This window comes from Equus asinus, chromosome 26, assembly GCF_041296235.1.
Source record: "Equus asinus isolate D_3611 breed Donkey chromosome 26, EquAss-T2T_v2, whole genome shotgun sequence".
NCBI lineage: Eukaryota > Metazoa > Chordata > Mammalia > Perissodactyla > Equidae > Equus > Equus asinus.
This window is the reverse complement of record NC_091815.1, coordinates 15,588,082-15,726,699: the sequence shown is the minus strand read 5'-3', so window position 1 is coordinate 15,726,699 and position 138,618 is coordinate 15,588,082. Positions and strand designations below refer to the sequence as shown.

Below are 138,618 nucleotides of genomic sequence, written 5' to 3'. Positions count from 1 at the left end.
CATTGTGATCGGTGTTCTTACACACACACACACGCGATAACAATAAAGGGGATGGGCATATTACGCCTCGAGGGTGGTGACGGTTTGTACTTAGGGGTGTAGTTAACCCCAAGCTCACTGAGTTGCATATATTAAATATGTATAACTTTCTGTATGTCAATCATACCTCAGTAAAGCGGCTTAAAAATTTTAAACCACTTTATTGAGATGTGAGATACATATGTTCCCAAAGTACTTTCCCGTTCAGAAGAAAGAGGAGCAGGAAGGGGAGGAGCAATAAAGCGGCTCGGGCAGTGTGGAAGAGGCCCCGGGACGGCGAGGCAGGGTCTGGTTCCCGCAGGGGCTCGGAGCCAGCGGCCCGGCCCGACACCCCCGCCTGGATGGCCCCGGCTCCCGGGGCTGGAAGGTGGCGATGAGGACCAGGCCTTGCGGCAGGACGGAGCGCACGGCCCTCGGGAGGCCCAGCACCTGCTCACACTGGCGATGGCTCGGGCCGGCCCTTGTGGGCCCTCTCCAGGCAGCGCTCTGAGCTGTCCCCCGCGCGCGCGCGCGCACCCTCCCCAGGGGCTCCCCAGCCTCCGCCCCTCCCCGGGATCCCGGAGCACTGCCGGCGCGCGGCCTCCGCACACGCCAGACCCGGCGGCCCCGGAACTCCGACTCCGCGCGGCCGCGCGCCGCCCCCGCGCCCGCCCGGGCCGAGGCCCCGAGACCCCGCGGTGACGGCCGGCCGCCAAAGTCGCGGCGCCAGGGCGGCTCGCGCTCGGCGGGCCCGCGGGTCACTGCACCATGCGGGGCGGCGCGCCACGGGGACCCGCCGAGGCCGACCCGGAAGCCCCCGCGCCACCGGAAGGCGGGAGGGCGGGGCCTGCGCCGCGGGGGCGGGGCGGGGACCGGCGGGCGGGCGGCCTCCGACCTCGGCGCGCGGCGGGCCCGCCTCCCACCAGGTAAAGGGCTCCGGGCCCGCCCCGCGAGGCCAGGGCAGGGCGCCCGGGGCGGGGCGGGGCTGGGGGCCTGGCCCTCCCGATGCGGGGTGGCCCTGCCCGGCACTCATTTTCCGTGTGGAGAAACTGAGGCACGGAGAGGTCGAGGTCGCTCCAGGAGTAAGCTGAGCGGCGGAGCTGGGTTAGACCCGCAGCCCGACTCCAGGGCCCGCGCTCCCCGCTGTGCGCCTGCGCAGTCACGGGGGCCTGTGTGTGAGCGTGTGCGCGCGCGCGGTGGGTGTTACAGATGCGAGGGCGCCAGGGAAGAGGATCTGGGCGTTAGAGGGGATCAGGAAGGGATGTTAATGGCTAAGAGGGGAGATTAGTTTCGGCTCGGGATCGGTAGCTGCGTTAGTCTTTTGAAAAAGAAACGGGGATCTTTGATAGGCGGCCACGTGACCTGCTGTGGTCCCGAAGGGCAGGCAAGGTGCCCTACCCCGGGCCTGTGAGGGGCGCTCCCGCTCAGCTCCGGCCTCAGCTGCTGCGGGAAGGCCGGCTCGGCGGTGCTGGCTCTTCTGATTTTTTCAGGAGAGATGGAATCTGAGCTGTATGTGGCATCTCTGGATTTTTAAATACTGGCAACCAGTTCCTTTTTTAAAAAGTCTGTGGGCTAATTGACAGTGTTTGCTGCTGGGATCCACCTGCAGCCTTTGCCCTGGGGCATCGGGAGGTGGGAAGGCGAGGTTTACAAGGGCCAGGTGCGCAGTGGCGTTTTGCAAATTCCACCGGAGAAGTGGAAAGTACTGAGGATCCCGGGCGAGCGAGATCATCGCTCTCTCTTAAGAGGCTCCGCTCCTCTAATTTTTTTAAAGAACAAGGCGCGTGGAGGTCTGTGTTAGCTCTAAAGCCTTCCTCCTGCCTCCTCTCCTACAAGGTGGTCCATCTCAGAAAGCCGGATTGCAGTCTCAGGGGCGGGCTCATCTCCCTCTTCCCCAGAACCCTGCTGTAATCAGAAGTAGACTGTACCTTCCCTGTGGCTGGCAGATGGGCGCGCTGTGACCAGAGCTTGTTTTATGGACAAATCCGATTCTGAAATAGGGGTGATATGGAGGGGGCACTCCCACCCCTCTGAGGTCTGTCCCGTTTGGAGTGCTCCTCCTGCCTCCTCACCTGCTGCCCGTTTGCTTCCAGACAAAAGCAAGCTTGGAGTGGGAGGAGGAGAGGCAGGACTGGCTCCCTCAGTCTAGCAAGCCTGGAGGAGTCAGGAGGCTGAGCTTTTCAGCAAGCGCTCAGGAGATGGGGCTGCAAGCCTTTCCTCCACAATGAGAGTCTGTTGATGCTCTGGTTTCTAAAATGATTCTCGCAAGGAAATTAAACCGGCTCTCCCTTGGATCGAGGCAGCCACAATGCCACCTCCACCCGTGGCGTGGAACTGTTGAACCCAGCCGGAGTTGGGCCACTTCCTCCGCCTGTCCTCCCACACACAGTGACACCCGCTGGCCTTCCAGTTCTGCAGAGCCCTGGGCTTGTGCCTTGTGCTGGTCTGACTGGGCTAAGTGGAGGTTGGAATTAGCATTTGCACAATGATGCCTCATTAGCCCCTGTGGGTTTTGAGTTAAAGTCATTGAGAGCAGGTCGGAAGCTGTTTTTCGTTCGATAGACAATAGAGGGTAAAGTGCGCATATATCTGTTTCCTGCCTCTTTTACATGCGTTTTCTTGCTGTGCAGACACTGTTCCGAGAGTGCAGATTTGTAATTCTGCAGAAAGCCTGTTTCAGGAGTGGCGTCTGGGCACATTGCACAGGCCTGGAAGCCAGCCTTTCGGACCAAGTGTGGCAGGGCTGGGAGCCCTCGCGCCCCTGGGAATGGGAGCTCACTGCCACCTCCAGACCTGAGCTTCAGCTCCCTTTTTCTAGCATAATTGACAGATAAAAAGCTGGATATAAACCAGAGCTAAGCTAGAAGGTGATTAGATATTTTACAGGAGGATTTTTAGCTTCTTGAAAGGTTTTACCATGAAATTAATTCCTTTGGTTATCTTAATATGTATTTGAAATAAAACTCGTTTTGTTTGTCTGAGTAGCTTCGCAGGACCATGGCTGCTGGGTAAACCAGATTACACCCTCCGTCCTCCCGTTGCTGAGCGGCTTCTGCTGTGATCAGTCCCTTCGCTGTTATAATGCTATTTTATTATCCTGATGTTTGTGTGTGGACAAGTCTTGACCTCTGCAAGAGTGGAAGGGGCTCTCTTCCAAGGAGGACGAGGAGGCATTCACTCTATTTGCAAGTGGGTGCTACTAGTGAGCAGAAGGGCCTGGAAGCCAGGAGGACGCCTGGAGCCAGAGCAGGACAGGCAGACCTGAGTTCTCCTCCAGTCCCCTGGGTAACCCTGCAGGGCCTGCCCCCCCACTGCCTCTCACACCCCTCTGGGTAAACAGACACATCTGGGAGGCACCTGTTTGCAATGTCTGAACCCGAGGACTGAGTGACAGACCTGAGCCATCCTGGGTCATGATCTCTTAGAGTCTTGCTGTCCCAAGTGAGGTCAGAAGACCACCTGGGGGCCTGTTGGAAAAGCACAATCTCAGCCCACCCATAGTGGCTATATTTGACAAGATCTTCAGTGACCCTATGCACTTGTGGGGAGTCACTGATCTCAAGAATATCAAAGGGGGAAAGGGGCTTTTACAGGGGTCAGAGCAAAGGATGCTTACCTCTCCTGGGACTGCAGAGAAGTTCTGGAAACCTGACTGTGGCAATGTGGTAGATGTACAGATTGGCTATAAGGGCTCAAAATTCTCTCCCAGAATTGGGAGGATGGTGTTCCATTAGAGACTGGTTCTGGATTATCCTCGGGTCAAAAAAAGCTCATATAACCAGAAGATACTGAGTAACAGGGTCTGCCCAGAACTCCCTCAGTAAGGCCCTTTAGCGACTGTTGGAATGTTTCAGCCTCGAATGTAAATGGCAGTGTTGGTGAGAAAGGAAAGTGCCTGTCGAGCTTGGGCCGGGCGGGAGCTGGGAGGGGAAGCCCAGCTCATTGATGCTGTGATTTTTCCCTCCCAGCCCTGCCCAGTGGCCCGACAGCGTTGGGGCTCTCCATTCCCAGCGACCCCGGGCCAAGCCCACCCAGCCCTTGCCCTTGCCCCTGCTTGCCATTTTTCCACCAGGGTGGCCAACAGTTTCCTGACCTCAGAGAATTGTTCTAAAGGTCATTGTTCCAAAGGTCCATCCGTCCATCTGTCTGTCTATCCATACATATGCAACCCCCTGGGGTTCTTTGATATCCTTTATTCTCTGGTTGTTTCATCTTACTGCCTCATCGTGTCCCTGCCTTTAGTGTCCCATGTGTCGAGCTGGACTGACTTTAGGAGTAGCTGCTCATGGAAGCCAGAGGTGTGCCTTAGTAACGAACTTAGTCATGTTCGTTTAGAGCCATCTTGTCTGCGGGTCTGCAGTGTCCCACACTTGCACCAGGCGCCTTGCATCTCTGCTTAGACCTTACAGGAATCCAGCCTATAGGTGGTTTATCTCCATCTTACAGGCGAGGAATCTGCCTCTGCTCACGGTCACACGGCGGGCAAGTGCAGGCGCAAGGCCATTATGGTTGCAGAGTCCTGTCCTTTCCCCTCCTTTGGCGTGGCATGAGCTGATGCCCTCTCACACAAAAGAGGACACGAGGGTGGGGCTCTCCTCATCTGCCAGGCTCTGTGCCTCAGGGATTGCCTGAGCTGGTGGGAGGCTGCGGACGCAAGAGAGGGTAGGCTTGCCTCACTTGTGATGACCTGGGGGAGCGTGTGGCTGGATTGCTCCTTAATCCGCCATTAATCAGAAGTTAATCAGAGGGCAAAGAAGCCCTTTCATCCACTCTGCTGATTCTGTTTGCTTATTAGCTAAATGCTGCCTGCTTTCTCTGTGAGGAGAACTTGTCACATGCCTGGGTGCTGTCCATCACGCACATGGCGGAGCCACTCTGTCCGCAAAAATGAGGACCCTTCCTCAAAATTCTAGGGAGAGTAACATTTGGGTGGAAGTGCTCTTTCACTCATTAACTCTCTGCCTTTGGAATGCTTCCTCCGAGGCCTGCCGAGATGCCTATCCTGGTGGAAGACGTCATGCAGCTGCTCTGCTCCATTTCTGAGGAGAGGAAGATGAAGGCAGCCTTCAAACACTCAGGGAGGGGCGCCCTGGTCACAGGAGCTGTGGCCTTCGTTGGTGGTTTAGTTGGTGGCCCACCGGGACTAGCCGTTGGTAAGTGCAAGTGCCTCATGGGTGTCGTGAAAAGGCCTCAGACCCACAGAGACCTCGTGAATGTCTGTCCTGTGTGAGGAGTCTGTTGGGTTCAGACTGAATCTGTGAAGTGGGCTTTGTGAGCATAATTTGTCCTGTTTAAAATTCAAGCTTCTGTGTCTCACAAGCGTCGGGTACTCTGAGAAATGGCATCTGTGTCGTGCAGACCTCGAGGACACCTTTCCCCTGGGGATGTGTCCTAGAGTCTGAAGATAGCAGGTGTCTGGGGTCCCGGGGATGGTCTCCCTTCCCCCGTCACCATTCCATCACTGCACAAGGGAACCAGGGAGGAGCCGGGGTGTGTGGAGCTCCTGCTGGGAGCAGATGCCGTCTGGCCATTGCACAGAAGCTCGTTCAGAGTGAGCTGCCTCCTTCCGAAAGAAAGCAGTCCCATGCAGAAAAAGTGACAAACGAAGTCCTAGAGGGGTCCTCCCTGTCCCTTTGTTTTACCACCTGCTTCCGTTTGGGAACCAGTTTCTGGCAATGAATGAAGTTTGGCTGATTTTCCCATCATTCCGTGGAGCTGGGATGAAGTTGCTTCCTTTGGATTAGGAGCAGGAAGAATTCCTTCCTATGTGGCCCAAACCATGGGCTGGGGTGGTGTCAGTTGGCCACCGTTCGGGCCTGACTTGGGGAGGGGCAAGATAAGGCCTCCCTCAAGGGGCCTCAGATGGACCTGCCACCCAGGGGATTGGCTAATGGCGTGGATTGCCGCCCTGGGCTCTGCAGCTCCCTGCCGAAGGCCTCCTCTGTGCCAGGCAGCCTGTGCTGGGGACGAGGCCTCGGAGAGCTCGTGGTCTGGTGGAAGTGCTTTCTGGGTGACTTACAGGCTTCCCAGGAATACAGGCCGGGGAGACGGCGGCTTTTCTGCTGAGGTTGGCTCCTGTTCCCCTGCTTGCTGGCAAGGCTTCCTGCTCTCTTCTTCCCAGTAGCAGGATTGACATCAAGGGACATTTCGTTAAGCTGAGGCCACACTGGGGAGAAAAATCAGTGTCTGGGTGGCCCCAGGCCTTCCATATACATCTCCCTCCCCGAACTCTGTGAGTTAGTGAGTCCTGACTTCAGCCTCTTGCCATCCCGGAAGTAGCCAGTGAGGGAGGAGACACGGCCTTTGCCTTCTTCCTCAGTGGCGTCCTGTATCTTTGTCCCGCCCCATCCAGTGTGCTCAGGGGAGGGCGTGCAGGGGTCGTTTGTCGTAGAGCTGTGCCCAGGTGCCGTTTTGGGAGCACGTGTTTTACTCAGACTGAGTAGACGCTGATAGAGAACAGGATGTCCACGTAGAGAACCTGGGGGGTTCGATACCTGCCACCCCTGGTCATGGCGGGAGCATCATTTTACTCAGAAAACAAAGAAATTTTCTCCTTGAAGAGTTAGTAACTTGGTGGTCGATGCTCCTCGTGTCTCTTTGGTTAAGTGCTGCTCTGAATCAAATATTGGCGTTCTCAGAAAGGTTCTCAGAAAGGTTTAGGTAGATGAGTGCCACTCTTGTCGGCTCTAAGCGTGTCACTGGTGTCACGGGCAAAGTTCGGTGACCCTTGTAACTTCCTGGTCCTCCCTCCCTGGAATGCTCCTTCAGAGCGGAGGGGAGGCTGTCCAGGGGCAGAGCTCGGCCCCAGGACATGAGCTGGCCTGACCTCGGTGGCAGAGGAGGTGTGCTTCCGGGCGCCTCCACGCTGGGCTTCGTGGGAGAGGCAGGTTTCACTGCCTGTTGGCCGAGTCTAGCCTGCAGATGGGTTCTCTCTGCCCTGGGCTGCATTCTTTTAGATAAACTTTTTGTTTTGGAATAGTACTAGATTGACAGAGAAGTTGCAGAAATAGTGCGGAGAATTCCCATATATCCCTCACCCAGTTTCGGCTCCCTTAATGTTAACATCTCATATCAGCCCGGTACATTTGTGGGAACTAAGAAAGTAGCACTGATACATATGTTACTGTTGACTATTCTCCAGACCGTATTTGGGTTTTACCAGTTTCTGCATTAATGCTCTTTTTCTGTGCAGGCTTTAGCTCAAGACGCCACGTTGCATGTAACCATCCTGTCCCCTTAGTCTCCCGGTCTGTGACATTCTCAGACTTTGCTCCTTTTCCCTGGCCTTGATCGCGTTAGGAGCACTGAGTGGGTGTTCTGTAGAGCACCTCTCGATTTGGGGGTACCTGATGACTCTCTCAGGATTAGACTGGGGTTATGATCTTTGGAAAGAACACTGCGGAGGTGAAGTGCCCTTCTCATGGCACTGTTTCAGGGACACGTGACATCAGGACACATGACAGGACCTCCCTGGTGGTGTTCACCTTGATCGCCGGGTAAGGTCGTGCGCGCTAGCTTTCTCCACTATAAAGCTGGTTTCCCCTTTCCGTGCTCCATTCTTTCAGAGAGACTCACTAAGTCCAGCCGGGCTGCATCTTTTAAATATCTGATCACCAACACTTTAAAATCATGGGATTTTTGTGTGTGTGTGTGAGGAAGATTAGCCCTGAGCTAACTTCTGTTGCCAGTCCTCCCCTTTTTGCTTGAGGAAGACTGGCCCTGATCTAACATCTGTGCCAGTCTTCCTCTGTTTTGTGTCTGGGACACATCCCCTGCATGGCGTGATGAGCAGTGTGTAGGTGTGTGCCTGGGATCGGAATTTGCGAACCCCGGGCTGCTGAAGCGGAGTGCACGAACTTCACCACTACACCACGAGACCAGCCCCTCATGGGGCTTGGTCAAGATACAAATCTGGTATTCTGTGCGGCAGCAATTGGTTGGCATGTTGTAGCCACTGCCGCTGTAGACAGGGCCCCAGCTCTCCAGGTCACCCCAGGCCCACTCTGCCCACTTTGCTCCTTTCAGTTGCCTGCCTGGCTCCTGAAGGCACTTGAGTTTGACCCCTGCCCTGGGGTGCCGTTCTGCAGCAGACCTGGTTAGACAGAACTTTCCGTTGATACGACGTCTTCAAGTCCCAAAATAGTGTGCCTCAACTTTGATAGGAAATTTACCTCTGGAAATTTTTGTGCCCTTTTGGAGCAGCAGAAAGAGCAATAGTTGAGTACATTAAATTTGTTATTCGTCATCATACAACTTTGGAGAGGTTGTATGAAAAACACTGCTTCAAGAGCACGGCTCTCCTGGTCTGTCCCCAGGGTCCTGTAACCACCTGGTTTCACTGGAAACGTCCCAAGTTCAGGGGCAAGGAGCATACTAGCTGTTTGATGGAGGAAGCAGCCTCTCCTCTGAGATGGCCCTCCCTGAGGCCACGCAGGCCTCTTGGCCCTCTCCTTTCAGGTGAGAGAGGCTTTCACGGGAAGCAGGGACGCCCGCAGCCCCTGAGGAGGGTTCAGTCAGCTTAGCTCAGGGCAGATGCTCCGTGTCGCGCCTCGAGGGTGCAGCTCCGGGAAGGCGCGCTTGGGTGCCGGCTGTCTGAGCCCAGTGGACGGAGGGCCACAGAGACCTTTGCCCTCCAGCTGCCTGGTAGAGCAGAAGGAGCCGAGCCCCGGTCCACCGGCTCCTGAGTGTGACCCCTCGTCCTGCCAGCTGCCGTGCTCTCCGAGAGAACCTGCGGCCGGCGTCCATGAGTCAGGCCACTAATTGAAGCTTCCTTGTCTTCCAGGGGGCGCCGTCGGGGGCCTGTTAGGGGCCTGGATGACGAGCGGGCAGTTTAGGCCCATCCCACAGATCATAATGGAGCTGCCGCCGGCCGAGCAGCAGAAGCTCTTTAACGAAGCCGCGGCCGTCGTCAGGCACCTGGAGTGGACGGATGCCGTGCAGCTGACCGCGCTGGTCCTGGGCAGCGAGGCCTTGCAGGAGCGCCTGCTGGCCGTGCTGGTGAACTATGTCACCAAGGAGCTCCGGGCCGAGGTTCGCTACGATGACTAGGCCACTGCCCGGGACGTGAGGGGCTCGTTAGATGACTCTCCTCACTCCTAGGAGGGGACCCGGGAGCTTGGGAAGCCCCAGCACTGGGGTGTCACCTTAAACTGGAGCAAAATCTCCTGCTGTGATTTTGAGCAGGCTGCTGCTGTGCCATATCATGTTCTGGAAATTATTTATGAAGACGTGTTCTGTGGTCGTGTGCATTAATGCGCACTCGCAGCCCTGCGCCTGGGCAGCTGGCGAGAAGCGGAGGTGCGCCCGGCAGTCCTCGGTGGGCTCTGAGTGCGCTCTGGCTCACGCGGGAGAGCGGAGCAAGGCCGTCCAGTTCAGCTGTCCTGCCTTGTGAAGATGATGCCTGGCCCGAGCACTGAGCACCGAGCACCAGTGTGGGGCTGGTTCCCATCTCGTGGCCTCGGAGCCGCCCGTGCTGGGATCACCGGCGCCCGTCCCCTGCGGACTTCTGCGTGGCCTCCTGGAGGGGCAGGCGGCTTGTTGAGTGAATCTGCAAGCGGCTGTTGCCCCCAGCCCTTCCGTGCCTAGCTGCGGCCTGGCTCCCAGCTCCCGGGGGCTGCTTTCCCCTTTTGAAAAGTCACGGTACTTCTTGAGTGCTGCTTTGTAAACTAAGTCCTTTCCTAATAGTACTGCTCTTTCTGAAGTGGTAGGATTGCCGCTCTCCCTGAGAAATGTGTCCACCTGAAATTTCCCCTAATACTGTATTCACTGTGCTTTCAGAACCACGACTTGACTGTGTTATTAAATTACAATAAACTTTTTCTGAGCAGTCCTTTTCCTGTGTATTTGGTATAAGGCATCTCTAACATTCAGAGTCATACACATGGAACACGAAGGAAGGTACTGAATTTGTGGCTTTATAGGAGGAAAGAGCTCCCGATTCCAGTGCTGGAGGCCTGGTTTCCAGGCTGCTCTGGCCTCCGTGTGCTGCCAGCGTGTGCACAGCTCACACTGCCCGAGTCTCCTGGGGAAGCCGCAGGCCGTCCCGCAGGTCCCCAGGCCCTGGGGCAGGGTGGGGACTTGGGCTCTCTCCATGGGCGGGAGCAGTGCAGGCCTCGCTGGGGGTGCGGGGGAGGCACTCTGCTGAGGACGGTAGTGTCCCTCATACCCGTGTGTGTAAAGAACTCCAGGAGCCAGCCCTCATGGCCTAGCAGTTGAAGTTCAGTGCTCTCACGGCTTTGGTGGCCTGGGTTCGCTTCCCCATCATGGAACCACACCACCCGTCTGTCAGTGGCCATGCTGTGGCAGCAGCTCACGTAGAAGAACTAGAAGGACTTAGAATGATTTATAGCCATGCACTGGGGCTTTGTTGGAGAGGAGAGAAAAACAAAAGGAAAACTTCAGGTGAATTGGAACCCACGGTGATTAAGGATGGATTGAGGCTTTCTCTCTCAGAAAAATTGCTCTTTAGCTGGCCTCGTCTAGCACAAACCAGGTGCCTTACCATGGCCACACTCCTGGAGCTGATGAAGCCACTGTGATCATTCATGTGCTGCTTGAGTTGATTGGGGCAGGACGGGGATTCTCCTGACCCACAGGAGGTGACGGGGGGTTGGGGGAAGCCCCGCCCCTCCATTACTCTTGTGTTGGGTTCTACTGTGCCAGGCCCAGGGGACACGGGTGGTCCCAGCTCAGAGGTCCCCCACCAATGTCCACTGAAGCTCCTCCCCCGGCCTGCCTGCCTTTACCCCTGGGAGAAACACCCCAGGGAGCAGATGGCCCGACTCCTGACAGTTTGGGGTTGGGTGGAGCAGGCCCTGCTGAGTGAAGTCACCCGTGCCTAGCCGGTGCTGGGGTGACTTGCAGTGGGCCTTGGGGCCAAGAGGGCAGTCCAGGCCTCGAGTCCTGCCTTCCCCAGGAGTTAAAAGACTTCCCTTGCTTTCACCTCAGCTCCTGTGGCTTTAGTGTTTATATTTCTGTATCTTCTTTAAAAAAAAATCTTTTTATTTATTTTTGAATAGGTAATACCAGCTGGTACAAAACTTAGAAGACGCGAGAAGGTACGAATGGAGAGGAGGGCTTCCTGGTGTGCTGACCCCTGCCCGGCCCCCTCCCCAGACGGGGACAGACACTGTGCCAATTTCTTGTGCATTCCTTTACTCTGTTTTTAAGTTGTCTTTGAAACCCATTCATTTCCTTTTATTTGTCAATGTTTATTGCTGAAAACTTAGACAAATTCAGAAAAGTATAATGAATTAAGAACCACTACAAATTTCACCACCCAGAAAACCACTGCTCACAAATTTGGTATATTTCATGCAAACCTTTTAATGCTACGTATATGTGTTTCTAACGTATTTGCATTCTTAGCATTTAGACCTCTTTGAACACTGGCACCAAGTCGCGTGAAATAACATTTGTGATGGAATTGACAATTCCCCGTAGAGGTGTAGTGACTGTGTGATACTCCAGCACACTGAGCCACATCCCCAGGGGGTGTCCTTTGTAGGTTTTTACTCTTATAACACTGAGAACATTTTTGTGTTAATATTCTGTTCACATTTTGGATTATGATAGATAGTCTTTAGGATAGATTCCTCAAAGTGAAATGTCTGGATTAAAAAGTATACAGTATTTTTTAGGGCTGTTGTATTTGGTCAAAACTCTTTCCAGGGAGGCAGTATCAGTAATTTGCTCTTCCAAAAACAGGGTTTTGGGGTGCATATCTCATTGCGTCCTCACCAAGAAATAGAATGGTAGTATCTTATACCTTTACTAATTTGATGGATGATTATAGACATCTGGGTTTGACTCGTTTTTCTTTGGACTCCGAGTGGAGTTGACAAGGCTGGGGTGACGTCCTGGTAGCCGCCTGCCCATGGGGTGCTGAGAGCCCCCAGGCGCCTGTGGCCGAGGCCCCATGGAGGGTGGGGGGCACTGGCTGGAGCAGAGGGCAGGCTGCGGGCTGGCCCCGTCTGTGGCTAGCTGGGCAGTGGTGGCATGGTGGCTGCCAGTGGGGGAAGGAGGCAGCTGAGGAGGAAGCCTTAGGGGGGACCCAGTAATTGTAAAAAGAAACCATCTGCTCTGGGCCAGTTATTAACCTGCTTTGGGTGTTGATGAGACAGCGCCGAGCGAGATTTTTCACAGGCAGATGGTGTATTTTTAGCTAGAATGAACTTTTTAATTTTTCTGTTTTTTGAGGTCTGCCTTGGAAGTAAACACGACGGGGGTGTGTTGTGATGCGGGAGGCTGGAGGACCGGGGCTAAGGGTCTGGAAGGAACTGGTCTTCTCCCCATTAGTTATTGAGAGCTGCCATCTAGTGGGCAAGTGGGCGCATCCTTTCTCCTCTTCCCACCGGGCTGGGCCCAGGGCGCACTCTTGGGGTCACCAGCCAGGCCAGAATGTAGCTTCACAAAGATGCTGTTTGGTGGGTTCCCCTTTGGAGGGGCTGAGGCCTTCCTGAGGTTTTAATAAGCCAGGAACAGAACATCAGCCGTGCCTCCTGCAACCTTTTTGCATCTAAACCAGAATGTTTCTCAATCCTGATCAACATATGGCAATTAAGAAATGCCAGGATTCATCTAAACCACACAGGGACAGGGGGCTGTGTGATGTGTTTTCAGTTTGCTGGGAGGAGATAAATGGCTTTATAAGCTGGAGGAGACTTCTTAGACCATTATGAGAACGGTGGGTCGGGAGGCGAAGCTGGGCCTGACCGGCTGACTCGCAGCCTTGGGCAACTACGGGTACCCCAAATACTAGCAAATGAAGAGGTTGAAAACTGTTTTTCGAAACGATTGAGGTAGTGGCTATTTATTTAACTTTTGTGGATTTTAAGAGAAGGACTTTACTCATTCTCATTTGCAATTAAGCAAATGCAAGGATATTGTCTAGGAGATGTCTGTTATACCCCACTTAATTAGTAAAAACAAATGCAAATGATCAAACCCAGAGCTGGCAGGACCGTGGGAAAGCAATGTGCACACACACACCCCCCACTGGAGAAAACACACTGATACAGTCTTGTGGGAGAGTGATTTGAAGAAAAAAATTCACAAGAACCATAAAATTGTATATACTTTCCAGCCAACAAATTTTACTTCAGGGAAAATATTACAATAAAATAATTCAAATGGAAAAAAGATAAAGATAGTCATAGCACTGCTCTTTACGATAGCAGGAAAAAAGGGAAATAATTCCAATGTTGCACAACAGGGAAATAGTTAAACTATGATGTGGACAATATAATGGAATACTAATAGCCAGTTTTAATAAGCAGCAAATGGGGATGGGTATATGGAATTCAGGAGAATTGCTCCGTACACATTATTTACCTTACAGCAATTTCGTACTTACGTGCTTGGGGGCGTAAAGAACCAGACGCATTGTGACTGGTGCTGGTGACGCTCCTGGCTTCCTGTGTGCTGAGGGTGTGGCTCCAAGGAAGCAGGATGGGCGGACAGGAACCCCAAAGTGTGCGCATCTTGTGCTTGAGGGGATGCTAGTATTGAAAGTGGGAATTATTTCCCTGTCTCTAAACCAAGTAAGAGCCAGCCTGGTCCCCAGCTTCCTGGGGCTGTCTCCCAGGGACTGCTCAAGGCCACCTTGATGGGAGGCAGTGTCCTCAGGGGGCGTGGTCCCATGCAACACGAAGCTCTGAAGCACAGCCCCAGGTGGCAGCACATGTGCCCGTGAGAACTTTATCCAGTGTGCCTGTGCCCACTGACCGAGGCAGGAGTCCCAGCCATGCTGGGAGCTGTCTCTCTGGGTCTTCTCTCTAGGGTCTGTCCAATAGAAATACAGCATCAGCTACATACATAATTTTAAATTTTCTAGTAACCACATATTTTTTTTCTTTTTTTCGCTGAGGAAGATTGGCCCTGAGCTAACATCTGTTGCCAATCTTCCTCTTTGTTTACTTGAGGAAGATTAGCCCTGAGCTAACATCTGTGCCAGTCCTCCTCTACGTTTTTGTATGTGGGACACTTCCACAGCGTGGCTGGTGAGTGGAGTAGGTCTGCACCTGGGATCCGAACCCACCAACCCTGGCCACCAAAGTGGAGCATGTGGAACTTTAACCCCTACACTACTGGACCGGGCCCTCTAGTAACCATATTTTTAAAAATAAGAAACAGATGAAATTAATTTAATAATATACTTTATTTAACCCCATATAGCCAACATATTATCATTTCAACACGTAATCGATATGAAAGCTTATTGAGATATTTTCCATGTTTTTACATTAAGTCTTTGAAGCCAGCATCCATTTTACACTGACAGCACATCTCAGCTCTGAGCAGCCACGTGTCCAGCCGTACGGGTTGCCAGTAATACAGACACGTCCCTGTCAGGGCCGGGAGCCTCCTGTCTCTTCTCTCTGCTGGGGTCCAGCTTGTGGGCTTGTTTGAGGTCCTTGTTGGAGGTGAAAAGCAGGCTAGATGGTGTGATGGATTGAATCATGTCCTCCCCAAATTCATAGGCGGGAGCCCGAGCCCCCGGTGTGCTGGCATTTGGAGATGGGGCCTTTGGGGGGTAATTAGGGTTAGATGAGGCCATGGGGGACCCTCACGATGGGATTAGTGCCCTTCTGAGAAGAGACGTCAGAGAGCTCGCTTGCTTGCTCTCTGCTGGGGGAGGACACAGCAAGAAGACGGCCGTCTGCCAGCCAAGAGCTCTCCTCAGAACCCAGCCATGCTGGCACGCTGATCTCGGACCCCAGCCTCCGGAACTGTGAGCAGTACATGTCCATGGTTTAAGCTGCCCAGTCTGGGGTACTTCGTTATGGCAGCTGAGCCAGCTGAGACGGGGGAATTGGGAGGGTTGAGGGCTTACTGCTGACCTCCCTGATCCCTGCTCTTTAACCCGATTTGGGGACAATGGCATTTTCTCCTCGCCTTGAGATGTCAAGTTGACCTGGTGTGTGGCTGAAGAGCTCCTCCCTGGATGACCCTGAACCTCCTCAGGGAGAGGGCTGCTTAGTGCACCCATTGAGAAGCAGGCTTGTCCTAGGCCCAGGCACAGGTGGGCCCTTGGAGATTGGCCCGCTGCGTCTCCATCCCCTCCCCCCGACCTGCCTCGCTGGATGTGGCTAAGGGACAGCACCTGCCACACTGAGCAGTCTCACTGACATCATCACTCAGCACAAGGACCTGCAGTGCTGCTGGCAAGTGTCCTGCATCTTCCCAGCCCGCTTCCGCTCCCACTCACCTCCTCTCTCCTCACCTCCCAGCCTTTCTCCTCATCTTGTCTCCGGTGGTGACCTTGGTTCCTGTTTCAGTGAGAAAAGGCAAGTAACTGGGAGAGAACGTTCACTGCCTACATCTGTGCCTGTCTTTCCTCCTGTTGCTATGAACTGACCTGGCTCTGCACTTATGCCAGCCCCCCACCGGGCAGTGCCTCTCCCACCTGAGGACCCTGCTGCAGTCCTCCGACCCTTCCGATTCATCAGCGTTGTCCCCCATGTGCAGGCTTGGTTCCATCAGCACGCACGTGTGCCATAATTCTCCCATATTAAAAACAACAAAAATATCAACAAGGGTACCAGGACAATTCAGTGGGGAATAATTGTCTTTTTGACAAATGGTACAATGACCGGGACAATGGTAAAACCACATGCAAAAAAATGAAATTGGACGACCCCCTATCTTATACCACAGAAAAAAAATAACTCACAATGGATCACAGACCTAAATGTAGGAGCTAAAACTATAAAACTCTCAGATGAAAATATAGGAGTAACTCTTTATGATGTTGGATTAGGCAATGGTTTGTTAGTTATAGCACAAAAACATAAGTGATGAAAAAAATAGATGAGTGGGACTTCATCAAGATTAAACATTTCTGTGCTTTGAAGATACAATCAAGAATGTGAAAAAAATTACAGAATGGGAGAAAATAATTGCAAATCATGTATCTGATAAAGGACTAGTATCTAGAATATATAAAGAACTCTCACAAGTCAACAATAACAAGACAACCCAATTGAAAAATGGGCAAAGTATTCAAGTAGACATTTCTCCAAAGAAGATATTCAAGTGGCCAATAAGGACAGGAGAAGATGCTCGACATCATTAGTCATCAAAACCACAATGAGGTACCACTTCTTCCCTACTAAGATGGCTAAAATAAAAAAGACAATAACAAGTGTTGATGAGGTTGGGAAGAAATTGGAACCTTCATATGTTGCTGGTGGGAATGTAAAATGGTGCAGCCGCTTTGGAAAACAGTTTGGCAGTTCCTCAAAATAGTAGACATGGGGGCTGGCCCCGTGGCCATGTGGTTAAGTTCATGCACTCTGCCTGGGTGGCCCGGAGTCTCACTGGTTTGGATCCTGGGCAGAGCACTGCTCATCAAGCCATGCTGAGGCAGCATCCCACACAGAAGAACTAGAAGAACCTACAGCTAGAATATACAACTATGTACTGGGGGGACTTTGGGGACAAGAAAAAAATAGTAAACATAGTTACCATATGACCTAGCAATTCCACTCCTGGGTATATAACCCAAGAGAATTGAAAACATGCCCACACAGAAACTTGTAGACAAATGTTCATTAGCAGCATTTTTCATAATAGCCCAAAACTGTTAACAGCCCAAATGTCCACCAGCTGATGAATGGATAAATGAAATGTGGTATATACATTGTATGTAACATACAAAGGAATATTATTCAGCAATAAAAAGGAATTATATACAGATACATGCTACAACATGCATGAACTTTGAAAATATGCTAAGTGAAAGGAGCCAGTCATAAAAGACCACATATTGTGCGAATCCATTTCTAGGAAATGTCCAGAATAGGCAAATTCGGAGACAGAAAGTAGGTCAGGGGTTGCCAGGGGCAGAGGGGAGCGGGGAATGGGGAGCAACTGGGGCGATGGAAATGTTTGGAAATTAGGTGTGGGGATGGTGGCATGATCTTATGAATATCCTGAAAACAACTAAATTGTGTACTTTCAAGGGCAGGGCTGGATTTCATGGGACGTGAATTGTATCTCGACAAAGCGGTTTAAAAAACAGCTCTGTTTGGCCCTGCTTCCCCCTCCAGCCGCTGCGCATTTCTCTTTTTCCCTTTCCAGTGGAGCTCCTCCAGTGAGTTTCCCACGCTCACTATTGCCAGTGTGTCTCTTCCACTTCTCTCGATCCTGTCCAGCAGGCATCTGCTCCAACTGCCCCGCGAGACCATCTCTTATCAAGAGGACCACTGACCTCTATGTTACTAACCTAGGGGTTACTCCTTGGCCCTCATCTTACGTGACCTGTGGGCGGCCTTTGGCACCGCCGATGGCTCCCTCTCCACCGGGCCTCCCCACCCCGCTCTTCTGGTCTCCCTCCTGCCTGGCTGGCTGCTCCTCCATCCCTGCTGCTGCTGCCTTCAGTCCTGACCTGCAGACTCTGGGCTCCGAGGCTCGTTTCCAGCCCCCTTCTCTTTCCTGTCCACGCCCACTCCCTTGGGGCTCTCACCCACGCACGGCTTGCCCACTCCCTGAGGAGTCCCAGGTGCTGTAGCTCAGACTTTCCTCCTGCACTCTTGTCCCTGTGTCCAACCGCCCACTCGGGCTCTCCAGCTTGGCATTCCCACACTGAGATCCTGACCCCTGTACTCCCCATGCCTCATCACCTCCACAGCTGTTTCTCCCTCCGCCTCCGCCACCTCAGAAACCAGGACCTTCCTGCTGTGACGGCATTCTTCTCTCACAGCCCATATTCAATACTGGAGCAGATTCTGCCGGTCCTACCTTGAAATACATCCATAATTTGACCTCTTCTCAGCCTGGACCCTGGTCCAAGACATTGCCACCTCCTGCCTCCTCAGTGGTTTCCCAGTTGCCCCCCTGCCACTTCAGTCAAGCTCATGGCAGTCAGTGATCCTACTAGAAGGGGAGTCGGATCCCGCCACTTCCCTGCTGAAAGCCTTCCCTGACCGCTTCTCTTGCTAAAGGCCTTACAGGCCTCCGGGGCCCTCCCGCGCCTCCCCTCCGGGCCCTCCTGCACATCCCCTCCAGGGCCGATGCATCTCCATCTCTTCATCTCTACTCTCTCCCCACTTGCTCATGCTGCTCCAGCCATGCTGGACCCCCTTGCTCCTCGACTGTGCCTGAGACATCCCCACCCCACTTCCCACAAGGAAGCACTTATTGCTTCCTTGGCCCTGAATGTTCTCCTAATATCTGCCTCATTTCCTTCAGGACGTGTGTGCTGTGTCCACCACAGGACATCGTGGGCCTAGTCGTACAGCTTTAGCCATGATGACCCCAACCCGGGACAACCCCAAACCCATCAACAGTAGGATGGAGAAGCAGTTGTGGAGGGTTCACAAATTAGAAGACTACCACAGCGCAGACAACCGCCAGGGAGACCCACAGCGACGCGGAGGAATCTCACAATGTCGGCCAAAAAGGCCTGAACAAAAAGATGCCGACAGTGTGATTCTGTTTATGGGAAGTGTAAAAACAACAGAAAAACTCACGGTGACAGAGGTTAGAGCCCCGGTTACCGTTGGAGGTGGGCTCTGCTGGAGGGGCCCGGGCGCCTTCTGGCTGCCGCGGATGTTCCGCATCTTGATCTGGGTGGTGCTTATACGTGTGTGCGAGTGTGTAAAGTCTCACTGTGCACTTCACTGGGTGTAGGTTAGACCTCAATAAAAAATGGAAAATGAGTCCCGGGGAGTACCCAGATGGCTGCCCGCCGCTTCTGAAGGTCACGTCCGACCTATGCCAATTTCCTCCTCCTAATGCTTTGGAGGCTTATTGATTTTCCTGACCGCTTACTCCTTGACCTTTGGAGAGGAGATCAATGTGCAGAAATACCTTGGGCCTAATCGTGGAGGACCGGGAGCTTCCACAAAGCACATCCTGGAAGCGCGCAGTCTCTGAATCATTTTTCTCCTAAAATGGGGCTTTGTTTCCCCAAATCAGGTTTGCAACTGAATTATGTTCGTCCTGGAGTTTGACTCGTGTGGTAATCAGCTTGTGAGATGTTGAGACTGCCTGAGTGACACGTTGCATTGTTTTGCCTTGAATAAAGGAAACAATCACTGTTGTCCATAATGCTTTTGAATGTTCTGTTTTCATATCTTGGAGCTGTTCATCGTTGGGTGGATTTCTCCCTCATTGAATTGAAATCTGCACTGTCTTAGCAACAGCCTTATTCTGGGGGTGAATCTGGGCCCCAAGACCCTCACCGGGTCGTTTTCCCAGGACTCTCCTGAGAGCTGTACCCCCTGTACGTGATTCAGGACCACTTCTCCCTCTGCGCAGGTGGAAATGGCTGTCGACTCTCGCAGCCCTCAGCAGGTCCCTTTAGTCCTACTGGTTGTCCAGTCCTGTGTCCTGTGTCCATTTCCAGAGCCAGGATGTGGGTGGTTCAGCGGCACCGAAGCACGTGGCCGTAGGTAGGGGGAGGGCTTCCCCAGTGGCATGTGAAAACACTCCTGTGCACGCCTTGACCCTCACACCACTACCACACTCACAACACTTCTGATGCCAGATGTGGCGGGATTTTCCCCACACCAAGCAATTCTCTGCGACACCAGCTGGGTGTCCTACCATTCAATCCCATCCTGATGCTAACTGGAGTTAGCACAGACCCCACAGGTTAAGGGCTCAGTCCCATAGGACGGCCCCCACTTCAGATGCCAATTGCAAGTCCCAGGTTGTCACCTGTACTCACTATCTGAATGACCAGCTGTATGTTAGGGTTCCTGTGAATCCCTCCTTAGGCTCAGTAATTCAGGGAAATACTTACCTTTACTGATTTATTATAAACAATGTAGTAAAGGATATGGATGAACAGCCAGAGGAAGAGATGCGCAGGGCAAGGCGTGTGGGAAGGCGGGCTACCCCCCTCCCCCGGCACCTGCCCGTGTTCACCCACCCGGAAGCTCTCTGAACTCCGTACTTGCGGGATTTTTATGGAGGCTTCCTCATCACTGATGATTAACTCGACCCCCAGTCCCTCTTCCCTTTCTGGAGGATGGGGGTGGGACCGAAAGTTCCAAGCTTCTAATCCTGGCTTGGTCTTTTTATTGCCCACTAAGCATCACTTCGTTGGAACAAGACACTCCTGCCGCTGCTAGGGGCAGTCCAGGGCTCCCTGAGCGCCCCGTGAGGAATGCCCCCGGGGATCTCATCACTTAGGAATCCCAAGAGTTTTAGGAGCTCTGTGCCAGGAACTGGGGGCAGAGACCAGGATCTACTTTTGGTATTATTCACGTCAGGGAATACCAGGGTGTGGCCACCTGAAGGAGAACTGTCACCCAGATGAGTCCCAGGCGCCCACTCCAGCGCTGGGGGCAGGAGTTGTGGGGAAGCCGGTGTCCGAAGGTGAGGGCACAGCATGAGTGCAGAGCAGAAGGAGCAGGGGAGCCAGGGGGATGACTTGCCCCGCTCCAGTCCAGGGCTGGGCCGCCTGGGCCACCCTGCCTCCACCGTGGCGCTGCGGGCCTGCCTCCCTCCCACGGAGGCCTCTGCTGCATCCTCTGTCGGATCAGCTGCAGCTCAGGCCTTGGGGAGAGAAAGTCTCAGCGGTTGGCTGGCTCTGCTTCCTGGGCGGGGGTCGGGGCCCCTGGGAGGCTTGGTTGGGATACAAAGGAAGGCATTTTGGCATTATAAGAATGTGGGTAATTTGCAAACTGCACAGTCTCTGTGCTTGAGTGTGTGCGCGTGAGCTACAGCGTCGAGCTCAGCACGGCTGCGCTGGGAAAAAATGGGCAGCACTGACGACTGCTTCTGGGCCAGGCTGGGAGCCGCGGTGGGCAGGGACCGCTCTCCAGAAAGCCTGTTCTTTGGGGTCAGAATGTCTGGCAGGACCCCTAAGCTGACACTCCAAGGATTGAAATTTCCCCTTGTTTTTGCCCAGAAATGTCTGGCTCCGTCTGCCCACCGCCCTGTTCTCTCCCTCCCTGCTGCCTGCCTGCCTGTTTTCGCCGTTGGAACATTCCAGCCAGGGCTGGGCTGTGTGGTGGTGAGGGGAGCCAGCAGGAGACAGGACTTCTGGAAGGGCCTCGGGACGGCCGGCCAGGCTTCCCTTCTGGCACTGACCTGACTCCCTGGGGCCTCGGGTCCCCGGCCCAACAGGGAAGGGAACGAGGGAGCCCAGAGCCACCCTTGGGTTCTCGCTCCCCTTTCCTGGGTGTGGCCTCCTGACCTCACTCTCCATTCCTCCCTTCTCGACTGATCCAAAACCCAGTCTGAGGCTTTGAGATGGGGAGGTCAGGAGGGAAAGTAGGAGGCACGCCGAGAGGGGCTGCAGGGCCGTGCGTGTGTGCACATGCGTGTGCACACAGGGTTCTCTCTCCATTGGGATAAGGGCTCCACCCGGCGGGGTCTGGCCCAGCCTGGCCCACGCTGCCTCCGTGCCTTGCTGGAACCACTTCCTCCGTGGCCCTAAGGAAGCTGCTGCGGCGCCTCTGTGCACCACAGAGCCGCTCCGTTTGGGCCTGGGTTGCCTGGAAGGGCATGGGAGGTTGGGGGACAGGCAAGGGAAGGGTCAGGAGCACCGCAGTGTCTGGCTTGAAGGCCTGGGGCAGGCGCCAATGGAAGCAGGACAAGCAGGTCAGGCGAAGCCGATGGGGTCAGTTTTGGACAGAGGGGCTTTGAGGTCCCCAAGACCCCAGCATCTTGTCTGCATCCCCCAGGAGCTGGGGGAAGTCACAAGGCCACCTTCGAACAGAAGCATCTGTGGAACTGTCAGTGGCGCAGGGACCTGGCTGGGAGCTGTGGGGGCCGCAGAGGAGCGAGGAATGTGCTGCCCCTGCCCGCAGCAGCTAGGACTTGAAGGCTGGCTTTGATGGGCACAGGCCGCTCAGGCACCTCATGGAAGACAGAGCTGGAGCTGGAGCAGGGGCTGCAGGTGTTCTGGGAGCACAGGGGGGACAGCCATGCCACTGGGGCAATCCAGGAAGGCTGCAGAGTGGAGGTGGCAACTGCACTGGGGTCGATAGGAAGGGCTGAAGTTCACAAGCAGGGGTGGAATGGTGGGCATGGAGTCAGTAAGTAACCCAGAGAAGCCCAGAGTCTGACTGTTTGCCTTAGCAGGGCAGACCCCTCCCCTCCAACCCCTGCTCCCACCCCACGTTCTGCCCGCTGGGCAGTCCTAGCGAGTCTGCTCAAGGCTGAGGCAGGGCACACCCCTTCCCAGATGGGGGCCTGGGAGCAGAGTGAGGCAGGGGGACAGCCCAGAGCCCACTGGCGCCATGTGTGAAAAGCCCCAGACTCTGAGGGGCCTCTTCCCTGCCCACAGCCTCGGGAAACGGCTTCCTGCAGGCCCGGGTCACATGCAGGCCAGTGGAAGCCGCGGCCTTGGTTTGTGAGTGTGGCCTGAGAGACCCGGATCCTGGCTGAGAACGGGGTCAGCCTTGCAGTCGGTCCCACCCTGCCCGGTGGCCCAGCCCAGCAGTGGCCCAGACGTCCCCTGCGGCCTCTGTCCCAGAGAACAGGCCGGGGCAGGGAGAGGCCAGGCTGCAGAAATCCTCTGATGCCAACCTGGACGACGTCCCCAAGGAGGCCCTCGGGCTCCTGTGAACAGGTCTGTCGTCTCTCCAGAGAGCTCTGCCTGGTGGAGGTGGTAGGTGTTTCCGGCCCCTGCCAGAGGGCAACAGTCAGAGCCTGGGGAGGGCTTGTCCCCCAACTCCAGGAGGGGGCCAGGGCCACTTGTTGGGTCTCATCCACACCTTGACCAGAAGCTCCCGGGTGAGCCTCAATTGCATTTCATTATCATTCCCTCTTCCCCAACAGCCCCAGCCCCATTTCTCACTTGACTCATTTATTCAGGCAACAAATGTTTACTGCCAGCAACAGGAGGGGACGGTTAACAAAAAAAGACCCAGAGTCCCAGTCCTCATGGAGACTACCATCCTCTCTGAGAAAGTCCTGTCCTCCTCTGAGGCTCAACCAAACACCACCTCCTCCAGGAAGCCCCTGACGACACAGCCATTCGGAGAGCTCTGTCCTCTGGCTTTGTCTGTCCCTCTCTCAGGGCTCAGGCCACATCCCCTTCAGCCTTAGGATGGCCTTAAGTAAGTCGACTTGGCTCTGCCTCCTGGGGACCAGCGCACAGAAGGGTCTCGAAGCAGCAGCGACTGCCACCATCAGCACTAGCCACCAGCTAGAGCGGACAATTCTCCCCCGGGGACTGGAGCCCCGATGGGGGCGTTTCTACACTGTGCCCTGTGGACTGGGGGAAGCTCTCCTGGCCCGAGTAAGCACTTCTAGCGGACAGTGACCCCTCTCTCTGCCACAGGAGGCTCTGGCCAAGGCCAGCCAGGCAACAGAGAACGACTGTGCAGAAGAAAATGTAGGCGACGCCTGAGGGACCAGCAACTCTGCGGCAGGCGTGGGCCAGGCAGCAGGCTGGCATTGAAGCTCCAGCCGCCCCCCCACATGCTCTGAGCAAGGCCAGCTGCCGCACCCGGGCTGCCTCACTCACCAGTACCATCCTGGGGGACGGGCAGGGCAGGAGGCGCTTGGGAGAGCCCTCAAGCCAGAAGGCCCAGGCAGGCCAGACAACGGCTCCTTGTTCCTCTAAGTCCACCCGCTTAGATAACTCACACCAAACGCACAGGCCTGCAGGCACCGGGCCACAGGGACAGCACCCGGATGGACAGGAACCAGCCTAGGTATGGTGTGCTTGTCTGACCGCACGGTGCTGCCCGTGTCCCCAGGAACGCCCAGTGTGGCGGACAGCTGTTGACACTTGCCACGCAGCAGGGCTTCGGCCCCTGGTTGCACTGGGTCTATGCAAGAACACTCCTGGACTTTTCAACCACACGAGTCAATAAACTTTCTTTTTATTGTTAAGTCAGTCTCAGTAGGGTTTCTGTCACTTGCAATTAAGAGTCCTAACAGAAACCACTGCTGTCCCCAGCCACAGGGAGCGATGAGGACAGGACCCAGAGAGGCCTCGGATGCCTGGACAGCTGGAGAGAGGCCAGATGGGGCCAGAGGCTATGGCAGGCCGCCCTACACCGGGCTGCAGCCCCTGGGCCTCTTGCCTGGCTCTGGAAGAGCCCATGTACCTGGTCTGACAAGGCCTGGCCAGCCCAGCGGGGGGCGTCTACAAGGTGGCTGGGCAGGCCTTGATTCCTGGAGGCCCCTCAGGACTGTCTTCCCGGGGGTGTGCTTGTGTGCAGGGCAGGGATGTGGTCCAAGGCCTCAGGGACGAGGGGACCTCATTCCAGTCCTAGCTCCCTCTGGTCCCTATTGGTGCCTGGGGTCATCTAATTCAAAGGGTCATCTGGAGCTAGAGCTCATAGGGCTGAGAAATGGCATTTGTTCCCTAAGGGTCTAAGTGTTTTGGGTCTGCTAAATGGAAAGATAATTACCTGAAGTGGAAAGAGAAGGATGTCAACATCCAGAAAAAAGGCACTGGGAGTCTAGAGAGAAAGAGCCACTCCTGCTGTGCCCACCACTGTGGGGTAGGGTCCTTGGGGACGCTGGGCTGCTTCGGGGACTCTGCCCTCTCAGGGCCGTGGGCAGTGGAGTCTGCTTGGATGGGGAAGTGACCCGAGGCCCCTCCTTCACGTCTGCAGACCCGGCGTCAGCTGTGGAAGGACGACCAGGAGACGCCCGAGGTGTAGAACTCCACAGGGCTGGGCCACTCGCCATCCCCACTGCCCTCCTTGTCCTCGTCTGAGTCGTAGTCGTCTCCACTGGACGCTCCGCAGATGGCCCCGGCCAGGCAGGCCGGCTGCCCGGGGGCCCCGGTGCCCGGCTCCTGCTCCTCTTCCTCCTCCTCCTCTTCCTCCTTCTGCTTCTGGGCGGCCAGCTGGCGGTAGCAGAGGCTGCAGACGCGCAGGGGCTTGGGCGCAAGGCGAGGCAGGAGGAAGCGCTCGCGGGAGCACTCGGCACAGACCACAAAGCCACACTTGCGGCAGTGGTGGCGCCGCGTGAGCGCCGAGAAGCGCGTCTGCGTGCACCGCATGCAGATGTCCGTGGCCTTGTCCGGGATCCAGGGCGCCGCGTGCTCCGTGCTGGGCTGGCGGCCTGTGGCCAGCAGCTGCCGCCGCACACACTCCTCAATGTGGCTGATCCACTCCTGGCGCTCCGTGGTGGAGGCGGCCGACACCACAAAGGACTTCTTGGCCGTCTTGATCATCCAGCGGTTCTTGGCCTGCAGGGTCTCGGGCAGCGGCTCCAGCGTCACCTCCTCCAGGGGAATGACATGCTGGCTGCGGTACCTCCGCTTGTTGAGCACGATGCTGCCATAGACCAGGATGTCGTTGAAAAGGAAGAAGATGCGTGGCTTGGCCTTCTTGCGGCACTCCTTGGTCAGCACGCCCTCGCCCAGCAGCACCCGGCCTGGCAGGGCCAGCGGCTGCCCCGATGCCCCGAAGCAGCTCTCAACGGCAGCAATGCGCTGGCTGTTGATCTCCGTGTTTGCCAGGTAGTCCACCATGTTCTCCGGCAGCTGGGCTGTGGGCGGAGCAGCAGAGGAGGGGTCAGCTTCTCCTGGCACAGCCGGGAGTCCAGGACCACAATGCCCTCCCCCTAACCCACCGAGCCAGACAACCCACTTATCACCACTGTGACTCAGCTCACCCCGACGGCCACCCAACCAAAGAATCTCACTGCCCCAGGAGCCAACCCTCAGACGGGGGTTGCCGGGCAGTGACGGAGGTCCCTAGCCAGGGGCGTGTGGAGGCAGCAGGGAGGGGCAGGCAGCAGTGGAGATGTGGGACTAAGCAGGCTGCCCCTGCAGGCTGTGGGGCTCAACCCCTGGGGAGCTGTGGAAGCCAGGCTAGAACACGCCTGAGCTGTCCACCCAAGGGGGAAGGACACTGAGTCCCAACTCCCAGCAGGGCTCCCGGGAGCACGAACCACTGGCACTTTGGGCCTGCCCCAGATGGAAGGGCACAGGTGCATGTCCGGGAATAGTGAGTGCCGGGCAATGGGGTGTCTGCAACCCCAACCCATCACTGACTCCCCATCCACCGAGCCAAATCATCACAGACCCTGCAACCCTCTCACTCAGCGCCCCCGAGCCCAGCAGTCACCACACCAGCCCCACAGGTACCATGTGCTGAGTGCCTCTTCATGTTAAGCGTGATGGTCTCCTTTAGTCCCGACTCCGACCCCGGGAGGCAGAGCCCCCTTGACTGGAGGGTAAGGGAGGCTCTGCTAGGAAGTAGGGGGCCCAGAGCTTGCCGCTCGGAGACCATGCTGCCACAGTGCCTTTGCCCATGGAGCGAGGGGCCCACTCCGTCCTCCTCTGCAAGCACTAGATGTCGGTGGCCCCATAGCTCATCTGGGCTCCCTCTGCTCTGTCCACACGCACTCCTGTGACCCACCAGACCCACGGCTTTGAAGACCACCCAAACACTGCCGACTGCCCAGGTCAAGCCTGCAGTCCTAGCTTCTCCCTTGAGCTGTGGGTGTGGACGTCCACCCGCCGTGACCTCCTGCCTGTCATCTAAGGTCTTCAAACCCAACATGCCCTACACAAACCCAGGTTTTCCCTCTAGCTCTTCTCCATAAATGGAACCACCATTCACCCAGTTGTTCAAGCCCCAAATCTACAGCTCATACTTCAATTTCCTCTTTCCTATACCCCCAACATTCAACCCATGAGCAAGTTTCATCATTTTTATCTCGCACACCTCACCCAAGTCTGCCCGCTTCTCACCACCCAACTCCACCACTGAATCTGTCAATTCAAGCAAGGGGCCACCATCTCTTGCTTGAAGCAGACTGTCCCGTGTTGGCTCCTTCCTGCAACCTGGCTCTCAGTTCACACCTCCCTTTCAGAAAAGGTGTCTCTGGCGACCCCACCTCAGGCAGCTTCAGCAAGCTACGGTCTGAGGGCCGAATCTGGCCCACAGCCTGTTTTTGTAAATAAAGTTTTATTGGAATGCAGCCACGCTCATTCATTTACAATTGTCTGTGGCCGCTTTCATGCTGCAATGGCAGAGCTGGGTAGTGGTGACAGAGACCACACGGCCACAAAGCCTAAAATACTTACTCTATTCTCTGGCCCTTTACATGAACTTTGCTGGCCCCTTCTCTAGGATGTTACCCTATTTTGTTTTTTCTTCAAGGATTTATCAGGACCCGCTACTTTCTTGTTTACCCTTCATTTGCTTGTGGCTTTTCTACTCCCCTCTCTCAGTTCTAAGCTCCAGGAGAGCAGGAGCCTTTCTGGCTCAGCTGTGTCCCCAGCGCGGGCAGCAGTGCTGAGCACGCAGGCGGTTCTTCATAGGGGCAGGCACATGAGTGCACGGTTCCAAGCTCCCGAGGGCCTGCCCCGAATGACTCAGCTCTTACTCTGAAAAGGAAGCAGGTGACAGCCGACCCACCACCGCCACCACCGTGCGTGCACACATGTACAGGCACACACAGCAGGCTCCTGACCACGCTGATCACACCTGAGGCATTTTTAGGTCACCACACCGCAGTTCCGTAAGTCAGGCCACCTGTGGGGAGCTAGGGTGGGGCCCCACGGGGGCTGAATGCATTGCATAAGAGGGTGCTCGGGCCCCTGAGTCACAGACCACTGACCCCAGTCAGACCACAGGCGTCTTGCAAAGTGCTGCCCACACCGCCTTCTGTAAGAACCGCTGTTTTTAGGTTGCTGATCTTGGCTTCGTGTTGTAAACCTATCGGTGACAGCCCTAGGACGATCACTGGATCCCTGCTGTGGACAGTCTGGTGACACTCCAGAGGCCACCCTGAGGACCCCTGGTGCTCCCCCCACATCCGCCACCCTCCTCACCACCAGGACAGGGGAGGAGAGAGCTGGGCACGTCTCTGTCCCCAGTCCTCTTGGGGCCGGCCTGCCTCAGGACAGCCTCTGGCCCTGGGATAGTGCCTGTGCTGGCCCGGCCGTGGAACCCACGGCGCTGACGGAGGCGGACACTCTCGAAGGGCTGGCGTCTGGGAGCAGGGAGGTGGAAGACCTGCTGTGTCCTGGAGGGTCTGGAAGCGGGGCAGCCTCCTGGGCTGGCCCTCCTGAACACAAGGGACCCCAACCTGAACTGGGCTGAAGGTGAGCACCGGGACCCCAGGGAGCCACACCCTGAGTGTTGCTGGGGCCAGGGTTCTGTGCGTGACAGTCAGTGTCACGTGATCGACACCAGGTCTGACCCACTGCCGGCTTCTCTATACAAGTTACTGGAACACAGCCAAGTGTGAGAGACTGGCTTGCAAAGCCGAACACGTTTCTTATTTGGCCCTCTACAGAAGAGGTCTGCTGACTCCTGAGCTACCCCGCCACATGCTGTGTGATACGGCGCCCTCTCCAGGGACACCACTGCCACAGGGCTGTGTCCCGAGGCATCTCAAGTTCTCGTCTCCTCCCCTCAGACACAGCCTTTAAGATTCGAGAGAGATGTCTGCTGCCCCAACCTGGGACCCTGGAAAGTAGGAGCCAGGAGGGTGGCCCAGGCCCACCCTTCCATCGCAGTTTCAGGTGGGGATACTGCTCATCAGAGGAGGAGGCACCCGGCCAAGGTCACAGAGGGAGGGAGTCAGGCTGCCAGCCCTCAGACCATCCCTTGGCTTCTCCCGCTTATCATCTGCCACCCCCCCCACCCCCCCCCGCCCCGACACCGGCCCCATGTCAGCTTCCAAATACTGACTGAAGTCCTGCCACGTGCCAGCACAGCCCTCCAGCTCTCGGCACTGGGCTACAGCAGGGAGCGAGCCACCAGGCCCCTCAGCGGTAGACTTCCTGGTGGGAGAGTCAGACTAGCGAGTAAGTCAACAAGGTAGTTTCTGACTGTGAGTGCTAAGTGCCATGAAGAAAGAGGCTGACGGCCAGCTGGGGTGAGGGTGGTGGTCAGGGAGGGCCTGGGGAGGAAGCGACCTTGCGCCAACCTGAAGACCAGGAAGGAGCCAGCCATGCAAAGGCCTGAGGAAAGGATGGTCTGAGCAGAGGGGACAACTGCAGGACCCGACCCGTGGAGGCCACAGAGGAAGGAGTGAGGGGGAAGAGGTAAGGTCAAAGGGGCCGGCAGGGGCCAGTCTTGCAGGTCCCAAGGCCAAGATGAGGAACCGAGTTTCTCTCCAAGTGCACTGAGGGGAGTGCCACGACCCGTGTCCTCTCCTTCAGAGGAGCTGCCTCTCGCCTTGCCCAGCCCTGTGCTTCTTCCGTGAAAAGAACAGTAATAAGGAAAATAAACCAGAAGCGCTATTAACTGAGTGCTTACACCTCACGAGGCACAGCCGGGAGTACAAGTTCTCTCATTCAAGCCACATACTTGCCCCACTGGGGAAGGTACCTTCCGCATCATCAAAGTCACTGCCCAAGGTCCCAGCTGAGCGGCCGGGAAGCCAGCTCCATATTTTGAGCTGCTGCTGGCTGATCTTAACCAAAGACAGAATCAGAAATCCTCCAGTCCAGAGGGTAGGGCCCCTCTCCAGATGCCTGATCTCTGCCCCAACCCTCCTCAGGTCAGGGGGCACCTTGGGTGGCCCGGGCAGATCCACTAGCTTGGCTGGGCTGCCTAGCCCCCTTCTTTCCTTGGGGTAGGCTGGGGTGGGCAGGTCACTTAGCTCTGCTGGCTGGCCTCACCTCCCGGTCTTGAGGGCTGATGTGTGCAGGGACACAGGTCGAAGTCAGAGTCATCTCTCAGCTTGCACAGACCCCAGAGGAAGTTATGTGCCAGGAACACCCCAGCACTAAGCGGAAATTGTGTGCCGAGAATGACCCCAGCAACGATCCCACCCCCCCACCCCCACCCCCGAGCCTGGCTCCTGACCCCCTCTGGTGGTGAGAGAACACCTTTGTTCAAATTCCAAACTTAGCATTTCCCTTGGGCTGTGGAGCTCAAGTTTCAGAGTGACTCAGAACCTCCATTTTCCCACCTGCAAAGGGGGCTGAGGACGCCTGGCCGGCACAGCTCTCTAGCTGTTCAGGGAGAGAGAGGCAGTGAGAGTTCAGGTGCTTCCAGGCTGGGAAGGAGCTGCGGTCTCTCCCTCTGCGCCTGCCTCGGTTACGGCCTCTGTGAAATGGGAGATTAGGCGGGGCCCTGCTTCCCTTAAGAATTCCCACCAAAAGTCACCGACTCAACGGCTTCAGAGGCCAGCCGGTTCCTAAACGAGAGAGGCCAGTGAGGACCGAGGACCGAGAAAGCGCAGTCGCCCCAGCCCACTTCTCCAGACCCCGCAGACTGGGACAAAGGAGTGAGGCCCCGACGGCGGCGGGAGGCCAGGACGGCCCGAACCATCACCGGACAACGGGTGCGCTGAGACCCCGGCAGCCCCAGGGCGCAGCGCCCACGGGCGCCTCCAGACTCTCCTCCGCTCACACGTCGCGCATGCCCCGGCGCCGTGCCTCGACTCCGGAGCCCCTTACCTGTTCTCACCCGCTCTCCTGGAGCCCGTGCAGCCGCCACCCCGCCAGCCAGCAACAAGCGCCCTTCTCCGCGCCGCTGCTCGGGGCCAGAGTCTGAGACAGCCCTGGCTGCGCGCCCAACCCGCCCGAGCCCGGAGGCCACCTCGACGCGGCGGCCGGGGCAGCTCGGAGGTGGCGGGCAGGAAGCTTTCGGGCTCGCGCGCAGCAGCCCGGCCGGGGCTCTCCTGATCTCCTGGGCCCGCGCCCCGCGCCCCGCCGCCCGGCCCGGCGCCGCCCACTCCCCGCGGCCCACCCGCCCGGACGCGCCCCTCGGGCGGCTCCGCCAATCGGAGCCCCGGCGCGGGCGGGGCGGGGCGGGGGGGGGGCCTGGGCGCGCCCGGGAGCCCGGGGTCCGAGAAGCGCGCGCGGGCGGAGCGGCCGGGTTCGGGCGGAGCGGCGTGCGCCCGCGGGCCGGGCTGGGCTGGGCCGGCTCCCCGGTGTGACCCACCCGACCCCCGTTTCCCTCTCCGCCCGCCGCACGGCGCACCCCGGGGCGCTCGTCCCGCTGGAGGCTGCGTCCTCGCGCGGCGGGGTCTCGGGCCGGGAGGGGCGGGAAGCGGCTGCTGCGCCGGAATTCAGCCGCCTCCACGCGCCCCCCCCGCCCCCCCGCTGCCGGCTGGCGTCGCCGGCTCCTCTTGGCCGCCGAGAGATGGTGATCGTGATAGCGAGACTCAGCCGCGTTACCTGTCTTATATTTTCAACTTTTTGTACTGGAAACTTTGGAACACACGCTGAACGAAGGAAGAGACTAGTTTAATGGACTCCGTGCACCCATCACCAGCTGGGAGGCCCCCACCCTTCCCGTGCCTTCTGTGACCCTAGAATGACATTCCCAGCCTCCGAGCTCCATGAGGTCTGTCTCCGCCTGTCTCTGCCCTCCTCCCAACACTTGGCTCACACTGGCTGCTTCCAGTTCCTCAAAGCCCCAGGTCTTCCCACCCCTGGGCCTTTGCACTTCCCCTTCTTCCAGATCTTCCCATGGCTGGCATTCAGGTGTCAGCTCAAGCTGTCACCTCTTCAGAGGCTTCCCTCATGGCCTGTGAGGCAGCACCCTGCCTGGTCACCCTCAACTCCCTCACCCGCTTTATGATTCTGTGAAGCGTTTCTCCTGACCGAAGTCATCTTATTAGGTCACTTGTTTACTCTGTCGTGGTGTCTCTCCTGGCCGTGAGCCCCTGGGCTGGGCTGTATGCGTCCTGTTCCTTCTGTTGCCCCAGGTGCTGAGACCTGAGCTCAGCCTTGTAGAAATGTGGCGAGTGTCTGTGGCACAGATGCAGTGTGTCTCATCAGATAGGGCAGACCCAGGCGCTCTGAACAGGGGCTGGCCCAGGCCAGTGCACTGCCTGCTGGGCCAGGACCAAGGCAAGAGACAGCAGCAGGAGGAAGAGCTGACCCGGCTCCAGGGGCCTCTGTCCAGACCTTCCTGCCCCCAGGGCTCTGACCTGGGACCTGCTCTCCTGGGTGGTGTGGGCATAACCTGTGACTTGGGGCCCAGGGCTGGGCTGTGCCCCTCCCAGCCCAAGTGAACTAGGGTCTGGGCAGGGACTGAGAAGGGAGGGGATGGGGCAGGGGAGAAGGGAGGAGGAAGAGGCCAGGAGAAAGGAGGGTGGGGGTGCAGGGCAAGCGAGGGGGCCACCAGCTGTGGCCTTGGAGAGCCCACCTCCACCACCTTCAGTGCTGTCACCGTCATGGGCAAGGGCAGGCAGTGCTCACCGAGCATCCCATCCAGCAGAAGGCACAGCCTCACCCGAGTATGCGTATATTTATAAATGCATTGCCCCCATGCCATGCTGAGAGATCAGGATTTTCAGTCTCTCTTAAGTCAAGGTTTGAGAAGGTTGGTCCTCTTCTCCACACGGAGCTGTCCCTTCAGATGGGGCGCGTGTTCCCCTGTTCCTGCAGTCCCCGGCTCTTTGCCCTCTTCATGTGCTTTACCCACACGTGCACTCCAGTTGAAGAAGCATCTAGACTGATGAGCCCTGACGGTACAGCCAGGCCCCCACGCCGCACAGAGAAGGGGACAAGGCCCTGACATCCCAGAGGCTGAGTTTTAACCAGGGAGGTTTGTTGGGACATTGAGACACTGGGAACTGCCATCCCAAATGGACATACTGCTTGTTGCGGGGAGCGGAAGGGGACTGAGAGCTGAGCCTTCAAGGCCGTGGCGAGAGGGGTTCTCAGGGAAGGCAGGCCCTGCCTGGGGCTTGGTGGCCACGGGAAGGGAGCTGGAAGGCCTGAGAAAGCAGGGCTGTCCTACTTGCCACGGTGGCATGACATCTCACACTGTGCCTGGCACAGAGCCGGTGTCCAGGAGAGGTCGGCCTTTTCACAAGTCTGGAAAACCAGAGGGAGGATGCACACCTGAAGTATTGGTCTTGGAGTCCAGAGACCCCAACTAGCCTTGTCTCACGACTGGTCCAGGGCCCAATGGGGCCTCAGTCTCCTCGTCTTCCTTCTGGGGCGACCCCTGGTGAATCTGGGTGCAGCTCTGGGAAATGCCCCAGAGGCAGCACACGCTCCATCATCCGGCCATCCGCCCCTTCCCAAAGGGACCAGCTGTGGGCGAGAAGAGCTGGGTGGAGAGCTGGGCTCCTCTAAATAAGAGGAAAAACTCGTGACTCAGGGAAAGGCAGAAGTTGAGTCAGCCAAGCCACAAGCTGTGGAAAAAATGAGGAGACCTTGAGGCTTTTCCTACTCTTCGGCTAAGAAGCTGTCTCTGAGGAAAAGCTGGCTTCCAGAGCACGGGGACGGGCTTTCAGGGAAGCGCGAGGCTCAGGGTTTTCAAGTGAGGGATCTGGGCACCACCCCTGTGGAAAATGGCAGGGTTTTCATGGGGTCGTGTCTTAAGTTCTGCCTAGGTGCCAAGCTCTGTGTGCTAGACTCTTCACGCTGTCTTCTCTCTCCCAAGGCTGACCTGTCCCTCCCAGCTGGGACCCAGGAGGGTGAGGCAGGCCCCGAAGCAGTTCGGGGGGTAGCAAGACGAACATGTTTCCTCAAGAGAGAGAGAAGGAACGGGGCAAGATGTTAACCATTGACGGCTGGCCGTCGTCAGGGTCGGCAAGCTTTTTCTGCAAAGGGCCAAATAGTCAATATTTTGGGCTTTGCAAGCCAGGATCCCTGTGACAACTACTTGACTCTGCCATTGCAGAGGGAGAGCAGCCCAGACAGCGCGCCAGCCCACGTGCAGGCTTCCCCAGGGGACACCGCCGTTTGAATGTCACGTCATTTTCATGTGTTATGAAACATCATTCTTTCAATTTTTTCCAACCATGTAAAACTGTAAAAGCCATTCTCAGTTCCTGAGTGATGAGAACCAGGCTGCGGGCTGGAGCTGCTGACCCCTGGCTCACAGCTGTTTGTTGCACTTTTCTTGCAACAATTCTGTCAGTTTGAAAATACTCAAAACAGGAAGTTGGGAAAACAAATAAAGAAAAAAAAAAGGAAACAGAAGTTGTCCAGCTTATCATGGGCGGATCTTGAACTTGACTGCAAATTGATTCAGTTCCCATGGTTCTCCGTGCTGCTTTCTTGATCAATAACAGAGCTGAGACATGAGGCTCAAAGCCATGAAAGTGTGCGACGTTTGGGAAAGATTTCTAGAAATGGTTGCGAAGATTAGCTCTAAAGGAGGAAGCCCTGAGATGTTTAGAAACTATGATTTCAGAAGAAAATCTCTCCAGATCTCTGGATTTTGGATTGCTGAAGTAGTGGATGTGGAACCGAGCCCTTGTCCACACTCTGCTGGACCGCCCGCAGTGACGCCCCTCCCCCACCACCCTGCGCCTGCAACGTCCATATTTGTTCCTTTCTCTGCGTGTGTCCCGGTGTTTGTGGTTCCAAGGCTGCACTTCCTTGTCACGTTTGCAGGCACTGTTGTGCCCGGTTCCCATCACAGGTGCCCCCGTGAGCCTCTGACCAGGCCAAAGGGGAAAACAAGAGTAACGAAGAGAAACTGTCCTTCGGAAAGTGCTTCGGAGGGGTGAAACACGCGCTGCATCTAGAAACCGCCTTCCGAGCCGTTTAGACGCACCTCGTTTCTCGGCCGGGGTAAAGCCGAGAGGCCTCTGCCACGCAGGTGTGACGAAGCTCCCTCTGCTCATTCATCTGGTCAACAAACAGTTGTTGGACACACTTTGCGCCACTTTGCGCAGGGTGGGCAGTAGCTGCAGAGGTGAACGAGGTGCTGTCTGTGTCTTTGGGGGGCCTCACTGCTGAGCAGCGGGCAGACCCGTAAACATGTATTTACCCATGAGGATCGAGAACCGCCCCTGCAGAGCAGAGGGCAGAGGTCCTCTCGGGTGAGAGCCTTCTCCGTCAGATAAACACCTTTTGGAGCACCATTTGGGCCTTAGAAAGTCAGCCGTTGGTGTCTGGCTGGCAAAGAACTCTTCACCTGCTGCATTTAAGGCAAGAACAGGAATTTTAGGGGCCAGCAACAAGCAAGCTAGAGAGAGGAACAGGTCAGCGCGTGGTGTGGGAGAGGGCCAGGGAAGCTGTCTGCTGGGGAGCGGGGCTGGGCTGGCAGGAAAAGGCTTCGGAGGGCAGGGGTGGGTGACAGTCCATTCTGAATTCCTTGTTGAGCTGCCCGAGGTGCCCCACATTTTTGGCTATTACCCCTCAAAACTTCGTGAAATCCACAGCCTTGATGATGGGCACGTGGACTGCGACATCCACCCTCCGTGGCGGGCAGCCTGGCGACATCATCCATGTCGAAGAATGCACAGACCTTCCGTCCAGCTAGGCCACCTCTAGAAGTTTACTCTTAGACTATTGTATTTTGCAAAAGGATATATGCTCACGTTTATTCACTGCAGCTTTGCTTACAGTAAGGAAAGAGTGGGGACAACTCCCATATCCGCCGACAGGGGCTGCATAAATAAATTGTGGCCCATCCATACGACGGACTGGATTCCCGCAGTTAGAGGGAAGATGTGGAAGAATTTCCAAAATGTAGTGACTGAAAAAAAGTAAGGTGCAAAAGCGAGTAAGTGTGGCTTCCTGTGTGAGTGTGTGTGAGCTATACTGCTGGCAGAATCCACAAGAAATTGGTCACAGGGGTTGCCTCTGGAAGGGAAAATGGGTGGCTTGGACCCAGGGTAGGGAGACCCACATTTTATCCCCTTGTAGCGTTCGTGCTCTTTTGGTTCCCTCCCACACTGGGGAGGATGGACCTGTGTAACCAGTAGGATGTTGTGGAACGATGGGGTGCGACTTCCAGGCTGGCTCATAGGAGGGTTTGTGGCTTCTGCCTTGCTCTCTTGGATCACTGACTCTGGAGGATGTGGATTAGGAAGGCCAAGCAGCCCTGTGCAGGAGCCTGTGCTGAGAAACTGAGGCCTCCTTCAATAGCCAGCACCAGCTTGCCAGCCTCTGAGGGAGCCATCCTGGAGGAAGGTCGTCCAGCTGCAGAGAAGCCCTGAGGTGACAGCTGCAGCCTCCTGCGAGACCTTGAGGCCGAGCGTCCAGCAAAGCCGCTGGGTACCTGACCCACAGAAACCCTGTGATATAATAAACGTTGATTGTTTCAGGCGGCTAAATTTTGAGACAGTTTGTCATGCCGCAACAGATAACTGGTACGTTCCTTTATGTCTTTTGAACTTTGTGCCCTTTGCATTTGTGCATGTCCAAATAATGGTGGTGATCATGACAATATTAGTAGTCATCACAGTAACCTGATATGCACCGTGGACCATGTGCGTGACAGTTCAGGGCTGCTACCCCTCGGCGGCCGTGGGGTGTGGGAAGGGAAGGACTGCTGGGGTGGTGCGCCTGGACTAAGAAGGGACCCCGCGAGAGTGCTCAGAGAGGGGAGGAGGGGCCTGACTTCCGGGTGTGTGCTTAGGGGGCGCATGTGCAGAGAATGAACAGCCTGGGGCACAAAGCTGTCCTCTAGCTCCTGCTGGCCCACAGGCCCCCTTCGTTCGGCCAGCGCGTTAGATTTTAAAACCTGGGCTTGACACCCGCCGGAGCTGCTGCAATGATAAATATGGACAGTATCGAGTGTTGGTGAAGCTATAGAGCCAGTGTTCCTGGCGGGACTATAAATCGGTCCAGCGACTTTGGAAACCATTTGGTGGCGTCTGCTGAAGCTCACCACACCCTGTCCTGTGGCCCAGATTCTCCTAAGTGTGTCTCGCAGAGAAACAAGGGCCGCGCCCACCTAAGAAACATGCAAGAATGATACAGAACGCTCTTTGTGAGAGCTCCGAGATGAGCAGGACCACAGACCACCCCTAGTGCAGCGGGTGGGAGAGACTGGCACCGTCACCCCACTGAGTCCTCCGCGGCGGTAGAGAATGCTGCTGCCCGGGAGAGGCTGGGTCTCGGGGGAGGAACCCCGCAGAGCTCACTTGGAGTGAAAGAAGCCCGACACAGAAGAGGACGTACTGTGTTATGTGAGGTCCAAAAAAGGCAGACCTTGTCTCCCACGGTGACAGAAATCAGAATGGTGGTTACTCGGGAAGGACACTGGTGTCAACTGGGAAAGGGCAGGCAGGAGCTCTGGAGGGTGCTGAAAACGTCTTATATGATTTTATTGATCTTGATCTTGGTGATGATTCCATGTGTGTGTGCATATGTAACACCTGATGAAGTGTGCACTTAAGATTTGTGCACCCTACTGCGTGTATGTTATACCTCAGCAAAAGAAAACACAAGGAACTAAAACCGGTCTGAGTCTGAGAGCGGAGAGGGCATGCACATCCCTGATCCCCACACCCCGCCCCCTGCCACTGCCCTCTGAAGGCTCAGTCTGCGGCTCCTGCTGGAGGCGCCCTTTCCCAGTGCTTCTTGGGTGCCTCTCCCAGAATACCCCTGAGCCCGGGAGGGGCGGGCAGCCAGGGACACGGGAGAGCGTACGATGTTCTGGGATTTTCTCCCCTACACTGTGCCCAGTCACCTTACTGTGGAGGCAGCCGTGGAAAGGCATGTGACATTGCGGTTTATAATAAATATGTATTTGGCTTTTGTCTCCTGTTTCTGGCACACAGCTCCTAAAACCCTTGGAATTTCATAAGTGATGAGAGCCATAAAGGTGTCTTTTGTGACGTGAATGAGGCGACTTTCGGGAAGTACCTATCAGTGGGGGCTGGTTGCTAAGAGAAGTGCGGACGGGTTTTTGGGGCCCCTCTCCCTGGTCTAATGGGTAAATCTAACAAGCAAGTGCATGGGCTCTAAGTCAGTACAATGGAATCCACACTGTGCTGTGAAGCAGACGGGCAGGCCATCTTCAGCCTGTGTCAGATGACCTGGCAGCCCCACACCTCATGACCGCGGACGCCAGCTGCAGGGATCCGCAGCAGGAAGTGATAACGGGGGACCTGGCGCTCACTTCCCCAGCTGCGTTTCTTAGAGACGGGGGACTAGCCAACAACCCTGGTCCTTGCCTCCTCCACACAGATAATGTCAGCATCTCTGAACTTGTTTGATGTAAAACCAAGGAATTCTTCTTTATGTTATTTTTAATGTATAATCTAGAGAAAAGCCCAGATGTACTCTACCCCCTTTTTTTGAAATCTTTTTGTCAGTTTTTTGTCTGTTCCTCTCCCCTCGTGTACACTGCTTGGTGAAGGACACGTAAGCTGCGCTTAAACCCGCACACTCGGAACAGCTCCATCAGAGCCCTCTGAGAACTCACGCTGATCGTTGAGTAACCTCCTTCACTAGTGTCGCCCAGACTCTTGGTTTCACCCGGCAAAACCACCCCGTGGTTAGAGGGCTGCAGCAGTCAGGCCTACCCCCGACCTCTGGGGAGGGGGAGGGGCTGGAGTTTGAATCAGTTGCCAACCAATGAGTTAATCAATCGTGCCTCTGTAATGAAGCCCCATAAAAATGCAAAGTGATGGGATTGCGGGAGCTTTGGGTTCCTGAACTTGTGAGGTTTGGGGAGAGTGGCACGCCCGGGGAGGGTGTGGAAGCTCCAAGCCCCTCCCCCATCCGTGCTCTATGTGTCTCTTCCATCTGGCTGCTCCTGATTTTTATCTTCTCTGTGACAGACCAGTAATCTAGTAAGTAAAATGTTTCTCTGAGCTCTGTGAGCCCCTCTAGCAAATTAATCGAACCTAAGGAGGGCGTCGTGGGAACCTCTGATTTGTAGCCAGTCGGTCAGAAGCACAGGTGACAACCTGGACTTGTGATTGGTGTCTGAAGGGGGTTGCAGTCTTGTAGGACTGAGTCCTTAACCTGTGGGATCTTCAGGTAGACAGTGTCAGAATTGAGTTCAATTGTGGGACCCCCAGCTGGTGTCCGAGCGTTGCTGGTGGTGTGGGGAAACCACACAGTGGGGTTGGGTGCAGGATATTCATGCGCCGCTCAGCCTCCTGCTGCAGGGATCGTGGTTGACTGAGCCCCAGAAGCAGCTTTTCTGGATCCACTCCTTTCGCGCCCAAGGCCCTGCTTTCCCCAGGCTGCTCCCAGCCTCTGTCTGAGCAGGCAGCAGTGCCAACACTGGGCCGTTCCTGGGAGATGTGGAATCTTGGGCCATGTTGGAGCCAGTTTGGGCTGCTATAGCCAGCTATCGTAGCCTGAGGGCTTTAAACAATAGAAATCTCTTTTGGACAGTTCTGCAACCTGGCAGGCTGAGATCAGGATGCCAGCATCGTTGGGTTCTGGTGATGGCCCTTTTCTGGGTGGCAGATGGCTGTCTTGAGAGAGACAGCTAACTCTGTCTGGCCTCTTCTTAGAAGAGTCCTAATCCCATTCACGAGGGCTCCACCCTCATGACCTAAGTACTTCCCAAAGGACCCACCTCCAAATGCCATCACATTGGGGAGTAGGTTTCTACATGTCCCTTTTAGAGGGGACGCACTCTGTTCATGACAGGCAATTTTTTTTTATTAATGTTATGATAGATTACAACCTTGTGAGATTTCAGCTGTACATTTTTGTTAGTCATGTTGTGGGTATATCACTTCCCTCTTTGTGCCCTCCCCCCAGCCCCCCTTTTCCCTGGTAACCACCGGTCAGATCTCCTTGTCAATATACTAACTTCCACCTATGAGTGGAGTCATATAGAGTTCGTCTTTCTCTGACTGGCTTATTTCGCTTAACGTAATACCCTCGAGGTCCATCCACGTTGCTGTGAATGGGACAATTTTGTCTTTTTTTATGGGTGAGTAGTAGTCCATTGTGTATATATACCATATATTCTTTATCCAATCATCAGTTTCTGGGCATGTAGGTTGATTCCGCGTCTTGGCTATTGTAAATAATGCTGCGGTGAACATAGGGGTGCAAGGGGCTCTTGGGATTTCTGATATCAGGTTCTTAGGATAGATACCCAGTAATGGGATGGCTGGGTCATAGGGTATTTCTGTTTTTAACTTTTTGAGAAATCTCCATACCGTTTTCCATAGTGGCTGTACCAGTTTGCCTTCCCACCAACAGTGTATGAGGGTTCCTTTTTCTCCACAACCTCTCCAACATTTGTCGCTCTTGGTTTTGGATGTTTTTGCCAATCTAACGGGTGTAAGGTGATATCTTAGTGTAGTTTTGATTTGCGTTTCCCTGATGATTAGCGATGATGAACATCTTTTCATGTCATGACAGGCAATTTTGACCCAAGGATTCCCCATTGGCCTGCCAGGTGTTTTCTTGGAACTGCACTGCAGTTTGCGACTCTTTTGACCCAATTCTTCCTTCTCCCTCTCTTTCCAGGTGTCAGACTGGCATGGTAGTCTGCAGACCTCCCCACCCTTCCCGGCTGCCTCTTTATCCTTCGCGGCTCTTCCCTCCAGTACATCTCCTGCATGTCTGCTCCTGTCTTGCTGTATGCTTATTGGGAGACCGGACTAAGAAACAGATGTACCGGTGTATCCTTCTCCCACCACGCAAGACCCGAATCTCCAGACACCTGTAAAGTCTCGGACACCCCGCCTCTGCTCTTCCTTCCCTTCCTTTCCTGTCTCCCAAACCCTCATCTTTCTCGTCCTCACTAGCTGAGGTGATGCAAGAGCTTTCATTCACCCTCTCTTCACATCTTAGGGAGTTTTCTTTTTAAATTTTTTAAAGTTTAACTTTATTGTTTAAATTGAGATACAATCAACATATAACATTAGATTAGTTTCAGATATCCAACATAATAATTCAGTGTTTGTATACACTGTGATATGCTCATCACAGTAAATCTGATTAGCATCCATCACCACTCATAGTTACAAACTTTTTTTCTTGTGATGAGGACTGTTAAGATTTTACTGTTAGCAACTTTCCTATATACAATACAGTGTTATTAACTATAGTCACCATGCTGTACATTACCTACCCACGACTTATTTATTTTATAACTGGAAGTTTGTACCTTTTGTCCTCCTCCGCTCATTTCACCCACTCCCCATCCCCCACCTCTAGCAACCACCAATCTGTTCTCTGTATCTATGAGTTTGGTTCTTTCTTTCTTTCTTTTTTTTTGGATTCCACATATAAGAGAGGTCATATGGTGTTTGTCTTTCTCTGTCTGACTTATTTCACTTCACATAATGCCCTGTAGGCCCGTCCATGTTTTTGCAAATGGTAGGATTTCCTTGTTTCTCCTGGCTGCATAATATTCCATTGTGTGTATGTAGCACATCTTCTTTATCCATTCATCTGTTAATGGACTCTCGGGTCGCTTCCGTATATGGACTACTATAAATAATGCTGCTATGAACATGAGAATGCAGATATCTTTGTGAGTTCATGTTTTGTTTCCTTTGGATAGATACCCAGAAGTGGAATTGCTGGGTCATGTGGTAGTCCTATTTTCATTCTTTTTTGAGGAACCTCCATGCTGTTTTCATAGGGACTGCACCAATTTACATGCCCTCCAAGGGTTCCATTTTCTCTGCATCCTTGCCAATACTTGTTATTCCTTGTCTTTTTGATAACAGCCATTCTAACAGGTATGAGGTGATATCTCGGTGTAGTTTTGATTTTCCATTCCCTGATGACTAGTGATGTTGAGCACCTTTTCATGTATTCATTGGCCGTCTGGATGTCTTCCTTGGAAAAATATTCAGATATTCTGCCCACTTTTTAATCAGGTTGTTTGTTTGCTATTGAGTTGTATGAATTCTTTATATTTTTTGGATATTAACCCCTTATCAGATACATCATTTGCAAATTTTTTCTCCCATTCAGTAGGTTGCCTTTTCATTTTTTAGATGATCTCCTTTTCTGTGCAGAAGCTTTTTAGTTTAATGTACCTGTTTATTTTTGCTTTGGCTGTCAAATCCAAAAAATCATCACCAAGACTAATGGCAAGGAACTTACTACCTGTGTTTCCTTCTAGGAGTTTGATAGTTTCAGGTCTGACATTCAAGTCGTTTCTTTTTTTTAAAGATCAGCTCCTGAGCTAACATCTGTTGCCATCTGCTCCTTCTCCTCCCCCCCACCTCCTCCTGCTCCTTTTCTTCCTCCTTCTTTCTTCTTCTTCTTCTCCTCAAAGCCCCCCAACCCATAGTTGTATATTCTAGTTGCAGGTCCTTCTGGTTGTGCTATGTGGGACGCCGCCTCAGCATGGCCTGATGAGCAGTGCTGGCTCCGCGCCCAGGATCCAACCTGGCAGAACCCTGGCCTGCAGAAGTGGAGCGTGTGAACTTCACCACTCGGCCACAAGGGCTGGCCCCACATTCAGGTCTTTAATCCATTTTGAGTTAATTTTTGTGTATGGTGTAAGATAGTGGTCCCATTTCAATCTTTTGCATGTGGCTGTCCAGCTTTCCCAACGCCGTTTATTGAAGCGACAGTCCTTTCCCCGCTGTGTGTTCTTGGCTCCTTTGTCATAAATTAATTGACCATGCATGCATGGGTTTATGTCTGGGCTCTTGATTCTGTTCATTGGTCCGTGTGTCTGTTTTTACGCCAACACCATCGTGTTTTGATTGCTATAGCTTTTTAATAGAATTGGAAATCATGGAGTGAGATGCCTCCAGCTTTGTTCTTCTTTCTCAAGGTTGCTTTGCCTATTCGGAAGTCTTCTTGAAACAGAAAAATCATCATCTCTTTCGTGATGCATTCCATTCCTGTTTCTTGAGGCGAACTCCAGCAGCATCTTCATAAGAGCCCATCAAACCTCCCTGCTGAGACTCCTCACAGAGGAGGAGGGACAGCGTTTCCACAAATGGTGGTGGAATGACTAGACATCCACATGCAAAAGGAAAAAGTGAATGTCGACCTTTGTTCCGAAACTTATACAAAAATTAACTCATCATGGATGTTTGACCTGAATGTTAAACATCAAACTGTAACACTTTTAGAAGAAAACATTGAAGAAAATCTTTGTGAGCTTGGGTTCAGCTCAAGAGTTAAGTTCTTTTGGGTTAAGCGAAAGAGTTCTTAGATAGACACCAAAAGCATGATCCATAAAGGAAAAAGTGATAAATTGGAGTCTATCAAAATTAAACTTTTGCCTTATGAAAACACTTTTAAAATAAAACGAAAAGCTACAGACTAGGGGCAAATATTTGCAAATCACATATCTGAAAAACAGATATATATCCAGAATATATAAAGAACTGAGCAAAAAGGAAACAGGTCAATTTAAAAATGGTCAAAATAGGGGCTGGTCTGGTGGTGTAGTGGTTAAGTTCATGTGTTCTGCTTCAGTGGCCTGGGGTTCGCCAGTTCGCATCCCAGGCACAGACCTATGCACCGCTTGTCAAGCCATGCTCTGGCAGGCGTCCCACATACGAAATGGAGGAAGATGAGCACAGATGTTAGCATAGGGCCAATCTTCCTCACCAAAAAGAGGAGGATTGGCAGTGGATGTTAGCTCAGGGCTAATCTTCCCCAAAAAAACAAAAATTCCAATAGATGCTGTACTGAAGAAGATACATAGATGGCAAATAAGCATATGAAGAATGCTCAACAGCATTAGACATCAGGGAAATACAAATTAAAACCACAATGACATAGCGTTAGATAACTATCTGAACGGCCAAAAACCAAAGCAGAACCAAAAACGATAATGCAGGTGCTGTGAGGGTACAGATCAGCTGGAACTTTCATACATTGCTTCTAGGGATGCAAAATGCTCCAGCCACTTGAGAAACAGTTGATAACGTCTTACCAAGCTAAACATGCTCTCACCACAGGACCCAGCAATCTCACTCCCAGATATTGACTCAAGAGAAACAGAGAGCTTTGTTCATATAAAGCCTGTTAACAAATGCTTGTCACGGCTTTATTCATAAAAACTAAAAATTGGAAATGGCCCAAATGTCCTTCAAATGGTGAATGGATGAACAAAGTGCGGTCTCTCCATACAATGAAATGAAAGGGAACTCAGTCATAACAAGGATGAAAGTACATTAGACCCAGCAACAAGGATGGATCACACATGCATGATGCTAAAAGAAAAATCCCAGACTCAAAGGCTGACATTCTGAAAATGCAAAACTCTAAGGATGGACAACAGGCAGCACCGCTTCTGGTTAGGGCGGGGCGACAGCAAGGGAGCAGGGTGCGGTGACTTTTGGGATGATGCAAGTGCTTTTGTCTTCTGACGGTGGTAGTGGTGGCACTGCAGATATCTGCCAAAACACAGAACTGTACGCTAAAAGAATGAATGTACTGTAAATTAAAAAATAAAAACAAGTATTAGTGAAAGGCGTAATGACACATTTGTAATCTACAGTCTCATAGCACGGACAGCATTTCCTGCATCTGCTCTTTACATGTTGGCCAGCTAACTGGAATTTGTGGGTGTGTTGGTTTTTGGGAGCTGGGGTTCGGTGGCCATCAAGGCATTAAAGAAAATCACGCTGGGAAAATTCCAAGTTACCTATTGTTAGGAGAGGAGAAAAAAACAAGCACAATTTCCTCTCTCCCAGCATGTGAAGGTCCTTCGGACCTTCTCCTGTGGATTCTCCTGCTGTTTCCTGCCCGGGAGGCCAGGGTTCAGAACTTCCCCTCCTCTTTCCAAGTCCAAGTCAGTTTCCCTCCTCCAAACCTTAACAAGCAGAACTCTGAATAAGTAAAAAGCAATCAGCAAGATCAAAGACGTACAACGACAACAGCAAAATGCAAAACCTCCCATGCCCGTGAAAGAAAATAAAACTACAAAAAGCAAACCAGCAAAACCAAACAGAACAATCTAGGCATAGAAATGGCTTTACAAGGGCCAGGGCAAAATATCACGCCAACAATTTTCCTGAAGGGACCACTAAGTTAAGACAAACGAGATTTCAGAAACGAGCCTTGGGGGCCGGCCCTGTGGCTGAGTGGTTAAATTCGCGTGCTCCACGGCGGCGGCCCAGGGTTTCGCTGGCTCGGATCCTGGGCATGGAGCTAGCACCGCTCATCAAGCCGTGCTGAGGCGGTGTCCCACATAGCTCAACTAGAAGGACCTATGATTAGAATACACAACTATGTACTGGGGGGCTTTGGGGAGAAGAAGGAGAAGAAAAAAAGAAGATTGGCAAGAGATTTAGCTCAGGTGCCAATCTTTTTTTTTAAAGATTGGCACCTGAGATAACATCTGTTGCCAATCTTCCTTTTTTTTTCCCCCTGCTTTTTCTCCCCCAGTCCTCCCAGTACATAGTTGTATATTTTTAGTTGTGGGTTCTTCTAGTTGTGGCATGTGGGACGCCGCCTCAACGTGGCCTGATGAGTGGTGCCATGTCCGCGCCCAGGATCCCAACCGCGAAACCCTGGGCTGCCAAAGGCGGAGCATGCAAACTTAAGCACTCGGCCACGGGACTGGCCCCTCAGGTGCCAATCTTTAAGAAAAAAAAAGGAAACAAGCCTAGTTCTTAATGCTGCCCTGACCCCTCACCTCCAACCCCCAAAGCCATAGGAAGAACAGAGTGAGAGGCCACAATTCTGTGGCGGAGGACATTCGGTGACACCTTCCAGTTAGAGGAAAAGAGACGAGGTCATCAATGACATTGGGAAGAGCTGCAGAAATGATGACTGACTTCTACACCCCGCCATCTCCAGGGTCTTCCTGGAGGCAGGGCGAAACACCTGGCCTCACTGCTTGCATTTTTCCTGGCTTAGGAGCACAGCTAGAGACGGAAGACGGAACAGTCATGTCACCATTGCTCTCGTTTTCTCCAGCCGCAAATTCCATAGGGATTCAGAAAAGACATGACTACTGTTTGGTCTGAAAAAATGAAGAACATCTCCCTATCTGGAGCTGCACTGGACTTTGATTTCCTTTGACTACAATGAAAAAACTTCTAGACCCTGGAGGCAAAGACTGTTCCTATCTCCCGTTCAAGTCAGTGCCGAGCTGCGCCCAGGACCTCCTTGCCCTTCTCCAGCCCGCCTGTTCACGGTGGGCCTCTCCATCTCCCAACTGCTTTGCCGTCCAGAGTGGGCGTTGTCTCACCGGGGGCTGGGGACTGTCCCCAGGAGTTTTGCCTGGAGCCTGTGGGCAGACCCCTGTAGGAACTGTGGGGCAACGGGTCTACCCATGGAGAGACACTGACCCCTCCTGGAATTCCCCCTCGTCAGGCTGTGACGGCTCACAGGGTTGTCCTGAGAGCCTGGTGTTACAGAAGTTACACAGAACTAAAACAGCCCGTTGGGACTGGCTCCCGCGTTACCTAAAGGCCCCTGTAGAATGTTTGTGTGTGTGTGTGTGTGTGGTTGAAACTTTAAAATACTTGTTGTTGTAAAACAAGCAACAAACAGAACAACAAACCCGCAAATGTTTCATCCAATTAAATCACAAGCTTTAAAAAAAGAAAGGGGGCCAGCCCGGTGGCATAGTGGTTAGGGTCATGTGCTCCACGTCGGTGGCCCCGGATTCGCCGGTTCAGACCTGCACACCGCTCATCACGCCGTGGGGTGGCGGCATCCCACAGAGATGAACTAGGAGGGCTTACAGCTAGGATATGCGACTAGGTACTGGGGCTTTGGGGAGGAAACAAACAAAACGAGGAAGATTGGCAGCAGATGTCAGCTCAGGGCCATTATTCCTCACCAAAATAAATAAAGAAATAAAAATGAAACAAACAAACGAAACAGTACCCAAGGCTTACCTTGAATTCCCTCCCTCACGTCTCCTTCCCTCCCCCGAGCCAGCCACTTCCGTCTCCTTAGCTGATTCGTCTCAGCTATCTAGGCTTTCTAAAAGCTTTCTGTGGTCAGTCTCAGGCAGGACTGAGGGCTCCGAGCACCTCGGAGCCCAGGGGGCTGTGCCCGAAGTCAGACTGCCTTTGCAGCTTCCTCAAGGCAGAGGTCAGCCGAGGTCAGAGTGGGTGGATCAGTGCAGGAGGAATGTCTGAGGCAGTGCCAGCACGCGGCTCACGATGGTGCTTTCCACATTGTGACCAGGGAGTGGCTTGGGATTATCTATTTCCTGTTTGAGAACGTGGGTCCCTTCTGGTTTTCATTCTCTGTTATTAAGACTGCCTTGAACCTCCTGTCCTCTCCCCCGCCCCTCCACAAGAGCATCACGGGCACATGGGGCCTCTGGCTACACTCAGTGTCAATCAGAAACAGGGTTTCGCCTGGCCGAAGGCTGTTTGATTATCTGGAGTCCAAACCTCCAGAGTCCGTTTACATTTTTCCTGAATTCATCATCTAAAGCACAGAATGGACTTTCCCAATGGGCAGTACTGCATCTAACTGAAACTCGGAAATTGTTTTCTTTTGGTTCGAGACGTTCCCTAGTTCTGAGCCCAGAGGGGAGCTTTCTTTTCAAGGTCACTGCAGGTTGTTCACTGCACAAAGATGCTCAGCAGCGACGAGAGGGGCTGAAATCCAGCCTCGGCTCCACTTGCCCAGCCGTGTCCTGTGGCTGCGCCAGTCCAGAAGGGGCACAGTTTTTTCTTTTTTTAAAGATTTTGATTATTTCCTTTTTCTCCCCAAAGCCCCCCAGTACATAGTTGTATATCTTAGTTGTGGGTCCTTCTAGTTGTGGCATGTGGGACGCCGCCTCAGCATGGCTTGATGAGTGGTGCCGTGTCCGCGCCCAGGATTCCATCTGGCGAAACACTGGGCCACCGAAGCGGAGCATGCGAACCCAACCACTCGCCACGGGGCCAGTCCCTGGAAGGAAATCTTTTACTGGGTTAGCACAGTTAATAGAAAGTGGCAGGCATTCTGGAGGCCGGACAGCACATCCAGCTTGATAACATCCTCGCTGATCGTTTAAGTAAGACCCATTTGTAAACCAAATTAAATAATAGAATGCAGTCATGGTCTTCTCATCTTGTGACATTGAAAACAAGGTAGCAAGGTCAAAATAGTGAATAATATTTACCTCCACAATATAACCTAAGAAGCTTTATCATAGTTTACTTGACAATGCTACCCCTGCAATTTAGCATCAAACAAGTCTAATTAGTATCCCTCCTTTATAGGAAGAGACAACAAATTTCTTTGAGAAGTCCCAGGGGCCCTCTGGAAATCCTCAAAGATGAAGGTCAAAATAAAGACTTCATTTAGGATATGAATTGTGAGGAGCCTGTCAAAAATATCAAAAGTTTTTAAAACACTTGGTCAAACAACATCAAGTGTCTGCTGACCTGGTTGCTGTGACGCAATGCTGAGTTATCCATTCAGACAAAGTGACCACAGAAACAGTCTGTGGCAAACAGAGCATTAAAACTCTCAAAGCCTTAACACAGAGACCTCATTTTTTGAACATAGGAAATTGGTTTAATAAAACATAGATTTTCTGTCTTTTAGGTAAACTTACTCAAAAGTAAAGAAAAATCTTTTATAACCTCTTTATCAAGAGTAGACTGACAGTTCAAGAAAATTATCCCTTTTAAGAGAGAAAGCCAAATTCTAATTCTTGTACCAGCTTACCGTTTATATTACAACTCATTTACTTAATTAGATTCATTTCTGTCCTAGCCAACTTGACCATGTACAAAACTCCTCATGGTTTTTCTTCCATCAGCCTCTGTCACTTCCTTTTTTACATTCAGAATTTGTCCCATACCTTTCTTTCTCCTCCTAGTACTTTGGGACAAATTTATCTTTCTGACAAAACAAACAAAATATTTCCATTCTTTATATCTTCTTTACTAAAAATATGCATCTTTACGTCTTACTTTCTTGAATACAAATACATGTATTTTAAAATTTTTAGTAGCTTTAATCACATATCAGAATTTTTAATCCTTAGAAACCTTAGTTTCTAAGTAAAAACTAAGTAAGCAATTATAAACTTTCTTTTACATCAGCATTCTGTGGCTTGACAAATTTGTAAATACCTTTTATAATTTCTAAAAACGTTACTTCATAGTATAATCTTTTAATAAAATACAAGATATATTTACTAATAGCCCTAAACACCTTTTAGCTTTTCTGTAATAAGAAGCCAAGAGTAGATAAACTTATGTTTAATAATTCATGTCTAACTTTTAATCTTATTTAGAGATGATCTAGATATTTAATGAATTTTTATCAATTAAAATAACCTAGCAAAACTTCAAAGTTTCAAGTTACCAAAGGGATTTTGGAAGCTATTTTAAGCACATACACTATAACATGCAATTATTGTTAAAAGTTCACCCAACACTCAACTTTTTCACATCTATTTAGTTACTTGTTCCCAATAATTATTTAGATTGCCTACAAGGCTGCATGAGACATTAGACAAAACATCATTGTAAGTTATTATTTTTGTTAACCAGTTTTGTAATAGAGATAACATCAGCTTATCTGACCAAGAAACATAGAATAAAGGCCACATGTCTGCATTATTCCAATGCTGATAGCTTTGAGGACATGCCTATTTTAATCAAACCAACAAACTTAAATTTTCATTTACCAAAGATTATTTCATATCACATTAACTTGAAAGACATTTGGGTTAGCTGTATTTAGAAAAAGTTTTTGTAAGCACTTACCTTAAGTCAGTTGAACTGAACTCTTTAGAAATCACACCCTCCAGGGGCGGGCCCAGGGCCAAGTGCTTCAGTTTGCGTGCTCCACTTCAATGGCCTGGGGTTTTGCTGGTTCTCATCCTGGGTGCCGACATGGCACCGCTTGTCGTGCCACGTTGAGGCGGTGTCCCATGTGCCACAACTAGAAGGACCCACAACTGGAATATACACAACTATGTACTGGGGGGCTTTGAGGAGAAGAAGAAGGAAGAAAAAAAGAAAAGAAGATTGGCAACACATGTTAGCTCAGGTGCCAATCTTTAAAAAAAAGAAAAAGAAATTAAACCATCCGGAGGTAAAATATCACACATTTATAACATACATATATATAGACACACACATAAGCAACAGACAGACACAATGAAGATTTGTTTCAAAGATTTTCCTTAGATTTTTGGGCAAGAGTGTTTTCATAGCAGACTGCATCTGCAAAAACTTCTTTTCTCATTTTCTTTTTCTTTTTTTCAGTCTTAGGAATCTGGGATGGGAATATTCCCCCTTTTGTTAAGCAATTGCAAGTCACAGCATGAAGCCATCTGAAGTTCAGAGGGAGGCTGCCATTGGGGAAGTGGACGGGCTATTTTTAGAAGCTCCATTTCCCGATTTTCTTTTTGTTTTGCTATAAAGTCCAAACAACTTCTAAGGACAGTGTAGTGGGTCGGAAGTGTGCTGCTTGTGAGTGTCACTCCCTGAAGAAAGGTCATAAACACTCTCTTATGTGCCTTGGTTTCTCCTGCTGGCAGGCTAAAACTGCTGTGGGGGCTTGGGGCTCCCGTGACCAACCCTCGAATGAGTGTCCCTGGGCGAGCCTGTAATTAATTATCATGAGTGATAGTGGAGTTCCCTATGGGACCGCTGCACGTCATGAGGCCTTTGATCCTCCAGCACTCCCGCTGACGTCCTCAGTCCCCTGAGAACGCCTTTCAGCCGGGAGGAGCAGTGTCCCTTTTCTTCAGAGCTGAACACTTTCAGGCTCTCATTTCTTTAACAAGCAATTTGTTCAGACTTTAGAAACACACTTCTCTCCAATTTAAAGCCTCATTAGAAAGGTCAGCCTGCCCCATTCACTGCCAAGTTCCTCCTAGGCTCCCCTGGCCTAGGAAGTACCCCCTAGGTTCCTCTTGCCTAGGGTATGTAGTGATACCCCCTTAAGACACCTAGACTTAAGGTTTGAAACAGCTCATATGAACTCTTGGACTGTCAACTGAAAATAAGGAGGTCTGGGTGATGAGGATTTTTAGGCTGCTTAATTTTAAAACAGTATATGATGAGGATTTTTAGGCTGGTTAATTTTAAAACTGCAGAAGAGAACCAGGGTCCAAGGATTGGAATTTGCTTGCCCTTTGATCAGAGACAGTTGCATTTGTGAAGGAAATCTCCATGCCTCCCTCTCTGCGCCAGCAGGAAGGGGGGATGGCCTTATCTCTGGAAACTCTTAAAGGGGAAGGCAAGAACTTAAGTTGTTTACTGTCTGGCAACCTCATGTAACTGACCCCCCACCCCAAAATCCTCCTTTGTCTTTAGCTGAAGATAATATTTGAGCGGTGACTTCTGCCATTTACTCAATCCGGTTTGATTCTTATCTAAAAGTTGTGGGACTGCCCAATGGCCGGACCCTACCGGCACTGGTACCATTTTAACTTTTTTTTCTTTGTCTCGTAAAGAGATAACTCACATACCTATGCCTTAAATTTGGCTCTAACCCTCAACTTGGGGCAGCAGAAGCAGGAGCAGCCGCAGCAGCGGCTCCTCCTGCCCGTGGGTCCTGTCCCCACGCAGCAGCCTGACTGCCCATGGGTCTTGTCCCCATGCCGGCAGCAGAAGCTCTGACTGCCCATGGGTCCTGTCCCCATGCTATTCTATACTATTCTCTAAATAAAAGAGCACTACTGCCAGATCTTAAGAGTCTAAGAAATCTTTCTTTTGACTCCTCGGCTCACTGACCCCGCATCATGGGTTTCAGAGAACTCACCAGGGTCACCTGAAGAATGCAGTGATCTGGGGGGCTCAATGGGTCCCTATCGGTACCGAATGCCAGTTCAGTGTAGATTCCAGGTGCTCTGCAGTGGGTTTCTCTGAAATCCTGCTGTGACTACGCCAGGAAATGTCTACACAAATAATCCGTAACTAATCTATAAATCAAAATTGAAGTGAGTTTATTATGAGCCAGATCTGAGGGCTAGGCCAGGGCCTTCCTTACCCAAGCAAGGAAGGCCGCCAAAGAAGTGGGGTCTACAGAGTGGTTATATACCGTCTTGGAACAAAGAGCACACGTTGCATATGACAGGAATGTCCCTTTTACAACAGTCAAGAGCTTGCCTAGCCAACACAGCTATTCACATAGCAGGAAGCAGGTCTGCTGTCTCTATGGACACAGCAGGTGTCAGGTCTGTTGTCTCAAGCTGGGTGGTCACAGGTGAGCATGGCAATCAATTCCTAGGCTAAGGAAGTTCCTTATCCTTAAGGAAATGCCAGTGTGTGGGAAGTTGCGTCTTTATCTTGAGGCCATTTGTTCTTGTCTTAGGGACATAGAAAATGCCTAAAGCAGATGTACAATACATGCTCTATGGCCTTGTCAGGCCCTTTTAGAAAAACAATGTCAGGCCGAATTAGGTTTACACCAAATGGCTTCCTCGTATACTCCGATATATCCTATTTCTTGGCATTTGTTTATCAAGACATTTTTGGTTGTTGCAACTCAGGGGGTGCTCCTGACTTCTCGTGGGCAGAGGCCAGGGATGCTGCTCAGCCTCCCACCGTGCACAGGACGGCCCCTCATTACAGAACACCATCTAGCCCAAAATGTCAGCAGTGCCGCTGCTGAGAAAGTCTGTCCAAAATGAACGTAACAAAGCCGTCGGATAAAGCCGATTGTCCCATTCGAGGCTACCACGTGCCTGGCTTGACCCCAGCTCCAGAGAGACGGCAGCAACCGTCGTGATGACTGCGTCTGTGCTCACTTCCCTTCTGTTATGGCGCAGCTGTGGGGAAGGTCTTGCCTCCATGTTGGAGTCTTGGCCTGTGTCCATTCTCAGGTCGCAGAGTGCAGTGGGTGACCAGGGCCCTTCCTTACTCTAGTCCCCTGCATGGAGGGGCCGCAGGGGCTGGGCAGGACCCTCAGGGGAAGTGGGCCTCTGGGGCGGGGGTGGCAAGGCCCAGCTGCTTCCGCCATGCTGGCTTTCCACCCTGGAGCCACCTTGCATACCCAGGTCTGGCGAGTCAGGGAAAGCTGTGGTTTCCACATCGTAGCCCCTGAGGCAGCTCCTCCCTTGGCCCTGAGGCTTTGAAGACCAAAGGTCTGCCACTGGGTTTTGGGGTGCGTCTTTGTCACTGGGGTCAACACCCAAGTCGTCATTCTTTCCCAATGTGCAGGCTGTCAGCTTCCTGGCTAGATGTGGTCTCTCTCTCACATCTCTGGATCTTTGTTGCTTCCTCTTCTGGAACACCCTTCCCTCTGAGTTTCACCTGGGAAATCCAGCCTTCGGGCCTCAGTCGGACCATCCCCGTCCCCGACCCCCACAAGGGCTCCCCAACTCCCACATTGAGTTGAGAGCACTTCCTCCTCTTCTTTCCCGCTCCCGCAGCATCCCTGCTGATCCCTGTGACTGCTCTGTTGCCCCACATCATGGGTCTCTCTGTGATTCTGCCTCCCCAGAGCCTGAGGCCTGAGGACAAGGGGCTTGGGCTCAGTCCCCATGTGCACGCCCATGGTGGCCGCTCAATGCTTGTTTTTGTTGGTTTGAGTCTCCCCTCAGGAGCACAGGCTGGAGTTGGGGAGTGTAACAGGAGTGTTCTGATGCAATGAGGGTGACTTCTGCCTGAAGTTGCAGCCACAGTGGTTTCATTCATAAACTGTTTTCTTTACGAGGCATGTCTCTTGACTGTGGATGTCGCCATTGCATTAGAAAGTGTTTGCACGTGCCCACTGTTTATGGGGCCTCTTTCCCTTTGGAGTTTTACGATGGAGAATGAAGTTTAACCTTTGAATACATCTGTAACTGTGCTCATTTTACGTGCAGGTCCTCGTTCTCTGAGGACAACGCTATCAGAGAAAAACCCCTTAAAGTGAATCGACACAAGATGGGGACACAATAAGAAAGAACAGAAAAGAAAGGAAAAAGTGACTTGATCTTCAAAAATTAAACGAAATTATGGAAATGTTTGTCTTCCATTTAACAAAACATAGATTACACTCGCAACTACCCAGAGATTCTTAAAATGGACCAAGCGTGAGTCCTGTTGGTTTGGAGAAGGCATCCATTTTCAGACAAAATGTGTGACTTCTCGAAAGGACCGCCTTCTGTTTACATCTGCCTTATGCGGCTTGGTCATCAGAATCAGTTTTGCAAAATCATTTAATTATTTTGTCATTTTCTTAACCCACTGAGATACAAATCATTCTCTTTTGAAGCCTGTCATGTGCCTGTCGTGTCATTAACCTGGTTGATTTTCTCTGTTAACTGGTTTATTACATATATATTTTTTGATGAATTGTTCATTTAATCAAAATGAAACATCTTTTTAAAAGCATTTTACCTTGAATTCAATTTTTCAATGTTAACATCCTTACACTTGCCCCTCCTATTGTTAGTGTTTGCTGAATGATCTTTAGCCGCACAAATATTGCCTAAGCAATCTTTTTCCATTGCTTTTTTTGATTTTTTTTCCTAGCATGAAAAGTACAATGAATTTCTCACCTAAAAGCCCCTTTCTTCATCCCCGTTCTCCACTCTAGTCCCACAGAGGACAGCACCAAGGAGAGAAGACTCCTCCTAAACGCTCCCATCTTCAGGGGAGCCCAAAACAGATCTTGTGGCTTCTGAGGTCACATAGGTATGACCTCTGACCTGCAGGTCAGAGTTTTGGGCCCTTTAAAAACAGTGTTTGAACAGGGTCATCTTAGGGCACCTGCAGCTTTCAAGGAGTCGTAGCGATGCCAGGGGGCACCCGCGGGCCTTCTCTACCTGCCAGGCAGCGTGCCAAGAGCCGTTGCAGGTTCACGGGAGCCTTACAACATCCTGTCAAGCGAGTCCCAAGGTTACTCGCAAGATTTGTCTCATCTCACCCTAGAAAAGTCAGACTTGGAGAGTTGAAGGACTTTCCCGAGTCAGCCAGCTAGTGAGTGGCAGAGCTGGCACTGTATCCAGAGCTTCCTGACCCTGGAGCACCTGCCCTTGGCTGTTCCTGTGCGTCAATTCGTCCGTACCTTACCGGGGTCCACCTCTGCTTCTCTCCGGCTGCTTCCTATGTTGTCATTCATGTCTGTCTTTGTATGGAAGCCAGTTCAAATCCTTGGCCCAGGAATTCCTAGGCCTGACCTTTCTCCCTTCCCTTCCCCATTCTGCCTCATCCTTGTTAGTGTAACCCAAATACGACTGGGATCCCAAGTAGCTCAGTCTGTGGATGTTTTGTAGTCGAAGATAGAACCATAGCCACAAAGAAATCTAAAAGGCTTCCAGGCCTACACTCAGGCCCTTGAGGGAACACCACAGGAGAAAACACATTCTTCAGGTTCTGCAAATGTCTAAAACTCCTTCCTCTCTGTCACTGCTAATTTCATCCTCCTAGTAGACAGTGACAGCTCTCCAAGACTCCCTTTCTCTCCCACTCTTGTCGCCTGGCCCTCCAAATCCGCCTGGCTCTCAGCCAAGGCAGCTTGCCTCCTCTTTTCTTCTTCGTCTTTCCCCTCTCAGCTTTTTATTGTGTAGACCAACTTTACCTCTCTGTTGTCTTTAGTTTTCTCTTTCCTTTGTCTATTATCCAGACCCAGCACAGCCAAGGACAGGTCAGCATACCACGCAGAAAGCAAGAATCCTTTCCCCTGGTAAGCCAGAGAGAGACAGAAGGTTGAAAATCCCGGACATTAATACCATCAGTCTCTGTAGCACCCGTGGGATGCACTGAGCTGCCTGGGAGTAGGGGCACTTGGCGCTCCTGTTGGGAGAGGAGAAAGTATCTCCGAGAGAGGTTTCCTTGTACCCTGCCCCTTGCTCCCCTGTGGAAACCTCCTAGTCCCTGTGTACAGGGACCCATTTATTGTGAAAGATGTTAGCATCCGGCCACCCATGGGTTCCCCCACGTGAGCAGGTGTGGCGAGGGGGAGTCAGGGCAGCTCGGGCCCTGACGTCTGCCCTGATAGCCAGAATCGGCGTTTTCATCTTCTCCAAACAGCAGAGCAGCTCCTCTCCCTCCTGCCCGCAGACTTTTTATAATAGCAATAAGGCAACTCCGGGGAAGAGCATCTTGTGCAAGCTCCGGGGAGTAACCATCTAATCACATTCCGGGCTGATTTGAGGCACTCATCTGGACCAAATGCCTCCCCACGCCCTGGGAGCGGCTTTACGAGGCAGCAGCCAGGCCTGATCGAGCCTTATTGCTTAATTAAAAACAAATTCCCGAGTAATTTATTTTTTTGTTTTTTATTATTTTTTTATTTTTTGTCTTCCCATAAAACTTCCAGCCGCCCAGAGTGAGGGAGAAGCCGGGGAGTGGGGAGAGGAAGCTGAGATTTACAGCTCTGGCTGCTGCGCTGGCCACCTTGCGCTCGGGGCTGGCGCGAGATGGAAAGTCATCCTGGGGACCAGGCCCTGCCGGCTCTTAGAGAGTGAGGGACGCAGGGGGAGGCACTTGGGCCGGCCGGCTGGGTTATTAAGTGTCATCATCCCTCAGCCTGACTTGGGGTTTTAGTGGGACTGCTCTGGGCTGTGACAGACCCTCCAAAATGCCACCACCCTAACGGGGGCCTTAATGTCCATGCCCAGGTCTGCTGGGGAAGCCCTCAGTGCCGCCCAGCCCATGCCCAGACCTGCAAAGTACATCCTGTGCCCCAGGGGAACCTGGCTGGGACCGGACACCCACAGCCCTGCCCTGCTTCCTCCTCCCAGGCTGACTCCGGGCCACTCACTTTTTCTCTCTGGGTATCAGTTTCTCCAACTGAACAGGAACACAGGTCCCACCCTCTTCAGGAGTCAATGAAGGGATCAGAGTGGCAGTGGCGCTGGAACAGCTGGGGCGTCCCTCCCTCTTGAGGGATGGAAGACAGGGCGGTGCCGGGACGGTTTTAAACAAGGAGACGACGGTCCTGGCTTCCCAGCAGAGGCTTCGCGCGCAGAGGCATCTTTCGCTCCTTGGTACCAGGACTCGCCGGGAGGCAGAGAGGCCTGGACGTGGGAGAGAGCCAGCAGAAAGGAGTGTGTGTGCTCGCACATGCAGGAGTGCTGGGGGCACATGTGCGCCTGTGGGTGGGCGTGAGTGTCTGGGTGCCAGGACGTTTGTCTGTGGATGGAGAGCTGCACTAAAGGGTGTGTACTCCGGGCCAAGCTGCTGTGGCCAAAAGCCCAGCTCCACTTTGGGCAAGTGACTCAATCTCTCTGGGCCTCAGTTTTCTTATCTGCCAAATGGAAATAACATCAGCATTGACCTCATCGGGGTGTGGTGGGGATTACGTGAGGCAATGTGTGCAGAGCGCTCAGAGCGCGCTGGGCACGTGCTTCACAAGCGTGCCTGCAGCTAGGAGAACATGCACGTGACTTCTTGAAAACTACATGTAATACCAACTTCTCCCACTCAAGGCACACTTTCCTAAAGACTTTAATTTTGAAAATTAGGGATGAGATTTCTAGAGATAATTTTGTTCCTATGATAAAATAAAATCACCAAGAAAAAGCGGCAAATCTTTACATGACAAGTCATGATTTATGCAAGAATGACTGTGGCTTATACTGGGGCACAAAGCAGGGATAAATTATGCACAGAAATGAAAAGAAAATAGAGTTCTTTTCTCTACCTTACAATTGTGATTGCCTGAAAAATTGCCTCCCGAGACTGCAGTTTCTGTAGGAGAGCTGAGCTCCAGAGCTTTTCCTCTCCTCACTTTCCTCTCCTCCCACGCCCATCATCACTTCAGAAATAAGAGCCGAGCTCTGGGAAGCCTGCAATCAAGAGTGGAGATCATGAGGCACTTGGGGAAGAGGCAGCCTTTCCTGGGAAATGTAAGGGGCACTCATTAGCGGTCGCAGAAAAACGTTCCTGAGAAGAGACTCCGCCAAGAGCGCTGCCACTGAAGGAAAGGCGGTGATGCAGATCGCAGTGGGCACGCACGGCGCCCGGAACAGGGGGTCCCGGAGAGTGGCCATTGGCAAGGCAGGCCGCTCGAGGGTCTCTGAAGTGGCCGCTCAGTTTTCCTTCTCTGAGAAGTTGGCAGGCTGGGCGGTGGCCTAGAATCACCTTGCTGAATTTGTGGGGCTTTGTGGGGAGAGCAGTGGCTTCTGAGCCAGCCATCCAGGGTTCACACCCACCCTTCCATCTTGCCAGCTGAGGGCCGCTTCCGGAGGCTCCTCGTGGATCTGGATGTTGAGAGCTGCCTCGCAGAGCTCTTGCTGGGATTTGAAGTGCTTACTTGGAGAGCACACGTGGTGACTTACAGTGTTGGTTCCACAGCAGACACTCCTGGGGCCCTGCCATAGCCTGCAAGTTGAAGTCCGACAGCCAGTCCCTGCATCTGTGTACCTGCCTCCTTCCTCCAACGCTCCGGAACACACCTGTGTCCACCTGCACGGCGGTCCAGTCATGCCAGGGGACCAACCTGCGGGGACAGCCCTCGCCCCCTGGCCTTGGTGGCTGGACACCCCAACTCCCCCAGCCTTTGGGTGGGATAACTCTGAGGCGGGGTCTCTGCAGTCTCGCAGGCCCCCTGTGGGATTGGGCTTCACTGCCCACAGCTCCGACGTGCCTGAAACACGCCCCTGCTTGGCTGCCTGCCCTTTTCTGTCTTGCGTCCCCTCCCTGCTGCCAGTGTGTGTCCTTCCCCTACCAGATAGACCCCTTCCATTAACATCCTTGTCTCTGGCCTTTTCCTGGGTGAAGCCAGGGGAGACAGTGTCTTCCCCTGGTCATATCCCTCCCCTCCTAGCTGTTGGGTTGGCACACACTTGACATAACAGTCGTTTCACCTCCCCCCAGCCCAGCCGCCTTCTCCTGTAAACCAAGTACCAGCCCTGAACAGACATCTTTATCTACTGCGTTTGCCGGCCTGGTGTCCTCCTTTCTGGCAGAAACACTTGTTTTCTTTGGGGGACTGAACCTTTCTCTCTTCACTCCTTTGGTTCAGAGAGGACGAGCCCCGTCTTGGCTGCAGAAAGAGACCTGAGATGAGAGTCCAGACAAGCAGAGCACGGTTCCCCAGGCCAGGCCGATTGCTCAGGGCCACGAGCATGACCCGAGCTGGGCCAGTGAGAACCCAACTTGGGCCCTCTGCTGTGGCGTTGAGAAAGAGATATGCTGCCGCTGGGACGTTCAGGCTGGTCGAATGTGAACCAAATACTCCCCAGGATCCTTTGGCCAGAGCCTGAGTGAGGGTAAAGCTGACGTGGAAGGAAATACAGTTAGGAGATGAGAAAGGCAGATTCCTGACAACATCGTGGAGCCCCTGAGTCCAGCCATGCCTGAGATTCCAATTGCCCCCATCCTTTCTGGTTACATGAACCAACATAGTCCCGCCCTCCCCTCCTGCCCTTGTTTTCCATAGGCCAATTTTGAGTTTGGTTTCTGTACCTCCAGCTGACCAACACGTCGTCCAAACCTGCTTACTTCTCTGGTCGGGAGGAGACGATGTGTGGCCTTGGTTGAGACTTTGCATCTTTCTTGGGTGGAGGATCTTTACGGGTAAGTTGATTTAAAACTACTCCATCCAGGGGCCGGCCCCGTGGCCAAGGGGTTAAGTTCACGTGCTCCGCTGCAGGCAGCCCAGTGTTTCGTTGGTTTGAATCTTGGGCACGGACATGGCACTGCTCATCAAACCACGCTGAGGCGGCGTCCCATGTGCCACAACTAAAAGGACCCACAAAGAGTAATATACAACTATGTACCGGGGGGCTTTGGGGAGAAAAAGGAAGAAAATAAAATTAAAAAAATAAATAAATAAAAGTACTCCATCCAAAGGTGTCTGAGGAAGAAATCTATCCCCACCATGCATCAGTTAGGGTGTTTTCAGCTGAAAGTAGAAAAAACTCCAACTGAAACTGGTTTAAACAAGAAGGGATTGTATATCTCATATAACAGGAAGTGGAGAAGAAGAGAGCTTGCAGAGCTGGTTGACCCGGAGGCCATGTCCTCAAGGACCCCAGTTCTCTCTGTTCCTCTGCCACGGGGTCTTCACGCTGGTGGCTTTCCCTCAGACTGGCGTCTGGTCTCAAGATGGCGGCCGAGCTCCAGGCTTCTCATCCCTACACAGCACCACCTAGAGGAAGAAAAGGGACTTATCGGCTCTCTTTCTGTACCTCATTCCTAGAGACAGACACTCTCCGCTTACCCCCAGTAGAATTTTGTGACAGTCAGGATAAATTCGGTTACACAGAAATAACAAAAACTCTCAAAGTCTCAGTGACTTGAAACAACAAAGGTCTCTTTTTCACTTATGCTACATGCCATAGCTGGTCACTAAGGGGTCCTCCCATTGAAGTCGCTCAGGGACTCAGGCTGAGGGAGCAGCTGCCATCTTGAATGTTGTTGGTGACTGTGCCAAAGGGAAAGAGAGCTCTGGAGGGTCTGGCGCCAGCAGTTAAATGCTCTGGCTTAGAAGTGACACACATGGCTTCCTCTCATGACTCATTGGCCAAGGTTAGTTTTATGACCTCACTTAAAAATTCCCCTGCCAGTGGCGAGATTGGAAATACCCGATAAATAGGTATTGGCTACTAACTAATAGCTGTTGGCAACTAACTATTGCCACAACTGCTCTCATTGGCCAAGATAGGGCCACACACTTATTTCTAAACCATTTTCTAAATGCCTGTCAAGGAGAGCAGGATGACCACGACTGGCTTAGAGCAGTTGTTTGGATGGGGCTGGATTCCAGCCAGTCAACCCTAAGACCTCTGCCATCTGTGCCTGCGTCCATAAATAGTGAGACACACGCAGTGAGGGTGTTTCCGTTGGTATAAACTGGGGAGGTGGAGTGGCTGTGGGGAGATGTCTCAGCTCACATGGTGCTTTGTGTCCCCATGGAGTGACTCAAATCCAGGTTTTTTCCCAGGGCCAAAGCTTCTTCCAAAATGGACTTGGGTGCCTGACTGAAGTGGACTACGGATGGTGCCTGGGGTGACCCTGGGAATCTTCACAGGCAGGGATGGAGGCTACTCCCGGCATGGGTCCCAGGTGCCATTCTTGTGCTTATCAGGATGTCTCAGAGCAGGCAGCTCAGGGGCTGTCCCTGCCAGGGTTCCGTCAGAGGAGCAGAGCCACCGGGAGATTCCACATCATGAAGGATGTAGTATAGGCGTCTGACCTTATCCCATTGTGGGAGGTGGTCAAACCGTCTACACAAAGCCATTGCTTCTGTGTCTGGTCCTGGAGCCTGGAGCCTAGCAATTGGGAGGGGAAGATGGATCCAAGGTGGAGGACGCAAGGACAAACTGGGCCTGGCACCGCAGCAGCCTGTCAGCTTCTGCCGGCCTCCAGGTTCACCCATGAGGTTGTCCTGCAGGAGCAGCCAGCAACCTTCTTCATGGCCCAGCACTGGAGAAGCCAAAGGAGGACCCAGCAGTTGCTGGAGGGGCTGTGGGCCTGGCTGCTGCCACATAACGCCAGTGAGCCAGCAGATCTGCCCAGTGGGAGCCGCAGAGATGCCTCCTATCTGCACCGACCTCCAGAGCACCGAGGAGACAGCCTCCACTGCAGCTCCGCCTGCCAACCTAGGGCAACACGGCCCTTGTGGCCCACATGTGCTGAGAACTGTGCAGAGAGGGGAATGCTGGGAAAGGAAGTTGCAGCACAGCTGAGTTGATGTGCTCCCCATCCATTGCAGGGACCCAGGGCTACGTGCTCCCTCCTTCAAGAGCTGAGGGCTGTGTGCATCTATTACTGGGCTTACTTCACCCGCTCAGGGCAGTGTGCATCTGTTACTGTGCTTACTTCATCCGCTCAGGGCAGTGTGCATCTATTACTGGGCTTACGTCACCCGCTCAGGGCAGTGTGCATCTATTACTGGCTTAATGCACCCATTCAGGACAGTGGGTATATATTAGTGCGCTTCCTGCACCCGCTCAGTGCAGTGGGTGTCTACTACTGTGTTTACTTCACCCGTTAATGGCAGTCGGCGTCTATTACTGTGCTTACTTCACCAGCTCAGGACAGCGGGTGTCTATTACTGTGCTTACTGCACCCTCTCATGGCAGTTGGCGGCTATTACTATGCTTACTGCACCCTCTCAGGGCAGTGGGCAGCTATTACTATGCTTACTGCACCCTCTCAGGGCAGTGGGCGGCTATTACTGTGCTTGCTTCATCCGCTCACGACAGTGGGTGTCTATTACTGTGCTTCCTTCACCTGCTCAGGGCAGGGGGCATCTATTACTGTGCTTACTTCACCCACTCAGGGCAGTGGGCATCTATTACTGTGCTCAGTTCACCCTTCATGGCAATGGGCATCTATTACTGTGCTTACTGCACCCGCTCAGGGCAGTGGGCATCTATTACTGTGATTACTGTACCATCATGCATCCTCCCTTGTGTTTAAACCAGCACCTTGATGCCTTAGGAGGAACCAGGTCCTTCCCACTCAATCCAAGTGTTGCCAGGCCAGAAGCACGTGACCCAGGCTGGGTGAATCAGTGCCCTGCATGCCCCGCCTCAGTGCGGGGGTGAGGAGCTGATCCAAATGGTCAAAGCCTGATGAAGGAATCCTGGGCCTGGAGGAAGGGCTACCAGGAAGAAACGTTCCTTTTCTTTCTGGCTAGACTTCGGCTAGACTGAGAGAATGCAAGGCTTGAGCAACAAAGGGGGAAACTGCCCAAGGAAGCGACATAGAGCAAAGAGGAGGGTCCTGAGGATGTTGCTTCATTGGGTCACACCATTCCTGAGGCAGTCTACTCTGACCTTCAGTTATGGGGTCCAATAAATCCCCCCTTTTTCTTTTGAGGAAAATTAGCCCTTATCTAACATTTGCCGTCAGTCCTCCTCTTTTTGCTGAGGAAGACTGGCCCTGAGCTAACATCGGTGCCCATCTTCCTCTGCTTTATATGTGGGATGTCTGCCTCAGTGTGGCTTGATAAGTGGTGTGAATGTCTGCGCCCAGGATCCAGGCAGCGAACCCCGGGCTGCTGAAGTGGAACGTGCACTTAACCGCTGTGCCACCGGGCCGGCCCCCCAATAAATTCCTTTTGTTTAATCTGTTTGGGTTGAGTTTTCTGTTACTTGTATCCAAAATAGTCCCAACTGGTGCACCCAACGGCCATATGCCAGAGTCGGTATCTCTTGGAGCGGCAGCTCAGAGAGAGAGCTGTCCACACAGGACACCATGGAGAGGACACGCCTGCCTCAGTGCTCCCGAGCCAGAGGAGCCCTGGGCCTCCTGGGAGGGCTGGCTGAACCCGAGCAGGGTAACGGGTCTGAAACCTGGGCAGGGGTCCAGCTCCCCCAACAGTCCTGGCCCGGCGGGCTGCCCTCAGCGCTCCGCCCAGCTCCCTCCAGGATGCGCACTCTCCCTCGTCCCTGTCCTGGGCGGCGGTGCCGAGCTCCCGGGTGCAGCCGAACCCGGTGCTCCCTGGGGCCGGAGTCCTCCATTTTCACGCGTAACTGAAACAAACTGAGCAGAGGGTGACCTGACCTGTCTGCGATTTTATACCGTATTTTGTACTGTAATCTAGTCTATTTCATCGAAAAGAAAAAAGGAGTGATGGTCACCACCCACCGCGTCGACTACGAGACTCATTAACATCGTCGGGAAACAACTTTCCGGAAACATGGGTGAAAAGTGCCCTGCATGGGCCCGGCGGGACACGCGCCGGGTGGGCGGGTCTCTGGCGGGGTGGTTGCACTGCCGGCCTGGCGCTGGGGAGGACCTCCGAGCACCACGGTCAGCCGGCAGGCGCGTTCACAGGGCAGCGGGGAAGACTGGATCTTGGAGCCCATGACCTATCCACCCAGCAGCGGAAAAGCCAGGGCAGAGCAAGTCCTGAACTCCCTTTGGGCCTGGCCCCCTATTTCTTACCGTACCGGGAAGTCTTCCTATTTTAGACGAAGCCCCGACTCCTGGACAGCAAGCCCCAGGCCACGCAGCTTGGATGTGTCTGAACCCAGATTTTCTTCTACCGCTGATGAAAAACATACAGATACCAGGGCCCTGCTCCCGGACTCTGGTTTCACTTTGGGGAGGAGGTCTCAGTTCGGGCGTTGTTTGAAGAACTGCCCAGGCGGTTCTAGTGTGCAGCCAGGCTTGAGCAGCGCTGAGCTGGACGCGGCTCTTCCCACCAGGCCGGCCCTCGCATACCAGGCGCCCCGCCCAGGCCTGGGGCAGCCCGCTGTGGCTGCAGGCCCCGCCCTCTCCCACAGGATGGGGCAGCGGCCAGGGGCAGGCAGCTCTGCTCCCCAGCACTGGGGCTGGGGGAGACTGGCTAAGGCAGGGGTCTGGGAAAGCCTCTCTGAGAGGTGGTGTTTAGTCTGCTCCCTCATCCCCAGGAGCTAAAAGAAGCTGGACATTGACCAGGAAGGACCATCCACATAGGGCTGGAGTAGGATGACTAACTGTCCCGGCTTGCCTGGAACTGTGCTAAAACCAGGGCGGTCCCGGGCAGGCCTGGAGGAGCTGGTGCCGCGAGAGCCTGGAGCCACAGGACAGGAGGGAGCGCGGGGTGAGGTGGGGCTGGAGGGAGGCAGGGATTTCAGCATTTTATTCTCCGTGCTGGGGGCTGGGACACACCCCTTTGGCTCCCTGCAGGAGGGCTTAGAGAATGTGGCCACTTGGGTTTCAGGGAGCAGGTGAACCTCTGGGTCTGAGAGGAGAGAACCTGGGAGGGAGCGCCTCTCTCCTCTGATTGGGGGCCTGCATCCTGAGCTGCCCGGCTGCTCGGGGTCCATTAGCCTGTCTTCATTGTTTAGGGCCACGACTTACCTTTCATTCAACAAAGCCAGAACGGGGCTGCCACCATAAATGCGTCTGCAATGGGGCCCGGGCGGCTGGCAGGGCCTCCTCGGAGGCCCATCAGCCTCGGGGAGCGGACGGTAACGATCATTTACATTAATTAGGCAGCTGGATAATAGGGTGTTCAATAGTTATTGCAGCCTTTAAATCCTACAGCAAATGCCGCCAGGAGCCCGGAGCTGGCAGGGGTTCCCACCTTGCAAAACCCAGTCCTGTTCTCACCTTGGCAGGCAAGGGGGCTTGAAATTCAGGAGGAAAGGGAGCTTTCCTTGAGTTCTAGAAGAATAGCTGATTTCCAGAAGAATAGCCTATCCGCGTGACCCACCGTGAACTAACCTCACTTGGCCAGCGCACGGGCGCCCAGTGCTGAGGTTCCACCGAGAGCATGGCCACCGAGTGGACAGCTGTGACAAGCGACAGGCCTCGCGTCTGGAAGATGAGACCCTACACTGTGGGAACTCTCCGAGCTTTCTGGTGACAGCTACCACACAGTAAACTCAGTTCGCTGGTTTATTCATGATGCTTGTTTTATGGTGAAGACCGGGAGGCCCTGAGAGGGGTGGCTGGCCTTGGGTCACAGAGCCAAGCCATGTCAGGGCCCCCTGGAGGCGTGCCCACAGCACTGCCCATCCCTGGCCCAGCTTTGCCAGCCTCCTCACTTCTGGCTTCCCGAGGGCTCCTCTTTCTCCGCCTCCCCTGCGCCCTGCCCCCCGCGCCCGCTCCCTGCCCCCCTGCCTACTCCTCTTTGCTCTGAGAAGACCTGGGCTGCACCTCCTCCTGCCCCCTGGGCCCGCTGCCTTGCTCCCAGCCCCTCTGTCACTGCCTGGCTCTCCCAGCTGGGCTCATGGCCTTACAGGCTTCTTGGCTGTGAGTGGAGGCTCGGGGGCCTTGAGAAGCCAGGCCTTGTTTGTGGGGTGCTGTGGGCAGTGCTCAAACCTGTTTCTGTGCGTCCCTGACACCAACACTGGTGTTGGGGTCTAGGCCTCCTTGCTGGCCTCCCAGCGCTGGCTCTGGCCCCTCCGGCTCATCTTCCTGACCCCACTTCCCCTGCCCTGCCCTGCCCAGTGCCTGAAGCCTCCAGCCGAAGCCAGCCCACACCGCCCAGGCCCCACTTACCCTCCGGTTCCTCAGCAGGAGGTCCCTTTCCCTGGCTGACCCCAGCTCAGCCCTCTGGCCTCATCTGAAGGTCAGCTCCCAGGGTAGGCAGCTTCACCTTCAGACCTGCCAGGTGCCCCGACATGAGCCCCACCCAACCCTGCCGTCCCCATGGCCCCTGTCCCCAGCACTCACTGTCTATCTCCCCTGGTAGATTGGCAGCCTCATGTGGGTGGGGACCAGAAGGTCTGTGGCAACCACACCTAGTGGCAGTGTGGCTGCCCTCTGGGTCCCTAGAGGTCCAGGGCAGAGAAAGAGCCAGTATTTTGAGAGGTGGGGGAGATGCTAACATTGTGAGTTTGGTGGCATGCTGCATTTCTTAGGACTTCCGATTTCCTTGTTGTAATTCCGTGATTCTTGGGCAAGAGCTGTTAGGGTGACCCAGGCCTACAGTTCCGAACAAGGCTGCATTGAAGGTGCTGAGCCTTCAGACACTTATCAAGCGCCACTTACAGACTCATCCGCAGAAAGAACACGACCCTAAGTGCACAGTCCTGTGAGCTCTCAGCCAGTAAATGCGCTCGCGTTTCCAGCCCCCAGCCTGCGTGCAGAGTCACATCTCCTGTGGGCTGCGTGCCACACACAGCACGTCAGCCCAGATGGTGCGGTCCAGTCTCCTGGGGAAGGCGTTGCAGACAGACCCCCTCCCTCAGGAGGGCGCGCTCCCGGGGCTGGAACTGCCATTGCTGCTCCTGCCCGCAGAGGAGCTGACTCGTGTTTAGGGCGGGAGCGTGCTGGAAGAAGCTGGAATAAGCCCTGAACTGTAGAGTGGTTTAAGTCCCCTAGGGTGGCCAGGTGCGAGGTGCCGACATGGGCGGCACGTCAGGAAGCGATGTGCACAGTGGCGGGTGCCTCCAGCACACCCTCGGCTTAGGGCCTGTGTGATTATGAGCAGCTCACAGTCAGACACTTTTGGGGAGACAAGGGCAGCTAAGGATGCTGTCCCTGTCCCCCACTGCAAGGCAAGCTTCCACTGAAGGGACGGGCAGGCGTGGCAGGCCATCTGCGACGTCGTGTCCCTCCCTCCCCGTCTTCTGGCAGAGGGGCCATTCAATTTGTGTGGATTCAATGACCTACCACAATGCCACGCTCCCTGTGTTCACGTCCTTTGTGGTGGAACCTAAAGGTTAAGAGTGAGGTGGGCCTTGGACTCACGTTTCCTGACGAAGTCTCCTGACCGGCTCCTTTAGCTCTGCCTCTCCCGGAGGGTCACCAGCACCAACCCCCCAGTCCCACGGCACTGGGGTCCATTGGGCAAAGCTGGAAAGGGCAGAGAAGGGCCGGCACGCTTGCTCTGTGTCACAGCTGTCTGGGGAGTGTAAGCTCATCTGACTGAGTGGCCAAGAACGGCAGGGCCCAGTGACGCCCGCAGGGCTGCCTGGGGCACTTGCCAGTCCGGAGGACAGGCAGGCTGTGGACCTCAGGACACAGTGCTGCTCTGCTGTGCACAAGCCACGGCGATGGGGCTTGTCTGGGCCAAATGGGGGTCACTGGTCGGCGTCATGCCTGCTGTGCGTGCCAACCCTTATCCATCATTAGGGCCACACCCTTGGCTGATTGTTTTTGTTTCGTCAGACAACAAATATTTAACTGAAAACATTATGTGCAGGCAGTGGTCTAGACTGCACAGAGGTGACAATGGTGACAATGGCCAAGAAGACAGGCCAAGTCCCGGCATGCGTTAGAACTGACATTCTATTGGAGGAAAATGACCAAGCAGATAAGATTCTGTTAGCTCCCAAGAGGCGCTGCTGGAATGGGGACGGGCATGCGATGGAGGGCCTGGGCTGAGGCCTCCAGAGCTGCGGTGGGAGGGGCTGCCCTGTGCTTGGTGGGGAGGGAGCGAGCGGCAGCTGTGGCTCTGCAGAAGCAAGGCGGTGCAGGCTGGGGAGGTGCTGGCTCAGGATGCGGGGCCCTCGATGACCCGGGTCGGGGACCAGCTGTAACTCTAAGTGCGCTGGAACGTCACGTGTGGGTTTTGAGCAGAAGACACGATCTGAGTCATGCTTCATACAGGTCACCTCGGCAGTGGCGGGCCACACATGATGGGGGGTGCAGGGGAGCAGGGGCTGCGGTGGCTGAGACGAGACGGTGGGAGGGTAGTGAGTATTGGAGTGGGACACGGTGAGAGGGCTGGAGGGGGAGCCAGCAGGACTCAGTGAAACTTGGGACGGGTGCGTGAACTCAGAGGACTCCAGGATGACCCCCGGTTTCTAGCTTAAGTGACTGACAGAGACACGGTTCACTGAGGTGGGCTGGAGGGTGAGGGGGCTTGTGGGGGAAAGGCAACAGCTCTACTTGCAGCCACATCAGGTCGGGACGCCATGAGATGTCCAGGTGGAGATGTCACCGGGCCTGTTTTCATCCCTCAACAAATATTCAGTGAGTGCCTATCAGGGGTCAGATGGTGCTTCTAGACACTGGGGGTGCAGCAGTGATCGCACAAAGCTGCTCCTCCAGGAGTTCACAGTGGGATGGAGGGAGGCAGACCATCAAGTTACAGATGCAGAATGGGGCTGGGGAGTCAGGCTGCCAACGCGATTTTGAGTCTTAAGCATATGTAAAGTTGTGGACGAGGCCACCTAGGGAGCGAACGTGGAAGAGCTCATAGACAGAGTTCAGGGCTAGTCCAGCACTCAGATGCTTGGGAGAGGAGGGCGATCCATGACAGACGCTGAGAAGGCGGCCACTGAGAAGGCGGCCCGGGAGGCAGGAGGAGACAGGCAGTGTGGGGCGACAGGAGTGTGTCGAGAGGCAGAGCATGGTTAACCGTGTCAAACGCTGATGAGAGGCCAGACAGGACAAAGGCAGGGAATCGACCACTGACCTGGGAAGACGTGCTCCGCTGGAGAGAGAGCCGTTCAGTGCAGTGGTGGGACCAGCAGCATAACGATCCCCACTTCTCCCATCTCATCCCAGCCCTCCCTCCCGTCCCAGGAGGCCCAGCCTGTCCTGGTCTGTTCCATCTCACTGGATCCATGCACCTGTGGGGTGCGGTGAGGGCCTCCGGGAGCGTCCTATTTCCTCCTCCATCTTCCTCCCTCGCCACGCCCTCTCCTCATCCAGGAGCTCAGTCTAAAGGACCAGGCCAGCTAACTTTCCCACGAGCGGTGTATGAAGGGGCAGGTCTGCGCTCCTGAGAGCTGCCTCCTGTGGCTGGACAGTCATGCCTTCTTTGGGCACAACTGACCAGGACACAGAATGGCTGAGCCCCACTTGGGGCCGTGTCCGTTCTGGATCCCTGCTGGGGATGCCAGCTCTACCACTCCTCTGTGCAGCCCAGATCTCTCTGTGTCTGTCTACTAAGCAATGCTCGTCCTTCACAGCTCAGGAAAAATTACCAAGAATGTTATTGACGCTAATTTTAATTTGTCTGGCACTCTTGTTAATGATGTCTATTTAAGACATCCATTAAAGGCCCATAAGGTTAATTAAATGGACAATTCCAATACAGTTCTATCAGAACCCCCTCTATTAAATTAATATTATAGACATTTAACAGATGTCTTAATTAGGCATTATAGCTAAGAAATGCAAACTAAATTAGAACTAAAGCCATTGTCCAGAAAGCAAGCTTTTTATCATAATTTATGGCTTTTTGGGGGAATGTTCATGTTTACTCTTCAGAACCTCAGAGATCAGACATTTGACAATCTTTTCCAGCATCCAGAAAGCGGCACCCCGAGAGTCCCAAATCCTAAATCATAGTCCAGATGTCAGAGCTGGAAGAGACTTTAGACCCATCTGGAGCCCACGGTCCTCGCACACCATGAGTGGAGGAGCCAGCTGGGGTGTTGGAGAACCACGGCGCCTCCTCCCTGAGTCTGACTGCAGCCCAGGTCTGACCGCTTTCTACACGCATCCTGCTGACTCTGATCCAGGAAGTCCCAGAGTCCCACTTAGGACACCCTGCTCTAGTCTCACAGCCCCGCTTGACAGACGGACACTGTGGCCCCAAAAGACTCCAGGACTGGGTGACTGGACCAGCAGAATTCCACATCCTGCCCACGGGTTAGAACTTTTCTAGCAGCTCCTGCCATCTCTCCATTTCCACTAACGAGCTGGGCGTCTCCTATGGGTTTGAGACCAGCAGCCATGGCCCCGCAGCCCTTCCCCACTTTCTCCTGCTGGCCCTGAGCCCAGGGGGCAGATGACTTCCTGGGTCCTTCATGATGGCACTGCAGGCCCCTGCCCTGAGCCTGAGTGTAACCACACTCTTCACATCCCAGCCCTGCCCAGATCCAGAACCCCCTCCTCCAAGGAGTCTCCCTTGACCACTCTGCCCACCTGTGTGCACAGGTCCTCCCCCAACCAGACTTTGCCTGGCCCCACTGGAAGGGCAAGGGGAGTTCAGCTGGTTGCAGGAATGAAAGGGAACCTGGCAACCCCAGGGCTCCTGGTACTGGAGGGAGCGGCTGGACCTCAGTCCCTGTCTGAGCAATCATGGAACCCAGTGATGCTGAGAGCTCAGGGTCTAGCAGCTGGGCTGGTTGACCAGGCTAATGGTCCAAGCACCCCATACTGGGGTGTGGGAAGGCAAGGCCAGTGGCTGAGGATGGGGGCCAGACTGGGCACTGGAGCCTTTCTGGGGGGCCACAACAAGTCTGGGGGACAGCTCCATGGTTGTATGGACTGAATTATGTCCCCCTTTGAATTCCTGTGTTGAAGCCCTAACCCTCAATATGCCTGGACTTGGAGACAGGGTCTTTAAGGAGGTAATTACAGTTAAATGAGGTCACGAAGGTGGGGCCCTGATCCCATAGTACTGGTATCCTTACAAGAGGAGGAAGAGACACCAGAGAGCTCTCTCCCCACAAGTGTGCACAGAGGAAGGCCACGTGAGGACACAGTGAGGTGGCCAAGGATAAAGCTCTCAGCTGACACCAACTCTGATGGCACCTGAATCTTGGATTTCCAGCCTCCAGAACGGTGAGAAATGCCCACTGAGGAAGCCGCCCACTGGCAGTGTTGTGGCGCCAGCCCTGGCCACCAGCGCTCTGGCCACGACCTCGGCTGCCCTCCCTCCAGGTGCTTCGGCCTCCTCCCCCGGAGGCTCTGGCCCTGCCACTGTGTCCTCCAGAGTCGGACCCAGGGAATTAAGGGTCACAAGCCCACTAACTCTGCGAGACAGCAGGTCACTGGGCTGAGGTCTCCTGGTCCCATAGCCTCCTGTGCCCCGTCCGAGGTTGGCCACTCTGCTGCTCCATGGGCCTCTTGGGCCCAGGTTTCTCCAGTGCACGGTTTCCCCATGAGGCAGACTTAGCTGTGTCTCACACTTGCCTGCATGCCCAAGGGCCCAGCTATACTGGGGTCTTGCCCCCGGGCAGTGAAGACGGAAGTCCCACACTGCCTTCTAAGACAAGCCCCGAGCACCGCCGTGGGGACAGGGCCAGCCCTGACCCATCTCCCCTGGCATCTGGCCTTGTGCTGGGCAGCAGCTAGTGCAGCTTCATCAGGGGCACACTTAGAGCCAGTGCGCTGCCTGGCCTGGGCCTCCTCGTCCCTTCCTGCCCAGGGATGGCGTGGCCCTTGGGGCACAGCACGCAGTGACCGCAGGGTGGGCATCCTGGGAACAGGCAGGCACAGCAGCAGCTGCACGGTAGGCGAGCATTCTTGCCCAGTCTCCTTGGGGAGCGGGAGAGAAGTCTACAGATTCAACAGCCACTCACGGAGACTTGAGTCTGCGCCAAGTGAAAAACAGATTTCACATGGCAAGTGGTACCAACAACTTTTCTGGAAAGCGACTGTATATTTACACAACATTGGCTGCCTTTTGCACTGCGGAGGGGTTGGCAAGAGCAGTGTGGTTAGAAGTTACAGCACCTATGCTGTTACCAATGTGGCACTTTCAGACGGCCGGAAGAACAGAAGCCACTTTACATGGAAGACAGATTTCCTCGGTGGGAACCACGCTATACACTTTAGAACAGTGTCCGCTCATCCTTGCGGGCATCCTCTAGTCAAAAGCCCGGCTCTGGAGCCAGACCATGGGCTTCAAATCCAGCTCTACTTCTCTCAGCTGGGGAGGTCCTGGGCAAAGGAGTGCTTTGAATGTGAGTCTCCTTGTAGCAAAACAAGTATGTCACACCCAGGGCTGTTGTTGGCCCCGGCTGCCCAGTCCAAAGCAGTGCTGGGACTCGAGCTCCGCAGCACAGGCAGCGATGGATAGCCTGGGAGAGCATGGAATGAAGCCAGCTGACACCTGTCCTGGCGAGTGAGGGACACCTCACACACCAGGGGTGGGGTCAGGCTGCCAGGCCCAGTCCCTGTGAGACTCTGGGCTCATTCAGCCTTGGAGGCGCAGTGGCAGAGCTGGGCCTCCCGCCCTCCTGTCCTAAGTCAGGGTTACACTGCCCTTCTCCGCCACTGCGTTCCTCCTCCACGGCGGACTCCACCTGGGCAGTACCAAGAAAGCCAAGCCTCTAGCACTGCGGCTTCTCCTGCTGGGAAGGAAAACCATGTGCACTGGCTGCCAGCTTGCCGCCAGGAACGCTCCTGCGCTCACCCTGCTGCTGGGCAAATACTCGCTTCTGAAAGGAAAGGGGCACTGGGTCCTTCTGAGCCCTGTGGCTCCTCTAACACCAGATACTAGAGGCTGGCCCGGCCAGTCCTCACTCGGTCCCTGCCCGCAAGGGCCTCACCCACTGGCCTGCAGGCACACCACCATGCAAGGTTGGGGCAGACGAAGCGCCAAGCCTTTAGGCTGCAAAAATGGAACGGAAATGTCAACTAAGCCCACTGCTGGGGACGCTGGCTCTTCCGGTTGGTGAGGCCTTGGCAAGTGTGGCGGTCTCCGCTTCCTCTCAGCCTGCCTTCCTCTGGAGCCTCCCAGACTCAGAGCGAGAGGGCTGCTGCGGGTGAAGCCCCCGCCCAGGACAGTCACTAATAAGCACAGCCAGCCCTGGTATTGGCCTTTGTGCTCATCCCAGTGCCAATTCCCGGGGAGAGCGAGCCCCAGGTGACTTAGCAACTTCCCCGTTCCCTCCTCTTCAGCGTTCCTGAAACACCAACGCAAACCTTGGTCAGGGAGAGTTCACAGCAGGCCCGATCTAAGGGCATGTGTCAGAGACGCTCTGCACCACGGGACCATGGAACGCGGCGGCTGATGGCAGGCGTCACAGAGCACAGGGAACACAGTCCAGGCGCAGCCTCGGGGCTCCCCGTCCCTTCCCACTTGGCTGAGCCACAGGAATTGTTTACGCCCCCGTGTGTATTTTATTATGACACAAACAACTGATTTAGCACAGGGCATTCAGACAACACAGAAAAGTAGGAAGAAGAACTAAAAACCAAACCACCCCACTGTTCAAGTCAACCCGTGTGAATGCCGGTGTTCTCTGCCAGCCCCTCCTCTCACGGGAGGCACACGGGCTCAGCGCCGGGGACATCTGCCCGCTGCTCCCCACGTCCTCACTCAGCACAGCGCGTTTCTCCCCAGTCAAGGGTCCTTCTCGCAGCTTTTAATTGGCTGGAGGTGCTCGACCAGCAGAACAGGCCTGAGCGTCTCTTCCCTGAAAGGAGGCTGTTCGGGTCACACACCAGCGCCTTCGGCAGCAGGTGCTCACAGGTCAACCGTCCCCTTCGCTTTGAACTTCTTCGCAGACCGCTCACTTGATCGAAGCTGGAATTTGCTCCCGTAAATGTAGGAAATGAAGCCATCGATTTCCACAGTGAACACACAGTTTAGCTTGGGGATAACTGAACAAAAGCGGGAGAAAAAGATGAGAGAGAAAAAGACGAGGAAGGAAACCCTGGCAGTTGAGCTCACTTTCACGCAGAATATTATTCCTCAGATGTCTGTAACAGAAAATAAGCTGACAAGAAACAGGGGCCACAAAGGGGCCAGCGCAGGACCGCAGGCTGACTCTGCCGGGAGGCCAGTTCGATACCACTCGACGCCTGAATTTCAGGGTCAGAGGCTATGAACCAAACTCCCAGGAAAGTGCTAGAACGACTGTCCCACATAACCGTCAGGTGGACTCACAGCTCTGTGCTCAGTGGGGACACGTAGACACCACTTTCTGAGGTTTGAAATGAGAGCAGAATATACAGGGAAATGGGTGGAAGCAACAGGAAAAACCAAGCTTAAAAATGAAAGGAGCAAACCCTTCCGCTGTGCTTCTGCAGTCTCTGGATGCGTGTGCGAGGCAGGGGTGTGGGAACCTGGCAGCTGGCAGCCCAGCTCGGCTCTCCAGAGTGCATCGAGCCGACGACGAGCCTGCACTGGCTTCCCCTGAAGCTGAGGGCTCCCCCACAAGGGCGAGGATCTTGGGACTCAGGGACAGGCACGACCGTAGCTTCCTTGCTGCTGTCTGTTCAGCGACATTCCTCTGGGCAGGTGGAGGGTCTGGGCTCAGCAGGCAGCCCTGCCTTCCCTGGCTATATGGGGCCGTGGGCAGCTGGGGGCAGGGTGGGTCTCTGCAGGCTCAGGCTGTAGGTCAGCAGGAGCCTGTAATCTGTGCGGACATGAGAGGCCAAGGTGAACCCTCAGAGCCGGGAGGCCACGGGCCCGTGTCCTGGGAGACACAGTGACGTACCTTTTAGGCGGTCTTCTTTGGTGATGATTTTGAAAACGTGCTTTGTCTCCTGGAGAAGGATTCCTGTGACACCCACATAGGAGGGGCACTTGGATTTGGTGACTGTAGAGGAAAGGGGAAGCTCAAGGCTCAGGCCTCTGTGGTACCAGGGGCCCGCCTGTGGGGCCAGGGCTCTCGTCCCACCCTCACGCCCGTGGAGGGCGAGAGCACCAGAGGGGCAGGCCAGGCGGAGGGCCTCAGCTAGGCAGGGCCGCCTGCACGGGAAGCCAGGCTTCCCAGCCCCTGCCGCGGCTCTGCTGCCTCCGGGCGCTCTGACAAGGGGGCCTCTGGAGGGCCTGCAGCCCTGGGCCTGGGCAGGACTCTGGAGCCAAGGGGGTACATGTGTGTCCAGCACCACCAAGACCCCCAGTCAGGCGGCTCACTCACAGGATCTGAAGCAATACCCATCCAGCACGGTCTCCCCATAACCTCCCGGACTGTGGCCAGGGCGCATCCTGCCTGATGGTGCGCGGCAGCAAGATGGCAGCAGGTCCCTCCACCCTTGCCTACCCTGAGCTGGCCCCAGCACAGGCAGCAGACATTTGCTGAGCACCGCCTGTGCCTGGCACTGTCCTGGGTAGGCGCTGGGCACAGCGGGGGACAAGACAGTCCTGGGCCTGCTCTCACAGAGCTGATGTCCTAATGCGGAAGGGATGATGCGTGCCTAACCAGACAGTTCTACTTCCTGATAGTGGTGAGTGCTCTGGGGTAATGAGTACGGGGGTCACCTTTAGCAATGGTAGACACTCAGGGGAAGCATATGAGGCCTAGGGACCTGAACAATGAGTCAGTTTGTAAACACACAAAACGTTCTGGGCAGAGTGAAGGAGCAAGCGCAAAGGCCTCCTGGTGTGTGAGCAGAAAGCAGGCCAGCGTGCTTAGAGCTGGCGCCCAGGGAAGTCCGAGAGGCCCTTTGGACCACAGGAAGGAGGCAGAGGGCACAGAAGATGATTTTTATCACAAAACCTTCGCTCTGGCCGCCTGGTCACAGGAGGAACAGTGTGTCGGCAGGGAGAGAGTCTGGCGGCTTCTGCAGTAACCCAGGGGAGACGGTGGCAGTTTAGACGTGGAGTTAGGGCGTGCTGATGGATCGGAGGGGAGATCAGGAAGAAATGGGGATGCTCCAAGGTTTGTGGCCTGCACAACCAGGGTGAACAGTGGTACTAGGAACTGAGATGGGGAAGACCGGGAAGGGTGACATGACGAGAGGCCTGGAGCTCGGTCTGGACAGGAAAGTCTGAGGCCTACCGGATGGTGGGTGGCCATGTCCAGTGGACAGCCGGGTGACTGCAGGAGTTCTAGGGGAAGGTGTGCGCTGGAGATGACACCTTGGGAGCTGTCAGTCCTCAGCTGACCTTTAAAACCACGGGATTGGATGGAAGGGACTTTCTGCTCACGATTCCGGGCCATGGGTGAGTGCCCGCAGCTGCTGTGCCCTCTGGGACACTAGCAGGGGTCCCTGTGCGGGGAAGGTACACAGAGACCAGTTAGAGCACCCCACAAGCGGCCAGAACTGGCTAAGATAGCCACAGTCACCTCCAACCCTACGTGCTGGTGACCTGAGGATGTCCACGTGGCAAGGACGGTGTCTAACGGAGACACAGCACCACGCTGCCCCTGAGTGATGGCTTGGGAGGCAGCATGTGCTCGCGGGCAACTCACCTGAAACAATGGCGCCGTGAAGATCTGCCTTTAACAGCTTGGCCTGAATCAGCTGTGGCTGCCTGCAAGGTAAACACAAGCCCTTACTGTGCACCACCACACAGTGTTCTGGAAGACACACATGGGTCTACAAAGTTCTGCAGCCAGGCAAGGCAGGCCGTGGGCTCCTGAGGCTGCACTTACAGATCCTTAGACTCAGGTTCTGTCCCAAAGGGCAAGGCTTTGGAACTGCCACTCACGTGTCTGGCTTGAGACCATTGCACAGGTCCCGGATGTACTGTTTCCAGAGTTCGTGGAGAGGGAGAAAAAGACTATACCTGTGTCAAAGTCAGAAAGAGGTAGAAAATTAGACACTGTGAGCTTGGCTTGATGCCAATGCCCATGACCTGGGGTCACTGGGGACTGGGGGCCACCCAGTTCTATTGTGGGTAACAAATCCATTACTTTCCCCGTCCAAACCTCAGCTTTCTCACTGGCTGAGCCCTCTTGAGGCTAAGTGTCTGCTAACGAGAAAAGGGAAGTGCTGCCTTTCTCTGACCTTTCATCCTTCCTGCCGGCAAGATGCAGCCATGAGAGCTGGAGCTCAAGCAGACATCTTAGACCAGGAGGCAACATCTAAAGATGATGGAGCAGCAAGGTTGCACCCAGGGCCATACTGCCTGGGCCTCTGATGGCTGTGGAACTGCCTGCCACACCAGCCCAGGATTGTGTTCACTGGACGTCTGCTCATCTTCATGTCTAAGCCATTGTTATTTTGAGGTTTTCTGTTACAGGAGGCTGAACTTGGTAAGCCCTCAGTGAACAGGAGTTGCGACTGTCATACAGGTCCCTGTGTAAGGTAACAGGTCTGTCTAGAAGGTGAGTGAGGACCCCCGAGGCTTTCCACTGGAGCCATTACCACTTGTCCTGGCGCCTCGTAGGGAATCCATTTACCAACACAGCTGTTGGCTAGAGAAATGAGGACCTCAAGCTCACAGCCCCCGGGGACTCTCCCGGCGGGGCCACCAGTGAGGCAAGCCTGGCCAGGCGCTGCTTTCGTGAGGGGGCCACGGACCAAGGGACAGGCTCTACTCTCCTGGTGGGATGTGCAGGCTGCTTGGCTACAGATCTTGAAGCGAAAGTCGACAAACAGCCCTAAGACAGGCAAATGCAGAACTGCGGCCAAGGAGAGAGGGAGTGGCAGGCAGGGAGGAACAAGTCCTCCCACAGTGGGGCGTCGCTCTCAGAAACTTCCCAAACACGTGGGCAGCATGTTCTCTGGCAACAGATCCCCAGAGGGTCATTCTGTCCAGTGCTGCTAAAAGCTACAAACAGATACACATTAAAAATACCAGTTCCCCTTTTACTAAGAAAGCTGAAAGACAAACAGCCTGTTACCACAGGCAATGGACTCACGGATGGCCCGGGTCTTAGAAGCCAATGCTAGCACAGACACCAGTCAGCCCCGCCAGGCTTGCTGTTAAGAGCCCAACCCAACAGTCTGCATTGGTGAGGGTGGGCTGCCCCCTGGTGGCAGAAGTGGGAGCGGCTCCCCCAACCCACATCCAGACAGGAGGATGCTGCTGCGGGGCAGGCAGCAGGACAGGCCTGGCGTACCTCTGCTGCTCTGGTTTGATGTCAAAGAGCCGCAGCGCCCTCCTCTGCCTGGCAGAGAGGCCTCTGGACTTCCTCTTCCTCTCCTTCCGCTTGCGGCGAGTGAAGTACTCCAGAACCACGGCCTTGCGCTGCAGCTGGTCCTCGCGGGCCTGCTGGCTCATGCGGGGCGTGCTGCGCTTCAGGAAGGCCCTCACGAAGGCCTCGGCCCGCTGGGCTCCCAGATGCTGTGCGGGGACAGGGCGGCATGGCGCTCACTGCTCTGGCTGGGGCAGCCTGGGACCGCAGGCCTGCTCACACACTGCTGCGATGGGCTGCCCTCGCTGACCCTCCATCCATCCCTCGAGGCTCACACAGCCTCTCATCGGCTGAGTGTTCACTGGAGAGCCATCCAGATGTGCAAGTCACATTCAAATGCCAATTCATGACTGCCACCCAGAGCAGCCGCGCAAACTCTGCCTTCCTTCCCTGCTTCTCTGAGGTTCCTCTGATGAGGATTAAAAAAACCCTCATTATCTTTGGAAGAAAAGACTTCTCTCATCCTTGGAAGGGAGGAAAGCTTGACAAATGTATGACAAGGATATTTAATCAGTCGTGACCATCTGAAGACAAGCTCAGAGTAGAACCAAGCTATAGCCTGAAAGAAATGATCCCAGCACTAGGGAAAGTGGCAAACCCAGCGAGCCCCAGGCTATGCCGAGCCTCGGGGGAGGGAGTTTGACACTGCAGCCACGGGGCAATCCTCTTCACTTGGGTCTCCAGCCCTGTGGACGCAGCGTGGCTCCTCTCCAAGTCTGTTTCCACATCCCTCGGGGAAAGGAACTGTCACTGCATCTTGGCCCCCCACGCTCACTCTCTCCCACACAGAGCACAGTGTCGCGTGGCTGTGACTGAGCACAGGCTCTGGGAGAGGACTTCTGGGCACAGCCACTCTCATAACTGTGTGTAATTCCTGAAAGGACTCCAAGCATCACTGCCTCTCAAGTTGGAATTCCACCACTTTATTCCTCACCGGGGTGCCTCTGCCCTCTGGCCTGCCACAGCTGGGGAGCACTGTCTACTGACACCCTGCCTCTCAGCTGGGCCCTTTCCTGGACCCTTGGTGCACTAACCAAGCTGAAGACACCTTGAGGCTAGTCTGTCAATGGTGATCAAGCTCTCCCTTCATGGGGAGGGGTGTAGGGAAAGGAAGATGTGAGGCACAGAATCTTCAAGGGAGCTCACAGTAAGGTAAGGAGCCTTCAGATGCTAACTAAACAGTCATTATTGTCATTATTATTACCCTGAGAGAACAATTACTTAATTCTTTTGAATACCTAAGTGGCCCCTCTTTCATGGAGAAGCCAAATAAAGGTAAATTGGTCTTTTAAAATTTTGATTTCAAGGTGATCTCTCCTTCCAGTGAGTCCCCAGTGGAGCTTCCGCCAAACTGACACAGCAGGTCTGCAGCATCCACCTATGACCCAGAAACTCCAGCCAGGAAACGCGATCTGCCCGCCCTCTTCAGGAGTGGAGGGGGCACAGTGACAAGGTCAAATAATGCTGCCTACCAGACTGGTTTCAGGGGGCATAGCCTGGTGTCCCCTACACAGTGGGAGATGACACAGATCAAGAAGTCCCAGATAACCAAACCAGACTCTGGCAGAATGGAGGCCAGCACACAGAAACAGCCCATCAGAACAGCAGACCTTGACAAGAGCCTAGCACATCTACTGGGAAGATGAGAAGACAGACATAGGAAACGACGTCCAAGGCAGCACTAAAGGCTTCACAGCCACCGAGCCATCTCTGTCGTCACCTGTCGCTCCCAGACCTCCTGCCAAGCACTGTACCTGAACATCCAACTCCTTTGCCTCTTTCTGAGAAAACGCATGGTAGATCACACCTGCAGGATTAAAAAAGCAAACAAAATGATCAATTCCTGTTGGGTATAAGACCCAAGACTTTTCTGACTATGAAAATAACTGCTTATTCAGAGACAGGAGAAGAGCCGGTGGTACAAAGGGCACAGCTTTAAAGCTTTCCTGGACGTCTCTTATCCTGCCCTCCGAGAAGTTCCAAGGGGGTGCTTTAAAATAGTGCTTCTCAAACTTCAATGTGTGCCAGACTCTCGGAGAGCTTAGTAAAATGTGGAGTCTTGAGCCCCACTCCCAGATCCTGTTTCTAACGAGCTCTCAGATGCTACTGCAGGTCAGCGGAGCACGCTTGGAGTCACACTGGTTTCAATACCACAGGTTACGAGCTTGAGTTCTGTAAGCCTAATGATGTAACTCACTTAAAAGTTATGTGATAGAGCTTTCTGGGATGCAGATGATTGGAAATATTACGTTTTGTTAATTGTAAGATGTTTAAAAAAGATTTTTCATGTTTTAATATCTATGAGATTGGGGTGTATCACACAACTGACGCGCTGCGTCCACAGGGCTGGAGACCCAAGTGAAGAGGATTGCCCCGTGGCTGCAGTGTCAAAATCCCTCCCCTGAGGCTCGGCCTAAACTGATCAAATACAATATGTCATTCCTCAAACTCAAAATGATCAATGTGGTTTCAACCTTAAAAACTTCCACACTGGACTGGCTCCATGGCCGAGTGGTTAAGTTCATGCGCTCTGCTTTGGCGGCCCAGGGTTTCCCCCGTTCAGATCCTGGGCGTGGACATGGCACGGCTCATCAGGCCACACTGAGGTGGCGTCCCACGTAGCACAACCAGAGGCACTCACAACTAGAATCTACAACTATGTACTGGGGGACTTTGGGAATAATAATAATAATAAAAAAGGTTGGCAACAATTGTTAGCTCAGGTGCCAATCTTAAAAAAAAAAAAGCTTCCACATTCCTGTTTCTTATTTAATTCGTCTGAAGAAGAAAACCATTGCACTGGAGACAGAGCATAGGTGTGAACAGAATAAAAATGAGACAGAGGCCTGATTTAGGGGCCAAAAGACTAGAAATTTGGTTCACACTACATTTTATAAATTCCTGCCCAGCTCCCTTGTGCTTCCTTGAGTACACCTGAACAAGCAAACCAAAGTGGTTACAAGTTCTAAATACAGAGTCTGGTTCTCCCTCAAGTGGAAGATGGGGATTAAAACCTGTTTGCAGAGGGCAACTTGCAGGGCCTGGAACCCCAGGAATGACTGCTTCACTGTCACAGGTGCCTAGCGTTAGACTTGGAAGTCTTTTCTGTAACAAAACACATCTAATGGTTACTGAGCACTCATTACCTACCATGCACCTGATTAAAAGCTACACGTATTTTATCTCATTATACTTTCTGAACAATCCTTTAAAGGAGTTATTATTCCTATAATGCATATAAGCAAAGTGAAGTTCAGATACGCTGAAACAGCTGATCACATCGGAGTGGCAGAGGGGGAACTCGAAATCTTGACCTAAAGCCTAGTTTTAACGGTGTCTACACCCCTCTGCCTGGAACTGCCCAGTGTGCCTGCTTCCCTCCTTAGCACATGTCTCTTCCGCTCAACTCCCAAAGCATTGGGTTACCAGTGTCATTCCCCAGCGGGCTCCCCGCGCTTTACACCAGACGAGGGTCGTTACGAACAGCAGGCTGGGCAGGCACCATAATCAGAACCTCACAGAAGGGGAAACCAGGTCGGGAGGAGCAGGGCCCCGACCACGGTCACCCAGGGAGGCAGCGGCCAAGCTCGGCCGAAGCCTTGGGCCCTCCTCCAGCACCCCCCACCAGTGAGCAGCCCCCCGAGAAAACCCTCGGCTCGGACATCGGCCTCCGACTCAGAGACTGAGCCAGGCCAACCAGGACGCTGGGCTCAGCCTCACTTATTCAAGGAAGAACAACTCCTATGGCAGGACGTTCGGACTCCGCAGCGCCCTTTCACCCGCCGCCCGGAGTCCCCGACCCTTCACATCCCGTCCCTCTCCGACTTCGTGGCCCTCAACCCCGCTTACTCTGCATTCTCAAGCCGCTTCCGGTGCGCTCTGATGACGTCTCCTTCAGGAGTCGCTCGCCCTATACCTCGCTCCACCGTCTTCCGCAGCCTCGACTACCACAGCCTCTCTCGTCGGTCTGTGGTGGGGAGGTTCCTGGAGCCCGAGGCCGCACGGCACGCTAACCCGATAGCAGACGCGACCCAACTTGCAGCTGGGGGCCCGAGCGCGCGGAGCTGTTAGACGGCGCCCCCCCATGACGTCACCGACGCGCGCCGCCCCAGGCTGGCGCATGCGCATGGAGTGGACTCCGCCAGCCGGCGTGGCGCGGCGGTCGCAGGGCTGCGCGGTCCTTCAGCCTGCGTGTGTTGCAGGCGGGGAGAGGCGGAAGCCGAAGGACGGGCGCGGGCGTGTGGGAGGCTTGGGAAGGCCTGCAGCGGGGCGAGGCGAGCCGACTCGGAGAGACGCGAGGGCGGCCGGGACGGTGGTGGTGGCGGGAGTAGGGTGCAGGTCCCTCGTCTGTGTTCCCGGGGGCGGCGAGGCCCTGGCGCTGGGGTGGAGGCCGGGCTTGTCGCTCGTCTGCGCCGCCGACTCGCTGTGTGGCCGCGCTGAAGGCCCTGCCCGGCCCTGGGCCCCGCTTCCCATCTGCTGTGAGTGGGCTTGGTTTTCTTAAGACCCAGAATGTTCGTTTCTGTCAGAGATAAAGGCACGGACTTGATTCTCCCTGCTGTGGGCGGGGCCAGGCCGGTGTGGCTGCCGGCCGGAGCCCGCGGATGCGCGCGCCCGCCAGCCACCGGGGGCCGGCCTGGGCAGGCTGCCGCGGGGAGCGGGCCCCCGCGCTCTTTCTCAGGGACCCGGAGCTGGGTCTGCAGGTCCTAGTTGAGAAGCATTGGTTTAAGTTTGCTTGCGTGGTGACCTTGAGCCATTTCGATTTGGGACGGGAGGCTGCAGGCCCTGAACTTGAGTGGCTGTGGGGTGGCATGCCCGGGTGAGCCTGAGGCCTTCACGGTGTGTGTGAATTACCATCAAAATGGAAGCGCAGCGTTTAACGCCGTGTGTGGCACTTGCAGATGCCGGAGCGTAGTTAGGAGTCTCTGGGACTGAGTTTGAGAAACTGCTCCCGGGGATCCACCATGTGAGCTACCAGGTGTGAATTTTTTAAATGGCTGCGTGAGACAGCAGGACACGGGAAGAACCGAATTCAGGGCTGTAGACCGGGGGCCCTTTGGAGCAGGACCTGGTGATTGCGGAGAGAGGGGAGGAGGCAGACTGTCTGAGAGCTGCTCTCCTAGGTTGTCAGCTAGGACCACCTCAGCTCCCTTAGCTCCCGGTTGACCCTAACTCGAGGGGCCGGGGCGGTGGGGGGGGATGCCTGCCCATCTGCCCAAGAATTCCCTGATAGGGGGCGGGGGGCGCTCCCAAGCTGCAGTTACTCCTAGTTCCCTGATCATTAACATCTTTGTAAAAAGCAAACAAGCCACTTTATTATCCTCGTTATTATTGTCTATGTATGCAGAGAGATACCTGTCCCTGTAGGTGTCGGTATTAGTGTGATGGTTGCTTATAATAGCAAAAAATTGGGAACAACTTGATATTTGACAGCGATGGATTAAATAGCTGAAGTATGTGCTAATTAATTAGGTTAATTAAATGCATTACAATCACAGGGTAAACTTCAAAAGTTCAACTTCCTTGGCTTCATCCCTGAAGATTCTTATTTTGTAAGTGGGTGCCAAGAATCTGTATTTTAAAAAAGTGTTCCCAGGTGATTTTGTCTAGTAATTATGTTTGAGAACTATCGTGGGGTACACTTATATAATGTATATAATGGAATACCGTGTAGCCATTAAACAGATCACATACAATTTTTAAAAAGGTTACAAAATGTTAACAAATAAAACCAAATAAATACACAAAAAGGATTGGAAAGATGATTTTTTTTTCTTTTTGTCTATTTTCTAAATTTTATTCAGTGAAAGTAAGGCTATCCTAAAATATTTTCCTTTTTTATAGCTATCAGTGACAAACTTTGCAACGTGGATGTGTGTTTTCCCACTAGTGACTGGAAGTTCCACGGGAAGTCAAGGTATGGTGGCGGCGTTGCAGATGACTCCCTCCACCCCCGAGCACCTTATGACAAACTCCAAATACACAGAAAAAGGGAAGGAATGCTGCGGCGAACCCCTGGATGCTTTTAGGTTGGCCACTTAACATTTTGCTCTAGTCGTACAGGTTTCTTTTGACTGCTGCTTTAAGACAGGCCAGCTGTTAGGGGAGCACGCAAGGGAAGTTTCATAGAGGACCGCGGAAAGATTGAGCCTCCACTATGAAGTGCATATCTGAAAATTAGCACCCTCCTCCTAAGTAAACAACCAAATCTGCAGAAACCATTCACCTAGTAGCCTCTGACAGTACAGTGGAAACATATTTTTCCTATACCCTTTTCCTCCACATTTGGATTAAAGAAAAACATGGTTTCTAGTAGATTTCCTGCCATTCCTTTAAGTTTAAGAAAAGGTAATGATCCTGAAGAAATGCCAGCGTGCCTGCAATGAGGACGTGGAAGGCTTTGTTTTCAGTAGAAGTTGTAAGCCTCCAAGATAAAAAAAGTCAGTCTATTATTTTATGTATTACACACATCCATACACATATACACATAGGGCTGTGTGTATATATATATGTAGATAGAGGATGTTTTCTTCTGTTTCTTTTAAATGATTCTATCTGGTGCATTTGAGAGCGATGAGGCCGGTGCTGCTTTTCTACAACAGGAAAGCCTTGTCTGGAACGTGGGGTTGACAACAGGACCTGCTTCCCAGGGGGGCTTGGAGCTCTCAGTGTGACGAGGCCCAGGTTAAAACGGGGCCTGCCACAGGCAGCACGGTGTGAGAGATGAGACCCATCGTCTGCACCCTTGCAGAGCCGGCGCAGTCCCTGAGGCTCAAGATTGTGAACTTCCATGGCCTTGCTTTGCCCTTGATCCGTACGCTGGTCCAGACGTGTACTGGGAGGGGAACCGGGAGTGGTGGTGGTGGGGTCCCTGCACACAGTTGCCCCAGCAGTTGTACCTCAGGCTTACGAGTGCAACAGGAAACTGTCCACTCACACTGAAGACTAGACAGGGAGGTGCCAGGGCTGACACTGGCCGTTCCCACTGGGCAAGCCCTCTCCTGCTGGGTGAGTGGGTGCTCTGGCGACAAGAATCAAAGCACTTGTGCTTACGGGAGGACGACATGTCAGTCCCCCTGGTGAAGAGGCTTCGCTGTGCTCTAAGTCCATTTAAGACCCATCATTTGGAATTCCAAACAGCAGAGACTTAACCCTTGGCACGTGTGGCCAAATAGCAGCTTCTGAAATCTAGGTTTCTCAGTCTTTCAACCTCCAAATATCGCTGTTCAAGGTTACCTCGATTCCACACGTCTAAAATACAACTACCTAGATTCTTCCAGTTCCCTGAAGAAGCTTCCCTCTGAGCTGGGGCCGCTGTGGAGAGCTGGGTTCGGGTTTTCATGGCAGTGTCTGAACAGGGGGCTCTGCAGGTCCTCAGAGATCTCCTCCCTGCATTGATGGTGCTTGAGGCCCTCGGAGCGTTTGCCGGGAAGTCCCTGCAGGCCGCACGCCCCGTGTGCACGCAGCTCGCGCTTCCCCATCGCCTGTTCTGGCCTGCGCTCAGCTTTGGGGAAGCAGTCGTTGGCTCCAAGCCTAAGAGCTGTGTGTTTACATATGTGTGAGTCCATTCTGGTCCAAAGTACGGGAAAGTGAGGGGGAGAAGGAGCTGATAGAAAATCAGCCCGCGCTGGACCTGGGACAGGGCTGGAAAGCAAAGAGACCTGGTGTGTGGAGTTTGAACCCCAAAGCCCTGCCAGAGGTAGGGCCAGGCTTCCCCTTCAGGATGCTCAAAGCCAGAGGGGAGCTGAGGCTGTTTAGAGATCTGATTCAGTGAAGAGGCCAGGCCCTCAGCCCGGCTGCCTGACAGGAAAGGGGGCCCTCCTGGGAGGTGGGCAGACCTTTTGGCTTCCCCAGTCTCTTCTGTTCTTTAATACCCAACATCCAGCTTAAAACTTAACAAACAGTATATAAGACATTCAAAGAAGCAGGAACTGTGACCCACAATCAGGAGAAAAGAATGGTCACTGGAACACACCATAGATGGCCCCGGGGTTTGAATGGGAAGAGAAGGCGTTCAAAATGTTATAAATACAGCAAGTAACTTAGAGGAAAGGAGGGACAAAATGGATGAAAAGATGAGGAATTTCAGCAGAGGCTTGGAAAATTATAGAGCCTTCCAGTGTTCCTCGTGATGGCAGGTGCCTGCGTGTTCAAATGTCCCTCCTGAGACCTCACACACCCTTCCTTTTTGATCATCTGAGAGACAAATGTTTATCTCCTACAAGCCCCGAGGCCTCTCTGGGGCCCCCTGTCTTGCTTGTCAAGCGAAGGTCACCCTGGGGACTGTTCCTGGCCCCCTTGCAGCTCCTGTGCTGCCCGGTGCTGGAAGGGTCAGGTCCCAGGAAAGGTTCTCTGTGCACCAGGTCCTGAGAGCCACTTCACGTGGCCGGGACTCCTCTGAGGGGCCTCGGGCATCTGAAGGGCTGGGGCGTGGAGGTGGCCAGCTGGAGAATGGCTCCAGGTCCAGGCTGCACTCTGCACCGTTCTCCATCTTGGTGCCACGTGAGCCCTTGTCAGTGAGGCTCCATCCCTGCCCGTCAGTTTGGTGACAAGGAGGCCTGGCCGCAATTTACCTGCAGTGCTGGTCTGCAGAGCAGTTGGGGCCTGGGGAGGGGCAGCAGCCCCCTTGTGAGCTTGGAGCAGCTCCTCTATTTTGGGTCTTTGGACTCAGCGGGGCCCCCAGGAGCTTTGAGTGTATCAACAGAGGATGCAGCCCCAACACGCCCTGGAGGCCTGTTGATCTTTGCTTTTGGAGCAGTGACGGCTGTGAGGGAGGCCCCACACTCCCCCCATAGGAGTCAGGAGGAGGGCGTCAGCCACCTGATACGGGATAGGGTGGTGGGAGGATGTGAGGGGCGGGTGGCAGGAGGTGCCAATGTTGGGGCGTACTTCAGATTCTTGACAAAGGTCGAGTCAGCTGTAAAATCTGTTTTCCGATACAGTGAGGTTCCTTGATGTCTGAAGAAGAGCTGGATTTAATATTAATTTGGCCATTTGGACTATGAGAGGTTATCCTGGCATTTATTATTTATTGGCTTACATTTTGTTTCTGGGGAGGTCTTGGAACATAAAAGCTGCTCCCGGTTTGCAGCAGGATATCCTGGTTTGTCATGAGATGGCAGCCTAACACAAGGATTGATGTGGTGGCATGCAGCTTCTTCCCTGAGTCTTGGAGTTATTTCCCTTCAAGCCTGTCAAAAATCCCGTTTTACAGCCGCTACAAAGAATCGCAGCCCTTGGTGCTGGAAACCACGCACATCCAGGGGCCGGGGTTATTTCTCTATAAACAGTGTAACTTGATTTTGATCAACACCCTCCCCGCCAGAAGGGACGCTCACAGAGTCAGGTGGTTTAAGTAAGATAGAGGTTAAAAGGAGAGAGAAATTATGAGACCCTGGGGAAGAGGCATGATCGTCGATGACATTCAGAAATTGATGGCGCGTCAACAAGGTGGAAGGAGAGGAGGCGAGGAGCAGCTCCGCTGGCAGGATTCTCGGGGAGACTGGCCTGATAGGGATGGGGCAGCTCATGATGAGGGAGGGGTTTCCACTCCTGTCGGCTCTGTTTGTTTTTGGAGGTGCCCTTTTCCCGTGAAATGATTTTCTGCCCGGTGACCTTGTTACTACCATGGGGAGAGACACTCATGCCACAGAGTAAATGATACAGCGTTGGGCAGTGGTGTATAGACGTGAGCTCGTGAATTTCATTGTGACAAGTGTCCTTTTTTGTGTTTATAGAGGTAGAAACTGAGACAAAGGGAAATGAAGTTACTTGACAAAATGACCACCAATTAAGCTGTATTTATTTTTTTGACATCAGAGGCTCTCTGGTGATATTTACTCATGACGTCTGGGTTAGGAACCACATGACTGTAGTTTTCCCCTCTCCTCATCAGGGAGCAGGAAGTGCTTGTGGAGGAGAGGGCAGCAGCAGGGGTGAACTGCCCTTGTTATTACAGCGCTGCCTGTCAGAATCGCCGGCGTCCGCAGCACTTGAACATGAGGGCAAGCAGAGCGTTTGTGAAAGGCACGAATGGCTAAATGTCCACTGAGAGGCACAGAGAGGGGCCGCCTCATGCTTAGGCAGAAGAAATGGCCCCATAAAATGCCCCTGTCCCCTCCCTGCGACGGTGTAGTCACAGGCAAGCTCCTGCCCCGGAACCGCAGCGCCTGGAATGCCAGCGAGGAGAGTCATGCTTCCAGGGAGAGCAGTCGCTGTCTCCAGAGTCTTATTTTGAAATGCAAATACCCTGGCGAGGGTAATAAATACCCTGCCATGTGACAAGGTGAGCCAAGACTGAAGAGGCAGGAGGGGCTGAGGTGGGCTGGGGAGCTCCCAGAGGAGATGAACAGCGAGGAGACTTGGGGCGACAACACTCGTGGTTGATGTCACCCTTTTGCCTTCACAATGAAAACCTGGACTTGGAATTTCCTCGGATGTGGACAGAGGCCCGAGAGCCTGACTCTGCTCGGCTGGGTGTCACTGGGGAGAAGCAGATTGCTGTCTGTCTTTATTCCCCTCCCTCCCCTCCACTGAGGGTCTCCATAAACCGGTGTGCAAAGACTGCTGGAGGGGCTGGTATGGGGGCCCATGGTGCCAGCTGTTTCTGAAGAGTGGGCGCCTTGCTTCCCCAGCTGTGGCAGGTGCTCGGTTCTATTGGCCGAGGCTGGTAGCTGTATGAGGTGCCCGGCTTCCCCTCCCTCCCGGAGACACACCTGCTTCCCTTGAAAGCAGAGAGCACAAATCTTTCATTGTGCTTGAAAGGTTATCTGTTATTAATACAGAATTCCGAACAGAGAACCAGCCCTGAGGGATATGAGTGCTGCATGGGAGGAGGCACGTAAATTCGCTCTGATGCTGGGGAGGCCCTTCCTTTTTTTTTCCTTTTATTAGGTAATTGATCAGAAACATTGATCAGAAAAAATTATGCCTTGTTGACTGTATTCTTGGATGAAGATCAATGGCGTTAATTTTCAGTACATCAGTTCCCAAATGGGCACTAATGGAAGGGATGGAGTTGTATGATATGTCACTGAGCGGGACCCAGGACAACTGCATTCTCAAAGGGCGTCCGGGAGATTTGATTTCACCAACCTATTTAACAGATAATAAAGTGGGCAATCACACCTGGTAGAAAGACTCTGCAGACATAGGTTTAAAAGCTGTTCCCAGTCCTTTACTCCGAATGCTGTAGCGTGCTCCCTGAGCTGCCTTCCTGAGAGGGGAATGACACAGCAGAGCTTGGGGCGCCCCATGCCCCTTGTTCTCCAGGCGTGAGCCGCCTCCTTCCCCTCCAGCTTACCTTTCCTTTTCTACACCCCATATCTTGTCCTCAGTGGGAGAAAACTTTGAGTTGAAAGATGACAGTTGACTGTATCAGATATAGAGAAAGCCAGGAATAGTCTATCAGCAAAGGCTTCTAGGGTTTGCGTTTGAGTGTTGGCCTCTTGCCTTATTTTAATGTCATGGTTTTTTGTGTTTCTGTCTTCTTGAAGATGGACCTGAGTAATATTCGTCTTCATGAGAAATGCTGGTTGTGGTGTGTGGAAGGTGCAGAGTTTTTGGCTAGGAAGTGGATTGGAGAAGCATTGGCTCCCTGGCTTCTGGGAATCCCGAGGGTGGGAGCCTCTGCTGTGGAGCCGCTGTGTGGGCCTGTGGCAGACGAGGCCATGAAGAGGAGGAGATGCTGCCACGGAGGGGGCCAGCTGGAGTTCCGGACTCTTGTCCAGCCTGGCTGTTGCTCTGGAGGCTTTTCTGGGCCCAGGTGTTTGCTGAAGCTTCTGGCTTCTCAGACACTAAGCCAGGGCTGTTCCTCACCTGTGACAAGTCAGTCTTTACCGTGTCTGCCTGACATTGAATGGTAATGGAAGAATATGTTACAATTCTTGAGCGTGGGCGCCTTCGCATTTCCATTTTCCAACTGCTCATTTGATTCTAAACCACTTCAAGGGGGGTTTTCAGCAGAAATTGTTAGAATAACCACGTGTTATTTTTAGCGGGACCAGAAAGTCAAGAAATGGGGCTTAGATGAAATCAAAAGGGAATGTGGTCAGATGGTTGACCAGCTTGACCACCACAGTCCGCTGCGTGGTGAGAGAAGGGGTGAGGAGGGGTCCTGGTTCCTTGAGATTTAACAAATGGAAGACCAGCCACCACTCCAGATAGTGTTGCCGTTTCCCACCCAGTGACAGGAAGCTGACCTAGCTGCTGTCCGAGGTTCCCTCGGCTTGAGGACTTGAGGCTCCATGAGTACTGTAGGATAAATCAGTGGCTGCGAGTGTGTCCTGAGAGCTGTTGGGGTCAGGCCCCCAAGCTTCCTGCTGTCGACTGAACTGTGTCCCCCAGCTTCATATGCTGAAGCCCTAATCCCCAAGCTGAGGCCTTTGGGGATGTGCTTAGGTTTCGATGAGGCCTGAGGGTGCGCTCTTAGGATGGCGGTAATGCTCTTATAAGAAGAGACTAGAGAGCTCCTCCCTCTGTTTCGGCCATGGAGGACACAGGGAGAAAGCACCCATCTGCACGCAGAGCTCTCGCCAGGACCCAAGCATGCTGGCGCCCTGAGCTCAGAACTCCAGCCTCCAGAATGGTGAGAAGATAAATGTCTGTTGTGTAAGGTGCCCCGTCTGTGGTATTTGTTATGGCAGCCTGAATGGATGACGCTGCCCAAGGAGGTGCGGCCTACCTTGTCTGTGGGGGAAGTGGTGAGCGGGTCAGGTGCTCTCTGTTGTGGGGGCTGGGCAGCCTGGTGAAGCGTGCCGCAGCGGCCCTGGAGACCCGGGTGGCTCATGGCCACAGCACGTCTGCTGGGGTTCGGCACACCAGGGTCCTCCTCCTTCCTCTGTGTAGACTCTTACTTCACTCCTGCTGAGAAAAAAATGATCAGAGGAGTTTAACTTTTTCCTTAAGAGATTTCCGTATATCTTGGAAAAAAATATAAAACAACCCAATAAATAGCCCTTTATTGGAACACCCTCCTGTGCTCCCAGCGGCATTCTTCTCCAGCTGAAGACGTATGTGAATTTCCTGCTCCAGAACCAGCAGGATAAACCCTGGAATTCCGGGTCTCCTGTCAGACTGTGCTGGGCCTGGGATCGCACCCTACTGCACATAAACTAGTTAGCCTGCCACAGTTCCGTGGGTGCTGGCAGAAGGCACAAGGGGCCTGGCTCAGAGAGCAAGGACTCCATTCTCACAGCAGTAGCAGGGGCCAGAGACGCAGCATTTTCTTGTACTGGTTCAAAGCAGAGGGCCAGGTGACACCTGCACATGCAGCGGGCTGTGTTATGGGACAGGAACGCTCCTGGTCCCTGAGTTGTTATAAGGGGTGGTCAGTGTGCCTGCCCTTCGCTGCCGAGGGAGAGCACATCTGTCTCTCTCTTCCGTGGCTGTCCGCCATGAAATATCCTTGAAAGGTAGTCCAGAGCAAAGGCCTCTGCTCACAAGATGTGCAGAATGGGAGAGACCATGAGGAACTGTCTCCCGACATCTCCGTGACCTGTGTCCCACCTTATCTGTCATCACCCCTGCCTCACACTTTATGCTCAGTCATAGCAAACTGCTTGTCATCCCTGCCGCGTGGGCATTCACGATACGTCCGCAGCTCCAATTGTCCCTTCTTCCTTCCCAGCTGCTTTTCGCTCATCCTTTAACAGTCAGCTTGAGTGCTGCCGTCTCTGTGCTGGGTTAGAAGGCCCTCCCTGGCAGGCTTCCCTGTAAGACTGCCAACTCCTTGAGGAGGAGTAGAGGGCGTGGCCCATTTCTCCTGAATTAAGAGTCCTTCCTTGGTTCTCCAAGACTATATAGTCATGGCCACTCTAATGATTCCAGGTGAATTCAGATGTAAGTACGGCTAATTTTTCCATGCAAATACCTCCCCTAGCCAACTGCAAGCTCCCTGAGGACAGGGCCCTGCCGCGCATGCCTCGGCAGGGTGCAGGCAGGCAGTGGTACACGTTAATTCCTCATGGACCGGCGGGCTGTTCGAAGCCTGTGACTCGGCAGTGGCCATGCAGACGCATGCTGCTGAGCTGTGCTACAGTGAGGTCCTTTTGGGATATTGAGGTTGCCTGCTGGACGTAATTCCCTGAAATTGGCTGCATTGACTTGTGGACTCTTTTGTAAGTAGCTGTTGTCTCTGCAAGAAGCAGCCCCCGAATCATACCAGGTGTGTTGGGATCTGGGTTCTGATGTGTTCTGTTAATTGAAGCAACTGCATTTCTCATTCTGACCTACGGAGGGGACTTGCTGGGAGGGGGAGGCACCTCTGTGCTCACGAGGTCTCTCCCACACAGAGAGGCGGAAGTACAAGTTCCTCCAGCAAATGTTTACTGAGCATTGACAGTGCACGGGGAAATTATAGACGTAGAGAGGAAGGGGGCATTAATGAAAGCCTGGTCCCTGCCCTCTGGAAGCCTCCATCCAGCAGGGTGGGATCATGGCACTTAGTGAAGGCAAGTCATGCATGCAAGACAGATAACAAGGAGATGAGACTTCGCATGCGACTGGATGTGGAGCTACATCATTTATTACTGCATACCAAATTACCCCAAACTGAGTGGCTTAAAAGAACGTTTATTATCTTGTTTCTGTGAGTTAGAAATTTAAGAGTGGCTTAACTGAGGAGTTCTGGCTCAGGGCGTCTCATCTTGTAGCCCAGACATCAGCCAGGGCCTCAGTCCTCTGAAGGCTTGACTGAGGCTGGAGCATCTGTTCCTGAGAAAGGCCTGTCCACATGGCTGTGGGGCGGGGCCTTGGCTCCTCGCCACGTGTGCCTTTCCATTGGGCTCTTTGAATTTCTTCACAAAATGGCAGCTGGTCTCTCCCAGAGTCAACGATCCAAGAGAGAGCAAAGCAGAAGCTGCAGTATCTTTTATGACCTACCCTTCAAAGAATGCATCATTTCTGCAGTATTCCATTGATTGCATAGGCCAGTCCTACTCAGTGTGAAAGGGACAACAATACTAGGAGACAGGGATCATTGGGGAGCGTTTTGAAGGCTGGCTAGTGTAGGATTGTCTCCTGCTAGTAAAGGGACCCAGCAGTGGAGAACAGAGCCCCCGGATTCCCTGTGTCTGTCTTTATTCCTGAACAAACTGACAGCCTCTGCAGGGACTACTTCTGGAAGCTCTGCCTTGGGCCCCAGGCAGCGGGGAGAGCTCTGAGTCTGGCCCTGGAGAAGTTGCTGGTGCCTCCTCGTGAACACAGAGACGCCCCTGTTTCAGAGAGGTCTCCTGGCAGGGCGGCGGGGAAGCCATGCCCCCCACGTTCCTCCTGAGCTGGCTCCCAAGGGAGTACTCTCTCTTCTTCACTGTGCGCCTTTGGGGTGGAAGCTTCCTTCGCCCTCCGTCCAGGCTCTGGCTTGCCTCTCTCAAAAGGAAGCATTTGAATTGCTGACCCAGATTGGTCTCAGCTCAAGCAAGATGCATTTTCTCCCAGGGCCCAAGGCAGTCAGCCCCCAGATGAGGTTTATTTAATAAAAGAATTAGTTCCAGTTGAATTCTCGAGATGGAATTATGGGTTCATTTGAAGCAAAGTGGAAGGGGCAGCAAGCCCAAAGGTCGAGGAGAAGCTAATGGACGCTGTTTTCTGAGCATGCATGATGCACCATTTGAAAAATGCAATGTTTCCAGAATGACATTTTCATTTTCCATGCCTGTGGCTTGCTGTCACTCTCCTCCTCACACATACCCTACGAGGACTAAATTCTGTTTCAGATGCACATTTAGGCCATGGCTCCTTGTGTCTGTTTTCCATCCCCGGAGCAGACCTCCAGCACTGATGGCTTGGAGCGGGCCTCTTCAGAGCTCCTGTGGAGATCTAGCTGTTTCTGCCTCCTAGCATGCGCCCCACTCCTGAGAATCGCTCACCTGATCTTCACTCTCAGCCCGTGAGCATCCAGCGAAGGTGAGTCCATCCTGGGCTCACCCAGTCCCCATGGTCCCTCTGGCCCTGGTGATTGGTTCCAAATGAGCATATGACCGAGGCCAGGCTGGTCAGAACCAGGATTCAGCTCTGGAACTTTTGTTGAGCTTGTGGACTTGCTGCCATCAGCTTACCACCTTATGTAGCCACCTGTGCATCAGGCAACCTGGGAGACAGAGAAAAGAGGCCGGGCCTTGACACATCTGTGCTCTGGAGCCAGCTCTAGCCAAACCCAGCCATACAGGTTCTCTTTTTGCCTAAACCAGTTTGGATGCCATATTCTGTCCATACGATATGCTGCTGCTTTGTGGAAGTCAAGTGTCCCGCCGCTCCCACATGGAGCCTAGTGCCTGGGGTGCGGAAGCCGTGGGAATGGGTCTCTTAGTGTCTCGTACGTGTCCACCATTTGAGGGACCCAAGGCAGTCCAAACTGGCCTCGGCACCATGCACAGATGCCACCAGCTGGGGCTCAGGTCTCAGGATTGCAGGCTTGGGCTGGCAGAAATGAACCTGAGGCTTATGGTGGGGCTGTCGCAGTCTAGCTTGCTACCTGCTTGTGTCTCGTCAACCTCTCTTGGCGAACAGGGAGAGTGTACCTGCACTGCAGACTTGCTCTGTCTCTGATCTGAAGCCTTCTCTGCGTCGGTGCCCGTTCTTCTGGCCTGCTCGGAGCCAGACCCTTCCCCTCCCCACCTCCTGGGGTCTTGCTCTGTCAATTTTCTCAGGCTCTACCTGTCAATTGCCTTTTTCTCTTCAGACTATACACAGATTTCAGACGTGGACACTGAGCAGAAAGTGCCGCCACCATTTTGGTCCTGCCCTCCCTTCTAGCTACTAATCTCCTTCCCTTCTCAGCCAGGCTTCTTGAAAGTGTGGTCTGTACCCTTTTCTCCCATCTCACTCACTCCCCGCCACCTCAGTGTCTGGTAGAGGGGACCAGTTTGCAGTATTGGCATGAACAGTGGAACCAGCGCACACGGAGCCACAGCACGGTGTGCTCACGGCGTGGCTGGCATTGTGCCTGTGTGTGCCCTCCTGATGTTGATGCCCGGGGTCCCTGAGGTGTTGGACAGTGTGGAGCCGTCAGTTTCTTAGAACTCTGAAGCTGTGGGTTCCAATCCTCATTCTCTGAGGTGTTTCCTTCTACCTCTCCGCGTCTTGGTCTCCTGGTACCCCCCGCCCCTGCGGGTTTTGTCTTTTATGTGCTGGCCTTCTGCCACCAGCCCTCTCCAGCTTGCTCGCGGCTTTAGTTACCAGCTCTGTGCACTTGCTCCCAGATATTTATCTCTGGACCCAACCTCTCCCATGGCTGACCACTGTCTGCTAGCTATTCCGCAGGAATCTCAAATTCAAGATGTCTGGAACAGACTTCTGCCTCTGGCCATGACGGAACAGGAGGGCCTGGGTTTACCCTCCCATCACGAACAACTAAAAAACCAGACAAAATATATGTCACATCTGTTCTCAGGCAGTGAACGATGGGCAGCCAGGGTGGTGGCCACGAGAGACAGAGACAACTGGGGTGAGGCCTGGCTCATCTGAGCTTCCTGCCTGGAGCGAGTCTCCAGGGAGGAGGGTCCACACAGAGCCCCATGGCCTCCCTGCGACGGGGAGACCGAGTGGAGGATCTGGGGAGGCCAAGGCGGCTGGCATTGCAGGCAGACACCAGAGGAGGGAGAGCAGGAGAGCTCCCTGGAGGCCCGCAGGCCCACTCAAGCCTTCGGCCGAGTGCCTGTCAGTGCCTCGTGTGAGGGGACAAAGCTTGAGGCTGCTGAGAGAACCCCAGGGAAGGAGCAGAGAGAAGGGTCTCTGGAACTCACACGTTCCCAGTAGCTGAGTGGAGAAACCTTGTAATACACAGGGCATCAGGAAAATACTCAGTACCCACAACTTAGGTAAAATGGACACATTTCTTGAAAGACCCAAATGACCAAAGCTTACTCAAGAAAGAAGTAGATAACTCAAATAGCCCTGTATCTATTAAAGAAATTGAATTTCTAGTAAAAAATCTTCCTATAGGGTCCGGCCTGGTGGCATAGTGGTTAAGTTCGCGCCCTCTGCTTTGGCAGCAGAGGTTCTTGAAGGTTCCACAAGGTTCTTGGAGGTTCTCGATGGCATTGGATCTTGAAGTTTTGGATCCTGGACGCAGACGTAGCGCTGCTCATCAAGCCACGCTGTGGCAGCATCCCCCATAAAACAGAGGAAGATGGGCACAGATGTTAGCTCAGGCCAATCTTCCCCACAAAAACAAACAAACAGAAAAAAAACCCCCGAAACCTTCCTACAAAGAAAACTACAGCCTATGGTGGCTTTAGTGGGAAATTCTACTAATCATTTAAGGAAGAAATAATACCAATTATATCCAAACTCTTCTAGAAAATTGAAGATGAGGGAACACTTCCCAATTCATTCTCTGAGGCTAGTATTACCTTTAATGTCAAAACCAGAAAAAGACATTACAAGAAAAGAAGACTGCAAATTAAAATTTCTCATAAATATAGACGTGAAAATTTTTAACAAAATTTTAGCAAATTGGATCCAACAAAATACAAAGAATACATCGTGACCACTGGAGTTTATCCTAAGAATGCAAGAGTATTTTAATATTTGAAAATAAACCAATGTAGTTCATCTTTAACAGATAAAAAGGAAGGAAGATCTTATGATTATCTCAATAGGTGCAGACAAATTATTTGGCAAAATCCAATGTCCACTCATGATTAAAAATCCTCAGTAAAGTAGGGATAGAAATAATTTTCTCAACTTGATAAAAGGTTTCTATTCTCTAAGATGATACTTAATGGTGGAAGATGGAATACTTTTGCCATAACGTCAGTAATAGGACAGGGATGTCCACTCTTGCCACGTCTGTTCACTCCTCTGCTGGATGTGCTAGTTAGTGCAGTAAGGCATGAAAAGAACAGCATACAATTAGTAAAGGAATAAGCAAAACCATCTTGATTTGCTGACCGCATCTTCACCTATGTAGGAATCTACATAATCTTCGCCTAAGAAACCTACAAAAAAGCTACAGGACTTATAAATGAGTTTAGTGAGGTTGTAAGAAAAAGATCAATATGCACAAATACATTGTATTTCTATATACTAGCAACAATCATAAATTTAAATTTAAAATAATACAATTTACATTAGCATCAAACGTTTGAAATACCTAGAGATAAATTTGGCAGAAGATGTGCAAGTCCTATAGACTAAAACCTACACAACACTCTCTGCCAAGAGAAATGTTAAAAACTTAAATAAATGTGGAGAGATATACCATGTTCAGGGATCAGAAGACTCAGTATTGTTAAGATGTCAATTCTCTTCAACTTGATCTAAAGATTCAACATAATCCCAATCAAAATCCCAATCAAAATTTTCTGGAGAAAGTGACATGCTAATTTTAAAATTTATATGGAAGTGCAAAGGTCCTAGAAATAGCTAAAATAATTTTGAAAAGGAAAACAAAATTGGAAGACTGGCACAACCAGAAAGGGAGCAGATAAGTGGCTAACTGTGCTTGGGGTTTAATGGCCAGGCCTGGATTTGGCAAATCTTCCATCCAAGGCTCGAGTTACTTCATGTTACAGACTGAGTGTAAAGCCCGCCATGATCCTCTGGGGTCACTCTCATTAACCCTAGGGACCTATCCCCAAGCATCTATGTGCTTTCTGCTAACTGACTACACCTGCAACTTTCCGTGGGCTGATTTGGGGCATCAGAGCCTCCTCTCCTGCTTGTAGAGAATATGACGTTTTCTCACCCCGACAGCCCACAGACGCGACCAACTGCTGCGGGAGGAGAAAAGCCCAGCATCCTTGCTTTGAGGCAGGTCCAACTCTGAGGAATCATTTATGCTCTGGAGCCTCCACGGGCTCAGGCTGAGTCTGAGACTTCAGGCGAAATGGAATCAACGCCTGTTTGCCTTCTCTTTTCTCCATCCTGCTTCCTCCCTTCTCCCTTAGTGGCTTCTTCAGCAGCACTTTTTCAACAAATCAATTGCCCCTAAGAGAAGCAAGGGTGGCTGAGCACCCAGCGAGTCTCACAGCCCCTTATTTATCTAAGTTTTTCTTTTAGAGACTAAGTCTAGGCTTCCTTTCGCGAAGAGGCCTCCTCAGCTTGTCTCCATCGCTGAGTGGCTCTGTTGACCTATCTTCTTGCCCTCTCTAGGCTTGTTCTCCTGCAGCCAGGAACGAAGCCATGCGCATCTGTGCATCCCTGGTGTTCACACAGCCCAGGGCGGGCATCCAGTAACTGCCAGACACACTGTTTCTAAACTGCACATCTCTTCACGAGGATCTGCTGCAAGGCTGGCGTGAGCTGTGACCCAGGGGTCTTTGCTCTCTGCCACCTCCCTGATGTGGAGAGAGCTGAGATGTCCAAGCAGACGGCTAGAGAGGGAGGCTGGACCCTTGCTGCTGTCCTCAGGCCAGTTTCCCAACTCTGGGCTTTGCATGAGAAGTTGAGTCTTCCAGCCCCCCAGGCATTACAGCTCCCAAATTACACACTCTATTGCTCTGCAATTAAGCAATAATGCAATTAAAACGAACGCAGCAAAGATGATGATCTGTGGGGTCCGTTGATGAAAATGCTTCATTTAAATATTGAGCTCAGTGCAGAGAAAGAATAAACATTCATATCTCTATTTTTTTTATTACATAAAAAGGAATTGGTCTCGAAACAGTTGTGAGTTTTATGAGTCATCACTTCTGTTCAGCCCTCAGCTTTCTGCTGTGAGATGCACTGGAGGAATCTTTCTCTTGTGGTATCCACTTTGTTGTCTCCACCATGCAGTGGGGGTGGTTCTGCAGGCAGATCATGTCCCTTGCCACTTGTTTGGCCCCTCTGATGCTTTGCTATGACTTGTCTGGGGACCTGCTGACAGTTGCCTCGTACTTTCCACCCTCTTCCTTCTCCTAGGGCCGGGGAGCGGCTGCTGAGTCAGTTCAATGGAGGAGGGGCCATGGAAGCGGAGCTCCATCCCCGGAGCACAGGGTTTCCATGGCACGGCCCGAGGCTGGGTTTCCTGGCATTTTTTTGTCAAGTTGGGGAAAGTCAGCCCTGGAGGTTCCAGAATGACATGGCTCCTTGGCTCTGAAGTGTGACACAGCACAGCGAGTGCTCCACAGAGCACCATGTCCTGCGTTCTGAGATGGAGGCCTTCTTATCTTTTTGGTTAAAATGGTCTTTCCTATTTGAAATGGTGTAATAACGGAGTTCTTTCCTTGGTTTTCTCGCTCACTAAATTCAGTTTCCCAAATTGCTTTGTATTAGGTTGAACCATGGGAAATGGCTAATATTCAACTGTTTTGACCTATAAAAAGTGCTGTTATTTGATCTTTTTGACCAATAAAATGGCAGTTGCAGATGGTTCAGTCTACTAATTTTACTGATTCATGAGAAACCAAACCTCTGGAACCGAGTGGCATCGTGGGAAGACCCTCCTGCTGGGACCCGGGGGGTTCAGAGTTGAGCCTGGTTTCTATGCTTTTCGGCGACCGTGGTGACTCCCCTCGCCTGGACAGGGCTCAGCCCCTGGTCTGTGGAGTGGAACTCAGGACCCGTGTCCTCTGCGGCTCGTGGGGTCATGTGAGACGATGGGTATTACATTGCCTCTGAAATGCCAAAGTGCCATGTGCGGGTTGGGTTGTGGGCTGCCCGCCGGGTGACTTGTGTCTGGAATCATATCCTCCACTTGGGCGCTGGCAGCAAAGTGTTCCTTCTTCAACCCCCAGTTTTTATCTCTTTGGGTTGAAGACACTTGGGGACAAGCTCAGGGGAGTGGCCAAGGTAACCCGTGAGAGGCTAAATCTTCTATTTGCTGTGGCGACAGAACAATTGGGTTAAAAGTGCAAAAATCAATCTGTCAGTTACTTTGTCTCCAGAAGGTTATGCAACCAGTTTGGATCTTTTAAAGAAAGAAACTGACTTTTGAAAAAACCTGGAAATTCAGTTTTCTCTTTTCAGGGTGGCTTCGAGACCATGTTATTTATTAAATGTTTTGAAATTCTTAGAATAATATCAAAGAGGAAAAAAGTATCATTCTCCGACAAGATATTTCTAACTTGTAAACCTCATAAAGTGACTTTACTCAACATTCTACCTACGCAAAATCTCTGCTAACTACATTTTTGTAAAGGGCTTGACGCAGTGGTAAATGACGTTCCTATTATGGACGGGAAGGAGCTGCAAGATTCTCGGGTGACTCTAGGACCTCCAGGACAACGTACCTCAGTGTAGTTAGTCTGTGGAAATTGCAGGTGCTGTGGGGTCCCTGCCCGTATCCTGTCCCCCTTCCCACCTCGGTGCATGTCAGCCCCACTGCCAACAGCCAGCACCTGCATCTCTTTCCTGAGGGCTCCTTGTCACAGGGCACACCACCCCAGAAAGGCCAGGGCCGCAGCCACTCCAGGAGCGGTTCTCAACAGAGACGGACAGGAGCTGGTGCATAAACCCCCAGGGGGGGATGACTCAGCTGTGGTCTCCAGGCTCCGAGAACTCCCCAGGGGAGCTGTTTCAATTCCCACGGTGGCACACAGCCTGGTAATCCCTCAGTGTTGGCTGCCTTCCCTTCCCTGTCTCCTTCCTTCTCCCCTCCAGATATTTCAGGATCTCTCAAACAAAAGACTTTTGCTCAAATCTTCATCTCAGGATCTGCGTCTGGGGCAACCCAAACTAGACAGTCGGGGATCTAGGTGTGGGGTGTGTGTGGTCCCACCATATTAACCAGAAGTACAGGACTATCCAGGACGTGCCATTCCTCGGGGATGTTGGATAACTCCTTAGTGTAATATTATATGTAATAATTGCAACTGTAAGAACTTACGCATTATTTCCAGAGATTTAGTTGTTTTAGCCAAATTGTAGTTTGCTTGTCTTCTTCTATTAGCAGCCCCCAACTTCCCTTTGGGGAGCACCCTTCTCCCAGCCCCGTCCTTAGGTCTAGTGAGAGGCTTATGACTCATGCCCAGCCAACGAGAGTGCCATGTCTCCCTGGCCTCTGTGATTGGCTCTCAGTTTGGTGCATAGCCCAAGCCAGACCAGTGAGAGGCAGCCCCAGGACTTTTGCTGGAGCTTTAAGGAAAGAGGTGGTCTCTTTCCACTGGCTGCTGAACTAGTGGGATGTGAGCCTGGAGCCGTGGGAGTCGTCACACGGAGGGGCCTGCTCAGGACCCAGTCAGCCCCAAGGACAGCAGAGCTGGGAGGTGGAGGGAGAATCGGGCCTGGTGATGGTGTTTGCATCCTAGATCCAGCCACACCTGTCTTTCCAGTCCCATGAGTTGTTTTTCTTACTTGCATTCAGACCAGTCCTCACCCTGCTGCTGACCTGGGCAGAGGGTTTCTCTGGGGGCACACAGGCTTCCCTTCTCAGAAACTGCTTTCCTGGTGGGGTCGTGGTACTGAGAAGAAAACTCCTGGCTCCGGTGCCAGGCCCCCCTGGAAGATCACCCTCCGTGAGGACCGTAGGCTGGCTCTGGTCTTCATCCTGGGCATGGGTGTATTGGGAAACTTGCTGACAAATAAAAATGGCAAGCAATAGGATATATTGGAGTATATGAGGAAGACATTTGGTATAAACCTAATTCGGCCTGACTTTGTTTTTCCAAAAGGGCCTGACTGTGCCATTGAGCATGCGTTCTATATCTGCTTAGACATTTTGAGATAAAGGTGCAACTTCCCTCCCCCTCCAACGTTGGCATCTCCTTAAAGATTAAGCATCTTTCTTTAGGCTGGGAACTGATTGCAGCGCTCATCTGTGACCACCCAGCCCGAGGCAACGGACCTGCCACCCCGTGGCGTTCACTGAGACAGCAGACCTACCTGCTGTTTCCATCAGTCGCTGTGCTGACAGAGCAGCCTCATGACTATTGTAAAAGGGACATTTCAATCATATGTGAAACATCCTCTTTGAGGGTATATAACCACCCTGTATACCCCCACTTCTTTGGAGTGCTCTGTTCCTTTGTGGAAAGACTCTCCCGGGTTATAATCCTCAGATTTAAGCTCAGAATAAACTCACCCAAATTTTCATTTATAGATTGGTTATGGATTATTTTCGTTGACATTGCCTTTGGTGGTCTTTTCCAGAAGAGAGGTGAGCAGAGTTTGGATGAAGGGTAGGACACAGCAGCAGTGTGAAACACCGGGTAACAGGTGTCAGGCCTGTGCTACTCCTGCAGTCTCACACTGGGAGCATGGTACCACGTGGTCCTCTTGGCCCCGTGGAGCTCACAGACAGACCCTGCTGCATTCAGCGGGTAGGGTCTCCCTCAACATTGTGTTGCTGCCCCAGATGGGCTCTGCCCTAGACCCCATGGGTGGTTTGGTCAGAGATGGTGGCCGTCTTTCAGCTGACCAGTGAGAAGCGGGGTCTGGTGTGGAAGGCAGCACGGCCACAGCTGGGAAGAGCAGTTGAAACAGGAGGGTCTGGTCCTTTTTGCCGCTGAGGACACAGACATGGCAGGACAGGACAGACACAGATGGGGACGAGGGGTGGGAGAGGGAAGTGCACGGCCCGTGTGGGCCAGATCCCATCACAGATGAGGGCGGGAGACACCAGGGCTGTAGGGAAACGAGATTTCCAGGAGGCTGGGGCACCAGGATGGACGGCTGAAGACACCCTGGGGACTGGGCAAAAGGGACGATGCAGCAGGCCGCTTTGACACGGCCGGTTGATGCAACTGCCTGGAAATGCTGTGTCAAAATGTACAATCACTGTTTTTAGTTAATCAGTAATGTTCCCGTCCCGTCCCTGGCAGATGACGGGTGAGGCTCAGGACTGCGGTCCCATTTGATCTGATTGGATCATTACTTGGTGAAAAGAATTACACGGCTGAAAGTTTCATGGTTTGGTGTGTAGGCTGAGTTAAATGTCCCTGTGTAAAAAAAGCCCCATCCAAATGTCATTGACAACTCACTCCTTATTGTATCTCAACCAGCAAAAATCTTCCTTTGAATCTTTGCTGTGGAGCAAGAGGTTTCTCCTGTTGGGTGTGGGCGCTCCCTCAGCGAGACTGCAGAGGGCTGAGTGTGTTCTCCTGGGTTGGTACCGCAGTGCCTGCTACTCCAAGCACGGGCTGTGCACACGTCAGCACCATCTGAGGGCTTGCTAGAAACGCAGACTCTCAGACCTTACCGCAGACCTGCATTTTAACAAGACCCTCTGGTGACTGGTGTGCCGAGACAAGTGTGAGAAGCACTGATATCATGGCGGTCCATTACAGGACCTTCTCAGAGGACAGCGGCCCCTGTTCCCGCACCAGCAGCAGCAGTGGAGCTGGCAGCCACCTCGGATAACACGACCCCACTCCTTGTCATATTCGATTGGATTAGGGCTTGTCCTATGGCCCAAGGTTGGCCAGTCAGAGCCCTTCTCTGGGAATTTGGATTAGGACTCTGTGCATGTGTGTGTGTGTGTGAGAGAGAGAGACACGCACACCCTCTAGTTGGACAGCTGGATGCACTCCACGTGTTCTCGGGAGTGGGTCATCTTTCAGCAGCTGCAGAGCCCCGAGCAAAGGGAGCCAGTTGGTAGGGAGAGAAGACTGAAGCAGGTGTGTTTGACGACGGGCAGTGATGGCTTTTACGGTCTGGCTCCAGCCCCCTCCTGAAGCGCAGCTGCAGTTCCACCCTTGGGTTCCGTGAGGCCCCTCTGTATCCTGAGAAATCCCCCTTGTTGGCCTAGGGTGGCCTGAGTTTGCTTGTGTCACCCCAGCTAGTTTGTGGTGGCAGCGATGGAAGCTGCCTCTGGTTATCTTCAGTTGGGGAGAATCTCTTGGTGGGGGAAGGTGTTGGGGGTTCCTGGGAGGCAAGTGGCACCAAGGGGGCTGGGTGGGCGGGCAGCAGAGGCCACAGCCCGGGCGTGCAGCAAGGACAGTCAGGTAAACACCTGACACTGGAGTGGCTGAGAGCTGCTCTCTCAAGCTGCGTCCCCACCCCCTCAGACTCGGTGGCTCCGAGGCCACCCTGAGGTGGGGAGGGGGTAGATCTCGCCACTGCAGCTCCCTCCCATCAATCTGCACACCCAGAGCATGGAAATCCCCAAGGAAACACCCCATTTATGCCCTGATGAAGGAGGAGTGGATGCTGGAGAGCCCCAAACTGCAGAGCTCCGTGTCTTGCTCTGAGCCAGGGGCAAGGTCTTGTGTGGAGGCAATTTATTTGGAGGTGATTCCAGCAAGTGGGAGGCAGGGAACAGAGAGAGTGAGCCTGGAAGGAGGAAAGCCCATAAGGATGTGCTGTCTAGGTCGCTGCTGTGGGCAATGGCCTCAGCGGTACCCTGAGAAGCCGGCAGAATGAATGTCTTCCAGAATGATCCACTGAGCACGTAGACGCAGGGGTCTTCACCCACGGGATCCTTCAAGCGCCACGCCACCCAGTGTGCTTCCGCCTGGCCTGCTCTTGAGCTGCACAGGCTCTACGGCTTGGAGGGAACCCCGGGTGGAAGAGCAGAGAACACAGGCTGCACCCTTGAGGTGGGGCCTCAGTCAGCGTCCAGAGTGCCCACCACAGCTGCGAGAGGTCAGGGGCTGAGGGCATGGCCCAAAGAGCGTCTGCTCCAGTCACAGCACACCCACAGGCCACACCTCCAGCTCCCGGTGCCACGCAACCCAGATGCGGGGACATGTGGACGCCCCCACACTGAAAGGGCCGAAGGAAGATCTCAGGTGGCATTTGGGAATGATATTCCAGGGAAAATTCTCCTTTCACTCTCTACTAATGGCACAGATTGGGAACTTTATTTATAGTAACAAGCGAGGACAAGATCTCGGAACTCTCTCTGGTTTCCTGGACTTCCTTCTACCATTTCTATTTTGTAGAAAACACACAGAGTTGCATGCCAAACCCCATACGTCTCTAATATATAAAAATCAATTGCTGAAATATTTCCTGCCTGATAGACCATTTTCTTAGTCTCTGCCTCATAAAATTTAGGGGGGAAATGGAAAATTTCTCATTTATTTGACTGATTTTCGTTTTCTACACGGTCAACAAATGCATCCTTTGGACCCGGAGCTGCCTGTACATTTATGAAATCTCCACTCGGCACCGTCCCGGGTGCCGCTCCATGCACAGGATGCCCGGCTCTGCCAAAGCGAGGAGCTGACATTTCTTCAGTTTTCTTTGACCAGAATTTTCCTTGTTATTTTTGATCTGTGGTGTGCCTGGCTCCCCCCACCTCTGCCTCCATCATGACAGGCCCTCTGATTCACGCGGCAGGTCCGTCTCCCAGGCACCGCCTGCATGGAGTGGACGCGCCGCTCCCAGTGGCTGACTCAGCTTTCGGCAGATGCCGCGTGTCACAGCCCTGTCCAGACAGCTCTCCCTGTTCACACACGGGCTCAGAGACTCACATGGGTGCCTTTGCCAGACAACCCGAGACTCACTGGTTCTTGTTTCCACATCTTGACACACCTCAGAGAGAAATGCAACAAGGTTGCCACTTCTGTGACAGCTGCTTGTGCAAAGGCACCGAGTTTTGCCCAAATGATGGTGGCTTCGGTGGTAGCGGAAGTCCCAATGTGTCTGTGTCTGTAGGGCTCTCCAAGCACCAGGGCGACTGAGGGAGGGCTCTTAAAGGCCCGATCAAATGCCACTTCTATTCAGTTCCACGAATGGGTGATGACCCCTGCTATGCCTCGTCACAATTAATTATTCCTCCCCCAGGTCTCTTTCTACCCCACTTCTGTGCTTGTCATGGTCCAACTTGAATTCCAGTTAACTGTGGGTGTGTTTATCCCTCCTGCTGGACCACCAGCTCCTCTAGGGGTGGGGGGCATTCTCCCATGGTCCTCCTTCTCCAATGCAGGGCTGTTGATGGAATAAGTCAATGTGTGTTTGTCAAATGAATAAAAGTGGCCAATGTCCAGCCTCTGCAGACCTCGTGGGTGCACAGCCCATAGGGCACCCACCCTGCCTCCCCTTCCTCTGAGTCCTGGTTGCCACCCCTCTTGTGCTTGGGCCAAACAGACCCATCTTTTGTGGTGGTGGGACGTGGTGGGTCCCCCAGTCCAGGAGGACCTCAGGCTCCCTCCCTAAGGGCTCCGCTCCACGCCCGCCAGCACAGGGCCGGGGCTGAGCAGCCGCACGTCCCCAGGGAGCCTCTGCAAATGCTCTTCTGAAAGCCGCTGGGAAGTTACATCTTTGTCAGTGAATCTTCCTTTTTGTGTATATGAAATTGTCTTTCCTTTAATTAAAAAATATTTTATTGCTTTTACCTTATTACAGAAGTAATAAATGTTCATCCCAGAAAAGGCGAGCCTCACAGCTGGGCACACGAAGCCCGGCCGCCCAGACGTGAACCTCCAGCCTCGATTCCTGTGTGTGCTTCTCTTCCTCTACAGCAAAACTGGGATTCAAATCCCATTTTAAACATGCTCCAGGAGCTTCTACTTAAAGGAATTCTAAAGCGATTCCTTTTGGGATGTGAATAATTCCCCTGGGATTCATTTGTGCTACTGGCTCAGGCAAAATCTGGAAGTCATAAAGTGTTTACGGTTGGGTGTGTCTGGGTCTGACAATCTTTGAAAATTTCTATCTCAGTTTCTGCCTCCATATCCGTCCATCCGTCCATCCATCATCTGTTAGCCTATCATATAGCTCCTAATTGAGTGTTGAGAGACTGACATGAAGAGACAGGCAGAGCAGCCAGGTGGGGTTGGTGAGCACCCTCCGCAGGGAGCCTCACGCAGGCAGTGCCACATATTTATGGCGTTCCCCGAGGTCTGGATTACACGGCAAAAGATTAACATCCTGCTGCACAAATTAAAAATACTCTATTATTTGCAGCATGGAGCGGACTAGCTGAAGATCAGCATCTTCTCTTTGAACAACATAATTGAATGTCTCTCAGCCTGATCCCCTCGCTGTATTGATTTGAATTAATTACTTGTGCATTTGTAATCTCCTGGCTTCCCCAGCCCAGGGGTGCCCCACATTGCAACACTGCGTGGCTGCCTCCTCCCAGCCGTGCCCCCTCGTCTGGAAGCCTTTGACAGTTCTAAGGACAATTAATCAGTCAAATGGAGTCAGTTTTTGCTGATAAAGAAGAGTTTTCCCTGTAACACTGACACTCCATTTTATGGGAACGAATGGTCTGAAAGTGACTGTGGTCTGCCTTAGTTAAAAGCACTGATCCATTAGGACCCAGTTTGGAGAAGCTGTGGGAGGTGGTGGTGGTGGGATCAAATGTTTACCCTCGAGGGGCTTAGAGCTGGGCCAGCGTGCGGCGGCAGGGGGCTTGAACATGCCAAGCCTTTTGGTGATTAGGGAGCAGCAAACGTCCAGCAGCAGCCAGGGCATTGGTCTGTTACGCAGGTAAGAGTATGTCAACGGACCATGTTGTAGACACACTGCAGACCTTCTCCCAAAGCAAAATAGAAAATTTTGTATCCTGTAATTTACTGGCAAAGAAAAGGCACAGAAAAATCAACACTTGCCAGGAAAGGAAAACTCAGGTTATCTGCAATCCAATTCAGCTTCTTCAAAAACCGGATCTATGTTATTCGACAACATCAATCATCCGCTTTGGGAATAGGATTCTGGTTACCTGTAAGCTTCGTTTGCTCCAGCCCTCTTTGAGGAGCATTCTGAGTGGCTGCAACGCCTTCTGGCCCTCTAAGGCCGGTAAAGAGACCACAGCTGTCAGAGGCTGCTGAGGGCCGAGGTGGGACGGAGACGGGCACAGGGCCTCCTGGGGGACACTTGTCGCCCACAGGTGTTCGCAGATCGTGTCCCTGCATGAGGCAGGCTGGGTGGGGCGACGGGGCATGGGAGGGCACGTAAGGAAGGGGGGAGGCTGTGCTTTCATAGGGGACAGCTGCTGCTTGGCACCCACCAATTGTTACCACGTGAGAATGTGGGCCTTGTGTGGCCACATATTGTGATTTTTTCAAGAGAAGCCAGAAGTTTGGATTTTCACTTGAGAGTTCCCGAAATTGTAAAGCAATAATAAAAATCCTCGTGGCTGCCAAACAAAAGATGTCTGTGAGGGAGATGTGGTTCAGGAACTGTGCTTTGCTACCTCTGGGTGGGAGACTGAGTTAGAGGTGAATTTGTCTTGGGGGCTGTGGAAAGGGAAAGTTGATATTTTGTTTTTGTTTTAATATAAACCTCTGGTAGGACTCGGCCTTTTTTTCTTCTTTTACTTTTCACTTTACCTGCACAGCAGGGATTAATCCCTGTCCTTGTTTATGATAGGCCCTCAACATTGATTAGGGTATGGCATCATTCATTCATTCACTTAAAATAATGTGGTAAGTACCCTAACCCACCACTCAGTTTGAAAACTAAGACCTTGATAACTCCCTGCACCCGCTGGGGGCTCCTCCTTCACCCGGTCCCTCTGCCTCCCCTCCACCAAGGTCACCATGGTCCTCTGTCCATATACGTCACTCCCTTACTTTCCTTTTCAGGTCATTTCATCTCATCTATGTTTTTTAAAGAGACCGTCCATCTATCCATCCATCCATCCTTTATCTATCTAGTGCTTTTAGTTGGGGTTTAACTTTATAAAAAGAATATTATACTGTATGTAATCCTTTGGGACTTACTTTTTTCAACTGATAGATGCTAGGATGTAATTCGTTCATTCTGACTCTTGTGCACTGTTCCATCATGAGAATGTGTTACAGCATATCCGTCTGTCCCTTGTCTGTTTCCAGGCTACGTGAATGGGGCTGCCATGAACTTTTGTTTACATGCTCCCCGGCGCACAAGCAAGGCTTTTGCCACTTAGGAGTGGAACTGCTGGGCCGTGGGGTGTGTGAATGTGCCATTTTGAGAGTTAGTGCCAAAGCATTTTCCCATGAGGCCGCACGATTTACACTCCCACAATCAACACATAAGAGATCTTGTGACCCACATCCCCTCCAACACTTGGGATTGTCAGACTTTTTAGCCTCTGGCAGCTGAGTGGGCATCACTATCATGGCCTTGAATTGCGTTTCTCTGCTCGCCGTCGAGGCTGAGGCCTTGTCTATATTCACTGTCCATATTTCTGTGGTTCCCGTCGTCTGTCCATCCCCACCGCACCGTTCGTGCTTGTCTTCCTGGTCTCTAGGGGTTCTTTGCAGACGCTTGACAGTAGCCGTTTGCTGCTTGCCTTGTGTATGTCTTTTCACTTTCTTTATGGTGAGAAACAAATGCTCTTGATCATAACATACTCAAATTATCCATCTTTTCTCTTATAGTTACCACTTTTTGGGTCTGATTTAAGTAATCCTCTCTGACTTCAAAATCTGAAAGATAACGTCCACATTTTCTAAGAGTATCACTTATCACTTCCTCCTTTCAAAAAAGTCACGTGCAAGGAACAAATCTGATTTTCATTGGGTTTTGGCCAGTTGGTGTCTAGTTAGTGGCTGGGTGTGAAGTCATGTTTTCTGACTTGAAATATACTTGTAGTGCTCCACAGGTCTTTGTCATTTTACAGGTGTCACCGCTAGTGTTGTTTCCAGACCTTATCTCATGTGCCTTCGGCCACAAAATGGGGCAGGCCCCCCGGACGTCATGGGTTTTCCGGGCATTCTGGGGCTCCTGGGACCAGGTGTAAAGTTCTTATCGGTTGGTGAAGGCAGGGGGTGCTGAGGGGGCAGCAGCGCGCTGTGCGTCCAGGTTGGCTGAATGACCCCCGGTGGCGCTGGGTCACTCCACTGCTGAATCCTCCCCTGGCAGGAGGCAGGAGCACCTGAAAGCAGCATGCTGCTGAGCAGACGTGCCCAGGCACGCAGGGAGCACATGCGCCGGCTCTCCACTCCTCATGCAGGAAAAGCAGGCGTTGCACCCTGCGCAACGCCGGCGAACATCTCGGGGGGGATGGGTCTGTGTGGGGGAAGCAGTGCAAAGATGAGCAGGCACTGTAGCCCTGCTGCCAGTGCCAGAGCCCTTTAGCCACAGGCTCAGCTCACAACGGCAGGGTTGGTTCCATTCCAGCCGAGGCCAGCTGTGGGCCAGTCTGACTGAGCTCTTTTTTCTGGGTCAGAGTGGTGACTAGCAACGTGGGGTTGAAAGAGAACCAAAACTCAGAATGCCACTGCCTCTGGTCACATCATCTCCCGTCAACCTCTGAGAATTCCTGTCCTTCCCCCATGGCTACATACGAAACGCTGCCTGCTGCCTGGAGGAGGCATGGGTCAGCCACAAGAGGTGCTGTCAACCAGGGCAGCCCCTCTGTTACCTGTAGATTGCAGGGGCTGCTCTGCTGGGTCTGGGGAGTGACACCTCTCCTCCGCCTCCCTCTCCTGCTCTCTTCCACCCTCTCGCTCAGCCTCCAGGTGGGGTGACGTGTGCCCTGCCATCACCTCCCTCCTCTCCCCTCTGCCTCCTCACCCTCCTTTGAGTGTTAGTTGCAATGCGGACCCACAGTTCCACAGTCCCTCAAGCCCACCAAGTGGCCCTCAGAGCCTAGGACCAGAGCTCCTGAGCCACCCACAGTGTGCTCTTCTCAAATTGAAATATTCATCTTTGCCCTCGGACCCCAGCCCCTGTCTGCCCCGGACGGGAATCAAAATCCAAAAAAAAGGTGTCTTATTGAGGTGGTAGGTCCAATCCCACGGTTTCTATTTTTGGTGGGTGCCTGCCCCTCCTGGTTTGTATGCAGCCAGTAAAATTCAATGCAGGCTGCCCATTCTTTGTCTTCATCTTGGACCCCAGAGAGCAGGCACCCAGATCCCCATCAACCTACTTTGTGGATCCGCAGGTACACACTTCACTTCTCCTTCGAGTGCAGAACACTGAACCAGCAGGGATGCTGGTCTGTGGGGGTCCCAGGGTCAGAGAGACTTGCTTTTGCCTTCTGTGGACCCCAAGTCCTCCTCAGCCTTAGTCTGACTTCCATTTGCTTCTCTCGGGGGGGCCTCATCCAGCCTTATCCACGACTTCCTTCCCAGATGTCCTTGGTCCCCAAGGGGAGACCTCAGGGCTCGGCTCATTCCTCTGCGGGCGAGGTGCTGCCTCTCTGTGCAGAACAAGGGCGGCCCCGGAGAACAGTTCCCCAAAGCATACCTGTCGTCTCTCCCCTGTGGGCATCACCAGGGCCAGCTGCTCCGGGCAGGAACCTGGCTGATGGTGCGTATGCAGAGGCGTCGGGTTTTGACGAGGGGAAATGGCACCCAGCTCCCGGTCCCTGGAGTGATCTGGCACCACGTCAGCTCATCACTGACACGTCGTTTCTGTTCCACCTGGCGTGTGGGAAGTGCCCTTTTCTTTTCAAGCGCAGAGGGCCCATATTTAACGTGACATTAGTCCACTACAGTATTGAGTTGACTATAAAAAGAGAGGATCCTTCTGGACAGAATCACTATCCACAGGACAAAATGATTAAATTTACAGCTGGCTTGTTGCTGATCAATATAAATGAAATGTGAAACAACTTAATGTATCCACTAGAAGCAGCCGGCCAGTGCCTCCTCTCAGGCAGCCCAGGACGGCAGCTCCACGCCGGGGTCTCTGCACACGTGGAATTGTCCAAACACACTTTTCTTTTTTCTTTCCCCTCAGATAAATACGGCAGCCCCTTGCTGTGTCCGTGGGATAGGCTGGATGATGCTGCCATGACAGCCAAGCGCAGAGCTCGGTGGCTTGAAACAGCACGAGTTGGTTCCTCATCCACTGTGTTCCCGCGCTGGCAGCAGGGGAGGCTCCGCCCTCTCTGGAGACTCAAGGACCCAGGCTGGCACAGGACTTAGCATCTTGAACGTTGCCAGTCGTCATGTCAGGGGAAAAGAGCGCTTTGGAGGGTCTTGCACTTGCAACCAAATGCCTGGGGCTGAGAGTCATGCACACGCCTTCCGTTCACAACGCTCTGGCCAAAGCTGCTCACACGGCCCCACCTGCCACAGCCTGCCCGGGGGCTGGTCCTGACCACGCACCAGCTGGCCAGGAGAGGGAGGAATCCGATGAGCAATGTCAATGACAAGCACACTTGCTTAAAAACAGGCTAGATTTTAAATGAATCCATGGGATTTGGCGATTTAACGCAATGCTGTTGCCGAATGAGGAAGAGCCCCCAAGCCATGTCTATTTCTTCATGACTTGTGGAACCTGCCCCAAACACTGGCCTTTCAGAGGCTCAGAGCAATCTCTAGATGCACACAGAAAGAGTGCGGAGTGCCCCATCTTCCCCCCAAATTCCCTCCTCAAATAGCAGCGAATCCAAGAGCAGTGAATACATTCCGATGTCTGATCTCCAAGAGGGCAAAGGCACTGCACGATTACTTTACACCGAAAGGGGAAAGCGTGCTTCTTGCCTTATGCCACACCTCCTCCCAGTGACCTCCTTCCCTTCAGGACCCAGGCTGGTGGCCCCTCTCACTCCTGGCCCCATGAGGTGCCCTGTCCCCAGAGGAGGCTGGGCAAGTGCCCCTGTCTGCCCAGTGTGGCCTCTCCCATGCCCTGGGCTGCGCCCAGCCATGGGTGCAGGTGGCATCAGAGAACAGGAGGCCACGGCCTTCGGGCTGCACTGGGCACAAGGCTGAACATGCACGCATGCCTGTAGAAAGATTATGTCAAAGTCGTTTTTATTCAACTGTTATCCAGCAATATACAATTCAGTTTATAAACAAGTGTCTGACCTTGTTTCCAATCTTTATTTAAAAATAAATATTATTGACAGTGAATCTTAATTATGATAAGATGTCTCTTTTTTTAATCAAAATGTCTCAAAAGAAATAATTTACTTTAATAAAAAAAAGGAAAGCTCCCAAAGAAAAAAGTAAATAAAAAAAATTCCTACACACAACAATCTACTAAAAATATTTTGCTTTGTCAGAAAGGCTTTGACTCGACATTTTCAGAGTCCCCTAAACATAAGCGCTCAACAGTTCGTGCAAAATGAAGACCTGGAGGGAAGTTCAGAAAAGGGACATACACTGAAGCAGCGGCGTCACCGAGTCCGTGCACGCCGCGGGGTCCAGACTCCAGCTTATTTGGAAACTAGATGCATTAGTTTAGGTGTTCTACATTTGTGTAACTTCCCCAAAAATATGATTCATTTATTTTTCACATGGAGTTTCTCATGCTTCTCTCAGTCTGTCTGTGTCCATCTGGCGACTCGGTCCTCACCCCGGGGCGGGGCAGGTGTGGGCGGCCGGGGGACAGGTGTGCGGGCCACCGTGTCCGTCAGTGCCCCACCAGAAGGCCGAGGAGCTGATGCAGAGCTAACAGCAGCAGGGACAGGAGTGGGTCCGGGGCGTAGCTGGGGCCGGTGCCTGCAGGGGACGAGAAACCGCATGGTTAACACCTCCTTCACGAAACCTTGAAAACCTCACAGCTGCCTGCGGGCGGACCAGGGAGGGAGAATTCCCACGCCTGCCCGGGCCTCTGGACCTCAGCACCCTGCTGGTGTGTGGTGGCTGCTTCCTTGTAACGATAAAGCATTTGGCTGCTGCCATTTGTGATTTACACCACGTTTTTTGTTATTTGTAAATTGTTGTTTACACACGTTTAGGAGCCTACTGTGGTCAGACACAAGGTGCCCTTGGCCCGGAGGGGACCAGGCTGGATTGCAGGTCTAAAGTCCAAGCCACGATTTTAGTTGACTAAAAAGACAGTATGCTCCCTCTCCATCCTCCTGGCCCCAATACTACGCTGCAAAGTGCCCTCCGCACTTAAGGCCCAGCTTTCCCCCTCCTCCAGGAAGACCCCATGACTGCACAGGACTCCAACTCCTCCAGCTCCTGCTGGCGCTGCACAGCTTAGCATTCACAAATGCTCAGCTTAGGCATCCTGATGTTTCTGTGCCTGAGTCTTCTTTCCACCCACTGTCAGTCCAGCCCTTGGGGAAGGTGGGGAGCTCAGAAATCCCTGGCTGCTGGAGGTGGCTGGGCTAGGATGCCTGAGGAGAGCAAGCACTATTCTGGTGGGAGGTCACTACGACCTCCTTCTCCAACACAGCCACCAACCTGGGGCCTGGCTTGCCACTGGATGGTCACACTTGTGCCTCCATCCCACCTCAGCTGGGCTGCCCGCCCAGAGCCCCATCTGCCTGTCATCAGGGTCTCCACCTGTTGCAAGGCCTCCTGTGCAGCTGGGGAGAGCCACCCATGAATGCAGGCCTCTCACCTGGAAGGTGACATGCTCCCTCCAGGGTCATTGACAGGAGCCCGTGCAGAAGTGCTGCACACGCCTCACCGTGCTGTCCAAATCCCAGGGGGACTGCTCACTTGCTTAGAGCCGGGCTGCATTAATGGAAGCGGTGCCCAGCCCCTCCCTGCTCACCCGCACCACCTGGAGGCCTCTCTCCTTCCTTCACCCCAGCCAGCTGGGCTGGACCTCCACCCCGGGAGGAAGCCCCTCACTGTGCCAAGCAGATGGTGCTGAGGCTGAGGCCACCTCCACTTAGCTGCCCTCGGGAGCTGCTGGCAGGCCGGTGGATCTGTGGCTTTCCTGACAAGACTGGGCCTGGACCCACAAACTCCTCCTCTCTCCAGGTGGAAGGGCCTTTAGGCTTGTCTATCCGAGGTGTTCCCCCGATCTTGAGTCATTCTCGCTCTGGTGATAACTGTCTGTGTCACGTGTTTACCTCCCAGGCCCAGTCTCCCCTCTGTAAAAGGAGGGCTTGGACAAATGACCCAGGGGCCAGTCCAGCTTGAGACGCCAGGATTCCATCTGCCCTTTTTGGGAAACACAGGCTGTGTCTGAACATCTGGACGCAACAGGGGCGGATGCCAGCCTCTGCACGTGGCGCTGAGCCCGCAGAGAGGCACAAGGACGGACAGTCCAAAAGGCGCTAAGCTTCCCCTTGGGACATGGGTTTTTCACACAGCTGTCACTCCCGGCCTCCTTGCAGCTCCGCCCCAGCTGACATCCTCTTGCCGGCCGTCAGCGGGAAGACCAGGGTGCGGTGGTGACTCCAGAGACTTGGGCCCTCTGTGCTGCTCCTTGCTGTCACGCATCCCTGGGGAGGACGAGGGAGGAGGCGCTGGCGGGGTTGGTGGATGGCCAGGTGCCTGGGTGGGATTCACTGAGGCTCAGGGCACGGAGAATGGGGATGCACTGCCTCAGGGACACGGGGCTCACGTGGCCAGACTGGCTGCGGGCCTACCCTGTCTCCTGGCCCGGATCTTCATGCTCCTCAAACCCTAACGCTCAGGCGGGTGCGGGCGAGAGAGAACAGCCACCCGAGGCCTCTGGGAGCGGAGGTACGTGTGCAGTGGAGCTCCAGATGCAGCAGGCGCGCAGGGCAGGAGGGAAGCAAGGGGGCCGGAGCCCGCCCAGGCAGGCACCACAGCACTGTGGGCGGAGCAGGCACCAGGAGGTTTAATTTGCCTCCAAATACTGCCAACTGGTCTTCACCACTATTATAGCTTTACCCACTCGCATTTAAAAGTTTTACAACTGCACAAGATTTTCAAAAGATTGAAACAACCAGCCTGCCACTCTGGCTGGGCCAGAGTTGGGGCAGCAGGGGCTGGAGGGCTGGAGTGGTGGCTCCTGGAGGCGGATGCCTGGGGACGGTAGACACCAGGGTCTGGGGTGTGTTTGCTGGTGGAATTCTGTCAGGGACAACCAGGGTTAGTTCCTGGGTGGCACCTCATCCTCTCTCCCTGGCCCAGCATTGCCATAGAGGGGACCCAGGGAGGCCGTGTGGGGCGGCAGGCTGGCACCCAGGAGACAGGCTTCCAGGCTAGCCCTGTTGCCAGCTTGCTGTGTGACCCTGGCAACACCTTTCACCTCTCTGGGTCTTGAGTTATGCTCCATAAAATGGGGATATGCAGGTGATTGGCTCCATAAAATTAATATGTGCACAGCAGATCTCACCGGGTTGGGGTCCAGATTAAGCAAGATCATAGTGGCAGATTGTAAAAATGGCCACAAATGCCCCTCCCCCTTGTCTCCTGCTCCCAGCACCCACACCCTGTGATGGTGCCCTCCCACACCAACTCTGGGCTTGACCGCGTAGCTTGCTTTGGCCAATGCAGATTATCAAGTGAAGTAAGCAGAGGGTGGACAGGCGCTTGCAGCCTGAGGCTCGCCCTTTCCTTGTGGTTCTTGGAACCTGCAGCTGTGTGGCCAGGACTGGGCAGCCTGCTGCAGGAGAAGAGCCCAGTGATGTCCCAGCTGAGGTCCCCCTAGAGCAACCAGCCCCCACTGAATGGGCAGCTGATCACAGATGCGTGAGCCCAACTAGAGACCAGCAGCAGAGCTGCCCAACCGACCCACAGAGTCGTGAGCTAAACGAACGGTCGTGGAGTAGCTCCAGCGCCACTGAGCTTTAGGGCCCTTTGTCACGCAGCAAGGCCAACTGATAGAATCATATACACAAAAGTGCCTCCCACAGAGGCCAGTGCCACGCAGGCAGACGTTACAGGGAGGGGCAACATAGAGACTCTGCCGAAGAGGATGGGAAAACCACTTTTGGGGACTGTCCTTCTCTCAAGAGGAGCATTTTCCAAGCTAGAACAGGCAAGGCAAACTAGCTCTCCAACACTCTGTCTCAAGGCAGACAGACATCCCTCGGTCTTTGGAGAGAAGGACCCAGATTTTAGAACTTCCTGCTACCTCACTCACCAGATCGCCAAACACTCTCTTTCGGTTTCCCAAATGAATTGGCAGAGTGAGGAAGACAGGCTCCCAGGCTGGTCCTGGGGGAAGGGGTCTGTAGGCCAGAACGAGTTAGAATCCGGGAGTCTGGCAGCCCAGTGTCCCCTTCCAGGCGCTGTCTCCTTGGAGGAAGAGTGACAATTGTCTAGCACTTGGTGGTGGGCCCCCTCAGCATCTGCCACCCCAGTCCCTGTCCTCGTGGCTTACTGGAGTGAGCCAGACTGCCCACTGCTGTCTGGGGCTCACCTTGACCCTCCAGAACAGGGGCCGAGAGGGTGCCTCTGACTCAGCCGAGGTAGGATCTCCTATCTGGGCCACCAGCCCCCTTTATTATGCGCCTGGAGACGCCCGTGGTCCCAGGGACATGGAGGCTGCTATGTCAACGGTGCTAACAATCCGTCTCTTTCTGTACTTCCTCCTTTCCTAAGGAGTACCAGGAACGGCACTGGAACACGCAGAGGTTTATTTGTCACCATTAAGCCGGAAAACAGGCTGCTGGAGAGGTGACGGAAGCCCTCTGACAGAACAGGAGCGAGTTCGCTCTTTATATTAGGCAAGGCTCGTGGCTTTGCTCGTCATGCCTAAGGGGTCAAAGCCGCCCTGGCTTGGTGACATTCACTCGCATCGGGCTGGTGGTGAGCGGGTGAGACGGGCCGCAGCCCCGGGAGAGGCTCCCACGGAGCCCAGAGGCGCGCCCAGCCCCATGGGCACAGCGGAGGCAGCGGCTGGGCGGCTGCTGCCTGGGGGAGCCCGCCTCTCCTTTCCCAGCAGGGGCAGACTCCCAAAGGTCCTGCCCAGAAACAGCGCGGACGCTCCGACGCCTCGACGCCTCGCGATGCAAGTGGAGGAGGATGCTTCGCTTGGCCGTCCTCGGGGACCCTTGATCTGTCCACACTGGCCGGAGGCCAAGCTCGTGAGTCAGGGTCCTGGGGGGTGGCGGGTGTGGCGGCTGGTCACCCCATCTGGCCTGGCCTCCCACAGGCGTGCGAGCCCCAAGAGGCCAGCGGCAGGATCACGGTGAGCTGCTCCCCAGCTGAGCAGCGAGGAGACCCGGCCGAGGCAGCCGCTGTTCTGCCACCTGCCTGCCCGCCCTCTAGGACCATGGCCGGCTCCCTCGGCCTTGGGGCTCCCTGCTGGGGTCCGCAGCACCTGTGTGCTGGCATGGAGAGGAGAGGCCACAGCCCCACTCTGTGCAGGGCTGAGAAGCACAGACCTGGCTGCTCCATGGCCATTGCAGGCCTGCTGGGAGCCTGGGCCCTGCAGCCGAGGGGCGGCCTGGGTCAGGGGTTTGCAAACAGGGCCCCTCGGAGTCCGGGGGTATCTGTGGTGTTGCTCAGAGGCTGCTTTTTTTCTTTTTCTTTTTTGCTATAGCTTAAAAATTAAAATTTACTCCCGGTTTGAGAAGAGTGAGTAAAATTCAGGTACTCTGAGGCCTGTTCCACCACAGACAGCTCGCGGGCCGGGCGGAGTCGGAGGGTCAGCGTGCAGGGCGATGCCGCAATGCCTGGCCTGCCTCCCGCTGCACTAGGACAGGCATACGTGGTGCGCAGGCGGCCAGAGACCCCGCCCGGGCCCAGCGGCCAGGGCGCTGCCCAGCGAGCACGGCTGTGCTAACACAAGGACTCTGCCGAGGGTCTGAAGCACGGGCCCCCGTGTCCAGCACTGATGGCCCCTCACATGTGTCCTGCATCGTGCGTGGTCCTGATGGTCTTTCAAACAGGGCTCCTTTCCGGGAAGGTGAGACCCCCGCGGTGAGTCCGGAGGGCCTGCAACCGGGCGCCAGCTCGACCCTGCTCCCTCTGGCTGCGTCTGAGAACAGAGGAGCGGGCCGGCCCCAGCGACGACCACTGCACCTGCCTGGCCTGTAGGGCTGGGCCCGGAGACCCATTCAGCCATGGGGACGGGCGGCCGTCTGCCTGGGGTGCTGGGAGTGGCCTGGCTCTCACCCCAGTTCCCATCATTGGGCGGGCCCTGGCCTGTCCAGCTCCCCTCTGGGCCCACGCCGTGACCAAGCCCCGGCCGAGGGAGAAGGTCCGTGTTGGAGCGTCCTGGGGTCATGGTGCAAGAAGTTTCTCTCGGGTGTGCAGGCGCTTGTGGCGCTGAGGGCAGAGGGCATCTGGGAGTGCTCCTGGCCACAGTCACGCACCTGCCTCTGTCTGCTGGGGAGCCGCGCATGATCTGAAGCACCAGGCTGGAGCCGAGGGCAGTGCGGGGCACTCCTGGCCCTCACTCTGCTTCACCATTTCCCCACGTTCTCACCCCTGCCTCGCTGGACACAAAACACCATCTCCTACAGCACCCGGAGGCAACGGAACGGTGCCAAGGGCCCCTCGAGGACTCCCTCTGGTCTGCAGAAGGGTCTGGCTCGGGGCACAGAGTCTTACAAACTGGCACTTATAGTCCACCGTGTGGAACTTGGGAGACTTCCGCATAAAAGCACAGGGGCCAAGACCCAGCAACCCGGACCTGCTTTTCCTCCGAGCTACAGGCCAGCAGCTAGCTGCTCTGCTCAGCAGGAATCTCCCGCCCATGGCTCCCTCCGGACCCCAAGCCGGGCCCAGGGTGCCTGCCAGTTACCTCCCAGGCCCTTGCGTAGTCGGGCCTCCCTATGCCCAGCCCTCCTCATTCATCTCCGTCACCTGACCTGGCCCCCCGTGGCTGGGAATTTGCGGCCTCTGAGCCAGCCCTGGAGTAGGACCAGGCCAGGCTCTCGTCCCACCTTCGACCCTATGCTGCTGTGTGACGATGGGGGCTGGCCCTTCTCGCTCTGACATTCCTGGCTTCCTGATGGCATCGTGCCTGCCCCACCCTGGCTCTCTGCCCTCCCCTGGACGCAGCACCGGGCAGGCCAGGTGGCCCGGCTGCAGCTGAGTGGGAAGATGTCACCTTGCAAGAAGGCTGCTTCCCTTGTTGACGTTTTAATTAAAGCCTCTTCATGGATATTTATTCAAAGGGAGTCAGAGAGGAATAATCGAGCACTAACGAAATTGGAGAGAATTAATTTCTGCCATAAAATTAATGTGTGCTGGTAACTAGGGCAAAAACTAGGAGCACCCAATGCCGTTGGGTTAGAAAGGAAACAGATATTTGGAAGAAAAGTTGAGTGGGAGACGAGGGGTGAGGGGCAGATGGGATGTGGGTCCCTCGGTCCTGTGCTGATCCACTGGCCTGTCCTGCTCGGCCTGGGCAGTGTGTCCCCCAGGGGTGACGCCCACGCGGCAGCCTCAGGGTCAGGCCGTGCAGGAGCCGAGGCAGGGGTCGCCCGGCCGGCCGTTTTAGCCATTCCTTGCCACACCCTCTCCCCCCACGCCCGGGTTCAGGCCTCTGCTCTGTCGGGTCGCAGCAGTGACCTCCTAGGGCGCTTTCCTGCCTCCGTTGCCCCCCCGGGGCCCACCCCCCTCCACATGCCCCTGGTGCACTCTCCCCAAGATGCAGGACTTCCGATGGGCCTCCTCTGGCCACAGGTGGGGCTCTCCGTAACCCTCCCCACGACCTCCCCCTCACCGCTCCTCTGCCGGCAGCCCTACGCCCACTGCACCTCCAAGCACCTCCAGCTCACCCTGCAGAACCGCCAGCCCCTCCTTTTTCTCTGTCTAGGTCTGACCTGTGCCTCGAGCCTGGAACAAGGGCTGCCTCCTCCAGGAAGCCCGCCCTCAGCACACAGGCTCAGAGGGCTCGGCACACGTGTCTGTGCTGTTCATGCGGCCCTTCGCCTCTGCTCCCTTCTCCCCGTCCCATAAACACCTTTCTCATAGCGTGTCCTACCTCTCCTGCCACCTCAGTGGAAGCCCAGGCGCCAGAGGGCTGGCTGCAGGCCTCCTGCTCTTCTCTGGCCCCAGCCATCGGCCCCACCCACACCAGGAATGGTGGCCTGGTGCTGGAGCTGATGGCCCCAGCCTGGCTCAAGCAGACAGAGCATTTAGGATAATAGGAGTGAAGCTGGCTGGCTCCTCCTGGGACTGGCACTCTCACCGGCACGTCACACTAAACGCAGTCCTCGTAACTGTAGGAGTTACTGTTTTAACCTATTTTACAAATGGGGAAGGCGAGCCAGAGAGATGAAGTCACTTGCCCAAGGGCTAGCGTTGCCAGATGAAACACAGGACGCCCAGCTAAGTCTGAATCTCAGAGAAACACTGGATAATTGTAAGTAAGCGTAGATCCCAAATATTGCACAGCACACGCTTATACTAAAATGTTATTGGTTGTTCATCTGAAATTCAACTTTAAATGGGTGTCCTCTACTTTTATTTGCTAAACCTGGCGGCCCTACCAAGGCCACGCTAAGATAAACGGCAGATCCGGGCTTGAACCCAGACAGTCTGGCTTGCGTCCCTGCACCTCGCACGCCCCTCTCAGGGCGAAGAGCAGGCGCTCTGCTTCCCGGGGCCTCGCCTGCCCCCGCCCCAGGCTGCTTCCACGGGGAGAGCACGGGGATGAGGGTTCCGTCTGTGTTTTAACCTTCACCATGGCCTTTTGACGTGGCCAACTGTGTCGCTAGCTGCTTTCCAGCCTCCTAGTTCTTTGGAAATGAGGTCCTGCCCCAAATGACCCTTTAATGGTGTCATGATGAAAATGGTGAATGGGCCTCTCCCTGTGGTCAGGTGGCTGGTGTTGGCAGGGCCAGGGGCAGCCCGACCGCAGTGAGCATTCATGCGCTCCCCAGGTGGGGATGGGAGTCCTCACTCAGTGCCGGGCCGAGTCCTCTTGGGGGGATCCCCCATGGCCTTCCCAGATTCTCTAAGCTTTGAGGCTACCGGTGCTAATAGGCACGTGGTTCTCAGTTCTTGAGAATTCTCTCCATTAACTCTCTCAGTGGCCTCAGGAGGTAGAAACCACTTTTCCCTTTCACAGGTGAGACCCAGAGAGGTTAAGTGACTTGTCTAAGGTTGCACAGCTGATAGGCGGCAGAGAACTTATCTGCAGTGACTCCCTGGTCCCTGTGAATCGAGTCCAGGCTCCTTAGCCTGCTGGAAGCTCCTCCTGACTCCACCCCGTGGACAGTTCTTCCTTGCCCGCCCCCACACTGCTTCAGGTGCTCCCAGCTCCAGGCGAATGGGGCTGCCACAGGGAGACAGCGTGTGTCCATGCTTTCCTGCCCCGAGGCCTTTGCTCACGCTGTCCCCTTTATTAGATGGTCTTTCCTTGTCCTCTCTGCTACCCAGAGCCCACCCATCCTCCTCAGCTCAGAGGCCCATGCAAAGTGACATCCAAGACAGCTCCCCTCCGTCTGCTTCTCCCCCCATCGCCCCAGGCCCCCCACCCTGTCCTTTAACCCTCCTTCTCACGCACCAGCTCCCCTCCATCTGCTTCTGTTCCCTCATTGCCCCAGGCCCCCCGCCCTGTCCTTTAACCTCCTTCTCACACACCAGCTCTCACCTGACCGGCTCCCCAAGTCCGCTAACCACAAGCAGCCAGGCACCACCCAGCCGGAGGCCAGAGTGCCCTTTCCAAATGGCCCCCTGCCCCCTACTGCTCCATCTCCCCTGGCCCCGCCCCCCGTGCCCCCCACCCCTCCAGCTCCATCAGCATCCACACTGCTGTCCCTCTGCCCTCCCACTCACCCCGGGGCTCCCTCAGACTCTGTGTCTTCTGTGACCTGGTCCTGAGGCCCGTTTTGTCCTACAGGCTCCACAGGGAGTTCCAGACCCTCTGGGGTGTGTCTGCGCCACGGGTAGTCTACCTTCTGACCTGTCTCCTCTGCCGGGCACAGCCCGTCGCCCAGCACCTTGCCTGCACCCTGCAATCCTCATCTAGTATTTGTTGAATGACTGAATGGCAGTCTTTCCAGGTGTCCCCAGTTGGTCTAAGCATCCACGAGGCACCAGACAGCGGCCAGATGCGTTGCATGTGGCGTCTCAGCTTTAATCTCCGGCATAAGCTGGAGGCCAGTCCTGTCACAGTGACCTGACCTTTCACCTGCCCAAGACCCAGTGCACACGTCCCTTTGTCTTTTTCTCAAACGCATTTCACCATTTTCCCTCTACTTCCCCTTTGTTCCAATTTCTTCATTAAACGATTTTTGTTCTCTTATGTCACATGAGCTGTGTAAGCTGCTTCAAACTCTCCTTCTCTTAGAAGGTCACATGTATGTAGATATTTTATATAAAATATATTTGTATACTTCAGATAATTTGTATATTTATATATTTGGGTAGATATATAAATTTTTGAACTCTATCAGTTCAAATCTATCAGTTGCTTTCAAATATTTCAAAGCAGTAGAACCCCCTTTTCAAGCTAATTGCTGCACGGAGCCCCGATATCCCAATCCATCAGAAGCACGACTGCTCTGGTTGAAGCTGGGGGCAGGGCTGGCGGCCCAGGGTTCCCGGGGACACAGTTTGGGAACCACTCACCGGAGGCTGTCCAGGGCCTCTTCCAGATCTAAAACTCACGGACTGGCCGACGCTGAGTGCTGGTGCGCCCATTACACAGATGCAGGGTGGGAGGCCTGTCAGGGCTGCAAATGAGTGGACCCTGCCCCTGCCCGGGGCATCCTAGCCCCGTTGAAATGCCACCTCTCCCTTCCGCTGTCCTCCCCCGGGCCCAGCACGCAGCAGGCACTCAGCGCCTGCTCACTGAAGGCTGTTCAGTGTGTGGGTCCCGGCCTGGCCGGGAAAAGGCAGGGAGGACAGACCTGAGGCCCGGGGGCCAGCGGGGAGGGGCTGCAGGCCCCTGAGGCCAGCGCGGCCAGGACACAAGAGCGGTTCTTTCCTCCAGGTCCCTCCTTGACAGCTCCTGGATATTTCTTTCTGTTTCACACTGAGGACTTTTCTTTAGAAATACGATTTTACCGAAAAGGTTAACACATTTTAATTGCCCAGGGATTGTGCTCTGAAAATTCTGTAACACGTGCTCATTAAATAAAACTAGCACTGAGAGCTGCCCAGGATATGTCACGCATTAAAATATGACTCTGTGGACTAGAACGCATCATAAATTATTGCCTTGTGTATTTTTGATACATTAGTCTTTAATGAGAATACAGTTACTCGCTCGCTCACCCAGATTCGATTTTTTAAATGCTTGGAGAAATGCATCTCCCCTAAGCTTTACACAGACAACAGTTATCAAGCGCTGGCCAGGCTGCACCCACTAGAGTGCCCAGTGTCCAGCAGGTGAAGGGGTCCCCCACTCTCGCCCCTCACCATCTGAAGGCTGAGTTGGAGCTGGGGCAGGCTGGGAAGTGGCCATGTCCACTTGCCCTGCCCGTTCTCTATCGTGTCCTGGCGACTGCAGGCAGAAGCATGCACTAGCATGGAATTCTCGGCCTACCCGGTCTGTGCCATGCCACCGCCTCGGACCTCTCTCCTGTGGCCTCCTTCCTGGAAGGTGCAGACTGAGTGTGCCGTGTTCAGGTATACAGAATGCCAACCCTAGGCACGTCTGCAGCCCCATCCCACTCATCCTGCAAGGCCCAACTTGCGTCCCACATGCACCCATCTTCCCATCCATGTTTCACCCACATATCCACTCATCCATCCTTCTGTTCTCCATTCACTCATCCATCCACCCATTCACATCTTTCCTTCCACCATACATCACCTACCTTTTTCCACAGATTCCCCACCCACTCACCCTTCCATCCACGCACCCACCCACACGTCCACTCACCCTTCCATCCACGCACCCACCCACACGTCCACTCACCTTCCATCCACGCACCCACCCACACGTCCGCTCACCCTTCCATCCACGCACCCACCCACACGTCCACTCACCTTCCATCCACGCACCCACCCACACGTCCACTCACCCTTCCATCCACGCACCCACCCACACGTCCACTCACCTTCCATCCACGCACCCACCCACACGTCCGCTCACCCTTCCATCCACGCACCCACCCACACGTCCACTCACCCTTCCATCTACCCACCCACCCACACGTCCACTCATCTTTCCCTCCACTAATTCCCTATACCCTCATCCATCCAGTCACACATCCTTCTCTTCATTCACCCACCAGCTACTTGTTTTTCTATCCATTCGTCCACCCCACCCCTCATGCATCCAAATAGTCCAAGCCCTATCATCTCTTGGCTGGATCATTGCCTCTAAAGTGGCCTCCCCACATCCACTCTGCCCCCACCTCTCCAATCTCCACGATCCACCCAGAATGTCATTTCCAAAAGAATCATGCCCCATCACCTACTTGCTCCCTATCCCACTGCCCTTAGGACAGAGCAAATCTCCCATCCTTGTCATAAGGCCTTACAAAGGTTGACCCTTGAACTCCTCTTGCTGTAATTTCCCCTGTTGCTTCTCCCGCTTTCTCTGCCCCAGCCAAAGGAACTCTTCCTCGGGACTTCATATGCCCCTCTTCCTTCCTGCCACAGGATCGCTGCACATGCTGTCATCTACTCTCTCTCTTCACAGAGCCAACTCTTAACTATCTTACAGATTACAGCTCAAGTGTCACTCCCTCAGGAGCCCTTCCCTGACCAGATCAAGTCCCCTATTCTTTTCTTTATATATATATATATATATATATATATATTTTTTTTTTTTTTTTTTGGTGAGGAAGACTGGCCCTGAGTTAACATCTGTTGCCAATCTTCCTCTTTTTTTTTTTCCTTCCCAAAGCCCCACTACATAGTTGTATATCCTAGTTGAAAGTCCTTCTAGTTCTTCTCTGTGGGATGCTGCCACAGCATGGTTTGATGAGTGGCATATAGGTCTGTGCCCAGAATCTGAACCTGTGAACCCTGGGATGCTGAAGCGGAGTGTGCAAACTTAACCACTACGCCACTGGCCCAGCCCCAAGTCCCCTATTCTTAGCTGCCATAGCGCATGGGTCTCTCCTTTACTGTACCCACCATGGCTGCAGATTTCCGCTCACCATGTGACTATTTGATCAACGTCTGTCTCTCCCTCTGTCAAACTCAGGGCCTCCCGGGTCTTATTTACACTGTGTCCCCAGTGCCCAGCACATTTCCTGCATGGAACAGACGCTCCGTGGACACTTGTGAATGAATCCATGAACAAACCAGCGCCAGGCCCAAGGAACGCGGGTTAGTGGGGACAGGGACATGAGGAAGAGCTGGGCCTGCCTCCAGGCACCCGGCCAGGCACTGACTCCAGGACGGGAAGGAAGTGCTGGGAGCCCTGGGGCAGCGATGGCCCTTCTGGGAGCTCGGGACGGGTGAGGCCCTTGGGCTGGGGGTCGGGGAAGCCTTCCTCCCTCTGTGAAGCCATCTCCCCACCAGCCCCCCGCCCCCTTTCTGAGCCCTGAGTTCACTCCCAGAGCACTTCTCGCTTGGTGTGGCCACCACGGCCAGACTGAGAGCTCCTCCCTGAGGCAGGGCTGGGCACCTGACGCTCTGGGCAGCCTCCTGCCCTTGGCCCAGGCCAGACCAGACAGACTTGGCCAGGAACCCCCACCCCAGCTCAGAATGAGCCACGAGAGGATATCAGCTCCCCTCCCCTGGGTTTATTAAAGATCTTCCCCTGGGTCCAGTGGCATTTGTGTGGGAATCGATGGCAATAAAAGTCGCTATAAGGAGACTGACATGGCAGCGGGCCCTGCCCGCTTAAAGAACACGGTGACTTCCCCCAGGAGAGCTGACGGGCAGGGGCCGGGGCAGTGGAGGGAGGGGCTCTCTGTCTTTGGAGCCTTCCATCAAACATTGGGGAGTTCCTTCTCCCGGCCTGCAGTGGGCTCTCTGTGCTGGGAGGGAGGCGGGCCGCAGGGGGTGTGGAGGGTGCGGCTGGGCAGGATGGGTCCTGCCTCCTGCCTCTGCATGCAGCCTGCTCAGGCTCCCAGCACCTCCCCACAGCGGTCTCCTCCTGCCTCCTCCCCACCAGGCTCTGGGTGCCAAGCAGCACTTTACTGGTGGCCATCAGGAGTGGTGAGCTGCAGCGAGGGCACCCGGGCAGGTGTGAACACAAAAAGCAAAGTACAGGGGCATGTGTGGAGGGCGGGTTCACGTCTGAGCTCCATCACTTCCCGGGCCCATCTGTGCGGGGCACCGGCTTCCCTAAACAGGCGGCTCTGTCTCGTGCGGTGAGAGTCCTAGGGAGGGTGACACAAGCACCTCCTCTCTGGTCCAGCCAGCCCTGGAGGCTCTTTGGCTACTTGCCCATGACCGAGGGAGCCTTGTTCTTTCTGCTCCCTTCTCCCATGGAGACGCCCGTGTCTAGCGCTGCAAACGTAAGCCTCTCCTCAGAACTCGGCTTCCTTGCCGGCCAGAGGGCCCACTCCTTCCCCTCACAATGGCCTCCCCACTGAGGGGAGCCTGTGCAACAGGGAAGCGAGGCCAGGCAAGACACAGGTGCACAGCAGGCCCACGGCAGGTGCACAGATGTGGTGGTGTAATTTGTGGGTGGAACACGAGAAACCAGAATGAACTCGTGCTTGCTCATCAAAGAGCTCCTGACTCACAAAAATAGCCCCCCAGGCAAGCATGAAGCTGTAGCATCATCCCATTTCCTACTCGCCCCCCCACCCCCTGCCCCGAAATGGCCTGGAGAGAGAGGACGACAATAGCAACTGGTGGAGCCACTTGCAATCTGCAGTACTTTCTGTTCTGAAGCTCCATCAGCTTCCTTCCCTCCCCTTTAGCTCCTGATGCTCATAGCACATGCCGGAGGGAGAACGGTCTCAGGGTGGAGCCTCAGATCGGAGCACCCTGTCCAGACACCGGGCCTCATGAAATGATGCTGGGCAGTCAATGCCATTCCCACGAATGACGCCGACAACCACACATCTATTGATGGGGAGCAGGAAGCGATGGATCAGGATCCAACTCAAGTGGAAAACGAGAAGTGCAGTAATTATAGAGGGTAAGGAGACTAAGGTACACACGGTCACTCTAGGGTGGCTGGGGCTCTGAAAAGCCCAGAAGAGGGAGAATGTGTTGGCATTCAAACCCTGGCTCGCCGACAAGACAGCCAGCTGAACAGAGAGGAGCACTGGAACAGTCGGAGGCAGAAGAGGACAGCTGGGACAGGCGACGAGTGTGACTTCCTCGTGAACTCCTCTCAGCCTCCGGGGGGTCCTCTTTGTCTCTTCCACCAGAATGGGCAGCTCCCACCAGGACGGCCTGGCCTGGGTCGTTTCCCAGCCTTGCCCCTTAACAGACACCAGGTGTCCAGCTGGGTGACTCAGGAGGGGCTCTGTTCACAGTCGGCTTCCATGGACACGAGTGCTCTGTGCCCCATGGCAGCCGTTCTGGCCTGTAAGGGGGTCACTTCTGAGCTGGCTGGAGCAGAGCCCATGGGCGTGGGTGAGTGGGTGGGTGGCGGGTGGGTTAAAAGCTTCTGAAATGTGCACTTTGTCTCTTTTGTGCAGACACCAGGCCCCCAAAACACTCCCCTTGAACCATAAGACCAGCAGCTAGTCCAAAGTAGTTTTGATATTTCAGCCCACAGAGCGGCAGTGACGGAACGGAGCAGCCACTAACTTCCAGAAACAGCTTGCCCGGGACTGCCTGCTCAGGGACCAGCTCCACAAGGCCCACGTCGCAATAGCCGTCTCATGGAGGGCACGGGCGGGAGAGGTGGCGACTGACGGCCCGACTGCCGAGCAGCTCCCGCAGCCGCTTCCCTGGCTTGCGGCTCACGAGCAGTGACTCCTAACGCAGAGGCGGCCAGCCTGGGTAATCCAACTTGGTACTTACAGCACGCCTTTCCCGAGGGCCCCAAAGCCACCAATGAGTGGGCTAATCTCCCCAGGAAGCCCGTTGAGGGAAGGAGGTCCGTCATCCTCCAACGGAGTAGGCAGGGATCAAGAGTAGAGGCTGGGCCTGCTAGCTGGCAGCCTGAAACTTCCCTGCAGCCCTCACATAAGGCGGAGTGGAGCTGCTCACTGCTCTGGATATGAGTTTCCAAGAGATGCCTGGAAACGGTCCACAAAGCACGGGCAAGTAAAAAAGATGATACTTTTTTTCTGTGCTGGAAAGGTGTCTTAAAACTATGCCGGCACCTTGCATAAAGCTCAGGGCCTTAGCCCTCAGCCAGGCCCGTGCCGCGGTCGACACGGGGCAGAACTGATCAATATCACATTACAAAGCACGTGACCTTGATCAGCCCCATGGACGCCTGGGGAATCCTTAGTACTCAGAGCTTTAAAAGTGTGCAGCTGGTGTATTTAACGACAGGCTCCTGGGTGGCTCGGCTCCTGGTGACACTTAGAGAGGCCGGCTCTCTGCTCTTCTCATGGGGGCTGCCCCCCAGCTGGGGCAAGGGTCTGCGCTCCAGGGAGGGGCTGTTTGATGGAGCGGGGCAGGAGGACTCATGGAGAACTGCAGACAGGATGGAAACCTGGGAGACGTGCCCCTGACACACAATAGTGTTTAGGAAGAGGCAAGTATTATTATTTGTCATTATTACGATCCATAGCACAGCTGTTTCATCCTTAATTTGGGGTCCCCTGAAGCTGAGAGAATGGCTGTGCAGAGCTGACTGCCCACTCAGTGGTGGACAAAGGCCATTCCACTTGGTGTGACTTTCTCAATCCACAGGGCTCGGGATGGGGAAGGCAGGCGAGGCCTCCAGAAGCTTTCCCAGGATTGTCCTAAGCAGGAGGTCAAAGCTCACGTGCCTCTTTCAAGCATGAAATCACACACCGCCTTCAGGAAGCCTCCTCAGCTGGATCAGGGCTACCCCCTCGGGACGCCCGCTCCCACAAACAGCCGTGTCCTGCAGTTACCTGGCGCCCTTGGTGCCCCCGAGCTGGGTCCTGGCTGCCATTGCTGGCTCCCACTCACGGCAAGCACGTGCCTGGCTGACGAGGGAGACGAGACCATGGAGCCGATACCCACACGCGTGCTGCTTCAGGGGTGGTGCGGGCGTCTGCTGCCAGCGGCGGGGCACAGCCACTGCCTTCAGGAAACCCTTTAGTTCTCTCTTTCAGGATGCCCGGAGACCCTCGCCTTCTCTTCTCCGGGACAACTTTTGCCAGATTTGTTTTCTCCTTAATTATGATCCTCACGTCACATCTGAGCTGGAGGGAAGACTGGATTATTGAGGCAATGGTTTTTGTGTCTTCGTGGACCTGGGGACAAGGGAAGACCGGGTGACCTCTGCCTGGCCCTGCTGGCCGGGGCGGATCCTCTGCCCACAGCATGGAGCCTCGCCCGGTCACACGGCACCATTTCCCCCAGCTGTGTCGTCCAGGGGGCATGGGTCGAGAGCGGTGCCTTCACCTTGCCCACAGCCTCCTTCCAGCACGGTTTACAGTTACCGTGGTGACGCCCAAGGATGCTCCCCTTGATGGCTTCCAGCAGTAACAGCCTCTCCAGAGCCGTCACACCTATAGCCTCGGATGTCATTCTCTCATTACTAATTGAAATATTGCGAGTCAGTGCTCCGTGTGGGCACCAGGCAGCTGGCTCTCTGTAGGGACCAGGGTGCCTCTCCTGGGGGCTGCAGCTTGAGGCCAACCAGAGGCTCATGCGCCATGGGTCTGAACCCCAGGTGTTTGCAGAGGGACCTCTCACCAACATACAGGCCACTCAGTCACAAACTGTATTGTTTTAGGCCACATTCATCTTCGCCATGGTGCCTTTCCTGGTAGAAGTGTTAGTCGGGAAGATATTCTGTTTTGTTTTCTCTCTTTTTTTTTCTCTAGAAACGGCAACCAGCAACAAAGTGTTCATGAAAAATAGGTCAGCATTCGGATTAATTAGGAGCCAGATTTACAAACGTGGCTAAGCAGGGGCCAGTCTCCTGAGCCCGCTCTGCTGTGCTAATCCAGCCGTGTTATTTTTAAGCACAAATATCAAAATGTCTCTTGACAAATGAGACGTGAAACGAATGAGGTCTTGCACATAAACTTTTAGTGCGAATATGTATTTGGCTGCGCTGGGCACATATGGGCACAGGAAGGGCTTTCCAGCCCGGTGTGCAGGAGCTGGAGGATGGGCTCTGAGTAAGCCCACCCTTTCCTGGCGTTCCCAAAGCTGCTCCCTTGAAAAACAGAGCAGCACAGCACTGTCCAGGACTTCTGACTTTGTTTCAGGAGCAATCGCTTAACGGGTCTGGGGAGGTGGGTTGGGACCATCTCCAAAGCGGCCAGTCTGAAACAGCAGAGTGTCTGCTTGACCCAGGCCGGGGATGAGCCTCTCTCACTGGAAGCGCAGCTCTGGGTTTGCCCCGGAGTTGTGGTGGGTGGGATCCTCCTTCCTCCCTCTGGGAGCCGGGTTTTCCCTTTGTTGCCCCAGACCCACCAGCCACCTTTCTCCACTCTGCTCCGAGCCGCTGGAGGGTGGCCTCTACGGGCCGCATCGCCTGGGCGCCCTTGCCCAGCTCCCAGGAGGGCTTGGCAGATGGGAGGCTCTGACCGGACACTGGAGGGCAAGAGAAGAGTGCGGCCTTGCTGGGCCGCTGTGGGCGGCTGTGCCCCTCGACAGAGGCCGCAGGGCCTGTCAGCCAGGCCTTTCCACCCAGCTGGCGTCTCCGGGTTCTGTAAATGCTCCCTCCTCTTGCCCTCGGGCCAGGGGTGCTGATGGCTCCCACTGCTGCCAGCCCTGGGGGCCGGCGTTCATCTTTGCTGGCTGCCCACCGTCACCCACACCTTTAAAAATACTCTCCATCGGCTTTCCCCCATGACCCTGTTTGAACGTGCCGTCTACTTTGCCAGCATCCTGACGGATACACTCTGCAAACGCTCTTGCCTGTTAACCAAGGGGCAGCAGTCCTCCCTGGTCGCCTCCCCTAAGATGCTGAGAACTGTGAGCTGGGGAGGCCGAGCCTGAGGCCACCGCTTCGAGCTCCCTCTCGGGCTCAGGGGTTGGCAGCCTGAGTGAGCAGCGGGTCTGCTGCATCCCAGGGAGGCTCAGCAGGACGGAGCGCTGCTCACCGACACAGGCCTGTAGAGGGTTATCACTGCCTGCCGCCCCCAAACACGGTCTGCAGGCATCACCCCACTGATAGCCCACAGCCTGGGGCCCCGGGTGGTGGGGTGAGATGGGACATTTAAGACAGCCTGGGTCCCTCCTTGGGATCAAGCCCATTCGGGTATGTCTGTGGACTAGTGGCCATCCAGCCCACTTCTCCCTGCCCAGGGTGGACCCAGAGGCTCGCAGCACAGCGCCTCTCCCAGACCCACCTGGAGAGTGGAGGACACGGGAGGTGGAGAGAAACTGCAGGTTCTTTCGGAGATGGGTCTGCATGGTTCCTGGCCTGTTCAGTAGCTGCTAAGGGATTTGGGGTGACAGAGACCTTAGGAGCCACCATCCCCCTTAGCGGCACTGCCAGCCCTGGTGGGAGCCCAGCCAACTATGCTTTCTGGAGGGAAAGGAATACTGCCTCCCACTCTAGGGCGGGCAGGGGAGTCCCCTGGCCTGGGCCGCTGCCCTGAGATATGTGGCCTTAACCTGCGGCCCCGTGGCTGGCGGGCACCCAAGGCCCCAGCTGCTGGGAGGTCCTGGGCACCGTGCCATGAGAATCCAGCTGACTGGAGGACCTCAGATCTTCCCGGAGGAAGGGCGCTGTGGGCGCCACCTTCCACGGAGGAGTGCCCTGCTGGGGGGATGAGTGGCCCTGGAGCCCTCTTGTGGTCAGCCTGGAGACCGGAGACCTGACCAGCGACGCCAGGCAGTCATATCAGCCTCGGTTGGTCTCAGGGTAAGCGGCTTTGGCCAAGGAGAGAGGGAAATGAAAGCAGGAGCGAGCTAGTGATCTTGGCCTCATTAACATTTTGCGAGCACACCAAGTCCACGCTCAAAGACCTCTTTCACAGGGCGCTTCTTTGACCAAAGCCTTTAACTGTCCCTGTTGGCTCCACTTGGCATTCAAGTCCCTCCGCAGGTTGGCCTCCAACTGGCAACCACTCAGCTTTATCTCTCCCACCCCTCGTCTCTGGCCAGAGCATGTAATGGCCACGGTGATAACAACGAACATTTATACAGCAATTTCCATCCTGAGCTCCCTCTGAGGTCAGACATTACCATGTCTATTTTATAGACGAAGAAATACATTCAGAGATGTTAAGCCAGTTGCCTAAAGTCACACAGCTAGTAAATGGTGGAGGCATAACTCACATCTGGGCTTCTGCCTTCCAAATCTTCTGCTTTGATGCTCTACTCACAGTCTGTGGAACACCCCAGAGGACTGCTGCAGCCTGAGACACATGTGTTTACTTGCTGGGGTCCAAGGGGATGGGGCAGAAAGGTCTTTTCTTCACCATCCAGCATCAACTAAGCCAATCACCCTTGAGGTCAATAAGCACTGTGCTACTACACCCTTTGTGTGCTGCACAGCGGCGGCCAGCTCCCCAAGCTTCGCACTCCCTGCCCCCGTGAAGAGACGAGGGTGGGGTCTCAGCTGCCAAGCCGAGGACTGTATTTCCCAGCCTGCCTTGCATCTGTGTTGGACCATGTGACTGAGCTCTGCCGAAAGGAGGTGGGTGGAAGTGATATTTGCCACTTCAAGGCCTGGCCCTTAAAAACCTCCTTTGCCATTCTCTACCCAGGCTTTTCTGTGAGAGAATTGAGCCCTACCAAAGTGATTCGAGCAGCTACAAGAACGATAGATACTCAGAACCACTCGAAAGGTGTAAGAGAGAGGTCACCTCATCGTGCACTCTGCAGGCCTCAGTGTGGGCCTGGGGCTCGGTTCTCAGGGAACCGGGTGAGCAGGGCTTCCGGTCCCTCTTCCCTCATCTGTTGGCTGTGTGTCGATGCCCAGAGGGACCGTGGAAGCCACTTGCTGAAGACGGGAGAGTCTCCATCAGCCTAGGTCCCTGAATGACTGCAGGGAACAGAGCAGCCCCACCCCCACCAGCTCCAGAACAGGACCTGATGTGAACCAGAAATAATCCATTTGAACTGTGTGAAGCCATTGGCATTGGGAGGTTTTGTCACAGCAGCTAGTGTTATCTTAAACCAACACGGCGATAGAAAGTTCCAAGTCGGGTGGCGAGCTTGGGGCTGTTCGGAGAGAGGCTCTCCTCAGGTCTCAGCCAACCCACCTTCCCACAGAACCGGGGGCGAGTCTTGTGGGTCACTGCGTGGAGCCAGAGGGGGCAGGCCTCCAGACGCAGCAGCCGCTGAGCCGCGTGGAGGAGGCCCCCAGAGAGGGTGCAACTGAGCGAGACACACCTGACCGCCCTCCAGACAGACTGGCCAGGCTCAGCTGCCCGAGGGCTGGGGAATCAGCCAGATGCAGGCCAGGATGCCCGCCCCCTTGGGCTCAGCGGGAGGGCCCAGGAGCCTGCTTCCTAACAAGCTCTGAGGCTGGTGGCAAGTGACCTGCACCTCGACAGCCACGAGAACATGATGTGACAGTGTGCTCCAGCCCTAGGGAGGTACACGCCACCGCCCCAGAAGGCCCCTCCCGGTGCTGCAAGGCTAGTAGACGCTCTCTGCCGGACTGTGCCTCACACAAGATGGAGGGCTTGGGTCCAGAGAGGGAGTGACTCGCCTAAAATCACACACAGACAGTGAGCGCTGGAGCTGAGCCCATCTCCGAGGCGCGTTTCTGAGCTGGCAGGGGGCGGGGGTACCTTGGGAGGAGGGACACACTGGCATCAGTCCCTTCCACCCTCCATAAACCCCCACTACTGCTAAGCGGCCCCTCTTCCCAGAGCTGCCTGCCTGGCAGTCAGTCCATTTTGCTGACCTCTGTTCTCTGACTCCTGTGTCCCTGCCTCTGCCCCAGCCCTCCTGGAGCTGAGCCACACAGCCAGGCCCACTCGCTCCGGCTTAGACAAAGCCTGTCTGTGCCATTGAGTCAGGCAGTACCCAGACTTACACCGCCTGAGTCAACCACCTCCCCTCCTCCCACTGTACCCTGGGTGCGAATGCCCCACCCTCCAGGCGCTGAGGGGTCCAGGAGAAAAGCAGGCCCACCACTGTGGGAGCACAGCCCGCAAGGACCAGTTTTCCAAACTCAAGAGAGGGCTCCCCACACTCCAGCCTCCTGTGCACCCGGAGGTCGCCGGCAGGGCAGCCCCCATTCATCAACACGTCGTCGACGCTTCAAGAGGGCAACAGTAAAGACCGGAAAACAGCAGGAAGAGAGCCCAAGGGAGGCTGCGGGAAAGGCGCCCCGCGCGCCCTCAAGTTAACACGGACGACCATGCGTGCAAACCCACCCCCCCCCTCCCCCCGAGCTGGCGGCCCAGGCAGGAGCCAGCCGGCGCGCTCCCTCCCGCAGCGCCCCCGGCCCCGCGAGCGCCGCCCTTACCCGAGCCGTGCCTCTGGCGCAGAAGGACCGCCCGGCTGGGCGGCAGCGACGCTGATGAAGCTGCGGCTGCGGCCGCGACGGTGGTGGCGGCTGCGTGGGCCGCGGAGGCGGCGGCGGCCTCGGGGACGCCGGGACCCCGGGCGGCGGGAGGGCTCGCGGGAGGCGGGCTCTTGTCGCCGCGGCCAGGCTCGGAGGTGGCGCGGCCCGCGGCTCCGGTGGCGCCCCCGTGGTTGGCGTTGGCGGCGCTGGCGGGGCCGTGGCGGCGCGGCCCGCTGCTCTGAATGTGGGACACGGCCTCGGCGGCCTGCATGTTGGGCGGCGCGAAGCGCGAGAGCACGCGCAGCAGCGCCTGGGCCTTGTGCTCCTGCGTGTCGTCGTCGCTGTAGTCCGACACGCGGCACTCGTACACGCCCTCGTCCTGCCGCCGCACGGCCGACAGCCGCAGCCGGTGCGAGATGTCATTGCCCTGGACGCGCACCGTCTGCAAGAGAGCGGGGGCTGGGGTCAGAGGCCCGGATGGGCAGGCCGGCCACCGGCTGTCCTGGCCAGCAATGCAGCCGCGCCCACCCTTGCCATTGCGCCCCCAAGTCAAGCACCCCAAAACTTCTTGGACCCGGGTTTGCCCATTAGCACGACTCGGTTTTCCTTTCCCCCTGTGTCTCCCCAGTGGCATGGGGATCCCAACTCTGATTGGACCCTGGATCTCCCTGCACATTGCATTGTGTCCCCAGTTCCCCATCATCTTAACCAAAGGCTTCATATTGCCTTGCCCTGGCCGCACAAATATACGCTTGGCATCTTCCCACTGCTCTCCCTTCAGAGCCGCAGGACCGCCCCACCTTCCTTCCTCGGGCACCTTGGAGAAACTTCAGGCTTGGCCTCCTGTCGCTGACCATCCCGCTCTTTCCTGCAGCAACGCGCTACAACTGCCAACACCGGCTCCGAGGCACGGCCCTCGCACTAACGTCCCTTTATTCTAGAGTCTGCCGGGCCTGGGTGGTGTCCGAAAGAAAGCCGTCCTGCCTTCAAAGTACACAAATACCTGCTCCCGGGCCCCGCCCTTCACCCCCCCTCCTCCCCCAGCAGGCGACGCTGCGGCGGCGGCCAGACCCCGGCCTCACTCCTTAGAAACCTGCCTTTCGGCGCGGCAGCCTGAAGCTCCCGACAAAGCGCTCCTCCCACGCGGCCCAGCCGACTCGGGGCAGCCACGGCTCTGTGGCCCTAATCAAGCACCCACGGCACCCTCACCTCTGAACCGAACCACGAGGAGGCCCTGGTCATCTCCGGGCCCTGACAATTCCACGCTCCAGCTGGGAAAGGCTGGGTGCCTCTCCTCCCCCAGTTACGAACCTCGCGACCCCGGGCCGCAGCCTGGCAAGGCTGCCCCGCTTCCCTCTCCGCCAGCCTGCAACACCCAGCACCGCGACGCTGCACTCACGCCAGGGAGAGGCTGCCGCGGAGGGCGCCGCCTGGGCGCCGGGCGTGTGTGGCGCGGGGGAGGGGCCCACGACCCAGAGCCCCGGTGGCGGCCAGGGCAGGAGGCGCGCGCCCCAGCTGCCGGGAGACCTGCCAGCAGAGGAGAGGCACGGCGGCGCGCGGGGCCTGGACGCGCACTCCAGACGAAGGAGAGTTTTACAGGGGAGCGCAGAGCGGAGGAAGGAGATTCACGGCTGCGACCCTTGGTTTACACAAAAGAGAACCCACTCCGGCTACCGGCGACAGATGGCGCCCCGACACGCCAAGCAGCCCACAATGCTCGGCTGCGAGCAGGGCCCTACGCCGCCGAGCCTTTCTAAAAGGGAGGAAGCTGCGGGGCGCGAAGCGGCCAGAAGGGGTCTCCCGCGGCCCGCGCTGGGCTCCACACTTACGCTGATTTTAGTTGCATCCTTATTTGTTACCTAAAATGCAAAGAGGGAGAGAGACAGAAACATTAGGCTGTCGGCCTTCAAGCTCGGGGAACTCAGATGCAGCCCCGGCAAGGGGACCCACCACGAGCCGGCTAGGAGTCGAAACCGCTCAAGATGTGGCCGGGGCTGAGGGCACGAAGGACATCAGGATTTCCAGGAGTTTTACCGGGAAGGAAGCAGGGCTTGCAGCTAGCAAGAGGCCTGGCCAAGGAGGGGCTGCCCTAGCACATCTGCCGGCCAGAGGGGAGGCTGGATTGCCACCGGGGTGGGAAGGTAGGCCCATCTCCCTCCCGCGGAGCGCCCTCATTCACTGCTGTGTTTGTCCAAACTTGGTAAAAACCTAGATGGAGAGGCCGGTGGACAGAACACAGTGGGAGACGCGAGCAGTAACTCCGGGTGGGACCCTGGGTAGAGGGGCGGTAGGTGTGTGTGCATGTGTCACTGCATCCGTAAGAGACTGTGGTTTGAGAGGCAGAGCGGCAGTGGGGTCCTCGCTCTGTGGCGGCTGGAGGTGACCTGCGGCTTCTCTACACCGTGCTCTGCCCCCCTCTGGAGCCCAGCCCAGAGGAGCTTAATTCCTTGGCCCTGTGCCCTGGGGACCTCAGAGTGGCAGAGGGCAGGGGAAGCCTGGCCAACCAAGTGGTCTTCCTTCCCCACCCAGCACCCATCAACTCTGGACCCGCAGCCAGTAAGCAAGAGCAGCAGAACTGGATGCGGTGTGGCTTTTTAGGGGCTGGGCATGGAGTTCGCGGAGGCTTCAGGAAAAGGGAATGAATCCACAGGATTTGGGGGTAACACTGCTGTTGTTGGAGATGCTGTGGGGATGGGGAGGGTAGGAGATGGGCTGCGCCACAGGGCGGCGCCCTGCCTCCTCGCAGGGGTTACCCCAGCCGCTGGGGCCTGAACCGCAGGAGCCGCGGCGCCGCGTGGGCGGCCGGTTACCTTGCTCCGGGCGCCGGGCACGCTGAGCGCCAGCTCGTGCAGCAGCTCCCGGGGAGGCTCCTTGAGGTACCACCACTGAATCTCCAGCGAATACGAGGTGGCTCCGCTGGCCCGGAACGCGCAGGGCATTTCGATGTCGTCTCCCTCCCGTACTGTCACATCTTTGGGGACTTCAGTAAATGTAGCTGGGGGCGGGGGAAGAGAGAGGCGTGACCATCTGCGGGGCGGGGGCCTGGGGCAACCCGAGGCGAGACAGTCCGTCCCTGGCTCTCTGGCCTTGTGCTTCCCACCCACCAGATTCATGCGTGGCCCGGGCGCTAGCAAAGTTCGGTGGAGCAGCTGCCGGGCCGCAGCAGAGACCGGCTACGGCTGCAGGCTTCTTCCCTCTGGATCGGGCGGGGCAGCAGGGATCGCTTACGCTTCTCCCCGGCGCCGGGCTGCGCTATGAGAGTCAGGCTGGGGCACGCCAACTCCCGCGCCCCGCAAGCCGCCTTTCCGTAGCCGGAGCCCCGGTCCGGCTTCGAGTGACCCGGGCGCGGGCGCCGCTGCTGCGGCGACGCTTCGCTGCTCTCCTCCCCCTACCCCTCTGGGCCCGGGCTGCACACCGGGATTGCTGGAGACCGTAAAGCCTTCCCTTTCTCTTCCTTCTCCTCCTCCGCGGCGACTGGGCGGGCTGGTTCCGGCGGCCTGGCAAGGACCCCCCCGAACCCCCCGCGGCAGCAAAGTTCCCGCGCTCACCGTCGGCCACGAAGAGCAGCAGGGCGTGCAGCAGCAGCGGCGGCAGGTATCCGAGGGCACCGAGCCGGTTCCGCTGTTCCATCTCCCGCGGGGGGCGCGGCGGCGGCGGGGGCCTGGGCGCGGAGAGGCGGCGGCGGTGGCGGCAGCGTGGGCTCAGATCCTGCTCGGGCTCCGGCTAGGACGCCTCCGAACCTGCCATGGCCCTGCGCGGCGCCCCCTCCCCCGGCTGCCGGCGGCCGCCAATCAGCCCCGCTCCCTCGCCGCCTTGCCCAGCGCGGCTCCGGCGGGGGGCGCTGCGCCGGGTGCGTAGAACGCGAGGTCCCGCCGGGAGGCGACTGGCAATCGGTCCGTGCCTCTCTCTATTCGGCCGTCCACCGGACGGTGGGGAACCGTGGTTCAGTCTCTGCCCGGCGGGCCGGGCAGGGGTTGGGCCGCGCCGGGACCCATCCCTGGCCAAGGGAGGGAGCGCCTCGGAGCCGCGAGCTTCTGCCTCCTGGTTTCTTTCTGGTTTGATTCCTGACTGCCACCTCCTCCGGCTCCCGCCGAGCTCTCCTGTCACCGCCCCCGCGGGTGCCTCCGCGGCTCTTTCCGCAAGGCGAGTGGGCGCTCAGCCGCGGCGCGCAGACCTGGCGTCCGACCCAGCGCAGCGCGGGGAGAGCGGGTCCAGCGCGGCGGACCCAGAGCCAGAGAGAGGCGGGGAGAGGGGGAGGGGGAGGGGGAGGGGAAGGGGAATGGGAGGGAGCGGTCAGTGGCTGGGCGCCGAGCTGCCTCCACCGCTGCATCACCCCCGCCCTCCCCTCCCCTTCCAGATTCGGCATGGTCCCCGCCCCAGAGCGCGCCCCTCACCCCCCCGCGGGGGGTCGCTTGCAGGGACCACAGTCTCTCTGGTTGGAACGCAGCCCCGCCCTGTACCCTTTTTGGCTGAGAGTCCTCCCACCCAAACTATCCCTGGCTTCTTCCCAATCTCCATCGCCCAAGACGGCCGCTTATCCCTGCATCCCGGGTGTCCCGCGGCCCTCTCCGCAGACCCTCGCCCTCAACTCCTTACCCCGCTTTGGGCAAAGAGCTGCACCGCTCTTTGTCCCAGGCCCAGGCCATGGCGGGTGGATGGGCACCGGGGGCCCGGGAGAAGGGCGGAGCGCTGTGCCGGGCCGGCGACGAGGCCGGTGACGGCGGCGACGCCAGGAGTCTGCAGTGTGCGAGCGAGAAGTGAGCGCAGAGCGCCCGGCGAGCAGGTGCCTGTGGCGGGGAGAGCGCACGAGCGAGCAGCAGCC

General features: G+C 54.6%; 4 protein-coding genes and 2 long non-coding RNA genes across 38 annotated transcripts in view; 2 read left to right on the top strand and 4 right to left on the bottom strand.

Annotated features, from left to right (window-relative positions):
* Nucleotides 1-9,847, top strand: part of C26H19orf12 (chromosome 26 C19orf12 homolog) — a 10,093-nt gene extending 246 nt beyond the window's left edge. The window contains exons 1-3 of one of the 5 annotated variants that reach the window (XM_044759576.2): nucleotides 664-944; nucleotides 5,002-5,171; nucleotides 8,801-9,847. In XM_044759576.2, the coding sequence (XP_044615511.1) occupies nucleotides 787-944; nucleotides 5,002-5,171; nucleotides 8,801-9,066 (594 nt within the window). In that variant the 5' untranslated portion in view covers nucleotides 664-786 and the 3' untranslated portion in view covers nucleotides 9,067-9,847. The other 4 variants (XM_014847014.3, XM_070499408.1, XM_070499409.1 and 1 more) reach the window with 4 other exon arrangements.
* A 12,922-nt stretch (nucleotides 9,848-22,769) lies between these two features.
* On the bottom strand, nucleotides 22,770-37,321 carry PLEKHF1 (pleckstrin homology and FYVE domain containing 1). 2 transcript variants are annotated; one of them, XM_044759682.2, is made up of 2 exons: nucleotides 30,314-37,321; nucleotides 22,770-25,434 (listed from the first exon to the last, which is right to left on the bottom strand). In XM_044759682.2, the coding sequence occupies exon 2, from the start codon at nucleotides 25,415-25,417 to the stop codon at nucleotides 24,560-24,562; it is 858 nt and encodes a 285-aa protein (XP_044615617.1). In that variant the 5' UTR covers nucleotides 25,418-25,434; nucleotides 30,314-37,321; the 3' UTR covers nucleotides 22,770-24,559. The 2 variants fall into 2 exon arrangements, with proteins under 2 accessions (XP_044615617.1, XP_070355508.1); XM_070499407.1 differs by lacking the exon at nucleotides 30,314-37,321 and adding an exon at nucleotides 29,531-29,650.
* A 3,016-nt stretch (nucleotides 37,322-40,337) lies between these two features.
* LOC106834968 (uncharacterized) lies at nucleotides 40,338-66,587 on the bottom strand. 20 transcript variants are annotated; one of them, XR_011498706.1, is made up of 8 exons: nucleotides 63,171-65,359; nucleotides 56,966-59,416; nucleotides 56,084-56,339; nucleotides 53,877-55,000; nucleotides 49,144-49,367; nucleotides 46,318-47,341; nucleotides 44,112-44,279; nucleotides 40,338-43,900 (listed from the first exon to the last, which is right to left on the bottom strand). It is a non-coding gene; the product is annotated as an uncharacterized lncRNA (long non-coding RNA). The 20 variants fall into 20 exon arrangements; XR_011498698.1 differs by adding an exon at nucleotides 65,386-66,399 and having other exon boundaries at nucleotides 40,338-47,341; nucleotides 63,171-64,524; XR_011498702.1 differs by having other exon boundaries at nucleotides 44,112-47,341; nucleotides 63,171-65,364.
* A 5,801-nt stretch (nucleotides 66,588-72,388) lies between these two features.
* On the bottom strand, nucleotides 72,389-81,857 carry POP4 (POP4 homolog, ribonuclease P/MRP subunit). 8 transcript variants are annotated; one of them, XM_070498278.1, is made up of 8 exons: nucleotides 80,880-81,019; nucleotides 79,634-79,830; nucleotides 78,914-78,966; nucleotides 77,085-77,308; nucleotides 75,728-75,805; nucleotides 75,489-75,550; nucleotides 73,788-73,889; nucleotides 72,389-72,948 (listed from the first exon to the last, which is right to left on the bottom strand). In XM_070498278.1, exons 4-8 carry the CDS (start codon nucleotides 77,243-77,245, stop codon nucleotides 72,812-72,814), a joined length of 540 nt encoding a protein of 179 aa, XP_070354379.1. In that variant the 5' UTR covers nucleotides 77,246-77,308; nucleotides 78,914-78,966; nucleotides 79,634-79,830; nucleotides 80,880-81,019; the 3' UTR covers nucleotides 72,389-72,811. The 8 variants fall into 8 exon arrangements, 6 of the variants coding, with proteins under 6 accessions (XP_070354379.1, XP_014702491.3, XP_070354378.1 ...); XR_011498379.1 differs by lacking the exon at nucleotides 79,634-79,830 and adding an exon at nucleotides 75,075-75,285 and having other exon boundaries at nucleotides 72,449-72,948; nucleotides 81,009-81,269; XM_014847005.3 differs by lacking the exon at nucleotides 79,634-79,830 and having other exon boundaries at nucleotides 81,009-81,857.
* On the top strand, nucleotides 81,498-111,591 carry LOC106834966 (uncharacterized). The gene is made up of 3 exons (XR_011498381.1): nucleotides 81,498-81,637; nucleotides 83,001-83,073; nucleotides 110,580-111,591. It is a non-coding gene; the product is annotated as an uncharacterized lncRNA (long non-coding RNA).
* A 480-nt stretch (nucleotides 111,592-112,071) lies between these two features.
* Nucleotides 112,072-137,910, bottom strand: VSTM2B (V-set and transmembrane domain containing 2B). Of its 2 annotated transcripts, XM_044759013.2 has the most exons (5): nucleotides 137,345-137,910; nucleotides 136,607-136,791; nucleotides 135,626-135,655; nucleotides 133,758-134,238; nucleotides 112,072-112,288 (listed from the first exon to the last, which is right to left on the bottom strand). In XM_044759013.2, exons 1-5 carry the CDS (start codon nucleotides 137,424-137,426, stop codon nucleotides 112,200-112,202), a joined length of 867 nt encoding a protein of 288 aa, XP_044614948.1. In that variant the 5' UTR covers nucleotides 137,427-137,910; the 3' UTR covers nucleotides 112,072-112,199. The 2 variants fall into 2 exon arrangements, with proteins under 2 accessions (XP_044614948.1, XP_070354377.1); XM_070498276.1 differs by lacking the exon at nucleotides 135,626-135,655 and having other exon boundaries at nucleotides 137,345-137,567.
* Nucleotides 137,911-138,618: the final 708 nt, after the last annotated feature.

Excerpts from the sequence above, each read along its gene's own strand:
- PLEKHF1 (XM_044759682.2), bottom strand. The coding sequence starts at position 25,417 with ATGGTGGACTACCTGGCAAACACGGAGATCAACAGCCAGCGCATTGCT.
- POP4 (XM_014847005.3), bottom strand. Across the intron at positions 75,551-75,727 it reads AATGGTCTCAAGCCAGACAC|GCAGCCACAGCTGATTCAGG; the intron begins GTGAGTGGCAGT and ends TTTACCTTGCAG. Across the intron at positions 72,949-73,787 it reads CAAAGAAGACCGCCTAAAAG|TTATCCCCAAGCTAAACTGT; the intron begins GTACGTCACTGT and ends GCTTTTGTTCAG.
- VSTM2B (XM_044759013.2), bottom strand. The coding sequence starts at position 137,426 with ATGGAACAGCGGAACCGGCTCGGTGCCCTCGGATACCTGCCGCCGCTG. Across the intron at positions 136,792-137,344 it reads GCTGCTCTTCGTGGCCGACG|CTACATTTACTGAAGTCCCC; the intron begins GTGAGCGCGGGA and ends CCCCGCCCCCAG. Across the intron at positions 134,239-135,625 it reads AGGATGCAACTAAAATCAGC|ACGGTGCGCGTCCAGGGCAA; the intron begins GTAAGTGTGGAG and ends GCTCTCTTGCAG.